Below are 121,896 nucleotides of genomic sequence, written 5' to 3' on the forward strand. Positions count from 1 at the left end.
GAATGCCCGGGTCTCAGAGTCGTTCAGATTCAAAGCTTAAGTCTCGACCCGTACCAAAGCAACTGCCCATACCAAAGCCCGTACCAAGAGGTGGTCGAGGCAACTGCCCGTACCAAAACCCAGCTTACGCTGATGGTGGTCAAAGTATGTGCTCGCATTAAGGCCCTGCATGTGTCGATAGTGATCAAGACAGATGCTTGCATCAAGGGCCAACATGCATCGATGGTGGTCCAGGTAAGTGCCCGTACCAAGGCCCAGCATGGGCCGATAGTGGTCTAGGCAATTGCTCACACTATGGGCCAACATGTGCCGATGGTGGTTGAGGCATGTGCTCGCACTAAGGGCTAGCATGTGTCGATCATGGTCAAGGTAGATGCCTGAACCAAGGCCTAACATTTGCCTATGGTGGTCAAGGCAAGTGCCCACCCCAAGGGCCAGCTTATGTCGATGGTGGTCGAGGCATGTGCCCGCACCATGGGCCAGCTTGTACCAATGGTGGTCAAGGCATTTGCTCGCACCAGGGGCCAGCTTGTGCCAATAATGGTCAAGGCATGCGCTCGTATCAGAGGCCAACTTGTACCGATGGTGATCGAGGCCTTGGTCGGAGTTTAATTTTTCACCACGTTACACATGCTGGGCTCAAGTGGGCACCTATGAGTCATTGGAGAGACCAATCACCGGATAAAATTATCGAAAAGCATGCATGGCTTGTATTTTTCTTTGGGGATGTTGCTGGGATTGTACGCAATAATAGGCCCATCACGCACACCAACTTTTTCCATGGAAAAGGAAAAAGGGCGCTAGACTACCACCTCTTAAAGAGCATTAGAGATTTTATAAATATGCTAACAGTAGACGTTAAAGTGTTTAAAATGATGACACCTTTTTCAAACAAGCACATCCCGTACCGAGGCCCAGCATGTGTACCAATGGTGTTCGAGGCAACTGTCTTTTCCAAGGGCCATCTTTTACCGATGCTAATCGAGGTATGGCACATGTCGATAACGATCGAGGCAAGTATCCGTACCAAAGGTCAGCTTGTTCCAATAGTGGTCGAGGCATGTGCCTATACCAAGGGCTAGCATGTACCGATGGTGTTCGAGGTAAATGCCCATGTCATGCCTTGGGCGGGCGCGCCAGGCACACTAGACACACCAGCACACGCACCTGAGGTTGAGGCTCATGCACCAGGAGCACTAGTGGTAGTTTCATGCAAAGCCTTGAAGAGAAGGCCAGATCGCCTGTACAGCATGCAAGCTAGCCCACACGGCCAAAGCTTGGCCCGCGTGATGCCCACACCACATCGAGAAGACCTCAAAAGGGGAGATGCTAAGGGGATCTTCTAAAAGCACACAGGATCAGCAAGAGCCTTCTGGCAGATATAGTTGACCCTATAATTTAGGAAATAGAATCTTGATTGAATGTAATTTTTGTAATCCTAGATTGATTGTAATTCCTTAATTTTAGGGATTTAGCCATAAGTGTAGCTAGAGCCTTAACTATAAATAGAGGTTGTTCCACCCTCATTTGTACATCATCATACACTTCTGTTTCAATAATACAAGAGCATATTCCAGAAAACTTTCTTATTTTCCTATTTGTCTCAAACTTGCACATTTTATCATTCTCATTGTTCTAATGCCCTCACACTTGTGTTTTAGGCTGACTTAGGCTAGAAGGAGGTGATTCCAAACCTAAGGCCACATGGATTCTGAGTCTAAGGTCAAAGCCCATGACAGATGGTATCAGAACAGTTTCGGTTCTACTTATTTATATGTGTACAGGTTAGATCACAGTCAAAGAAATAGCATCCCAGAGTGATGTGGTTAGCCAACAACCATACACCAGGAGCAAGGGCATAGAAGAGGTAAGAAGGCCAATTCAAGAGATATTTGGTCCACCATGGATAAGAGGCTGGCCAAGGTGTAAGTGATCATAGGTGACATGAAAGAGAAGCTTGATGATGTAGAGACTCACGTTGAGGTGCTAGACTCCATAGAGAAAGAGCTGAAAGGTGAGTTGCAAGCTACACTTAATGAAGGCATGGACATGATCACCTAAAGGAATGAGACCTTGAAGGCCTAGGTAGAGACCATGTACATTGGCATGGAGGCCATGCGCAAAGAGATAGAGGAGCGCATGAGCGAACTCACTGTGTGCAAGACTACCATTAGGAATGGCATGTTTGTTGGAGCATCTAACTCGAGTGGACATCCCTAAGCCCAAAGAGTTCAAGGGGACTAGGGCGGCCAATGAAGTAGACAACTACTTATAGGGTATGAAGCAGTACTTTCAAGCCACGGGCAAGCAAGACGATGCTACCAATGTAAGTACCACTACTATATATCTTACTGATATGGCCTTATTGTGGTGGAGGCACAGGTGTGATGATGTGAGACATGGGAGCACCAAGATTGGAACCTGAGCAGAGTTTCAAAAAGAGTTCAGAGAGTAATTTTACTCAGAGTATGCCGATGATGAGGCACAGGCAAAGTTACGTAGGCTGAGCTAGTAAAAAGACATAAGAAAGTATGTGCAAAGATTCTCTGAACTGATGTTTCAAATCTTAGATCTGTGTGAGAAGGATGCCCTCTTTACTTTCATGGATAGGTTGAAGTCATGGGTGAGGCATGAGCTATAATAGAGGGGAATTCATGACTTGGCTAAAGCCATGACTACTACTGAGTCCTTGGTGGAATTCAAACCACTAAACAAGTTTGAGTCTTCTAAGCCCAAGGGTAAAGGCAATGACAAGAGAGACCAAGAGAAGTAGTCTAAGGGTAGGGATCGTGATCGGCAGTCCAAGGATTGGGACCAAGACCATTTGGACGAAAATGGTGAGAAAAAGCCACCAGCAGGCAAGTGGAAGGTAAAGGGTGACTGAGAGTCACTCGCACGCTACCTATGTGATAACATACAACTGCCCATAGAATGGAAAGCTAGCTGCTATAGACAAGAAGTCTGATGAGGAGCTGAAGGTAGAGGTAGCAAAGCTAGGATCGTTGGTGCTCAATGCTATCCAAAGTAAGGGGAGTCGCAAGCCAAAGGGCTTGATGTTTACAGATTTGATGGTTGCAGGCCAAAAGGTGAGCGCATTGGTGGACACAGGTGTTTCACACTTATTTATTTCAGCTGATAAAATCCAGAAGCTCGGACTAAAGGTGCAAAAAGGGACTGGTATAATCAAGATGATAAACTCTAAAGAAGTCCTAACAATTGGAGTAGTGTAGGGAGTGGAGTTGCAGCTTGGAGACTAAAAGGGCAAGGAAACCATTGAGGTAATACCTCTATATGATTATGAGTTTGTGATTGGATTGGATTTCTTTATTCGGATTAATGTTTTTTTTGTGCCTTTTACCAATTGCAATTGCATCCTGGATGCACGGTGCCAATGCCTAGTACTATCGAGGTACGAGTCTAGAGTTAGGTTAAGGGTGATATCAGCCATCCAATTTGCCAAGGCAGTAAGTAGAGATGAAGACACCTTCTTGGCAGCTCTGAAGTATGAGGAGCCAAGAGAGGAGGAGATTGAGATTTAGAGGTGCTAAAGGTGCTAGAGTCTTTTAGCAACGTGATGCTTGCAAGCTACCTAGCAAGCTATCCCCTAAGAAGAAGCTGGACCATAAGATTGAGCTAGTGCCAAAGGCTAAGCCACCAGCTAGAGCCCCTTACCGAATGTCCCCACCAGAGTTAGAGGAGTTAAGGAACCAGCTCAAGGAGTTAGTTGATGCTAGCTTCATCAGGCCATCCAAGGCACCATATGGTGCACCGATTCTATTCCAGCATAAGCATAATGGGTCATTATAGTTATGTATAGACTACCAGGCTTTAAACAAGCTGACTGTCAAGAACAAGTATCCTATCCCACTTATTACAGACTTGTTCAACCAATTTGAGAGCACAAGGTGGTTCATCAAGTTGGATTTGAGGTCGGGCTACTACCAAGTTAGGATCATGGAGATAAGCCCAAAACAACATATGTTACTTGGTATGGTTCGTATGAGTTCTTGGTCATGCCATTCGGACTCACGAATGCCCTAGCAACATTTTACACCCTTATGAACAAGGTACTTCAGTCGTTCTTTGATTAGTTTATTATGGTTTATTTGGATGACATTGTGATCTATAGCTAAATATTGGGAAAGCATGTAGACCACTTGAGATAGGTGTTCAAGGTGTTACAGGCGCACAAGCTATTTGTCAAGAAGAAGAAGTGCTCGTTTGCCTAACAAAAGATCTCATTCCTAAGCCATATAGTGTGAGGTGCCAGGATACGCATGGATAAAGGCAAGGTGCATACCATACTAGAGTGGGAACCGTCAGCCAAGGTCACTAAGTTGAGTTATTCCTTGGGCTGGTCAACTACTACAAGCATTTCATTAAAGGCCACTCAGCCATAGCCACACCATTGATTGACTTACTCAAGAAAAGAAGAGAATAGGAGTGAAGCATATGGTGCCAGGAAGCCTTTGATCAATTGAAGTAGGTTGTGACCAAGGAGCTAGTCTTAGCCTTGCCAGACCATGCCAAGCCGTATAAAGTGCATATGAAAGCATCAGACTATGCAATAGAAGGAGTGTTGATGCAAGAGTGACATCCAGTCACGTTCGAAAGCAGGAAGTTGAACGAGACTAAGGGTAAGTACACGGTCCAGGAGAAAGAGATGACTGTAGTGGTGCACTGCTTGCGTACTTGGTGCCATTACCTGTTGGGATCGAGGTTCATGGTCAGGACAAACAATGTGGTGACCAACTACTTCTAGTCACAGAAGAAGCTATCCCACAAGCAAGTGAGATAGCAAGATTTTCTTACGAAAATTGATTTTCAAATGGAGTACAAGCCAAAGTAGGCAAACTTGGTGGCAGACACCCTGAGCAGAAAGGCTAACCTTACTGCCATTAACCAACTAGAAGGGTCTTTGGTGCCATGCGTCAAGGAAGGTCTTGCCCATAATCCTATAACCAAGGCTCTCATGGAGCATGCCCAACAAGGTAAGACCAAGTGATTTCAGTTGTAAGATGGTTTATTATACATTAGAGGCAGTAGACTATTTGTACCATAGCATGGGAAGCTCCGCAGGGAAGTTATGCACGAGTACCATGATTCAAGGTGGGCTGGACATCCAGGGGTGAATCATACCTTAGCTTTACTAGAGGACCAATACTACTGGCTGTACATAAAAAAAGATGTGAAGGTCTATGTGAAGACTTATCTTATGTGCCTATAGGACAAGGTAGAGCTTAAGAAACTAGACGGTCTCTTAAAGCCATTACCAGTACTAGAACGACCATAGGAGAGTGTTTCTCTAGACTTTATAGTCAGTCTACCTAAGGCAGATGGGTTCGAAAGCATCATGGTAGTGTGGACAAGTTTTCCAAGTATAGGATTTTTATTCCAGCAACCAAGGAGTGCCCAACCATGGAGGTAGCTTTAATTGCTCCTGAAGAATGTGGTTAAATACTGGAGAGTGCTGAAGACCACTGTTAGTGATCGGGACAGACGTTTCATAGGCAGGTTCTGGATTCAGTTATTCAAGCTATTGGGGTCAAACTTGAACTTTTCCACCAGCATGCATCCGTAGATTGATAGGCAGACTAAGTGTATGAATAGGTTATTAGAGGTCTACCTCAAGCACTATGTGACTACCATGCAAAGGGACTGGCCAAAGCTATTAGACGTGGCCCAATTTCTTACAACTTACAAAGGAATGAGGCAATAAACCAGAGTCCATTCGAGGTGGCAACAGGTCAGCAACTGTTAACACCTGGTTCGATTGCTGCATGTTATATGGGGTTGAATTGAACAACGTACAAGTTTGCCAAGGCTTAGTAGAAGCAAGCTGACTTAGCTAGAGTCTGTCTTCACAAGGTGACCAAGAGGTCGAAAAAGTGGGTAGACCAGAATAGGTGGGACATGCAGCTCCAAGTAGGAGACTTAGTGCTGGTGAAGCTGCATCCCATTGTATGCCATAGAGGGTTGCACAAAGGCCTAGTCTGGAGGTATAAGAGACCTTTTCGAGTAGTCAAGAGGGTAGGCAAGGTTGCCTACAAGCTGGATATGCCACCCAAGTCGAGGGTATGTAGACATCGATTTTGTTTGGGTCTACTACCTTCAGTTCTTGTTTAGTATTATTAATAATAATTTTAATAATAATAATAATAATAATATTGGTTTAATTAAAATTAAAAATTATTAAAAATTAATTAGAAATAAAAAAGAAATAAAGAGAAAACAAAAAGTAGGGTGGTTGGTGTATGACGCCTCTACTGCCCCGGACTAGCCACCTTATAGCCTTGCACGTACCATTAACCTCTAGCTATCCCTACCCTCACCAGCTCACTATCTAGCCCCATGTCTAGTCCCCTCACCAGCCACCCCTGTAGCCACCCTACTCTACCCAATCCTTAAAGCCCCAGCTTTTTCCTTTTTCAACTCAGGGAAGCTCTAAAAAACACAGACTCAGATGCCTAAAACTTCTTAGCACCTACATTCAAACCAATCCAGTCACTACCAAAAAACCTCTTTTAGACCCTGATCTCCGTGCCTGTACCCAAAGCCATAGCACCCAAGCTAACGCCCAACTTGACCTTACCCCGATTCCCAACCTCTACACGCGCACCCAAAACCAAAAGCCAGCCTCCCCAGAGCCTAAGCCCTTCACCCTCACCTAGCTCCTAGAGGGCTAAAACACACACACGCACACACATACACACACTCCAAACATCTTAAAAAATCCCCACCCATCAAAAAAGCACAAAAAAATGAAAAAAAAAAAACAAAAATCCACAAAAAACAATAGTCTTCCCCATAGGAAGGAACCCAACGCCAAAAAGATAATTGCAAAAGAAAAAAAAAACATCAATTTTAGTTTTACAAAAAAAAAAAAAAGATCGAAACTTTGAGCCTCGATCTACGTCAATCAGGGTTGTTTCAAGTAAAAAGAAATCGAGACTGTTTCAAGCAAAAAGAAGGCCAGATCTAATAAGAGCACGTTAAAAAGAGCTTCTGAAAGTTTTTGGTGATTTTTGACCACTGTGAAGACTGTCGATGGTAACTAAGGCAGCGACTGGAATGACGGTCCAATGTCGAATGCCGAATGTCGAATGCCGACAGAGCCTTGGAGCTCTCCCAAGAGCTCTAAATTTATTTTTTTTTTACTGAAGGGTGAGAATAAAGTAAAAACAAAATTTTACTTTTATATCAAATAGCAAAACCCAAAACGACGTTGTTTTGAACTAACGAGTCAACTCGGATCTGACTCGGGATCCGCGTAACCTTACTCACAACCCACTTTAACTAGCCTTGAACCTATCCAGACGAACTGCCAGTGAACCGATCGAACCGGTATGAATCGTTAGACCACCAAACCATTGATTGAACTATCGAATCGGTCAAATCGATCAGACAAATGTTGCCCGAACCATTGACCGGTCCGGTTCAAGTAAAAAAATTTTTTTTTTTAATTTTGTAATTTTTTTATATATTATTATTTTTGTTATTTTTGAGTTTTTTTTTATATGCATGCATGATAAATTTTTAAATTTGGTAGAATAAATATTTAATTATTTTTAATAATAATAAAAATAAAAACAAGTAGGATAATAAGTAAAAAAATATTAAAAATGCTTAAAATGATAATAATAATAATCTAAAAAATAATAAGAATTGAATAATATTTCTTTTATTTTCCCTACGTAGATGTTGGATGAAATAAAAACATACTTCTAAAAATAATTTCGCCTAAATGTTGGAGAATTATTAATAAAAAAAATTAAAATTAAAGGCATAAAAAGATAATAAATAATAATAAATTAATAATATTATTAATAATAAATTTTCATAAAAAAAATATATGAAAAATTTTTTAATTAATTTTTAAAAATTATAAAAATCGAACTTACTTTGAAAATCCGCCTAGATGTTGGAGATTTTTAGAGATGTTTGTGTTTTCTTTAAATCCTAAAATCCAAACCTTAAATTTCAAAACCCTAAATTAAACCCCAAACCTTTAAACCTAAAAACGAAACCCTAAACTCTAAACCTTAAACACTCAAAACCCTAAAAACGAAACCCTAAAATCTAAATGCTAAACCTTCCAAACCCTGAAATGAAACCCCAAACCTCCAAACCCTAAAATGAAACCCCAAAAACCTCCAAACCTTAAAATAAAACCCTAAACCCTCCAAACCCTAAAATTAAACCCCAAACCTCTAAACCTTAAAATGAAACCCTAAAACTTTTAAACCTTAAAATCATAATCTAAACCTTCAAACCCTAAAATTAAGCCTTAAACCTTATAAACCCTAAAGTTAAACCCTAAAAACAAAACCTTAGACCCTTAAAACCCTAAAATCAAATCCGTAAAATATCAAAACCCTAAATCCTCTAAACTCTAAAACCAAAACTTTAAACCTCAAACCCTAAAATCAAAACCCTAACCTTAAACCCTAAAATCAAAAACCTGAACCCTAAAATCTAAAACTCGAAACCCTAACCATAAAATTCAAAACTCGAAACCTTAAGATCCAAAATTCTAGAAACCCCAAATTTGGTATGCATTCCCAAATCATTACCAAAAATGTCATTCAAATTTCAAAACCTCTAACCAAAGCTTCTCAAAATCTTAAAGACACATATGAAAATTTTACTTGAAATAATTTATTCTCAAATGTCACCTAAATGATGAGGTATTTAAGAAACTTTATTTCATTAAGTTTTTATGCCAGTCCTTAATTTACTTTAACAATGGGATTAAAATCAATAAATAAAATAAAAATAATAATAAAATGAGATCTTAAATATAAATAGTCATACTTAAGCTCTGCCTAAATGTTTGAGAGTTAATGTGGTCTCATTATATTTAAGAATCCAATTTCAAGTTTGCATTTCATCATTATACCTAGCACCTATTAGTTTAATTACATTTATTTGTTATTGTTTACACTCATTTTGCATATTTGTTTGCTACTTGATAGTATCATCCTTTACTATTTTTATACTAAACATTTTTTTAATTTACTTACTTTTAAAAATATGCAATTTTAAAATAAAACAAAAATAACATTTCAAAAAAAATAATTTTTGGCATTTTGCCTAGATGTTGGAGAGTCACCAACAATTATCTTCTGCAAATTATGTTATTTTCATTTTCAAGGGATATCATGGTAAATAGCAGTTAAAAGAATTATCTTTAAAGTTCTACCTAGATGTTGGAGAATTTTAAAATAATTCTTTAACTTAGAGATTTCCTCAACACTCCTAAATAAAGAATTTCAATAAAATTAATTTAAAAAAAATAAAAATGAATTTATATCATTAAATATCAAAATGAAACCATTTCATCCAACACAAAAAATAACGCATAATTAAATGGTACCAATTTATGGGCGTTGTAGGGGTGCTAATCCTTATACACATATAACCGACTCCCAAACCCAACCTGATTTTCGTAAACTAAAATTTATCTTTTTTATAAACTTTAAACATGTTTTTATAGTTTTATTAAAAAGATAAACTTTTAAGTGACCAATCACACCCTAAAAAAAATTGGTGGTGACTCCCCTCTTTTATTTTTCTCGATTTTAAAATTTTTTATGTCGACGGTCCCAAAACCATTAGGATAGGGTACACCCGATGTTCCATGTTAGCATGCTCAAGTTGTTCCATGAAGATGAGGGAGATCCAGGAGGGCAGAGTCAAAGCGTGCACCATTGGGAGCTAAGGTTTCATATGAAAAGAGATTTATAGCATCATAGCTAATCGAAAAGTGAAGCAGAAGAATTACCAACCAAGACAAGAATACTTGGTGAACTGGAAAGGACTTCCAGATAGTAAGGCAAGTTGGGAACCAATAGAAGACTTATGGTAGTTTCGGGACATGATCAATCAGTACCATACAGAGGACACAACAAGGGTGTTACGCAATCAGGTGGGGGGAATGACATGCCCTGGATAGGGGCACCAAGCACACCAAGCGCACCAATAAGCGTGCCTGAGTTTAAGGCTCACCTACCAAGAACACTGACAAGATTTTCATGCAAAGCCTTGGAGAGAAGGCCAAACCGCCCGTATGGCTAAGGTTTGGCCCACATGATGCCCACACCACATTTAAATAGGCCCAATAGGGGAGATGTGTAAGGGGATCTTTTAAAAGCATATAAGATTTGCAGGAGCCTTGTGGCAGATCTAATTGACCTTATAATTTAAGAAACAGAATCCTGATTGAATGTAATCTATGTAATCCTAGATTGATTGTAATTCTTTGATTCTAAGAATTTAACCATAAGTGTAGCTAGAGCTTTAACTATAAATAGAGGGCTGTTCTACCCTCCTTTGTATATCATCATACAGTTTTGTTTTAGTAATATAAGAGTATATTCCAATAAACTTTTTTGTTCTTCTATTTCTCTCAAACTTGCGCATTCCATCTTTCTCATTATTCTAGTGCCCGTACGCTTGTGTTTTAGGTTGACTTAGGTTAAAATGAGGTGATTCCAAGCCTAAGGCCACACGGATTTTGAGTCTAAGATTGGAGCTCGTGACACCCCACCAAGGGCCAGCATGCCCCAATGATGCTTGAGACATGTGCCTAAACCAAAGGCCTTTATACGTCGATAGTGGTCGAAGCAACTGCCAGTACCAAGGCCCAGCATGCACTGATGGTGGTTGAGACATGTGCCTGTACCAAGGGCCAGCATACGTCAATGGTGGTCGAGGCAAGTGCCCGCACCAAGGCCCAACATGCTCCAATGGTGGTTAAGGCAACTGTTCGCATCAATGGCCAGCATGTGTTGATTGTGGTCAAGGTAAATTCTCGTACCAAGGCCTAGCATGGGCCGAGGGTGGTCTAGACAATTGCTCACACCAAAAGTCAGCATGTGCCGATGTTGGTTGAGGCAACTGCCTGCACTAAGGGTCGACATGTACCGATGGTGATAGAGGCATGTGCTCGTACCAAGGGTTGGTATACACTAATATTGGTAGAAGCAAATGCCTATGTCACAGGCTCTGACCTTAGACTCAAAATCTATACGGCCTTAGACTTGGAATCACCTCATTCTAGCCTCAATCAACCTAAAACACAAGCATACACGTACTAAACAATGGAAAAGATAGAATGCGCAAGTTTGAGAGAAACATGAGAATAAGAAAGTTTACTGGAATATGCTCTTATATTACTGAAATAGAAGTGTATGATGTTGTACAAATGAGGGTGGAGTAGCCCTCTATTTATAGTTGAGGCTTCAGCTACACTTATGGCTAAATCTCTAAAATCAAATAATTACAATCAATCTAGGATTACATAGATTACATTCAATCAAAATTTTATTTCTTAGATTATAGGGTCAATCAGATCTATCTGAAGGCTTCTATTGATCTTGTGCGTTTTTAAAATATCTTTTTGCTTATCTCTCCTCTTGGGCCCTTTTGATGTTGTGCGGGCATCATACGGGCCAAGCCTTGGCTGTACAGGTTGGCCTGCATGCTGTGTGGGTGGTTTGGCCTTCTCTCCAAGGCTTTGCACATAAACTCCCTCTAGTGCTCTTAGTGCACGAGCCTCAATCTCAAGTGCGAATGTCAGTATGCCTGGCACACCCGACCAAGGCATGACAATCTCCCTCATCTGATTTCACAACACCCTCGTTGTGTCTTCTGTATAGTACTACCTAATCTGGTCTTAAAATTGTCATAAGTCTTTTACTGGTTCCCTACTCACCTCACTATCTGAAAGTCCCTTCCAACACTCCAAGTACTCTTGTCTTAGTTGGTAGTTCTTTTGCCTTACTTCTCAATCAGCTATGATGCTGTGGACCTCATTCTTATATGAGGCCCTAGCTCTCAATGGCGTATGCCTTGATTCTACCCGTTCTAGATCTTTCTCATCCTCATGGAACAGCTTGAGCATGCTAACATAGAACACCGGGTGTACCCTCAGCTTGGGTTACATATCCAACTTGTAGGCAACCTTGCTTACCCTCTTGACTACTCAAAAAGGTCCCTTATACCTCCAGACTAGGCTTTTGTGCAACCTCTTATGGCACACAATGGGATGCAGCTTCACCAATACCAAGTCTCTTACTTGGAACTGCATTTCTCACCTATTCTGGTTTGTTCACTTCTTCGACCTCTTTGTCGCCTTATGAAGACAGACTCTAGCCAAGTTAGCTTGCTTCTGCCAAGCCTTGGCAAACTTGTATGCTATTGGATTTGGCTTTGTATAACCTACAGTAATCGAACCAGGTGTTAGCGGTTGCTGACCTGTTACCACCTCGAACAGACTCTAGTTTGTTACCTTGTTCCTTTGTATATTATAAGAAAATTGGGCTACATCTAATAGCTTTGGCTAATCTTTTTACATGGCACTCACATAGTGCTTAAAGTAGACCTTCAATAGCCCATTCACACACTCAGTCTACCCATCGATCTACGGATGCATGTTGGTAGAAAAGTTTAAGTCTGACCCAACAACTTGACAAACTCAATCCAAAACCTGCCCGTGAAATGGTCGTCTCAATTACTAACAATAGTCCTTGACACTCCCCAGTACTTACCACATTCTTTAGGAATAATCGAGCTACCTCCTTGACTGGGCACTCTTTGATTGCCAGAATGAAAATCCCATACTTGAAAAACTTATCCACCACTATCATGATGCTTTCGAACCCTTCTGCCTTGGTTAAACTGATTATAAAGTCTAGAGAAACACTCTCCCATAGTCGTTCTGGCACTGGCAATGGCTCTAAAAAACTGTCTGGTTTTTTAAGCTCCATTTTATCTTGTTGGCACACAAGACAAGTCTTCATATAAGCCTCTATATCGTCCCTTATGTGCTGTTAGTAATACCTATCCTCTAGTAATGCCAAGGTGTGGCTCACCCCTGGATTCTAGCCCACCTTGAATCATGGTACTCGTGCATAACTTCTTTACGGAGCTTTCCATGTTGCAACACAAATAGTCTATTACCTCTGGTGTATAACAAACCATCATGCAACCAAAATCGTCTGATCTTACCTTGCTGGGTATACTCCATGAGAGCTTAGGCTATAGGATTGTGCGCAAGCCTTTCTTTGATACGTGGCACTAAAGACCCTTCTAGTTGGCTAATGGCAGCAAGGTTAGCCTTTCTACTCAGGGCGTCTGCCATTAGGTTCACCTGTCCTGGCTTATACTTCACCTCGAAATCAAATTTCATAAGAAAATCTTACCATCTCGTCTACTTGAAAGATAGCTTCTTTTATGACTAGAAGTAGCTGGTCACCACATTGTCCATCCTAATCATGAACCTCAACCCCAATAGGTAATAACGTTAAGTGCGTAAGCAGTGCACCATTGTAGTCATCTTTTTTTTTAGATCGTGTACTTATGCTCGATCTTGTTCAGCTTCCTATTCTCAAATGTAACTGGATGTCTCTCTTACATTAACACACCCCTATTACATAGTCTAATACACCCCTATTACATAGTCTAATATGTTCATATGCACCTCATACAACTTGGCATGGTCTAGCAAGGCCAAGATTGGTTCCTCAATCACAACCTGCTTCAACCGATCAAAGGCTTCTTGGCACTCTACACTCTACTCCCATGCTCTCCCTTTCTTGAGCAAGTCAGTCAATGGTGTGACTATGGTTAAGTGACCTTTGATGAAGCACTTATAGTAGTTAACCAACCTAATGAATGACCTCAACTCAGTGACCTTGGCTGATGGTTCCTACTTCAAGATGGCAGGCACTTTACCTTCATCCATGCGTATCCTGCCACCTCCCACTATGTGGCTTAAGAATGGGATCTCCTATTGGGCAAACCAACACTTCTCTTTCTTGATAAATAGCTTATACGTCCATAACACCTCAAACACTTGTCTCAATTGGTCTACATGCTCTCTCAATGTCTGGCTGTAGATTATAATGTCATCCATATAAACCATAATAAATCGATTAAGGAACGACTAAAGTACCTTGTTCATAAGGGTGCAGAATGTTATTGGGGCATTCGTGAGTCCAAATGGCATGATCAAGAACTCATATGAATCATATCGAGTGACACATGTTGCCATGGGCTCATTTTTTTTTACGATCTTGACTTGGTAGTAGCCCAACCTCAAATCTAGCTTGGTGAACCACCTTGTGCTCTCAAGTTAGTCAAACAAGTCCATAATGAGTGGGATAAGATATTTGTTCTTGATGGTCAGCTTGTTCAAAGCTCGATAGTCTATACACAATCGCAATGACCTATCATGCTTGTGCTAGAATAGAACCGATGCACCATATAGTACTTTAGATAGCCTGATGAAGCCAGCATCAACTAACTCCTTGAGCTACTTCTTTAACTCCTTCAACTCTGGTGGAGACATTCGGTAAGAGGCTCTAGTTGGTGGCTTGGCCTTAGGCATTAGCTCGATCTTATGGTTTACCTCTCTCTTAGGTAGTAGCTTGCTAGGCAGTCTTACGGGCATCACATCGTTAAAGGACTCCAGTACCTTTAGCACCTCTAATAATGTCTTAGTCTCCTCTTCTTTTAGATTCTTATACTTCAAGACTGCCAAGAAGGTGTCTTTATCTCTGTTCACTGCCTTGACAAATTGGATGGCTAACACCACCCTAGACCCAACTCTGGACCCATGCCTCAATGGTACTAAGCATTGGCATCGTGCATCTAGGATGTAAATATAATTAGCAAAAGGTACAAAGAGGGCGTTAATCCAAATAAAAAAATCCAATTCAATCATAAACTCATAATCATCTAAGGGTATTACCTTAATGGTTTCCTTACCCTTCCAGTCTCTAAGTTGTAACTCCACTCCCCGCGTTACTCTAATGGCTGGCATTTCTTTTGAGTTCACCGTCTTGATGGTACCAGTCTCTTTTTGTACCTTTAGTCCAAGCTTCTGAGCTTTATCCCCAAAATAAACAAGTGTAAGAAACTTGTATCCACTAGTGCATTCACCTTCTGATTCACAACCGTCAGTCCGTAAACATCAAGCCCTTTGGTTTGCAACTCTTCTTACTCTGGATAGCATTGAGCACCAATGACCCTAACTTTTCTACGCCTGTCTCTGGCTCTTTGTCAGACTCTTTGTCTACAGTAACCAACTTACCCTTCTGTGGGTAGTTACACGTTATGTGGCTCCCTCCACATAGGTAGCATGCGAGCAGTTCTCAGTCCCCATTTGCTTTCCACTTGCCTGTTGGTGGTTTCCTCTCACCATATTTGTCTGAACGATCTCGGTCCTCATCTTTGGACTGTCGGTCATAATCCTTACCTTTAGACTACTTCTCTTGGTCCCTATTGTCCTTACCCTTACCCTTAGGCTTGAAAGACTCAAACTTGTTCAGTGGTTTGAACTCTACCAAGGACTCAACAATAGTCATGGCTTTAGCCAAGTCATGAACTCCCCTCTATTGTAACTCATGCTTCACCCACGACTTCAGCCTATCCATAAAAGCAAACAGGGTGTCCTTTTCACCCAAATCTGAGATCTGAAGCATTAGTTTAAAGAATCTTTAGACATACTCCTTTATGTCCTTTTACTGGCTCAGCCTATGCAACTTTGCCTGTGCCTCATCTTTGGCATACTCCAAGTAAAATTGCTCCCTGAACACTTTTTAAAACTTTGCCCAAGTTCTAATCTTGGTGCTCTCGTGCCTCACATCATCACACCTGCGCCTCCACCACAATAAGACCACATCAGTAAGATACATAGTAGTGATGCTTACATTGGTAGCATTGTCTTTCATGCCCTTTGGCTTAAAAGTACTACTCCATGCCCCATAAGTAGTTGTCTACTTCCTGGGCTGCACTAATCCCTTTGAACTTTTTGAGCTTGGGGATGTCCACATGAGTCTTAGATGCTCCAGTAAATATGCCATTCCCAATGGCAGTCTTGCACGCAGTGAACTTGCTTTTGAGCTCCTCCATCACCTTGCGTATGGCCTCTATGCCAATGCACATAGTCTCCACCTAGGCCTCCAAGGTCTTATTCCTTTGGGTGATCACACCCAGGCCTTCATTGAAAGTAGCTTGTAACTCACCCTTCAGTTCCTCCTTCATGGAGTCTAGTGCCTCAACATGAGTTTCCACATCATCAAGCTTCTCTTTCAGGTTGCCCATGGTCACCTCTACCTTGGCCAGCCTCCCATCCATGGTAGATTAAATATCTCTCGAACTGGCCTTCTTGCCTCTTTCATGCCTTTACTTTTGGGCATTTGGATGTTGGCTAGCCACATCACTTTGGGATGCCATCTTCTCAACTGAGATTCAACCTGCACACACATAAATAAGTAGAACCAAAATTGCTCTAATACCAACTGTCACAGGCTCTGACCTTAGACTTAGAATTCGTGCGGTCTTAGGCTTAAAATCACCTCGTACCAACACTAGAATAATGGGAAGGATAGAATTCGTAAGTTTGAGAGAAACAAGAGAACAAAAAAGTTTACTGGAATATGCTCCTGTATTACTAAAATAGAAGTGTATGATATTGTATAAAGAAGGGTGGAACAGTCGTCTATTTATAGTTGAGGCTCCAGTTACACTTATGGCTAAATCTCTAGAATCAAAAAATTACAATCAATCTAGGATTACACAGATTACATTCAATCAGGATTCTATTTCTTGAATTATAAGGTCAACCAGATCTACCAGAAGGCTCCTACTGAACCTGTGCGCTTTTAAAAGATCCCCTTACCCATCTCTCCTCTTGGGCCCTTTTGGATTTGGTGCGGGTATCATGTGGGCCAAGCTTTGGCCGTACGGGCTGGCCTGCATGCTATGAGGGAGGTCTAGCCTTCTCTCTAAGGCCTTGCGTGCAAACTCTAGCCAGTACGAGAGCCTCAACTTCAGGTGCACGTGTTGGTATGCCTAGTGAAACCACCCAGGGCATAACACCTACACCGAGGCCCAGCATGTGTCGATGGAATTCGAGGTAAGTACCCACACCAAGGCCCAACATGTGCTGATGGTGGTCGAGGCATATGCCCATACTAAACGCTAACTTATGCTAATAGTGGTTAAAGCCTTGGCCAGAGTTTGATTTTTTGCCACGGTGCACATGTTGGGCTCGAGCATGTGCTGGTGCCACATTTTTTTATGTGGGGCACCATCGTCAGAGCATCACCGAAGAACCTGGTTGACACCATAAGGGTTCCAACAATTAGGGATAAAGGAACATGAGGTGTGCGCATATGATGTGCGATGGGTGCTAGTATTTGGCCCTTATGTTGGCCCTTTATCCCGTATGCAAAACCTCAAGAACTCATACCCCTTTAAAGAGCATTTTAGCTTTTATAGGTTTGCTATCAGTAGCCATTCAAGTGTCTAAAATTGGGACACTTTTTTCAAATGATCACCAAATCTTTTACACTTTACTTTTTTAGCTGAATTTGTTTTTACATGCCAACAAAAATACAAGGATCAGGTCTACCAAATTTGGGGCCAAAACTCCTTCTAAAAAAATTTTTAAAAATCCCAAACCGTAAAAAATTTTAAAAATAAAAAAAAATAGAAAACAAGTCATTTTGTCATTAAACTTCACGTGAAGCCTTAGGGGACCATTGTATGAATTTACAAGCCATAAAAATGGCATTGACATGGCAAAAATATAAAGATGTGCCTAAACCCACCAACCGTCCGATCGTGGCACGTGTGGTGCTCGGCCCAGGCTTAAAACACTAACGCGTGGTGTGCAGGCACTAGCGAACACTCATATGAATTCACAGGCCATAAAAATGGCTTTGGCATGATAAAAATATGAGGATGTGTCCGAACCAACTTACTACCAGGTCATGATGCGCATGGTGCGTGGCTCGGGCTCAGGTGCGAGCGTTTGGTGCACAACCTAGCACCAAACACAAAGAGGGACCTAGTCAATCCTTAGTTTAAGTATTCTACCTCTCTGGTTGGTTTAGTGCTCGCACGCTTGTTTCATTGGTTGACTTAGGCATACATAGTTCATTCTCAGTCAAGGCTATACGGTGTTTCGTTTTAGAGTGGAACCTATGACACTAGCATCTACCAAATGGGTGTCCGAGGCAACGAGGGGCCAGGCACCTACCAAGGAGGTCTTTGAGGCAATATCCTAAGGCAACGATGGGCCAGCATCTACTAAGAGCGATGGTGTTAGACACGATTGGCTGCACCAGCCAAGAGCCAGACGTTATCAACAACGTTCGAAGCAATAACCCATATCGAGGGCCAGCGTATGGTGATGGAGTTTACGATAAGTGCCCTCACGGATGGCACCATTCATCCCCAGTTTCATAGGTTGACTGAGGCATATAGAGTTTATTCCCAGTCTAAGGCTGTAAGGTGTTTGGTTTGAGATCGAAGCTTGTGACACTAGCATCTACTAAAGAGGTGTCTGAGCCACTAAGTGCTAGGTACCTGCCAAGAAGGTGCCCACACGAAAGGCACCATTCATCCCCAACTTCAGAGGGGTGCAACGTGAAAAGAACGAAGCGAGGGGACTCAAGAAGAGGAGGGTAGGGTAGAGACAAATCGAAGCGACAAAGGGTTAAATCTTAATGGATCATGGCAGTAAGGCCACTCTGTCACTTACAATACGTTATCGTGTATTTAAGTCATCTGTAAAAGATTCTACTCGTAGCTCGATGGAATTGAGCTCCAAGGAGGCCAACGTGGCTTCTTTGCCATGCAGGCTACACCTACGACACATGCCCTTAGGGGCCATGGGCCCCTACTGCGGGTCGACAATTGACGATGGGCGCATACATCATTTTCTAGCATGAATTTTGACTTAAAGACGTTCAGTCATAATCTAACGCACGATAGCTTCATGCCACTAACTTTTCAACCAAGCACGATGACTAATTATGCGAATCAACGATTTCTCTCGTACTAGGTTAAATTACTGTCGCGATGTTGCATCAATAGGGCAAAACTAACCTATCTCACGACGGTCTAAACTCAGCTCACGTTCCCTATTGGTGGGTGAACAATCCAACACTTAATGAATTTTACTTCACAATGATAGGAAGAGCAGACATCGAAGGATAAAAAAAAGCAATGTCGCTATAAACGCTTGGCTGCCACAAGCCAGTTATCCCTGTGGTAACTTTTTTAACACCTCTAGCCTCAAATTTTGAAGGTTTAAAGGATCGATAAGCCACGCTTTCACAGTTCATATTTGTACTGGAAATTAGAATCAAATGAGCTTTTACCCTTTTGTTCCATACAAGATTTTGTTTCTCGTTGAACTCATCTTTGGACACCTACGTTATCTTTTAACAGATGTACTGCCCCAGTGAAACTCCTCACCTGACAATGTTTTTCGCTCAGATCAACCAATTAAGGCTGGCCTTAGGTCCAAAAGAAGGGGTTTTACCCTACTTCCGATTGACGGAATAAGTAAAATAATGTTAAAAGTAGTGGTATTTTAATTTTACCCTAGGGCTCAACTTCCACAAATTGTTCAATCTTCAACAACCATCTCCTAAAATCATCTCCAACAAATTTTGGGCATTCTAACTTAGAGTACTTGATTGGTACCCTTGCAACTTTCTCTGGTTTATTAGCATGAAAGGGTCTATGCATAATGACCCTACTACCTTCCACATCACCCACAATAGATTTATGTTTCCTATCCGATGGTACTGTTGAATCTCTCATTTCAACTTTTTGAGGTGAACTTTGCCTATTGTTCATGATTTTCAACACATGCCATGCATTTTTTCTACAAAGGAATCAATCTTATCATTAAGTTGCTTGATAGAGATGTCAAATTTGGCCTCTACCCTTTCCAACTCCTTTTGCATCTTACTCATGTCTCTCTGTAACCTAGTTATCGTACTTTCTAACATTTTCAAGATCTGAGACTCTGATATCCAAAATGAAATTGCTCAATTGAACCATTGTTAGCTCAAACTCGTTTGTGAAAACTCAAAATTTTAATAGCTGAAATTTAAAAAATAGAGATAAAAAAAAAGAAAATAGATAAAAAAATTTAGAATGTAAAAAATGGATGTAAATTTGTATCTTTTCTTGTAACAACTTTTTTCTTATAATGGTTATGTAATCATTTTTACATCAATTGTCAATTTTCTAACAACATAATTAATTTGTTGATTTATATATATTGACTATATAAAATGACTACTAAATGACTTAAATAATTGGGCCACATGGCCTTCTTCGATTCAACTTGTGACAGAGTGAGGCTTCGAGTCTCTTCACTATTCGTTTCATAATCGTTTCTGGAAAGGAGGAAGCGTCGGTTGGCACGTACGGAAGGTCGCGGTCGCACGTGAGAAGCACCTCGTTCTCGTTGGCTCAGCTCAACTCGCCTTGTAATTCCAAGCATCTCATGAACCAAAAAAAAAAATGCAAGCATCTAATTCTCGCACACTCTCTTTCCACAACTAAAATCACATTCACTTTCAAAAAGTATAACAAAAATAAAATATAAAACCAATCTCGCACTCATTAGTCGTACAACAAGAAGCAGTGAATCATTTTATTTCTCCATTTTTTGTTTTTTTGTTCGTTTTCTCTTTACAGCTTATCGCCTGCAGATCGAATCAATCTCAAAGGTTTTCCCAATTTCTCCTTTTTTCTTAGCTCTGTTTATGTTTAGGTTCCAGATTGTTTACTATTTGCTTTTAGCTCAATTTCTTTTAGCATGCTTGGAATATAAATAGCTTAAGTTGAGGAGGGCGGATTGTCGGACTCTCAATTTCGTTTTCATGTGCATTGATTTCGACCAGCTTTGTTTAGGCGTTCCTTTTCTTTCTTTCTTTCATTCTTTTTTCCTTCTTCTTTTTTTTTTTTTTTAAGGTTTATGTTGCTAAACCTCAGTCACTTTATCAATGTAATTTTTTCTTCTGTCAGCTTTGTCAAATTTTAAAGGCAATTATTTTAGTTTCAAATTCTGAGAAAAAGAGAATGTAACTAAGCAATATAGGTTGTAGAAGTTGATTCTTAGATTAACCACTTGTATTGTATTCCTATTTAGTATGTGCAACTTTGAATTGGCAGAAATGTCTTGAAATTAATGGAGACTTGGAAACGAATTGCTTGTAGACCGAAGTGCTAATTTCTTCCTATTTTAGATAAGGAATGCAAAAAAAAAAAACCCTTTGATGATGAAAATGTTGTTTATCAGAAGGGTTCAGTTTCCTTGAAAACGGCTTTGAGGTCTAATACTGCTATTTGTTATAAATATCTGCTGTTTGTCTCTAAGTTGTATTTTCGATGAAATTGCTTTATTGTTCAGATCGGTTCATTCATTAAGATTTATGTTACCCAATGTGTAGCACAATAATAAGCAACTCTCTTCGACTAGCTTGTCCATCATAGATATCAAAGCTGCTATGGTATCCAAGATGATTTATTTATTTTTTCTAAATTCATGATTTAGCAATCATTCAACAAGTATTAATGTGTAAGACTTTGGTGCTCTATGTTGTCCTTTGCTTCTACATGAGAGGCTGCTTTGAGTTTCTCTGTTCTTTAAACAAAAAAATAAAATAGTTTTTTTTTTTTTTTTTTTTTTTTTTTTTAAGAGTGGGATTCTTGGTAAGTTTTCATTTATGCTTTTTTGCATAAATTGGAAGGGTCTGAGTAGCAATTTGCATTGGATTCAAGAAGATTGATATGCACAATATTATTTCTGTTTCAGATTCCTTATCAGTTTTAATTCTTATCTTGCTTCTCTATTTCTTGCCAGGAATCATTTTTCTTTCTTTTGTAGCTGCCAAATGGCGATATAGACCAGATAAACATATGTTACAACAAGGAGGGGTTTTCGAGCTTGGCGTATCAAATGATTTGTAGTATCTATATTATGCTTGGTCAGAGCCATTATGGGCATCTATCTGATGAAATGTAAATGGCCATGGCTGCTTAACATACTATTCATTTTTATCCTAACAAACAGAATCAGAGCTATCAGTCCTGATGGTAGGTGATATATATATCTCATATCAGATAATTCAAGCTGATGTTTAAAAGTTTCTTTTTCTCCTCTTATTCTCTTATCATTTTAAAAAGGCTCCCAAATGCTCTCCTTCGGTTGATACTCATTTTGTTGGAATATAAGGGTTAATTTGTCTTACTTAGGAAATTTTATGTTTTGAAAATTTCCACCTTGTAAAACTCTGGTGATCATGTTTACATTTAGCCTTTCTCTTTCTTTTCCTTTCCTTTTCTAATACCGTCTTTTAGATTGTAGTTTCAATAATAACAGATTTTGGGTGGCTATAGAATCTCTAGCTAGCCAGTTATTAGGCACATTTCTTGCAGGAAATAAGAATATCTGGTTATAGAATGTGAAAGTTATTTTCCTGATATGCAGGAGAGGCACTTCTAAGCTTCCGGATAGCAATTGTTAGTTCAGATGGGGTGCTTTCTCAGTGGAGACCAGAGGATCCTGATCCATGCAAATGGAAAGGGGTGGCATGTGATAGCAAAACCAAGAGAGTGACAACTTTGTTAGTTTTGAAGATCATGTCCAAATATGTCTTCCCTTTGACAACTTTGTCTATATGACAGTGCCATTTAACATATTCTTCTCCCCTATGTTTTCTCTTCAGGAGCCTTACCAATCATAAACTGAGTGGTCCTGTATCACCTGACCTGGGGAAGCTGGAGCACTTGAGGCTTTTGTATGTATTACTGGACTTTTTTATTTTTTTTCATAGTTGATGCAAGATCTGTATTCAAATATATTTGGTTACAGCTGATATTTTCTGTAATTTTGATGTGAATCAGAATACTTCATAACAATAACTTTTATGGGTCCATTCCTTCAGAGCTGGGTAATTGCACAGAGCTGCAGGGAATGTAAGTATTGCTGCTCACATGTGGGTGCAGTGATCTACTGCTTCTTCTTGCTTGAAAAGTCTTGTTGGCTATTCTATAGGTTTATCTTGCAAATGGTAGGATTAAAGGATATGATGTTAAGAAATATAAAATCTTTCATTCACTTTGAGGTTCATCATTTGGCTGTGGCCTGTGCTTCTGATGCAAAACAATAGTTCGACCCTCAAAAATAACTTTTCTTTTGTTGGATTATGAATTATGGATGGATTTGAAAGGGATTTAACTAGGATTACTGTTCTCATACACTGAGAATAACAAATTGGCCTCTTTGGGCCACATGTCAAACAGTGGGTCTTGCTTTGGTCCTATTGTTCTTATATGTGTAGCATATGTCATATGTATGCACTGGTGGCATATAAATTGATGAAATGGAGAAAAATTGCTTGTTTAATTTCATAATTATCAACCTGTATGCTATCCTTTTTAGTATGTTTGGGCAAAGGCCAAGGGGGAATGTGTACCTTGGACCTTCACCCTTCATTGGATGGGTACAATGACTAGGCCAACCACCAGGCCAAGTGATATCTATTGGGAGGCTGAGCTTGGCTAAGTGAGTAATCTCTGTTTTTGGACTTTTTCTTGATATTTTATCCAACTTGGATATTCTCAAATCTAGTCATTCTTCATGTGAAGAGGAAAAGCAAAATCTGAAAACAAACTTTCCATTGCTTTTGATTAGTTTTGCCTAAATATTGCTTGATTGTGCTTGATATCCAAGGTTTTGTATTTATATTCTGAAGGAATGGCATTGTGGTGTTCAACTAGTGTGTATGGAAATATGAAGTACCTTGTATGGTTTTCAGGGTTCTGTAAATTCGGTATTGAAGAATTTATTTTGAAATTGCATCCATTTACAGATACTTGCAGGGTAATTACTTGAGTGGTTTAATTCCAAGTGAATTGGGGAACCTATCTTCCCTTCAGAATCTGTAAGTTGTTTCTCTTGCTAATAAATGTGAGCTAGAGTGGTAAAGAGACTGTTGGATTACTTAATGATGCTTGCACTGTTTTTCAAATTTACAGGGATATCTCAAGTAACTCTCTCAGCGGATCTATTCCTCCTTCAATTGGGAAGCTAGATAAGCTCATTACATGGTTAGTTCCCTTACTTCAAAATTTTTAATTTTTAAATAGAGGTGTTTTACTGATTTACTTTCAGAATTTATTGAATATGAGCTCATCTTTGATGATCTTATTGAATATCTTGAAGCAATGTGTCAAACAATTTTTTGGTTGGGCCTATACCTTCACAAGGTGTCTTTGGCAACTATACAGCGAGCTCGTAAGTATAAGCTATTTTGCTATACTGTTTTCAATAGATCTTTGGTTATTTATTTGCTATGTCAGCAAAAGTATCATTCAGGGGGGTTCCAGGAAGTGTTTCTCTTATACTTGATACCTATGTTGTACACTTTTAGAATCTTCGTCTTCCGCTGGCCACTTCAGCTTGAAAAGTCAAGGAAGATTGCTATACTATTATGATACTAAACAGTTTTAAATTTTTTTGGTAGTTTTGTTGGAAATCGTGGTTTATGTGGAAAGCAAATCAACATAACATGCAAAGATGACCATGGAGGAGCTACAACAAATTCCAAATCTCCTACTTCAGGTAAGCTGCATATGCTGGGAATGTATAAATCTGGTTGTTTGGTGCTCATTTCACTGTTAATTATGGATATTAAAAAATTAAATTTTGTCCACAAAATCTGAATTCCTAACAAGTTTGTCAACTATTTCAATCTTCATTTTATAGCTGAAAATCAAGGTGGTAAAAAGAAATACTCTGGAAGGCTTCTCATTAGTGCATCAGGAACCATGGGTGCACTGCTTTTGGTGGCTCTCATGTGTTTTTGGGGTTGCTTCCTGTATAAGAAGTTTGGTAAACATGAGGGCAACACTCTGGCCATGGATGTCAGTGGAGGTGTTCTTCCCAACTGATCTTCAATTTTGGAAAATCTAACTGTTTGCAATTTTCATGTTTACTCTATAAGATTTCAACATCTTTATTAATGTGGTCTTGTTGCTTCAGGGGCATCAATTTTTATGTTTCATGGAGACTTGCCATACTCTTCAAAAGACATCATTAAGAAATTGGAAACTTTGAATGAGGAACACATTATAGGTACTGGGGGCTTTGGGACCGTCTACAAACTTGCAATGGATGACGGAAATGTGTTTGCTTTGAAACGAATTGTGAAGATAAATGAGGGATTTGATCGTTTTTTTGAAAGAGAGCTTGAAATTCTTGGAAGCATAAAACATCGATACCTTGTAAACCTGCGAGGATATTATAATTCACCTACATCAAAGCTGTTAATCTATGATTTCCTGGCTGGTGGTAGCCTTGATGAAGCTCTTCATGGTGAGGCTCCCATAACCATTTTTATCCAAAAGCAGCCAATGGCCTGGCATAAACTTGAACTACACATTTTTCTTTGTTTAACTTAATCATAAGATTTCAGAAAATTGAAAGACATGTAATTTTTCATGGATTGACTGACTAACCTTGAACTTAAACATTTCTCTTTCTTTGTTTTACCATTAGTTGGGAATTCCTTCACAATTTTGGGACCATTGATATTCTACTGATTTGTTGCATGGGTTGATTTCTTTGTTTGTGGATATGATGTTGTTTTATGATTCTTTTAACAGAACGATCTGAGCAGTTGGACTGGGAAGCACGCTTGAACATTATTATGGGAGCAGCAAAAGGGTTGGCCTATTTACATCATGATTGTTCTCCTAGGATCATACACCGTGATATAAAGTCCAGCAACATTTTACTTGATAGCAACTTGGAGGCTCGAGTATCAGACTTTGGACTTGCCAAACTTTTAGAAGATGAAGAATCTCATATTACAACCATTGTTGCAGGAACTTTTGGTTATTTGGCTCCAGGTATGCGGTTTCAATATTGGCTTATTGTCTATGATTGTGGAGCCCGTAGCTCTCTTTAAGCTTGAATTATGAAGGAGATGAAGTTAGCTTTACTGAAAGAATATTGTGATATTATTTTTAATGATGTTGATTTAATTTAACAACCACATTTTCCAGTTAAACATCTAGTACGTCTGGGTAAATTTGCACAAGAATGAAAAGGAGGCAATAAGAAACGTAAAGAGAAAGAGGGAAGAAAACTGGGAATCAATGCTAAGGGCATTCATTTGAAGTTTTGAACAAGTTGATCTCTTTTAATTGGAGATGCTTTGATAATCGTACTGTTGTCAACATTTGGCATAGGACAAGTGAGAGTTGATCTCACACAAAAAAATTCCTTTTTTCTCTCGCTTTTAATGGCTTATTTGAAACATGACAGGCATGTCCCATGATGCTTTTTTTTTAATCTTTGGTTGGCCCTAGCAACTAATAGAAGCCAAAATTTAGCCAAACCTTTATTTATATCACTTTTAGCTGGGAACTCAATTAACCATTTTACATTTAAGTGGGATGTGTCTATGCCTTTTTATTTATTTTTGTTTCATAAGTGAAGAAAACACTGCACGTGCAGGCACCAAGGGGGTGCAAATCATGATCCTGTACATCCAACACTGCTGTCTGTTGGACAAAAAAATATGTTCGTAAAGCATTTAAAACTACGGTTTTTTTTTCTCAAAAAAGAAACTACATAGTTTTCATGAACTTTAATTGTTTTCTGCATGATTTTTACTATTCTTATTACAACTTTTCTGATCTGTTAAAGATTTAAAAATAAATGCTGCCAAACAAGGTTTTATGCTCCATGACCTTGATGTTCACACCTCAACTCATATTGCAAAAACAGATTCATCTTTGGAAACACTGCATTTAATTGACAATCCCTAGTGTACGACATGTCTAAATTTGTGTCTAAGAAAATAAAAACTGCAAATTTTTACTTATATCCTAACCAAAGGAAATATTCCAGGCATACTAATCTGGTCAAGTATTTATTTATTTATCTTTTGCAAAGTTGTGATTGGGATCTTGTTTAAGTGGATGAGTCATATGTCATGTAATGTAAGCTCTTTAGATTCAATTTATCTTGAGTATGTTTATGCTTCCTTCAACAGAGTATATGGTAAGTGGAAGAGCAACTGAAAAGACGGATGTCTATAGTTTTGGGGTCTTGGTGCTTGAAATCTTAAGTGGAAAGAGACCCACTGATGCATCATTCATTGAGAAGGGCCTCAACATCGTTGGCTGGGTATCTCTCCACTTCTCTTGAAATTTTGTCAAGTAGGCTTAATGTCTCCTTACATCAAAGAATTTCTGATTAAGCTATTAAATCACATGCTTGAGAAGTCTAGACATTTGACAGTCAACCAGTACTGACTGTGCTGTGTGCTTATTTCCTATTATGTTGTTAATTGATGTTGTTCTACTGTATATTTCATGTGCTGTATGTGTTTTTTTCCTATTATTCTTTCTTTTTTTTTTTTTTTGAAGAATGTTGAACGTCTGTAAAGAGAAAGGTTGAAGGGTATGAGTTAACAAAATTTTTGTCTTCGAAGTAAGGTGGTAGATGTCTCTGGGAAAAACCAAAAGTAACAGCCTATGTGTGTGGAGAATGCTTGTTGGCTGAGGTTTGATGTTGGCATATACCTGTTGGAGTTTCAACATAATAATTCCCATGCATTTCACTCATAATCATTTGCATCTTGCCTCATTTTCTTTATGGGTTTGGTTAATGAGTGCCTATAGGCACTTGTTAAGATAATGTTAAATACTATTTTAGGAAATGATTTTTTCATAATGCACTGTCTTCATCAAGGTCAAAAGGTACCCTTTTAACATTTCCCTTTCTTTTTTAGGCAAATTGCTTTCTCTTATATTATCTATTTGACTGAATCAAAAGCTTGTTAAGTGTGCTGCAGTAAATTAAGTAGGGTTCTGTGCAATAGAGCAAGGGAATTAACATGTGAACGCCTGTTTTATTGCTGGATGCAAATATGTAATAGCTGCTCACAATCTTCAAACTATTATTGTGTTCATGGCACTGACAGTTGCTTGAGTCTCATTGAGAAGAAAAACAAAGAACAAAAAGGAAATAAAGAACAGAATCCAAGGGTGAAAATCTGTTTTTACTTCTTTCTGTATTTTAGGTCGTTATGGTGTCTTTCTATTATATTGGTATGGTCATTTTTAATGGATATGATGCACTAAACTTTCAAGACCAAGGTCCAAGCTCAAGATTTGATACATTTTTGCATAATAAAGAAAAAAAAAACTCTCATCTTTCAGTCTAGGCTTGATATAGAACACCTAACTTGGCATGTTTGTCAGTACATGGGGTAATGTCTATTATTATCTCTCAGCAGAAGTAAACAGATATTTTACTGCCCAAGTAAGATTGAAAATTGATGCTTGCTCTTTTAGCAATTTCCACTTTCAATGATGCAAATTAAATGCACTCAAACATTTGGCTCAGTAGTAGATGCATGTATCTCTCAATGCAAAGAGTTGGGTTCGAATCCTCCTTCTCTGAACTCAAAAGGATACAAATGACATGATCTCATGTAGATGGTTTCCTCAATTGAGAATGTGTGTGTGCGTGTGTTGTTGGGGGGGGGGGGGGGGGGGGGACTGTGGGTATTCATTGACCGTCTGTCCTCTTTTATGCAGTTAAATTTCTTGATGATAGAGAATAGACAAAGAGAGATTGTAGATCCAAATTGTGTGGGAATGCAGGCAGAAAGCCTTAATGCCTTGCTCTCGGTTGCCATCCAGTGTGTTTCTTCAAGCCCAGAGGATAGACCCACCATGCACAGGGTGGTCCAGGTGCTTGAATCTGAGGTTATGACCCCATGCCCAAGTGATTTTTATGATTCCAACTCCGATTGAATGATTGAAGCTGAAAATGAAGACTTGTTTGATTCACATCCATGATGCTCTCTCCTGTTATCTCTCACAATTTAGAGAAGTAATGCAAGCACAAAATGACGGGCTTGAAAATCTGCAATAGCATCACTTCTTCATTGCATTAAATTTTTTATGCTGATGGAAGCTCGAAGATGCACTGCTTGGTCTACACCCATTTGAACCTCAACATGATTTGTTTAATGGAAGTGGATTTTGGCTGCATCTTCCTTCCAATGTCCTCATTTGGCATCGGTGGACAGGTGCGTGCATGGATCCTCTTGTTGTATGATTCGTTTTATTGCCCCGTTACGATTTTGTTTTTGTTTTGCCTTTATGAAAGCTGTAATCCCCTTATGCATTTCACCCAAGCTAACTGTACATGACCTCCATATAAATTGGGAATATTTTGCCTTTTGGCAGATTCTTGTTGTTTATGCCATTTTTTTTTTTTTTTTTTTGCAAAATATGCTTTCACTAAAGTAATAAGTTTGACGGATGAAAGATGCTTTTATCAGGCAACTTTATTATACTGAAGGCAATCTGTATTTGTAGTTCTTGGGAAGTTTATTTGAAATTTACAAATTCAATTTCATCTATCCCAAAGTGCGAGAATCCAAAGTAAGTTCCCAGATTTATCAAATTTTAATTGACGTTGACGTAAACGAAAGTTTCATCATTTTAAAATAAAATGTTACAAGTAATTTTTCAATTATTTATCCACAGACAATCTAAAAGCAAATCTCAAGCAAGTGCAAATGCATTATGACTCGAAACATTCTCGCTCGAGCCAAAGCCATCTGGTGTACAACTGAGCATTAGAGGAGCTAGATTTTTTCCGTCCCTAATACTAATAGACAGCTAGTTTTCCAGCTAACTCGACAAAAGGTTCAATTTGGTGCTATTAAGATTTATTAAGAAGGCCCCGCTGAGCATTTATCTGAGATTTACAAATTAATGGTGAAAATCACAAGCTTCTGATAAAAAACATGCAGTTCTAGTACCATGACCCAAATGAACTCCCGCTTGAAATCGGCATTGTATGACTTCAATGTTATAAATGACAGCTACATGACACTTCTCTATCTACAAAACCTAAATCTAGGTTAATTTCAGCCCTAACTTTCGAACAATTGATGAGATACACTCTATCATGTGCATAAAACCAGCGCCAGATTTGGGCATGTTATCGATGAGCCATTGATAATCCATCAATGCTATATCAGATAATGGCTCCAAGAACTCACACCTTTCCAATATTTCAGGTGGTGGCACTCCAGCAATTAGGTTTGTTTCTAGCTTTGGTTTACCCTTGGTGAACTCTTCCGGCATTTTGACAGGTGTACTCTCCAAGGCAGAGGGCGATGCACCACCAATCACACCTTGCTTGAAAGGGAGGGTTCTTGCAGTCTGTAAACAGAACTCCACCCATTGATGGATTAGTGGAGAGGGACCTCTGACTCGACCGCCAATACGGTTTGTTTCAAGTCTGGAGGCAGCTGGGATTACCTGCAAAGAAATAAACCTAGATATCTGAAAGAGAGGATATGCTAGAAATTAGTTTCTATTTTATTGCTTGCTACTCAGTTCTTTGTTGGTGTATGTTTCATCACAATTCAGTTCCTTTTTTCTCCATCTCTCTCTCTCTCTCTATCACACAAAATTATTATCCATTCTCTTGTTTTACTTCTATTTTGTAACTTTACAGTTATTTTTTATATATAATTAACTAATTAAACACACACACACACCACTAACTTGACAGAGATAACAAATTTAACAAATCTAACCTTCATAAGGCGACATGTGTTTCCAGAAAAAATAAATAAATTAAAAAAAAGTAAAATGAAATTGTTCGAAGTAATACCCATAGATCAGCCCATAAGCTAGCCCCAGACTTGGGAACAATAACTTCAACATTTGACATACGCTTTGCAACTGGAAGAACATCACTACTCCACCCAACAGCCACCCAGACGTCTCCCACTGAAAATGCTTTGAGATAGTGCACACTGTCGAATAATAAAACCTATAAAAAGACAAAACAAATATTGCTATAATATGATGTGAAGAAACTAGGAAAAGTTAAAAAAAAAAAAAAAAGTTCAGCTTATTCAGCTCAACATTGGAATTCTTATTTTTAAGACAGAAAAGGGGAGAAGGGGAAATTATTACACCGCCTCTTGCTTTCCAGGAAATGCTTAAGCTCTCATCATTTGGATTGAACAACAATTGAATAATGTAGCGACTAGAGAGCCATTGCACTGGACATGTTATTAGAAGTAGTTACCATAATATCTTAACACTACATTTATGTCTCAGAAGACAAAAGTCATGTCCATTTCACAATTCTGCACTTAAATAATTGATTCATCAAAAAGTGCTGCAGCTAAAATAAAGCCATGTAATGTTACTAAGGAATATGCAAATTATCCACCATTTGATGGACTGAACAGGTTTCGCTTTGAAGAATGTCTCTGCTCAGCACGAGTCAAAATTTTGTGCATGGAGACTCATGAGATTTATAAATTCATACAAGATGGCTTATTATATTGTGCTTCCCATACGGCAATGTGGCATGACAGCCCACCTAAGGGCTAAGTGCACAAGATCCAAGCCAACTCAGAGGTAGCTGGAATTTGGATGCAGAGCACCAGATGGAACCTTTTCTCTTATACTAATGATTAATGATATTTATCTTATAATAAGAACAGAACAGTTCAAGTAGTTAATACCAGTAATTTCTTTTGAGTGCCAATCCCAAATGGACTTACCACCGCAATAATAAGGATGCAATGACTCCTAATGATGTTGTACAAACTCATGAAGAAAAGAAAAAGAAGAGGAGACATAATTCATTTGAGTTCCACTACCTGTCTTGCAAGTAATAACAGATTCTGCTGGACAGCATTCCTCCCACCAGCAACTTGCAAGTCAATGTCTGTTGTGTTGTATGATGCACCCATGTACTTCAAAACCGCACCAACAACCTCTCTAGGGGAATTCACCATTGAAATTCTTCCCGCAAGTTCAGGCCGCCATAAATCTGCCCAATCCTGCAATAGGGTTTTTCCTAAAATAATCAATGTTAATGGGAGAAGATAATAAAAAAAATGGAGATAACATAAAAAACAAGTCATGTTTGATGATTTATTTATGAGCTGAAGCTAACCTTGGAAACATGTAATGAAAGGATTGACATAAGGAAAGATAAGGACATTTCAGATTGTAAAGGCCATCTTTCTAGCAGTCCAAACAGAAGAATACATAAAAAAAAATAGGAAAGAAAAAATGGCATTTCAGAGATGGAGCCATTTTTTGCAGCAGTCATATTAAATAAAAGCCTCATACAGAATCTACCAAATGCCTGATTTCTTTACTTGTTGAAACTCAAGACGGGCATAAATTCCGCAATTCATTCTGGGACATAACTTCAAAAAAGATTTACTTGATGCCATAATGAGAAAATAACTTCAAACAAGATCTACCAAATTTCATTATGAGAAAATGCTTCGTAGATCAACAAAAGCAAAAGAAAATAGACAAGTGATGAAGGTTTAAATGGAGAGTAAATTGACTGATGTTTCTCCACAAGCAATACAAAAACTTGATTAACCTTTATGCTAGAATAGCAGAAGAAAGATTTGAAAAGAAATAGTTTCTTGAATACTAGTACTATCAATTTGAGACCATCGGGGAAACAAGAGAGGAAAGCTATGGATGATTCCAAAACAATAGACCCTTTAAAAGTGGCAGGACTGCATGCTCATTCATCATCACAAGCACGCACATATTGGCCTGCCAATGACAGTTACCGTCTCTAACACGTGAATAAGAATCATGTTGGAGCTAAAGTCATGCTGTTTTTATTTTACAGATAAAATAACACTACCTTTATAGGAGCCAATTTATGCTTTTGAAATTTGGTTTTCTTGTATGCTATGACCATGGTACCCCATCGATAGGGTGCAGCCCATATCTGACCTTGGGGATCAATATCCCCATTAAGGTTCCGGCGTAGATAGACCTGGGACATTTTAAGTTGAATGTAAGTAAGGCATGTTTAGACTTTTGAATTGGATAGAGCAAATAATGAAGTTGTTTTACCTTCCATTTGTGACCTAAATCCTTAAACCAATCCTGGTGCTCAGCAGCTGTAATGGGTTCAATAATAGCCTTTCTAACGGCAAAAGGGAGCCAGGAGTCACCGATGGTGACAATATCAGCAGCTAAGGCAGATGAAGGCGCAATATTTGCGTTGGCTTTGGTAAAGGGCTTGCATAGATGAGCAAATATATCTTCAAGTGTAGGACGGAATTTGGTTTGGAACTTTAAGCGCCTGGATTGAGAGGAGATGAAATCTTTGGGCCAGGAGGGAGGCATGGAGCCCTGAAGAGCAACGATGGAGAGAGGAACGGAGAGAGCAAAAGATTTAGACTTCCAAATCTCAAAAGCTGCTTCCAATTTCTCTTCTTCTTCTTCTTCTTCTTCTGCTGCTGCTGGCGCTGACTTGTTCTCCACTCGTTGATCTGTTGAAGAAGAAGCTCAATGAATGGTACACAATTTAAAAGGAAAAGGATCCATTAATTAAGAATAAGAAAAGGGAATTTGAATTTGAGTTTGAGTTTGAGGAAGAGAGAAGAAGGTACCTTTTTGAAGGTGAAGTTGAAGCGAGTGGCGCGGCAGCGACCTAAGAGCGGAAGCGGAGGAGCAAATGCAAAGACCCAGGCCCAGAAACACGAGGGTTGAGGCAGAAAAGCCTAGAAGTAAGGACTTTTTGTTGGGAGTGGGAGTGAGGGGAAGCTGGCGCGAGGATTTGGCGTCATCATGGAGTATCATCAGAAGAGGAAAGTTGGAGCATTTGTGTTTGTGCTTGAGTTTGATTGGATTAAAGTTAGAGATGTGGGCATCAAAGCAGACACGAGAACAGCATAAGGATGCTGCTAATGCCATTTTCGGCAAAGCCTGCTTTTTCGGAGAGGACAGAGGAGGATCAGATCATTTTTTTTTACGTTTTAGTATTCTCTCTCTCTTTCTTTCTCCAGCAAAGTATTACGGTGGTAATTAGTAGTAGTATTTATCTCTAGATTGCTTGCAAAATATTTTTTACATAGCGATAATATAATAGTTCTATTTATTTAATTTATACTGAAAACAAATGTGGGTAACAAAGTCTGCCACTAACAATAACATGAAATCCGTGGAGGACTTTCCTCAACCTGAGAAAGACTTGTGTGTTTTAGTCTGTACAGAGGTAAATAAATAAAATCCAGGACGGGCGCCGGAAATCTTTCTTCGAAATCCGGATGGCTTTTGTGTTCTCTCAGTCTCAGGGTCCAAAAACAATACCATCCAAATTTTATCAACACCCCCCCCCCCCCCCCCATTCCCCACACTTTAAAAAAAAAAAAAAAACTCTAATTTTATCGACAAACCCTTACGTTAAATGAGCATACGGCGATGGAAGCAGGAACTATGCTTTAGAAAGCGGACTGTCTTCCCTAACATTTAGCTTAGTGATTAAAGATGTTTAAGAGCACATCAATTTCCAATCAAAATTTTTTTTTTTTATATTAAGATTTTACCCTCTTAATATATATATATATAAAAAAAAAAAAGTAGACTGTAGTCTGGATGAGCAAAACCAGATTAACAAGCCGTATGTAATATGCATTGATAAAGGTTCTCAGGATTTGACAGGTCTGGCTATTTGCGATGATTTCACCCTCTCCCTATCTGAAACTAATTAATCATTCTCAAGTGAGTTTACTTTGTTTTATTTGAAGGCAAGCAAAGCACCAGGGATTAATTCATTTCAAGATTCAAAGGAGTGGTTTTGACAAAACTGAATCCTAAGTTCTGATTATTTACCACACAATAGCAGTAGCACGGAAAAAAGAATATACCATATTGCTTTGCTGCTCGCCAATATTGTACCCAGTAATTACTTACAAGGGCACTACACTAAGGAGTTGGGGCATGTACAACTTTTACCACTGTCCACTACTCATCAAATTAGATCAGGCTGCCGAGTTTGCTTCGATTAACTTGCTAGCTGCTACTTTCTGTTGTCTTTCTATGTAAGCAAGGGAAACCATCCAGCCTTGGCCTTGCATTCTCCTTCAGACCATCCAGCAGGACCCACCCTGTGAATGATATGATATTACAACAAAAATCATTATCATGTGGTAAAAATGTTAAAAAATTTAACCTAGCAGTTGAAAGAGTACCTGGCGAACCACAACATAATCACCAACTGCTAAGCTTAACTCCCCATCTGCTTGAGCATCAAATGGGTGTACAACCTGTTAAAACAAAGAACATCACAATCATGTCCAGAATTGTAAATTAAAAAACTCAAAACCAAGTCAATTTATAAAAAGAAAAAAAAAATACCAACAATGTAAGCTCGTCGCTAAAACTTTTCTCAGTTTTATCAACAGTTCATAGAACTCATTAATGATTGACATCCCGCTAATGGCTTTAGCTTCTGGGAATCAATACTCTCTCCGGGCAGTTTCAGCAAAAATTATCGCGTCAAACTACATTTGTTTCAAAAGTTTCTCAATATTTTGTAGAAAACACAAGGTAGGGCCTATGTGATATGATTACACACAGCCATAGATTATAAACTCATGTTTCTATATTTACTTTATTTAGAGAAGATATGTTCAAATTTAATTTATTTGCGGAGGTAATCAAATTTTAAAGTGACCAAAAACCAAATTAGAAAAGAGCAAGACTCTACTATTACATGCATTCAATGTCACTAATATATATATATATATATATATATATATATATATATATGTATACGTACACACACACACATACAAGAATATATTCAAGAAATAAGAGAAAAGTAACAGCAGTTTGGCACCCATCAAATTCCATACTTGATGGAGATGCCTGTGGATATCATGAGAATAATTACAGAGCCAAGGGTGAATAAGTACAAACCTCAGCATATAGCTTCTCTAAAATTGCAAGAATATGTTGATGATATGATTTTTCAGCATCAACCTGCAAAATGATTCTGGTGAGGTTCAAGGACCTGAGCATTACAAGTAGGGGTTTCTAGGAGTTAGGTTTATTTCCTCTTAGTCCAATTTGTTTATTACTTGCTTAAGAATTAGTGTCCCATTAGGAATCTCAGTCATAACGTTAGATTTTCACCCGGATCTTCCTCTAACTAGGGGTATTTTTGTTTGAACCATGAGTCAAGGAAAGAAGATAAATAATTTGCTAAACTAGACTTGGGACTAGAAATGTACATTCAAATGGAATCCTCAAGGAATAAGCATTCTTTTTGCACAGATAAAAATAACAAAACTTCCTTCACTTTTAAGTTATCAATCTTATGTAGCTGTAAAGATAGTGATGATGAGAACTAAAAAAGCAGTTTTTTTTTATGAACAAAAGAAAAGCAGCTTGTTACAGGCATTGTATAAAAAGATTAAAACAAAAAGTAGCAATGCCAAAGCAAGAAGCCGCTGGAAAGTAATTTTTTGCTGCTGATCCTCAACTGACAACATGGCAGCAGTTGCTGCTCTTCCTAGTACCGTCATTGAGGATTTAAGTTCAGTTAATCTCGCTTCTGCTTCTTTAAGCTTCATGTAGCTTTCTGCAGATATATCAGATTCCCTGGTCTTTGATCTACGCTTCAACACATCTTCTCCCTCTTTGTAAATAAAATTGGCAGAAAATAAATATACATATATAAAACGGAAAGATATAAAAATGTATGATTAAATTTTGAAGGTTATAAACTTAAGAGTTAATAAAGCATTTAACTCATTCCATATTCATCCATTTAAAAAAACCCATGCTTTATATTTCTCCTGTATTATTGTTTTCATTTTTTTGGGGATAAGTAGAAGTATAAGCATAGTTTTGGTTTCTAACATGTTAACAAAAAAAAAAACACTTTTAATATCCTATCAATGAGCACATCAAAATTTTGAGTCAACTAAATTAAACTTTTCATGAACTGGCTGGGCCACACGATGATAAGAGTTCAAGAAATTACAGTTAGACTGCAGTCAACAAAGTCCATGACAAATTATATTTGACCTTTCCTGGTTAATGATCTAATCAACCAGAATTCCCTTGGGGTATATTTCAACAGTCCAAATTGGTCTACTCAAAGTTTTAAAACATTGAAATACCTGAGCTTCAACCTCTTGGCAAAGTCTGTCATAACAGTGGGTCAAGTGCCGAGCATCCTCTAAAGGAGCCGAGCATCCTCTAAAGGAGCTCCGGTAACTAACACCCGTAGTGGTTCAGAAAACTACATATTTGAAACCTGTAACACAATTAGAAACAGAAAAAAAAAATGTGGAAAAACCTCGAAGCTCAGAACTAGCAGACATTATCTTACATTTCCAACACTATTTCATCACACTACCAATGTTCTTTTCCATTTGTACTTATCTCAAGTTAGTCGGGAAAGAAAAAGGATCACATAGTATGTTAAGTCCATCAAACCACAGTCCAAACGATAGCCACTCATTGATTTGGGTAGGGAATGCAAAATGATTTGCCTGGGTATGCACACAGGTTTGCAACCCAGATGACAAAGGCACAAAGGAACCAAACAAACATTATGATTACCAGAATAAACTAAGTGCCTAAGGGAGTACATTTCAGGGGAAAGTAACCTAAGTCCTGAGTACCCATAAATATGAAAGGCTACAAACACACACATCAGGTGATTTACGTGCATCCTTTTAATTGCTAGAAGCATATAGTACACATAATTGGAGTTCTGTATGTTACTTCAATTATCCTTAAAAAACTAGAAATCTAGAAGTAGCTAGTTACCTTTGGACTATTAGCAAACAAGAAGACTAACAAGGCTGATACATTCATAATAGAACATTTCTTTAAAGGTTAATCGAAGAAATTTGAAAATACTATGATCATAATTTCTTTATAATTTTCTTTTTTAAAAAATTACATTTGACCAACTTTCCTTTAAGATGCTTGGTCTTATCAAATGTCCAATAGAAAATTACTAGTAACACAAGCATCTTAACATTCTCAGAAGTTTCTTCAAGTGCAAATGAATATTCATATATACACACCCCTGCATATAAATGAAAGTCACTATTGGTATCATAACTGTTCCAAGTTACTTATGAACATCTCTTATCATTATTTAAGTATAATAATATTTAAGAGATTTAAGAAATTACCTGTTCACCAAGGATCCCAAGCAAGGTCTCTCTTTCATCTTCCATTGACTTATTTGACTTACCAAACTGAAGGGCAGCTCTTGCAAGAGAAGAACTAGTATTTTGATTCTCAGCTCCATATTTGCAACAATCATCAGCCAACTTCCAAGCTAAAATATTCAAAATATTCAAGGTGAAACACCATGAATCAGCCTTGCACAGGGATCAAAGTGCAGTAAATGAGCCAACCATACTTACCTATTTCTATCAGCTTTGAGCTTGTTGCAATAAAACCTTCTATGCCATGGACAATGTTCCACTGCAAATGCTGCGAGCATAATATAGAAGTGTAACTTGACCATTTTATTAGCCTACAACTGGCTTTGAAAGGACTGAAGAATTTACCTTAGCTGCCTTTGTAGAACCATATAGATCTCGAAGCTTTTGATGACATTGAAGCTCAGCTTCATCAACAGTAATGTCTTCATTACTAAAATTCCTGAGATGCCTAAGTACTTCCTACAAAATACAGAACATTTAACCATAAACTGTGAAAAATACCTAAGACCAATATCTATCACAAAATATTATGTGAAAAATACCTTCCACATCCTAGCTCGTTGAGTTCAACTTGGAATTGATTACAAGTTCTACTACTAGATAGATGCCAATAAAATTCAGGATTCTTATATTTGCCGTAGACACCCAATTTGGTCTAGGCCCAGATCAATTGGGCCTGGTCCAAATAGGTAAGTCTATGTTCTTTTTTTTTTTCATTTTATTTTTATTTTTATTTTTATTTTTTTTGTATTTTACATTTTTATTTTATTTCTATTTTATTTTTATTTTTGTTATTATTATTTTATATATTTTTTTCTTTTATTTTTTTTTATTTTAGGTATTTACGTATTTTATTAATATGTATATATCTTTATTTTTTTCTTTTTTTTCCTATTAATATTTATGTATATCAGATTATGTATTATCTATTATTTAATTTTAATTTATCTGTTAATTTTTTTTATTTATCTGATTTATTTTCATTTGATTTTTTCTTTTATTTTTTTGATTTATTTAGCTGAAAATTGGATTGGGATTCAATCAGAAGAGTCCATGTTGGATTCAATGATTGAATCCCGATCTAAAGAGGAATTGGGATTGATCAGAAACTCTTCTGATCAATCCCTATAAAAGGGATCCTCAGAAACAGAACAGAAGACAGAGAAAAACAGTGAGCAAATAAGCTACTGGTTGAGAGAAAAGGGCATATAGAAGATTTTTGAAGGCTAAGCAAAGGTTTGAAGTGTTAGAACAGCTGTAGGAATCGAAAAAAAAATTTTGGAGATTTTTGGCGAAATTTTCTTCTGTAAATTTCTGGAAAATTTTCAAATTTCGGAGATTTTTCCGACGAAAGTTAAATTTTTCGGCGACAATTTCGATCAAGTTTGAAGTTTCCAGCCAGCTGCCCAGTTTCCGGTGAAGATTCTCAAAAATCAACCAATTTTTCGGTGAACTTCCGGCGAAAAATCCAAATTCCAACGAACAATTTCAGAATCGGGTGAATATTCAACTGGAGTTCTTCGACCGTTTTAGAGAGAAGGAAAAGAAAAAAAAAAGAAGAGAGAGAGAGAAGAAGATTTCTGTCGAAAAACAAAGGAAACGGCCTTATATATCCTCTCAAAATGACGTCATTTTTGTGTTAAATAACCCAAACGATCCGCGTGTTTTGCCAAGATCCGATCCGACCCGAGCATCGACCCGCTTTCGACCCGCGCGTGTCTTGCTCCCTCCGAGCCGATAACTGAGCCGAGCCAACGTCCTGAGCCGCTTCTCCGAGCCGTTTTTCTTCCTTGAGCCGAGCCGAGCCGAGCCATTCTCCGAGCCGCTCCAAGTTTTTTTTTATATATTTATATATTTATTTATTTTTTTTAATTATTAAATTAGGATTATTTAATGTTCTTTTATCTTTATTTTATTTTTACTTTTGTTTTACTTTTCTTTAATTTTTTTTCTCACTTTTATTTTGTTCTATTATTTTATTTTCTTTAAATAAAATCCAAAAAAAATATTTTTGGGGAAAAGTTGAAAGTATCAATTTTCTTTAAAAATAAATTTTCAAAAAAAAGGTTTTTGAGGAAAAGTTGAAGGTATCAATTTTCCTTGAAAATCAAAGTTTCCAAAAAATATTTTTGGAAAAAAGTTGAAAGTATCAATTTTCCTTAAAAATCAAAGTTGCCAAAAAAATATTTTTGGGGAAAAGTTAAAAGTATCAATTTTCCTTAAAAATAAATTTTCAAAAAAAAGTTTTTGAGAAAAAATTGAAAGTATCAATTTTTCTTAAAAATAAATTTTCAAAAAAAAAAGGTTTTTTTGAGGAAAAGTTAAAAGTATCAATTTTTCTCGAAAATCAAAGTTTCCAAAAAATATTTTTCTAGGAAAAGTTGAAAGTATCAATTTTCCTTAAAAACAAATTTTTAAAAAAAGTTTTTTTTTTTGAGGAAAAGTTAAAAGTATCAATTTTCCTTAAAAATAAATTTTCAAAAAAATCAATTTTTGAGGAAAAGTTGAAAGTATCAATTTTCCTCTAAATTAAAGTTTCAAAAGAATATTTTTAGGGAAAAGTTGAAAACATCAATTTTCCCTTCACAAGAACAATCATTCTTTTCTTCTTTTTTTCATTTTTTTATTTTTATTTTTCTTTAAATAATCCGATGATGGAGCCTCTGCAAGTGAAACAGTAGTTTTTCTTGCATACTCCTGAGGTGAGGGAGTTTTCTCAATTTTTTGCTAAAAGTATTAGAGTCAATTGAAAAAATTTTCCAATAATTAATTACTTGGTAAAATTTTAAGGCTAATTGGATAACATAAATTTAAGCTGGTACCATCTTTTGATGGGCGTTGTGAGGCTGCTATAACCTTCCTCACAAGTAACCGAACTCTCGAACCCTATTCTAGTTAGTAGACCTGAACCTATTCTTTTAGGGACCCTTAAACTTAAGTATTCCTTGAAAGAACAGATTCTTTAGGTGGCCAATCACACTTAGATAAAAAAGATTGGTGGCGACTCCCTTAAGTCAATGTCTAGCGATAGATCCTCGGATCTAGACGTTATGACAGCTTGGCGACTCCATTGGAGAATTTGAGAGTCAGGCCAGCAAATAATTTGTGTTATCCAAAAGCTTGATAAAATTGAACCTTTTTGTATATATGTGTTATTATTCATTCATGTTTATTTACCTTGTTAATTATGTCATTCATATGCATGTACATAACATGAGCTCTACACCCGAGCTCCATCCCTCTAGGAGGGAGTAAAGTACCTATTACTTTCGTGAGATCTAATGCCTCCGCAGTGACTAGCGAAATACTCCCATTCAAATTGAACTTTTTTCGCTTGTAGCCTGTAATGGGTGAGGATTAGGGTGCCTTACTAGTCTGTGATGGACAAGGATGTAAGGAACAATTTGAGAACCTTTAGACTTTGACCTTAAAACCGCATATAGTGAACCTTAAGAGTGCCTAAACCTAGGATAGAGCCCTTTCTACCCAATGATAGATATACCCTGAAATTAAGACAAAAAAAGGGTGTTTATCTAATCATTTTGATTGTTTAACTTCGTGTATCATTTTCATTATCATATGTTATGCATCAGCATCACTTTCATTTCATCCATGGAACTAACTATGTTGTTTGTCTGATTGTATGCATCTGTATTATTTTCATGATCATGTTTTAACACAATCATTTACATCCATTTCATATTAGATTTCATTCAAAAAAATGTACATTTCATTCGTGCATTAAAGCATCATACATAAAGCATAGCATAACATTTCTAATCATAGGTATGGTACTCAAGGTTCAAAAATAGCTCCATCTAGCGAAAACCCTACCCATCGATACAACACAAGATTCAGAGCCAGACAAATGGAGCAGAAAAATTCTCACAGATTTGAAAAGATAGAAAAAGTACAGAAGAAGATTGAAAGTGAGTTGAGCAAAATTCTAGATGCTCTCAATAAGATGAATAAAGGAAAAAGAGTTGAAGAAAATACAAGCCAACAAGTTCCCCCATTGCAAGAGGTGGCTGACCGTTTATATCCTCTCGATTTTGGCCCACCTCAAGCCCATTCTGCACAAGAGGTTTCGTCACAACACTTCGTATATCTAACATATCCTGGAATGCCATCAGCTTCCAATTCAGGGTAGTATAATAGCTATGTAAATCTTATCTTCACTGAAAAGGCAATAGAACCAATTCCTGATCTAGATGATTTGAAAGAAAAAGAGAAAGAAAAGATAAGAATAGAAACTCAAGAAAGCTCCAAGATTAGTATGCTAGAACAAAGGTTACGGGTTGTGGAAAGATTTAGTTTCTATGGTTCAATTGATGCTGCTGGGCTTTGTTTAGTCCCTGATATGGTCATTTCTCATAAGTTTAAAGTACCAAAATGTAAAAAATATGATGGTACGAAGTGCCCCAAAACCCACATCACCATGTATTGTAGGAAGATGGTAGCTCATGCTCATGATAAAAAACTCTTGATGCATGTTTTTCAAGATAGCTTATTTTTCAAGATAGCCTTACTGGCTCTACTGTCAGGTGGTATATTCAGTTGGATAGGACCCACATTCGTTCTTGAAGTGATATGGCTCATGACTTCATCAGTCAATATCAACACATTATCGATTTGGCTCCTGATCATTTATCTTTACAGAATCTGAAAAAAAAGGCAAACGAGTCTTTTAAAGAGTATGCCCAGAGATGGAGGGATGTTGCTTCTCAGGTACAACCTTCTCTGATCGAGAAAGAGATTACAGTGCTATTTGTTAGCACTTTAAAACCTCTCTATTATGAAAAGATGATAGAGAATGTAACAAAAAACTTTACTGATATGGTAATTTGGGGAGAAATTATTAAAAATGCCATCAAGAATAGTAAGCTAGAAGGAAATGAAGCATCTAGCAAGAAAGTCCCAAAGAAGAAAAAAATTGAAGCTCAGGCTGTAAGCTTTAATAGACAGTAATTTGAAAGCTATCCACCCTACTCACCATCAGAATATCTATCATATTACCCTACTGTAAATAACATTTTCTTTCACCCATACCAACCATTTGTACAATCACCATACCTCCAAACATATCAAACCCCTCATAGGCCTCAAAATATCATGTATGGTCCTAACAATCAGCCTACCCCAAGACCCCAAAATCATCCAACTAACCCCTTTGGTGGTTCGCGGGAGCAACGAACTACCCGCGAGAAACCTGTGTTTGACCTGATTCTAATGACTTATACAGAATTATATAAAGAGCTTTACAATAGTCATTTGATTACTCCTAGTAAATTGAAACCCTTCAAGCCACCTTACCCCAAGTGGTACGATCTTACAGCCCACTGCGATTACCATTATGGGATTGCTGGTCACTCCACCAAAAATTACACTACCTTGAAACACAAAGTGTAACGGTTGATCAAGGATGGGATGATTTACTTTGATACGGGAGGGGTGACTGCACCGAATGTTAATGGCAATCCTTTGTCGAATCATAATGTGAATGTTATAAGTGAAGATGAAGTGGGGCTTAATCAAGAGGAGTGGGTTCACTTTTGTCCGTCAAATTATGAGTTGAATAATTGGAGTGCTATCGAGATGCCTGTGATTTTTGAGACTAAAACAATGTAATTGTAACATCCCAATAGCTATTGTCCAAGGCATTGGGGTGATCTTTCTTGTTTGGGCCATTCATTATTTATTATTTTTAATAAAAATTAGAAAGGATGCATTTTCATTCATTTCTTCTTGTGTCTTCATTATTTCCATCTTTTCAAGCACATCTTGCCAACATATCCCATTTCATTCAATTTCAGGTCTTTAAATGAATATAAAGATAATCATGATAACAATCAAGAGGTTAGCTTTGAGAATTCAATTAACACTGATGAACTTGACGGTGAAGAGAATTCTGAAGAATATGTTATGCCTCTGGACCTAATGAGGATGATTGAACAAGAAAATAAGCCAATTGAGCCTCATCAAGAGGTAGTGGACTTAGTGAATTTGGAAGATGAAGAGAATAAGAAAGTGGTCAGAATGGGCACTTCACTTTCATCAGGAGATAGACAACGATTGGCAGGCCTACTTCTAGAATTTGTAGATATATTTACTTGGTATTACTAGGATATGCCAGGGCTGAGCACAGAGATAGTGGAGCACATATTGCCCCTAAAGTCAGAATGTAAGCCAGTTCAGTAGAAATTAAGACAGATGAAGCCCGAAATGCTACTAAAGATTAAAGAAGAGGTAAAGAAACAATTTGATGCAAGTTTTCTACAAGTGGCTAAGTATCTAGAATGGGTAACCAATATAGTTCCAGTTCTTAAGAAAGATAAAAAAGTATGAATGTGTGTAGACTATCGGGACTTGAATAAGGCTAGCCCAAATGATAACTTTCTTTTGCCTCATATCGATACACTGATAGATAACACAGCTAAGCATTCAATTTTTTCCTTTATGGATGGTTTCTCGGGGTATAATCAGATAAAAATAACTACATATGATATGGAAAAGACTACTTTTGTGACTATATAGGGAACCTTTTACTATAAAGTTGTACCTTTTGGGTTAAAGAATGCCGGGGTAACATATCAAAGGGCCATGATAACGCTCTTTCATGACATGATGCACAAAGAGATCGAGATGTATGTAGACGATATGATTGCAAAGTCTTGTAAGGATGAAGATCATTTCACCAGCCTCAGAAAGTTATTTGAGAGGTTAAAAAAATTTCAGCTCAAATTAAACCCAGCCAAATGCACTTTTAAGATAAAATCAAGGAAGTTGTAAGGCTTTGTGGTCAGTGAAAGAGGAATTGAAGTCGATCCCGATAAGATACGGGCCATTCAAAATCTATCACCATTCAGTATGCCAAAAGAAGTTCGAGGTTTTTTGGAGAGATTGAACTATATTTCTCGATTTATCTCTCAGCTTACTTACAATGTGATCCCATATTTAAGCTTCTCCGTAAGAATAATCCTAGAAAATGGAATGAAGAATGTTAAGAGGCGTTTGATAAAATTAAACAATACTTATCGAACCTTTCAGTATTAGTGCCACCTGTTTTAGGGAAACCTTTAATTTTGTACTTAACTGTATGTGAAAATTCAATGAGATGTGTGCTGGGGCAGCAAGACGAGACTAGTCGAAAGGAGAGAGCTATTTACTATTTGAGTAAAAAGTTCACGGAATATGAATCCAAGTATTCTTCATTGGAAAAAATATGTTGTGTATTAGCGTGGATTGCCAAAAGACTCAGACAGTATATGCTCTATCATACTACGTGGCTCATAGCAAAACTGGATCCCATTAAGTATATCTTCGAGAAGCCTTCTTTGTCTGGGAGAATCGCTAGATGGCAAGTAATGCTCTAGGAATATGATATTATATACGTGAGCCAAAAAGTAATAAAATGGGACGCTATAGCAAAATTTCTTACAGATCGTGCTACTGAAGAGTATGAGCCAATGAAGTTAAAATTCCCTGATGAAAACTTAATGACTATTTTCTAACTGGAAGAAGGGGAGCATGGAGAAAAATGTTAGAGAATGTACTTTGATGGAGCTGCTAATGCCTTAAGACATGAAATTGGGGTAATTCTGATCTCTTCAGAAGAACAATAATGCCCTATAACAGTAAGGTTAAATTTTAATTGCACAAATAACATTACTGAATATGAGGCATGTATCATGGGCTTGCAAGCTACTATAGATAGAAGAGTTAAAGTACTGAAAGTGTTTGGAAACTCAGCTCTAGTTATATATCAGTTGAAATGAGAATGGGAGATGAGAGATTCAAAACTTGTTTCATATCATAAGTATATTCTAAAGTTGACGAAATAATTTGAAGATATCCAGTTTGACCACTTACCTCGAGAAGAGAATTTGATTGCTGACGCATTAGTTACTCTGGCTATAATGATTCGAATTAATGATAATACCGACATTCAACTCATCAAGTTAGATGTTAAGGATATACCAACTTATTACTCTAATGTAGAGGAAGAAGAAGATGGAAAGCCCTGGTATTATGACATCTTACAGTATATTAAGGATTAACAGTACCCAGTGCAAGCAACAAAAAATGATAAAAGGGTCATCCGAAGATTAGCTATGAGCTTTTTCCTGAATGGAGATATCATGTACAAAAGAAGCAGGGATCAAGTATTATTGAGGTGCGTAAATAAGATTGAAGTGAAGAGAATCATTGAAGAGGTGCATGATGGAATATGCGGGGCACATACTAGTGTACATATGATGGCGAGACAGATCATGAAAGCAGGATATTATTGGTTGACAATGAAGAATGATTGCATTAATTATGCTCGTAAATGCCATAAATGTCAGATATATACTGATAAGATCTATGCTCTGCCATCTGCTCTACATGTTATGACACCACCATGGCCATTCTCAATGTGAGGCATGGATGTCATTGGTCCAATTACCCCAAAGGCTTCTAACGAGCACAGATTCATTTTTGTGATGATAAATTACTTCACAAAATGGGTAGAAGCAGCATCATATGTAAGTGTGACACGCTCTGTGGTTTACAAGTTCATAAAAAAAGAGATCATCTGTAGATATAAACTTTCAAAGAGAATTATTTCAGATAATACCAAGAATCTAAATAGTAAGATGATGTAAGAAATATGTGCTCAATATAAGATCAAGCCTCATAACTCGACACCATACCGTCCGAAAATGAATAGGGTAGTTGAGGCAGCCAATAAGAACATAAAGAAGATTTTAGAGAAAATGATCGAGACTTACAAAGATTGGCATGAGAAGTTACCATTTGCATTACATGCATATCGAACGTCAGTTCGCACCTCTACTGGGGTAACCTCATTTTTTTTGGTTTATGGGATGGAAGCTGTACTACCAGTGAAAATAGAAATCCTCTCTTTGAGAGTTTTAAAAGAAGTTGAGTTAGAAGAAGCTGAATGGATTCAAGAACATTATGAGCAATTAAATTTCATAAAAGAAAAAAGATTGACTGCACTGTGTCATGGTCAGCTATATCAAAGAAGAATGATTAAGGCTTATGATAAGAAGATTCGACCTCGTTGCTTTCGAGAAAAAGAGTTGGTCTTGAAAAAAATTCTCCCAATCCAGCACGATAGTAGAGGAAAATGGACTTCGAATTGGGAAGGGCTGTATATGGTGAAACGAACTTTTTCGAGTGGAGCGCTGATACTGACTGAGATGGATGGAAATGATTTACCCCATCCTATAAATTTTGATGCTATGAAGAAATACTATGCTTGAAAAAAAAAAGTGAATGAAAAAGGAGGACTCAAGGCGAAAATCCTAAAAGGGCGGTTTGAGTCATAGGGGGTTTGTCTAAGTTGAAAACCTGAAAAGGCAGCTTAGATAAGGAGAATACAGCATCGAATTTAAAAGTTCGCTGACATGGAGGCTAGCAAATTCGGAAGAGTTCCAAATTGTTAAGTACATTAAAGGGTTGGGGTTTTAGAAAAAACTTTGAGATGTGTTATCATGATTATCTGATTGTTCATTTTGGGCTTTGTCCTCACACTTATCCCTGTAATTCTTTCTTAGCCAAAGTTTGCCAACATTTTACTAATAAAAGACATTCTATTTCATTCTTTGTATCTTTTTTTTATGACTGTTTCTTAACCATTCATATTCCTTTCTTCTTAATACCCCACCATGGAAGAAATGTGCAAATGCATTCTTACTTTTTGAGTTTGAAATAATGATTGATGAATGAATAACAACATGAAAGATTTTTACATTACATTGAATGAGTTAAGAGTGATAAAGGTAGAATCGAGACGTTTAGTTCTTGATTAGGACATTGAATTTTGGAAGAGATTTCTTACAAGAAGAATGTGAGTGAAAAAGATAATTGAGAGCTACACTGGTTCGATCTTAGAAGAGCAATGTAATTGGATCTCTGAAGAATCAAAAGGCTTGATGCCCAAGGAAAAAAGCTTGAGAAACTTGAGTACCATACATTGAATAGGAATTAATTGGCCAACATTTGCATAGCATTCATTGAAATTCATATGCATTGCATAGCATACATTACTCTCAGGAAAGTATAGTGTATAAATTCAAGAAGCAGGGGTGTTCCAAGAACCCACATAGAGAAGGCAGATGTGAAGATATTTTCAAAAAAAAAAAGGGGCTTGTCAGGTAAGTTTATAATCCTTGAAATAGGATGTCTTTTGGTATCAGGGTTGATTTATAAGACCTTTGGGCATAATCTCTTGAAATTCCTTCAAACACAACTTTCAACTCCTTTGGACATGATTGTCAAGGAGCAATTTACTTTTCAAAGTCGTGGTGCCTCTATTTAGAGGAGCAATTTACTTTCCAAAGTCGTGGTGCCTCTGTTTAGAGGAGCAATTTACTTTTCAAAGTCGTGGTACCTCTATTTAGAGGAGTAATTTACTTTTTCAAAGTTGTTGAGCCTCTGATTAGAGGAGCCATTTATGTTTCTCAAAGTCATTGAGCCTCTGTCTAGAGGAGCTTTGATAAAAAAAATAAAAAAAAAAACAAAAAGTAAAAAGGTCAAGTTGAGTCTTGATTGAGTGTCTACGTCTTTACGTAATTTCTGTTTCACAAAAAATGTGCAAAGAGGGGCAACTGTAGACACCCAATTTGGTCTAGGCCCGGATCAATTGGGCCTGGTCCAAATAGGTAAGTCTATGTTCTTTTTTTTCTTCATTTTTTTTTATTTTTTATTTTATTTTATTTTTTTGTATTTTACATTTTTATTTTTATTTTATTTTATTTCTATTTTTGTTATTATTATTTTATATATTTTTTCTTTTTTTTTATTTTAGGTATTTACGTATTTTATTAATATGTATATATCTTTATTATTATTTTTTTTTTGTTAATATTTATGTATATCAGATTATGTATTATCTGTTATTTAATTTTAATTTATCTGTTAATTTTTTTTATTTATCTGATTTATTTTCATTTGATTTTTTTTTATTTTTTTGATTTATTTGGTTGAAAATTAGATTGGGATTCAATCAGAAGAGTCAATGTTGGATTCAATGATTGAATCTCGATCCAAAGAAGAATTGGGATTGATCAGAAACTCTTCTGATCAATCCCTATAAAAGGGATCTTCAGGAACAGAACAGAAGAGAGAGAAAAACAGTGAGCAAATAAGCTACTGGTTGAGAGAAAAGGGCGTATAGAAGATTTTTGAAGGCTAAGCAAAGGTTTGAAGTGTTAGAACAGCTGTAGAAATTGAAAAAAAAATTTTGGAGATTTTTGGTGAAATGTTTTTTTGAAAATTTTTGAAAAATTTTCAGATTTCGGTGATTTTTTCGGTGAAAGTTAAATTTTTCGATGACAATTTCGATCAAGTTTGAAGTTTTCGGTCAGCTGCCTAGTTTCTGGTGAAGATTTCCAAAAATCGACCAACTTTTCGATGAACTTTCGACGAAAAACTCAGATTCTGACGAATAATTCCAGAATCCGATGAATATTCAACCGGAGTTCTTTGGTCATTTTAGAGCGAAGGGAGAGAAAAAAAAAGGAAGAGAGAGAGAGAGGGGAGAAGGTTTCTGTCGAAAAACGAAGGAAACAACCTTATATACCCTCCCAAAACGACGTCGTTTTTGCGTTAAATAACCTAGAGGATCTGCGTATTTTGCCAAGATCCAACCCGACCCGAGCATCGACCCGCTTTCGACCCGTGCGTGTCTCGCCCCCTCCGAGCCGATAGTCGAGCTGAGCTGATGTCCCAAGCCGCTTCTTCGAGCCGTTTTTCTTCCTTGAGTTGAGCCGAGCCGTTTTTCGAGCCGCTCCAGGTTTTTTTTTTTTATATATATTTATATATATATATATATTTTTAATTATTAAATTAGGATTATTTAATGTTCTTTTATCTTTATTTTATTTTTATTTTTGTTTTACTTTTTTTTAATTTTTTTTCTCACTTTTATTTTGTTTTATTATTTTATTTTCTTTAAATAAAATCCAAAAAAAATATTTTTTGGAAAAAGTTGAAAGTATCAATTTTCTTTAAAAATAAATTTTCAAAAAAAGGTTTTCGACGAAAAGTTGAAAGTATCAATTTTCCTTGAAAATCAAAGTTTCCAAAAAATATTTTGGGAAAAAGTTGAAAGTATCAATTTTCCTTAAAAATCAAAGTTGCCAAAAAAATATTTTTGAAAAAAAGTTGAAAGTATCAATTTTTTTAAAAAATAAATTTTCAAAAAAAGGTTTTTGAGGAAGAATTGAAAGTATCAATTTTCCTTAAAAATAAATTTTCAAAAAAAAAAGGTTTTTTTGAGGAAAAGTTGAAAGTATCAATTTTTCTCGAAAATCAAAGTTTTCAAAAAATATTTTTTGGGGAAAAGTTAAAAGTATCAATTTTCCTTAAAACAAATTTTTAAAAAAAGTATTAAAAATGGAAAAGTTGAAAGTATCAATTTTTCTTAAAAATAAATTTTCAAAAAAATAAATTTTTGAGAAAAAGTTGAAAGTATCAATTTTTCTCTTAATTAAAGTTTCAAAAGAATATTTTTAGGGAAAAGTTGAAAGCATCAATTTTCCCTGCACAAGAACAATCATTCTTTTCTCTTTTTTTTTCATTTTTTTATTTTTCTTTAAATAATCCGACGATGGAGCATCTGCAAGTGAAACAGTAGTTTTTCTTGCATACTCCTGAGGTAAGGGAGTTTTCTCAATTTTTTGCTAAAAGTATTAGAGTTAATTGAGAAAAATTTTCAATAATTAATTACTTGGTAAAATTTTAAGGCTAATTGGATAACACAAATTTAAGCTGGTACCATCTTTTGATGGGCGTTGTGAGGGTGCTGAAACCTTTCTCACACGTAACCGAACTCTCGAACTATGTTCTGATTAGTATACCTGAACCTATTCTTTTAGGGACCCTTAAACTTAGGTGTTTCCTGAAATAACAGATTCTTTAGGTGATCAATCGTACCTAAATAAAAAAGATTGATGGCGACTTTGTTAAATTAATATCTAGCGATAGATCCCCGGATCTAAACGTTATGATATTTGCCTCGAAAAGGAAAAAAAGAAATTGAGGTGGACTTGCTTGGATAATCACACTATGGATGGATAATGTAGTCATCATGGCGGCTATAAATTTTATGCTTTCTCGGGCTTTAGACAGAAGAAAAAGGAAAACGTTAACATCTAAAATAAAAAATTCGTTAACATCTAAAATAAAAAATTTACTGATAGGTGTGATCTAGGGCTGTAAACGAGCCGAATAGTGAGAGGCTCGAGCTCGAGCTCGACTCACAACTCGGGGCTCGATACTCGGCTCGAGCTCGATCGAGTTTTATTTTTCAAGCTCGAGCTCGATTCGTGATCGAATTCGAGCTACTCGAGCTCGCTCGATTAAGCTCGATTAATATGTCGATTCGTATACTCGACAAGAGTTCAATTATTCATGCTCGAACTCGAACTTGAACTCGGACTCGAAATATTTTATTAATTAAAATAAAAAAAATATATTAAATATAAAAACTCGATTAGGCTTGCGAGCTACTCGAGTCAGATATAAGAATACTCGAATTCGGCTCGATCGATAAGTCGAGCTCGAGCTCGACTCGATAATAATCGAACCGAATTCGAGTTTTTTTCGAATCGAACCCGAGTAACTTACGAGTACTAATGTATCATTTACACCCCTAGTGTGATCGCAACTCGTAAATAGCAATGGCTACTAAGACATCAAAACTAGTAAAGCACAGACTGTTTTTATCAATCTAAAGTCTAAACATGTCTGCATTTTCACAATTGAGATTCAATAAACAAGAAATAATCGCGGACAATAGGCAGTTTAACTGAAATGCAATTAAAAAGAAAAGAAGATAATAAAGAGTGGAGAGGTACAATTAATGAAGATGTAAATTGGAAAGCAGAAGCAGAAAGAAACGGATAGGAATTATGAATGATGAAAGGAAGAAAAACGCAATTGCTGTTGCTTGGCAACTTGTTCTCTAAGCTTGGTAGCCTGCTTCTTGATAGCTTCCATATCTAACAGATAATTGGTGTAGACTGTCGAGGAAGAAGCCTAACAGTGGTGCTGCAGATGCAGTGATGCCTGATGGTTGATCGCTGATGGAATAAAAGAATGCCCAAAAAGGACGCCAACAAATAAGAAAATAGAGACAGCATATCTTCAGAAAGACAGTTTGTTTTGGTTCTGTGGTTGCTTTGATGTAACAGAAAGAGAGAGAAATCAAAGACAACACAGAACGGACAGAGTATGTGTCGAGAAGAGGAAAGTGTCGGGTAATAGACTGGTGATCGGCGAATCGACCAGCGTAAAATATTGTAATTTGTATATTTATGTTATACAAATTATTGTAATTTGTATATTTTGTATGAAAATTAAATGTTATAATTTATATTTAATAAAAATATAAAAATATATTTTTTATTTTATTAAATTTATAAAGATACTGTTAAAAATTTTAATTTATTATTTTCGTATTATTTTATATTATATTTATATCATATGATTATATTTTAAGAGAAAAAGATAACAAGTAAGGGTATTCATACAATCAATTTAATTAATTTTAATATAAATTATTTAAAATGAAATTAATTAAATTAAATTATTTTATTTTTATTAATCAAATAATTTTTTTTAATTTTAAAAAATAATCAATTAAAATTAATTCTATCAATTTGATTAATTTTTTTATTAATCGAATAATAAAATATATTAAATTATATTTTTTAATTTTTAATTTTTTATATTTAAAATAAATAAAATAAAAATATTTAAATATCAAAATATTAAATTAAAAATTTTAATAATTCAAAATAAAATGGACAAATTTATATATTTTTTAATTTTATATATAAATTTTATTATATTTTAATTAAAAATTTTAATTAATTTAAATTTTAAATTAAATTAATTAAAATTTTTAAATTTTTAAAATTATTTTTTATCAATTAATTAATTAAATTAAACTAATTCAATTAAAATCCAGTTTTAAACACTCCTGCGAACATTGACAGGGCAGCGTTTTCTTTCTTTCTTTCTTAATTGAAGTGAAGTGCCTCGGAATTGACTGCCGTCTGCCTCGCTCTCATTCGGTCATTCTCTCTTTGGCGCCACTTTCACTTTCTAGCTCAGTAGCGGAGTTAGTTTATCGTTGATGTTGTTCGTTGTTATTATTGTTATTTTTTAAAAATTAATTTATTGTTTGTTAAATTTTTTTTAAAAAATTAAATTTGAATTTTAAATTATTAAATATAAAAAATACTGAGACAAAGTTTTAAATAAACTCGAAATTATTGTTAATTTATTTTTATGGATAATTGATTTTTTTAATATTTATATTTTTTAATTGAACTTATTTAAATTTAAAGAAAATGAGAGAGATAAAATTACACAAAAAAAGTTTTATATTTTTTTAATAATTGCTTTTAATATATTTAAGGAATGATAGAGATAAAAAGAAAAAAGTTATTTAGTTTTAGTTATTAAATCTATTAAGAGTCGATTTGAATGAGATATAAGATTAATTTTGATAAAATTAAAAATAATAATGATAATAAAATTAATTATATAATGATAAAATTAAATATTATAACAGTAAGATTAAAATTAATTTTAATATATGTGTTTAGATAACAAAACAATAATTGTTTAGAGGTGAGAATAAAATTTATTGATAAATTATTTATATAATTTTTAATATTTTTTATAATATTAAAAATTTAAAATTTTAATTCAATCAAAACAATAATAAATATTATTTATTATATAATAATAAAATTTATTTATCATATAATAATAACATTTATTTATATTATATTAATAAAATTATTTTAAAATTTATAAACAAAAAAATCAAACTAAAAAAAAAAAAAGGTTAAATGGCATGAAAATCCTTATAACATTAAAGTTAAAAAAGAATAACAAAATAAAAAAATAGTGGGCAAAATAGGAATAAAAAACCATTGTGAGATCGAGAAATTTTCAACTGAAGCCCTTACCTACGTTGGATAATCATAGGCCATCGCATCTTACTGGTTTTATCCAAACACCCTAGCAGTGCAATTTGCAACAAAAAAAGGGGAGTAATCGCACTGAAATGGAAGTGAATGAGCTCTAAATCAATGATTAGAAAATTGTATAAAACTTTTTTAGAGTAAATTGATCCTTCTCCAAGGAAATCATGTAAAATAATAATTGTTTATTAAATATTTTTATATGTTTTAATACATATATTTCTATGAATATAATTATATTTTTTTATCTAAAATTTTTCATGTATTAGAGATGGATCTCTTAGTCAAAAAATTGTCAATTAAAATAAATTAATTTTATTCATTTAAGTTGTTTTATTAACAAAATTAAGTTTCATATCAATAAAAATCATCTATTACATAATTAAAATTAATAAAAATAATTAATTACATTGATAATTGAACTAATATTAATTATTTTATATGACGAGTATTATATTAAAAAAATTAAAAATTTAAATTGTTTAAATATATAAATTATTTATATAATTTTATAATTGATTTCGTTTATTCAAATTCCTAACGTAGACAAAATCAACTTACGTGTTCAAACCAACTATCAAAATTTAGTTATTTGAAGTTTAAACATCATGTTTTCTCAATTAAAAAAACAAAAGAAAAAGGTTCAAACATCATGAACCGTACGGATATCTTCAGTCCTCCGTTTAAGCAAGAGGAGCCGAAAAGAATTTAGGGAAAGCCATGTTGTTCCATTATAAGCAACAATTTTAAATTTTTAACTATTATTGAAAGCGAAAGTAAAATATACAGTTTTCACATTACATATACGCCTTAGAGGCCTGTTTCGTGGAGCTAACTCCGTCTAAACAAAGCACTCTATTGCTTTAGAGATTAACTACTTCAGTTTTCGAACCCATTTATGTTGGACCAAAAGCTTTAATTTAAGTCACCTTAACATAAACATAATCAAATAATCAATTAAATATATAAGATACAATAATTTAACATAAATAGATCCAATTAACTTAGGTTTACAAATGAAAAGTAAAATCCATTAATTGTAAAAAATTACAAACATATAAATCATATTAACCTCACTTAACAATCGATCACTTAACAATCAATGCTCATAAGATCCTCTTAATCTCCTTTAGTCTTAGGAAGTATTCTTAACCCAAACAAATATATTATTATTTATCTATTCCCCATATCTATATGGATTTTCTCATTCTCTTCTAATGTACCCATGCACAATATCTATATGAACCCTCTCAATCTTTTTTAATCCACTCAAATATACCATATTCATGTAGACCATTTCAGTTTCATTAAGTCCACTCATAAATATATACTTAATATATTATACTCATGTAAACCATTTCAGTTTCTTTTAATCTACTCACAAATATAAATATATAAATATACACACTAGACCCTTTCAGTTTCTTTTAATCCACTCACAAATATATAAATATACACACTTATAAGACATAAATTCCTAATATTCTTATAAGGTATCTATTCCATAAAATCATTTAACTCTTTTATATCTTTTGTTTATATCTAATTTTATAGAGATTTTATTTATTTATAAGCATACTAACTTATCTATTAAAAATCTCTTTTCTCTTAAAATTATTCTTTTATAAATTAAATTTATCTATTAAGAATCTCTTTTATCTTAAATTTTTTTTTATATTTTTTTATTCATCAAATAATATCTAATCAATCATAAATAAATCTATTACGTACTATTTCAAAAACCTATGCATTTTCACTGGGGAACACTAAAGACAATAAAGATCTAGCACCCAGCATCCTATCCATCTATCATATTTCCTTGCTTTGGTCACTGCCTCGGGCAACTGTGTCGGAGCTGATATTTCATAGAAACCAGCCTTCTGCCATTTGCTGAATAGCTACCTAAATTTGCTCTTGCAGGTGACAACCAAAAGACAAGATCTAGGAGGGACTCGCTACTATTCATGAGTTTTCACTATTCCAACGTTTGGGTAACCGTTGATTATTTCATCAATTGAAAATCAATCCACAAAAGTATTACAAGGTTTGGCGTCAAGGGTTAGATGTGATATGCCAAATGCCATTTACCTTGTATTTTAGATTCAATATCAGATTACTTTGTCTTGCACATCCAAGCCATGTTGATTTCAAGGCCACATCATTTTCTTTCCCTACCAAAAGAAACCGAGTAATATGCTATAAACTCATAGACGACGGTGTTGTTTAATACTGTACTCTATGGTTAAAAGCATTTATAAATGAAAACATGATTAACAAAGGAGAGGGTAAGAAGCTGATCAGAAAAAAAAAATAAAAAAGAAAAAGTGGAAGAAAAGGAAAGACGAGGGGGTGACCCAGGAAAAATTAATTGTTCTCAGCTGATTTGATTCGAAAATGTAGTTTTCACAATGAATTTGCAGTTGAACCTTGGCACCTTGCGTATTGCTGTTGACAACCATCACCTTCTCACCAAACTATAACTCATCGAAAAAGGAAGACCATCATCATGTTAAGAACAAAATAAGTGATTATCGATTACTAAGCTTGAAAAAACACAAGGTGGAGAGAAACAATGCTCTTTGCTTTCTTCCCTAGTACTATGCTAGTGTAACAAAATATCTGAATAACGGAGTTCACATTCAAAGAAATAAAATATGTAGGGGTGATTAAATAATCGGTTCGGTCGATTCGATTTGAAAAAATCAATAACCGATTTAACCGACTTTCATTTAACAAATAATCAAATCGATCGAATATTATTAAATAATCGATCATAATCGAACCGATCAAAATCGGTTCGGTTCGATCGGTTCGATTAAATAATCAAATTTTTTTATCATTTTTTTCTATTATTAATAATTATTTAATCACAAATTCAATTCAATAAAATTCAAACTCTAGTATCATTCAAACTAAATTATTAAAGAATTTAATAATTTCAACAATCTTTTACAAAAAAAAAAAATGAAAATATTTATCTCAATTTTTTTTATTTTTAATTATTAAAAAGTTGGTTAATTCGATTAGTGCGGTTATTAATTTTAAAAACGAAAAATCGACCGAATTAATCAATTTAACCGATTTAAAAAATCGATTATAATTAAAACCGAATAAATCAAATCGATTTAACCGAATTCGTTCGGTTTCGATCGATTTAGTCGGTTCAAACCGACTTTTGCTGACGCTTAAAAATATGTTAATATAATAACAAAAAAATGGTGAAGCCCTTAGTGCAATCAATATGAGTGAAGCACAGAAAATCCCAAAGTGGAACAATCCTCGTCATGTGAATTCCATTCAAGCACTTTGACAAAAGCATGGAGGGCATTATAAAGGATCCTCTGTTGCAGATAATCAGATTACCATGGCTCCTACATATAATCCAAAAAATATAGGTGAAGGTTTTGCTAGTAAGAAGTCCGAAACCGCATGAAAGGATAAAGGGGGAGAAAATTGGTGGATTTTTAATGCCCATATGCTACAAGTCTGACTAAAGATCATAATTGATTACATAAAATTAAAATTAAGAAATGGACCAACCTCAACACCCTCATATTTTTTAAAAGTCGATATTAACTTTGACATAGAGCATATTGGTGTTCCTGATTTTTTTTTTTTTTTTATAGCCTGAGCAGCCCTCTCAGCAGTGAGCAGTCATTCAGCAGATAAATACTCGTATTCATGAATGCTCGTCCCACCCAGTGACTTGTACTTTAGAATTGTAGTTTTAAGTTCCATTCTCTTTCAATGTTGAGAAAGATTGCACCTTTTCTTTTAATGACTTACCATGAAATCTTTAACCTTACTCAAAAGCTATCAGGTCCGGCTATTTAAAACAAAATGGCCACATTTGTTCATGCTGAGGTGGCATGTATGGAAATGAAACACCCTGCAGACAGCAGTTCCTATTTTTTGATAGAAAGTAAACTATGCAATGAGAACTAAAACTAGGCAAACTCGATGACAGCAAGGTTTCTCTCTTGGTCAGAAGACGAACTTCAATTTAACTATCAAAATACAGGAAAAAAAAAGTCAATTTAGGAACCTTTTATTGGTTATTTGAAAAATAAAAATAAATCATTTCCTTACAACAACACAAGATACATGGAAATTAAGGAGTAGGTGTAGTTGGATACCAAGGAAATAGGCATTCAAAGCTATATCAAGATATGAATTGAAGTTCCGTCAGCATCATCCAACAAGCATATAAGCCTATTGAAACACCAGTAACGACTTTACAAAATACCTTGTATAGAAATTAGCACACAACAGAAAAATATAACATCATTAGAATAGCTACGGAAACCTAAACAAGGGTATGATTGGACTATACTAATTTTGCGGGCTTATCATCACTGTCACTGAGGTCATCTTCCATGCCATGAAAGTTCATCCTTGCAGATGCCTGCTTTGACCAACTGACTATCTTTTCTGCCTCCCGGCTAATCTTGTCTTGTTCCTTGATAGCCTTTCTGAGCATCTTTTGCCCTTGTTTGACTGAAAAAGTAGCCAAATCGGATAGAAATTCATCAGAATCAAGAGCGGTACCCGGCACCCTATATGCCTTGTCCTGTTTCTTAAAAAGCCTTTTGGGAGAACACCCAAAGCAACCAGCTTTTTGGGGTGGAGAAGAATCCTGAGGCAAAGGAGAAGCAAATGAAGGAGAATTTGATGTGAATGCATTTTGGGTGAAAGAATCTGAAACAGATGCAGGTAAAGAAGGTAGGTGTTTGGGCATGAAATGGTCATTCCGATTTGGGCTATGCCTGGCGTTGGCATCAGACAGGTAACCCTTGTCTGAATTTTGATGAGTTGTATAGCTGACAGGCACAGGAAGGGATTTGAGTCTGCGGAATCGGCAGTCCAAGTCGGAGGGAAGGACGGAGTGGGTGACAGCAGAGCAGTTGATAGCAGAGAGCTGCTCCAGAACGCACAGGTCTTGTACTTGGGAGATCACTTCTTCTACAGCCGACTCATCTGTATCAGATAAGAAATCAAAATCTGCCATCCTTTTTTAGGAAGAAGAACAGAGAAGTTGTTGGGTGTGATTTCTGAAGGTGGAATCAGCTAACACAGTGTTCAATGTTCATCAAAAGAATTTTTGTTTTGAAAAAAAAAAAAAACTGTGATTCACTTGCACTGTTGGTCACTGCTCAGAAGGCAGAGCAAGTGTAGGAGGAGATTCTTATGCGCACCGCAAGGCAAAGCGTTTTAACGCTTGACTGACATAACGGCTAATTCCGGGTTGGGGTCTTCGGCTAAGACTTACGGGAGGCTGGGGCCCAAAACTCATTCTTTTCGGCTAGGGATATTTTTGACCAACCAAGGCCGGCTTCCATTATTCCCATTTTTGGTGCAGGAGCAGGGCTGTTATTAGAACCCAGCCCTGAGCCCTTGACGTGGTGGGTTCTTCCGCACAAAGTATAGACTTTTGACCTTAGGAGCAAACGGATTTTCCTACTGAACTTTTTTACTTTTGGCTTTTTAGCCCAAAAAAAATTCTAAAAAATAATTTTTTATATTTTTTATTTTTATTTATAAAAAAATTAATTAATTAATAAAAAATAATTTATTGATCAATAAAAAATAAATTTTTCTTTATATTTTTCTTTAAAAAATATTTTTTTTAAAAAAATTATTTTTGAATAAGATCATTTACCAAGTTTCAATCTATAACTCACATCCAATCTTACAAATTATTTTTTAAATTCGCACTTAATTTGATCTAATTTAAAATATTATTTTTTAATAAAATTTTTTATTTAATTTTAATTAAAATATTAAAATATTAATGTTAAAAATCTTGTAATATTTTAATTTTAAATATTTTTATATTTTTATTCAAGCAAATCTCATATATAATTGTTTCAATTCAGATTTAATTAAGATTTTATTAAAGAAATTTTATTTAATTTTAATTAAAAATATCAAAATATTAATATTATTGTTGAAAGTTTTCTGATATTTTAATTGTAAATATTTATATTTTGTATATTATTAAACATAAATATTTTTAATGTTTCAATAATAAATAGATTATAGTAACTAGTTTCTTCTTCCCCATGGGTGGCAAAAGAGAAATGGGAAATGGTGAATATTAGATTAAGTATGCTCCATCTACCACCGAATCCTATCGTAATAAAGCTGATGTATTTTCCATTTCGAAAGAACAAATTTTGGCAGTTCAAATGTAAAATATATCCCACATTTTTTCTTTTCTTCTTAAAACAAAAAAGAGAAGGATATCCAGTCCGCAGCCAGATCTTACTCAAGAGTGACGCTTAGGCACGACATACCCCCACCATACCCATACAACAACATTCAGGTATAGCCAATTGACCTGAGCAGAATGCAACTGAAACCGATTTTTTTTCTTTTGTTCTAGAAAGAATCAAAAGTTAATAGTCACCGTCCTGCTCATCTTTCTGATGAGTTAAGTGTAGGTGGGGAGAGGTCTTTTTTTTTTTTTTTTTTTGCCGTTTGGTGGGGAGAGGATTTAATAATATGCTAAAAGGACCTTTCTTCGAGCATATTAGTAATAATATTCCTTGGTAAAAAAGAACAAAATTAACAATGCTTTTCTTCTCCCTGCCTCTCCAACCAATTCAAATCCTTCCTCCAATTTGTCCTTTCCTTTCCAGCTGAGTTGTGCCCTGCCCAAGGACATAGCAAATTGGAGGTTCATCCCATTTCTCCCAACTCCAAATGATCTTTTATTGTGCAGCCAAAAGTGATCAGCAACAGATGAAAAACAACATCCAGCCAGAAAAAGTCTGAACTTCCTAAAGCGTTATGCTCAAAATTGTCATTTCTATTCTCTCTCTTTCTTTTTTCCTTTTTGTTACCAACAATCTTTTTCATGGTTAAAAACTTACAATCTCCAACAGTTGCCAATGTTCCTTGGGAAAACATGGAGAAAAAACTGGAAGCTCTACTTCTCCACAGGCAACGGATCAGGTCTGCAGATATCCCCATGACAAAGAGGGCATACCCTGGAAGCCATAAACAAGTCAGCAAAGCGTCTAGACTTCTCCAAAACTAAAATAATTTTACTGCAAATGTAGTAGCACACAGAGCATGAAAAAGAAAAGAAAGGAAACCAATGCAACAACTCAGCAGGAAATAGAAGGACCAGTTCAGTTTTGAAAATTGTTTTCCATTTTCCATTTTCCATCTCCATTTTTACATTTTTCAAGAAAGCTATTTTAAATAAAGTAATAAAATGTTGAAAATCTTGGTTTTCGATTTTCAAGAAAGCTATTTTAAATTGTTTTCCACCGTTTTAGCTATAGCTCAGAAACCCTTGTTTTCTAATTTTCCAAATTTAGTTGATGTACCTTATTTTATAGATCATATTAAAGTAAAAATGGAGATAGAAAATTAAAACATTTTCCAAACTGAACAGACCCTTAACTTTTTCAAAGTTTGAAAAAATAGGTCATTAGTACAAACCGGAAAAGCCTGTGTGCGTGTTTGTTACAGATATTATGCATGCAACTGAAACAAAACCTGTAAAATTACCTTCCAGATCACAGTTAGCGAGAGGGAACACTGTTGACAAGAGGCCAAGAAATGTATAAAAATTCTGTTCAGTTTGGCCAAGTGAATTTAAAGCACCTTCCCAAAAAGGAAAATTTACAAGCTTTTTTTGCAATCCTTCCTAAGTTTACGCAATGGAAGTATCAATCATAGAAATTAGGCAGGGCCGATCTAGATAAAAGTAGTTAAAAGAAAGTTGTTATAAAACAAGAAAATATTGATTATGGCCATCAATTAGACAAAGATGTTAATAACCGGAAAGAATTAGTTTCCTTATTAAATTGGTGAGGCCTTGCATGACTGTTTATGTTATGCTTATGAAATGAACGAATATAATTCTCCATACATTCCACCACCAGGTTAGGTGGTGAGAAAGTGTGGCAAATCCTTCACAAATATATTAAGGATCAAAATGCCTATGATTCGGTAGAAAGCAACAGGTCATTTATTAGGAATTACAGAAAATGCAAGTAAGGGGTAGATTGATGGGAAGGAAAAAATATGCATACGTCTGCCATTCCAAAGGCCATGTCATCCCAGTATCATCCTTTGGCTGTTTAATATTTGTTGTATGACATACATCAGACAAAATTCATTTGTCTCAATTTTTAGAAGGGGAATATCAGCTGGATGAGTCTTTCAAGTCTTATATGACTGTTGATCTTTCTGTTCCACTTTACTAATGACAACCTAACATGTGGCGTGCAACCCATGATGTTCTCCTTCAGGAGAAGAGATGCCATTTGACCAAAAGGCCATTGGTAGTACATGTCTATTTTATGTAACACCGTTAATCAAATATTTACAATCAAGTTAAATTAAAAAGAATTGCAATAAGAGTTATACCTGTGAATCTCCATGAGCCATTTGTCTATACAAGTTCTGTGAAATTCATGATTAGAAGGCAATATCCGCATGCTATCCCTCTCCTCATACTCCACAAGGCATATGTAACATCTGTTAATTGAAATAAGAAACAAAAAAGTGCCTGATTGCATACTAGAAATTGCAACTAGTTGGTTTTGCAAATGCAACTAGTTTCAGCTCTTGACATCTAACTGAGAAAGCCAGTGCTGCCAATAGTTTTACCATTTCCATAGTCATGATTCACAAATTAATACAAATAATAGCAAGATATGAAAAGATGGCCAGAAGTAGAAGAGCATTGTATATATAGTAGAATATTAGTACTTATAACTAATAGAAATTAGTTAATTGTGGATAACATTAACTATTCCCAATACACCCAGTCTCCATTACATGAACAATTTAAAAGTGTTCCAATATGTCATCTAAATCTTGACTTGAGGTCAATGGAGGAGATGGATCTCTTTTTTCTTGAGGGGACCTAGCTATATATATAATACAAATGTCATCCATTTATTAGTTTAAAGGTTTTTTATGCTAATTAATTAATGTCATGGTAAAGATTTCCCTAAAATTTCTGGCTGCTTTTGTGTGTGTTTTTTCTCTGCCTTTCTGTGTGTTTGAGGCTTGATGGAGGTCTGTATTCATAGGGTTTAATATCTGAGGACCCTAACCTGGAAAGGAGTTTCGATTCCCTTTAAATTCAACGTTTTAATTCTCAGTCAACATCTTCAAATACGAAGGAAAGCAGAAATAAAAATATGGCATCATTTCAAGTGTGCACAACTAACCAAGAATCCCTGTAGGCCTGTCCATGGAATCTTTGTTAATTGCCATTGGCATTCCACAATAATAACTCGTTAGTTCATTATTTGTATTTACAACAAGGATATTAAAAACACATAATAATGTGTCCACAACAAGAACAACAAAAACTAGTGAATGCAAAACACTAGGCTGCATGTATTCACAAGATGAATGCTAAAAGAATTGCGCTGACCATACTAAGAGGCTGTTAAAAAAACGTAAACCTAGCAATGCAAAAAATCAAAGACAAGAATGATCCAAACATTTCTTAGAAACCGAGAAGGAAGGAAATTTTGGGTTGGTTAATGCTAATTGCTAACGATGTTCCCATTTAGCACCGATTAAATGAGAAGTTCAAACTAGACAATTGCTGCCATAAGGAATCAAACAGCTAGCAGTTCAACTAGAAAAGACAAATTTTAACCTTCATCGGATATTTCTGACAAGCAATCTCTGTCTTCACCAGTAATATTGAATTTCAAGCTACACATCTTCTGAAGTTGATAAAATATTAATAATATTATTATAAACATGAGGCAAAATGGCAGCAAAAAGAGAAGAATAGAAACACACTCTGAATAGTTTTGCAGTCTAACAATTTCAGATACTAATACAAAAGTTATTAGAGAATGTAAATTGAATAAAATTTCAGTCTGTCTCAATATATTGCTAAGGGAGTTTTCCAATCACTGAAACACTTACAGCACCTCTTAAAATTTTAAAGCCATTACAGGTATTCTGAAAACCTTAAACATTACAGGTAAAATAATTGATCAAAGTCAGAAAGAATCAAAAATAACAAAAACATTATATTGACAACAGAGATTTATTCCCCCAAAGGCTTGCAATGGTATGGTAAAATTGCAACAAAAAATGTTTGAACAAAAACTAAAGTAAAAACATAGAACCTGGACTTTTTTCTTGTTTCCAGGGAAGAACCTAGTCTAATTAATTAAACAAAATATTAAAACTAGTGAAAACTACTAGTAGAAAATTTCTTCTACTCATATAGTGAAATAACAAGTTTTATCTTTGAATAATTTTATTATCAAAAACTTGAGAAGAAGTTCAACTAAAAGAACACTAGACCAGTTCGGACTGAACACAGAGTTAAGGTATCACAGAAAAAGTTTGCACCAACATGGAAGGCTACTAACATAAAGGAACTACTCTTAATTAACTAGAAATAGAAATTAACTAATTATATATATATATATATATTATTATCATAGTAATTCCAATATTTAAGTGAAAGCATTTTGCAATAAGTCATGCATTTTCTTTACTACTATAATACCATTATTTCTTACATAAGAAAAATCTGAGCAATCTAAAATTTTTTACCTCTTTCATTCCAGTCTCATCGTCTTCACATTTGTACCATTGAAAGAGAAATAACATATTAATATGGCAAGATAGTTGCTTTCAGGTATTTGCTTGTATTTTAAATAAGCGAGCATGAATTATATCTCAAAGGTTTCCTTTTCCAGGTATAAGTTCAAATCATAATCAAACTTAAAAAAAAAAAAAATTATTCACCATCAAAATATACTGTCAATGGATCTATGAATTGCTAATAATAGCCTTCTTTCTTGTTCTTTTTCTTTGTTTTTCCCATTGGTGTAGTAAATTGGAAACAACATCTACAAAACAATAAATAATTTTTTAAAACAAAGTCGTAAATCTAAAGGTTCAGAAGCAAATCGTAAAAAAGAAACACAGAAAACAAACAAGAAGCAAGTAAATCCAAACCTAAGATCTGAACATAAGAGAAAAAGAGAACAGAAGCCAACATCCATGCAACCCTCACCGCGGTCTCCGATTCAGTTGATGCAAGGCGGGATCCAATTCGAGCTTCCTCCAATCACGGCCCGTCATTTGACTTAAATAAAATCAAATCCAATCAAATATTAAGGAAGAAGCAATCAGTTCCCGACCTGCACCAAGCGAATTAGAGACCGCCGGTAACTGAATCAATCTCCAGCACCATCTTCTGCTAAATTGTTGGTTTTGCTAAAAAAATGCAACCGTTCATTAGTATTACTATAACCCTATCAATGGGCTTGGGATTTGCCCTACGGTTATTTATAATCAAACAGACCAATTTCTTCCCTCCACGTGTCCCTTCACCGACTCCAGTTATGTGAGCAAAGAAAAAGGAAAGCGGAAGCGGTTTCGGTTTTTATTTTATATTTTTCTTTTTACGTTTCAAAAACTTTCAAATTTCGATTCTGCTTTTTGTTATCATTTTCAATTGGATGATTGAGGAAGATAATAAATGGATAATTTTTTTTCATTTTTATTGAAAATTAGAAATAGATAAACTTTTTATAGAGCCCATCTTACTTACAAAATTTATCATTACTTTAGCTAATTAAGTATGGTAAGTTTCATTGTAAATTGGTTTGGATATATTAAAATGAGGCGTGAATTGGAGTGAAATGACGACGTGGAGCTTGGGTCTGCCACTAAAACGTGGAGTTATGGTCTGGGACATGAACATGATAAAGAAAAAGAAACAGCCTCTGTGTCAAGGTCAGGCTCGGTGCACGGGTAGTGTAAGCCTAAAAACATGTTGATAAAATGTTGCAAGTAGTGCGAGCCTTAGTCCCTAAAAGGCGTGGGGAAGTGTGAGCCAGTGGGTGGGCATATTAGAGTATGAGTAACTAGTCAAGTGTTCGAAGTCATGTGCATACCTTTGAGTCGAGTGGGTTGATAGAGCAATGAGTGAAATGTTAGAATTATGGTGATCCAAAGATAAGTCAAGAGTTAGTTGAAAAATGATCTTGAGATGATTGAGAAAAAAAATGTCTTCAGTTTAATCACTCTTACGATTCTTGGTACAATGATATGAAAAACTCTTACGTTTTTTATAGAAAGATAACTGATGTCAGCTCTCCATCACCTCTTTGACTAATAGACAAATAAGAGTTTGACTAGTTTGAAGTAAGCTGCTCCTAAGTATATATGGTATCTAGGTGGACTAACATCATTGGATCATAAGTGTGACACTGTGTCTTTCAAGTCATGATAAACTCGAAGACGGTTAAGGCCTACAGGCCTCGTATCACATCTTTACGTTAAGCTGTAGGGTTAGACACTAGCATTCACTATGCACTTTGATTTGCCTTTCTTGAGCCAGTTTGATCAATAACCAAAGATTATGATATGGTGTTTGCGTAAGAGGAGCACCATCAATCTTGAAAGATGAGTGGGCTAGCAGGCAGGCATGCTGCTAAACCTTTGTGCCGAATCAATAAAGGTGTGCTACGACTGGGTAACACACCTAAGTTTCTTGAGATGGGATAAGCATGATATAAGGTATCCATCATGTGTGCGGGTAGCTTAGAATAAGGCTAAGGGCTGAGGTCTTAAGTTATGAGTTTCATAGGATGAAATGAGCCTTGTGTGGCTCTGAGCTAGTTGTTGATTAGCATTTGTATTGCGCCTTCGGGTTTGAAGCATAAGAGCTTACAGATGATCCAAACGGGCATAGTGTTAAGTCCTCACTATGCCAGAGTAAAATAATATTATGAGAACAGGGGCTAAAGCCTTTACGATCGAGACAGGTCAATGCTCGAGACTTTGATACCTATTGGTAGAGATGAGTGCTTGAGGCCACTATGAGATTTGTGTATTGAGAATCATGATGGGAGTTAGGTTTTTTCCTATAGAGTTTGGGAATGAAGCGTGTGACTCTATAAGATCAAAACCATGAAAGGTTCACGAGTATGCAGTTTGAAGGATCAATATCAAGCTATCAACGAAAAAATTGACTCGTGAATAGCTGACCTCAACTATGAGTAGTCTTAATGTAGCACGGATACATGGTTTTAATTTAAGGAATGAACAACCCATGACATGAGGTAGTAGAGCCTAGTTTGGCTAACTATGGGACTAAATTGGTCCAAGTATGGGCATTATAATAATAGATCGAGATGGTGCTAAGCTCAAAATGAGCTATTGAGACTGAAAAGTAATATAGTGGCTATGTGGGCTCAAGAATAAGCCATTGATGAGTACTATAAGAAAAATTGGCTGAGGTGGAAAACCTTCAAGTTGACTCTTAGATGCCAAGCAAAAATTACGGGAGTTTAGCTTTACCTAACCAAAATTGTTGGCACGTGTAGGCATGTGATGCCCTTCCAATGAAAAAATCATGTTAAGATCAAACTGCGAAATGGGTCTACACCTTGAAATGGTGTTTGAGCAAGGCCATGTGGGCCAAGACACATGAGGTCCTAAAGGACATGAATTGAGCTTATTGAGATTAGTTATTAACGTATGCACTTATTGTGTGCTATAGGTGCCTTAGTAAAGGTACAAGCTGAGTGTTTGAGGTCCAAGCGTGGAGCCACCCTATAAAGGTAGATAAGTTTGTGTTGGTTAAGGATTGAAGCCATGAATTGATAATGGTTGGTGGACCATGAGTTTTAGTGATTGAAAGATCACGAGATTGTGCTAATCAGTAGACCGTGCTTATGTTGGCTGAAAAAAAGGCCTTATGAGATGTGGTGGTCAACGGACCATAACAGTGAGCAGTTCAGTGAAACAAGCAAGCAGAAATTAGCCAGTTGGCAAGGTCTTAAGTTATGTGGGTTAGAGGATCGATTGAGTTGAGCAAAGCTAATGTATTGATATTCAAGTTGTATATGATCAACGAATTGAATGAGTTTGAGTAAGGCAGAGAAAAGTTGATTGAGTTGAGCCAAATATGAAGTCTTTGAATAGTTGCTGGCCTATGGGATGGCCTTGAGTCCAAATGGGTTGGTGAACCTTGGAGTCGAGCAAGTTAGTGGATAGTGAGATTGATTGGGTCGACGGATCCTGGAGCATTGTGTAGGCTTTGAATTGTCCTTTGAGATATACCAAAGTCAAGGCAAATGAGTTATAGAACCATCATGGAGACATGGTTGTGTGCATGTCGAGCTAAGTTCATGTAAAAGTGGGGGAGACTTGTGATTGCATGTGGAATTGAGCCAATGAGGTGAAGTTTATGATATATCTGTGCATGAGTTTGAGTTCAAGATAGCAAGCATTAAGGTGTTGCCATAAAAGCAGTTGGCCAAAGGGTTATACATAGAAAGGTGACCTTGAAGGGACCAAAAAAACCCAAGTTGTGAGATGACTGAAGTGTTTGGATGCCACCATGCCAGGGCCTATTTTGGGTGATGTTGTATAAGAGCAATTGACCTAAGCACCATGTTTAAAGGGGCGCATCGAAGACTCAGTGCTTCAAGAGTGAGGTCAATGTGATGGGTCACATCTAGAGGGGCACAGCAATGTGTGGCAAAGTAAATAGTCATTCATTCTACTAAGGATCATGATTATTAAGGGTGCCTTGAGGTCACAACATGATGTGATCATGGGTGAATTAGTGTAATGGCATATACGAGAAATGGATTGAGTGTAGATCAGAAGTGGAATTTGGATAAAGATGCATTGGAGTTGGTATGAGATCTATCGACATTGACAATGAACGAGTATTATGGGTGGGGGCTTCATGTGACGGGATCTTGACCTAATCCTTGAGGGCACAAGTAAGAGATATATAGGAAAATGTCAACTATGTGTAACAAAAAAATTAGGTGTGGTCTTAGCATCGATATGGACATCGACATAGTAAGTGAGGGAGAATGTCATGGTTAGGCCTTAGTATGCCTTAATCCTACCATAACTGACCCTGAGCTGAGCAGCAGACTAGGTTTTTTTATCAAGACAATGGTCTTAGAAATGTGTTTGAGCAGTGTAAATTGGGAACATATTGTTGATATAATGTGTGGGTGATGTGAGCCTTAGTTCCTAGGATACACGAGCAAATACGAGCTAGTGGGCAGGCATTTTGGAGCTAGGTAGCCACTCGAGTGTTATCGATCGAAGTTGTGCACGAGTACCTTTGGTGGGTTAGTTGAGCAACAAGTGGAATGCTGAAATTATGGTAACCAAGAGACATGTCACTGGTCCCTAATTTGGTTGAAGAATGACCCTAAGATAGTTGAGGAAAAAAGTATCCCAAGTTCAAACATTCTTATGGTTCATGGTAGAATGACTTAAAAAGCTCTTACGCGTTTTATAAAAGAATGACTAGTGTCAATTCTCTACCATCCTCTTGGCTAACTGACAAGCGAAGGTTTGGCTAATTTGAAACTACTATTAGGCATATGTGTCATCTAGGTGGACGGGTATTGTCAAGTTATGAGTGTGGCACGGTATCTCCTTAAGTAATGGTAAACTTTGGGATGATTGGGATCGATGGACTTCGTATCGCGCCTTTACATTAAGCTGTAAAGTTAGACGCTAATATTCATTATGCCTCTCGGTTTGCCCTCATTAAGCTAGGGTGATCAGTAACTAAGGATCACAAGATGATGTTAGCATAAGAGGGACACCATCAAAATTGAAGAATAAATGAGCTAGCAGCCAAGCATATTACTATACCTTTATGGCCAATTGGTAGAGGTGTGTTGCTACCAGGTAGCACACTCGAGGTTCATGAGGTGAAATGGACATGATTTAAAGTATCCATTATACATGCGATCAGCTTAGAATGAGGTTAAGGGCTAAACCCTAAAATATGAATTTCGTAAAATGAAATAAGTTTTGTGTGACTCTAGACTAACTACTTATTAGTATTTATATTATATCTTCAAATTTGAGGCACGAAAGCTTATAAATAATCTAAACATATATGGTATTAAATTTTTATAATGTTAAAATGAGATAATATTATAAAAATCGAAGTTACGAGCTCTTAAGATCGAAGCGATCGATGCTCATAACTTTTATATCTGCGAGCAAAGGTAAGTACTCAAGATCACTTTGAGATTTATAGATTGAGAATCGTGACGGGACTTAGATTCCTTTCTACGCGGTTTGAGAATGAAACGTGTGATCCTACGGAGTCAAAACCATGAAGGGCTCACGAGTATGTAATTTGAAAGATTGATATCGGATTGTCCATGAAAAAATGAACTTGCGTGGTTGACATTGACTGTAAATAATCTTGGAATTGTACGAACGTATGATTTCGATTTAAGGAACGCGGGCCCATTCCCGCTGCCTGTCCTGTTGTTGAATTTATTCTTCTGCTTTTCCCATAACAATGTGACACCTTCATTTATTCTGATTAATTATTGTGCCTGGACGGCCCCGTATTAAACAATAATTAATGCACATATATTCTTTTTTAATAGCAGTATACTTAATTTTTACTACCACTAGTACAAATAATAGTGGTATAAATAAATATATAATTTATAAGTAATTTTTTCAAATAAATAAATAATTTAAAATAATTTTATAAGTGCGGTATATATATCATTATAAAATATTTTATCATCACAAAAAAATAATTTTAATAGCTAAAATATATAAACATAAAATAAAAATTCATTAAATTTGTGATGCTAGTTAATAAAATATTTATAAATCAAAATCCAAAATTAAATATTAAATTAAACTTTATCTAAACGAAAAAAAAATCCCTAATTTTGAATTTCAATATCTAAAGTACTCCTTTAATCTCAAATTTATTCCAAACAGTAACGTATATCAACATACTTATTAAACCCCTCAACCATGGAATTAACTTTCATTTTAAGAATAGAAAAATAGATTCAAAATTAAATTGATATGACAGTTTTATTATCCAAAGCAGATACAAACAAAAAAAATGTAGAAAATTAATTATTAGGGCCCTTTAATTCCTTATTCAAATCCAGTTATACTGATCTAAAACTTTATTTGATTTTGTGGAAAAATGATCCATCTATTTTATTTTTTGATCAGAATTTGAGCTAATTTAAAAGCAGCAGTATATAAAACAAATTAACCTTTTTTCCTTATACACGTACCTCTGCCCTCTGTTTCAACACAAAATCATACACGGTAATAGGCGCATGTAGTTAAGAGCGTTAAGGTCAAAATCCATAACAAGAATTAAGCGCAGAGACAAAAGACATTATATATATATATATATAGGAACATTAAGATGATGAACCTTATCTATATATATATATATAAAAGCTAGTTGAATCAGATACTAAGCCAGCTTGCTATCCTGTCCACTAGGCTCAAGGCCAGTGGAGCCAGCATACGGGTAACCCTGGGCAGTGTAGGATAACTGAGTGTCCCAAGTATGAACCAATTGAAGCTCAAGAGGGCAACTGCATCAGAAGCAGGTTTGTTCTTTATAGTGAAGAAAAACTGAATAACACTTTTAAGTGACATGCCAACTACAGTGAAGAGAGCCACCACAAGAGGCATGCAAGGATCTTCAGCTTCCCACGCAATCATTCCAACCAAAAGCGATAAAATTGCACTAAAAAGAGTTTGTGAAAGTGCAATCTCTCTTCGTTGTTCAAGAAGTGTATCGACATCTAAATTTGGAATAACACTGGGCGTAAATGGTTGCAGTACAGATCCGCTTGGTGCAGGGCCAGCTTTCAAGAAATCCAACAGTGCAGCATTACTCTTGCTCCTCTCCTCCCATACTTGTTTGTTCATCATCAGGTCTTGGAAGGAGATGCCACTTTCCTTATAACTGGAAATCCATGATGCAATACAACTATAGGGAATGACATGATTGTCAACAGTATTAACACCTTTGCTTTTATTCGTCTCATCATCATCATGACCTTTAAAGGTCCATGCTGCTTTGCCTTGAATTTCTTTCAGCCGAAGGTTTTCATCCTTTAAATCCTGCAACTGGTACGCACAATATATATTTTCAGCATATGCTGCTGAAAGATACATTCAATGGGTGTACATGAACTTGTTGAAAATTGATCAATATTCGATCTTCTAACTTCCAAACAGTTTATAATATTTACCTTACTCTCCAATAGTTCAATCCTGGCAACAGCCTTGTCATGTTCCTCTTCAAGTTCTATTGACATCGACTCCATAAGTCTGTGTTCTCTAACAGCCTGTTGGAGATGGTCCTCCAGCTCTTTCCTGTCCCAAACAAGAGTCTCCAGCTCAAACTGCATCTCATGCTGGTGCTGGTGCTGTTGCAGCTGCAAATCATACCATGCTTCTTATATAAATTATGAGGAAAATGCAGACTAAACTTTAAAGGCAAGTTAATTAAGGAACTAAAGAATATTGACATATGTAGGAAAACTTGCAGATGACTAGCTAAAGCAAGCATGTAACAAGTGCAGGTAATTAAATACAAGCTCATGTCATAGTCTAAAGCAACATAAATTTAAATATCAATCTTTTCAGTCCATAGCAATGATTAAATAGCTAGCAGAGAATTTATGTCAATAATTAGCAGCTCCTTGATGAGAATGAAAATTTTCATAAACGAAAAAACATACATAAAGCTTCCCTTACTAAAGGAAACCAAAAGAAAAACAATTATCTTGCATTCATTGCCAAAAGCCCCAAAGTTGGTTTCTATTAATGGACAAATGTTGCAAATATAGAAGACCAGAAATTCCAGTCGTCATATCTTAAAACTGGTAGATACTCAAACACCAATGAACAGCTGAAGTTGACATTTAGTTGATTACTCTGAAGAGTGAAGAGTAAGTATTGCATTCATCAAAAGAGTTATCTTTTGTCTTTCTTTCTATCAAAAGAAGGAGTAATCTAATCTCTATTTTCATAATTGAGTAATTATGAAATAATTATTTTCTCTTAATAGGTATGGTGTTCCTTGCCAGTTGCCAAGCTGAGTCTCCTTCAAGGTATGCAGGGCAAGCTCTATCAAGACCAAAGTAATTTGAATTTGACACCTCCCACCCCAAAGAAATATATATATATATATATATGTGTGTGTGTGTATATATATATATATGAAGCTAGCCCAGATGTACTAAAATTCTGCTTTTGAGCAACAAATTTGTCTATAAATGATTTTCTTTGTTTGCAATTAAAAGCATTATAAAGGGAAGAAGATTAAGCCTATCTAGAACGGTTTAAATCCATTGCATATAAAATTTCTAAGCAAAGCATATTGAAACAAACCAGTCTTTCCCTCTGCAAGGCAGTCAACACTCGTATTGGAAGAGATATAAGAGCAACCGTCCAAATTATTGCTTTCCAGAAGATATTCACATGGAAGGAAACTGCTGCCTTTACCAACTCCATCCAGGTTTGAAAAACAATTAGGATGGTTTTCATACAAAACGTGCATACCAATTTGCAAAGTGAAAATGGCATGGTTACTACAATTGTTAGGTTAGTCATTAACTTGGAAACAGCTATTATCCACCAAATCACACGCCGGCATACTGCATAACCTTTATTAATTAAAGGTTCAGCTGGCAATGCTCTGCATAAATTAGATAATGGTGTTACACCTTCATCATTTTGTTTAAGATACCATAAAAGTATGCAGCCCTCAAGAAAAACCAAATGTAAAAAAGAAAGAGCATAGCAAAGCGCAGTGAAATAATATTGTACATATGGTCATCTTTATGAAACAAACATATCTAGCTGAAGAAACCTTCTGATCGTATTTTTAATTTTAGCAAGTAATGGTCGTTCCTAAGAAAACTCAGCATATGATACATGAATGGACTCCTGCATAATAGAGACGAGGTACATCAAGATCGCAAAACACAGACAACAGAAACTATCCAGAGACCAAAAAACCTATGTGCCACGTAAGCTCCTGCGCACAATGTTCATTATACACAGCAGCTATCATTGTCTGTTTACCTACTTTACAAGCTTCACTGGATCAACTGGAGATAATAAATGAACAAAATCTGACTATAGATTGAATTCAAAGTTCAAATGCCTGCAGCGGTCAACTGAAGCCAATACTAAAGCACACAAAAATTAACTATACTTTGTTATAATTTATAAAGATGACCAATATAAGGGGACTATTATTTTATTGGAATTAATTAATACAAGACGTGGACAACCAGAACAAGTCAATCTAAAAAAACTGCCTCAAAAGTCAAAGAGTCTAAATATAAAGAATGAAAATCTCAAACATGAGAATATTCCTGCATTAAGAAAACCACGATACGGGTTTTTTAGATTTCCAAACTTTATTATTTTCTTCGTTTTCTGAAGAAATGGTATTTCTATATATTCATTACGGGAAAGTGCAAAAATTACAGTTTGCAAAATCGTTATCCAAAACCTCAAACAAGAGAAAAATTTTAAATGCTGCAAAATAGTAAACATAGGGAAAAGTTACTAGACTAAACTGTTAAGAGTTGGCCAACAAGAGTATATTTTAGGAAAGTAAATGAGGATTGAAGCATTTAATAACACTGGAAGGGGGGCATTTTAGACCTCTCAATGGATCCATAGATAGATAGAGAGATAGATAGATAGGATGTAAAATTAGCATCAAAACTTAAAGGGGGAAAGAAAGAAACTAATTTCTAAAAAAAAAAAAAAAAAATCTAATTTCTACAATTGTTGGCATTAAGAAATTAAACAAGCACAATCACATTCATTAAAACCTTAAATATACTCAAAAGAAAGAAAAGCATAACGAAGATAAAGAAAGACGGAAGGAAAGCAAGTTTGAAAACTAGGAGGCAGGAAAAATCCAAATTGGGGCAGAACCCGGGAACTGTTTACACTTTACACACATACTTACATACATACGTACGTGTATGTCTACAAACCTAAGGTCATAGCGAGCCCAGAAACCAGAACAACACGGGTGAAAGAAGTGCTTACAGAGAAACTGAGAGCAGTAGCAGATTATAGATTTCATTGGAAATTATAACTCAAGTCCTTTTGAGTCTTTCACTCTTTTGAGAGAGACAGAGAGCGCACTTGGAACTTAAGATGGAAGTGAGAAGCAGTTATAAATAGCGAAAGGTGGCAGCAAGAGCGAGCCGTGACTGACACGTATCAAACTTTACATGGAATTTATCGAAACAAAGCTCGGAGTTTGAACGAAGGAATACTGCTACTGTTACGGAATTTGATATGCAAAATTATCCATAAATTAAATAATATTATTATATTTTATATTAATTTGATGTATAAGAATTATAATTAAATAATTTTATTTAATGATTAAAATAATTTTTTAAAATTTATATAATAATATAATTTTTAAGACATAATAAAATATGTAAATTTAATTCAAAAATTACGAATAATTATTTTTATTTTTGAAATGATTAAAGTTAAAAAATAATTAATTTTTTTGTAATTATATATTTTTAAATATAAACTAAATATCATATAAAATAATTATCATTTTATATATTAAAAACGATCGTACATTGCTATGTATATTGAAAGAGTGTATAAATAATAGTTACTAGTATTTTATTAGCTGTATATACTTATTATTCCAAAATTTTTCTGGTTCTATATCTCATTAAAATATAATATAGTACTCGTTGAAGATGTTTTAGACAGTGATGAATTGAAGCTTAACTGCATGGTGAGTTAAAAAGGTGATTGGATTTGCAGCTAGGAAGTATGATCGAGGGCATCAGAGATTCAGAGTTTAATCTCGAGACTGATGCTCAAATCAGCAAATGAAGCAGATTAAGGTTAAAGAAGAAAATGAATTACAAGGAGTAATAGACGATATTTAATGATTTTAAATAAATTAAATTATTGTAAAATAATTCATTGATGAAATATTAGTGAAAAGTAGTTGGTTACTTTTTTTTTTTCTAAATTCATGCTTAGATTATAACTTAATCAAAATTTAAAATATAGATTTTCATAAAAAAAGAAACTTTAATTAATGAATTATTATACATTAAAACAATGGGTAAATGTTGGATAAGTGAAGCACGTCAATGAAAGCATCATTGTTGCTGAAATTTTCAAACCGGTCGCCAACTTTTTGGGAGATTACGCTTTTCAGTCTTGTTTTGGTTTAAATTAGTTAGTGTTTAAGAAGAGTTGGAGATATGGCTTAAGCAAGAAAAAATAATTAAAATAAAAAAAGAATAAACGCTTAGAAAATGGAAAAGAAAAAACTAACGGCATATTTTCGTTGTTAGTTTGTGTTAAATAACGTGGAAAGCGTTAGAGCCGTCTATCTCAATTTTAATGAGTTGGCTTCTCATCCAACCACAAACAGTATTCTCCAGTCCAGATATGAACAGGAGAGGAGCCCGATCCTCGTTTCACTCGCCTTTAGTTTTTACTTTGGCCCAAAAAAAAAAAAAAAAACTCGAAGGAAAACATTTGTTGATGCTATCTGATTACGCACTGTAAGATCTACCTCAACACCAAAAGGAGAAGCATCGAGGCACAGTAGCCAAGCTGGAGCAATTGAAGACGATTGGTAGGGAGCTCGCTATGGGCTCTCATGGCGGATTCTATCAGGCCAAAGAATTTCTGGATCTGGTGAAGTCCATCGGCGAGGCTCGATCCAAGGCAGAAGAAGACCGAATTGTTCTCAACGAAATCGAGACTCTCAAACGCCGCATCTCGGAGCCCGACATCCCTAAACGCAAGATGAAGGAGTACATCGTCAGATTGGTTTACGTGGAGATGCTCGGTCACGATGCTTCCTTCGGTTACATTCACGCTGTTAAGATGACTCACGATGATAGTCTTCTCGTCAAACGAACTGGTTACTTGGCTGTTACGCTCTTTCTGAATGAAGATCATGATTTGATAATTTTGATTGTCAACACCATACAGAAGGATTTGAAGTCTGACAATTACTTGGTGGTCTGCGCCGCCTTGAATGCCGTTTGTAAGTTCATCAATGAGGAGACAATTCCTGCCGTGTTGCCGCAGGTTGTGGAGTTGCTCGCACATCCTAAGGAGGCTGTACGGAAGAAGGCCATCATGGCTCTTCATCGCTTCTATCAGAAATCCCCCTCTTCTGTCTCGCATCTTGTCTCCAATTTTCGCAAGGTAGCTCTTCCCATTTTGCTCATTCTATTTCTAGGTTTTAATCTAATTCTACCATTCCAAACGAATATGTTCATGCATTTTAATTTAAGCAGCATGCCACTATGTCTATGTGTATTTAACCTATCGGAAAAGCATCTTGTTTCTGTGCATGCATGTGGGTTATGTGCTGATATGGATACTACATATGGCAAATTTTGCTGCCTTTCCTCTTCATTTTTGGATTAGTTTTCCGAATGATCATTTTCCACCATTTGCATAGAAACTAGCATGATTAGGTGTATCTTATGTAATAATTTCAAATTTATCAGTAAGTAAGAGGAATTTCAAGCTTATGAACCAACTACTAAACTTTTGTTCGGTAGAATTTACTTACACATGGTTCACAACTAAAACCAGAAATTCTCAAATACCTGCTATCATAGAATGAACTCTATTAAGGGAAGAGAAAAAAGGAAATAGAGAGACTGATATTTTAAGAAAAATGATACTCTGTAAGTTCTCAATATGTTTTATTACCATTTTCATTTTTATTAAGGTTTCTATTTTAAAATATATGCCTTGAGAAGTTGAAATATTCTAAAATGACAAATTTAATCTTGATATATTTGATAGCTAATGATTGTCAATATATTATTCTTGATAGACTGTTTCATTTATCCACTTAAAAAATGGCTTATCTTTGTTTCAGAGGCTTTGTGATAATGATCCTGGAGTTATGGGTGCAACCCTTTGTCCACTTCTTGACCTTATAACTATAGATGTTAATTCTTACAAAGATTTGGTCCTCAGCTTTGTAAGCATTCTTAAACAAGTAGCTGAACGCAGACTACCAAAGGCTTATGATTACCATCAGATGCCAGCTCCATTTATTCAGGTAATTTGTATTTTAGGTTTAACATGAGATTTTAGTAGCTTAATAATTTTCCAATTGAAAATGTAGGACATATGACGATCATAGTTGCATTTGGCAGATCAAATTACTGAAAATTATGGCTTTGCTTGGAAGTGGTGACAAACAAGCAAGTGAAAACATGTATACTGTAGTGGGAGACATATTCAGAAAATGTGATTCATCAAGTAATATAGGAAATGCTGTACTTTATGAGTGCATATGCTGTGTTTCGTCTATATTTCCCAATCCCAAGTTAATAGAGTCTGCAGCCGATGTTATATCAAGATTTTTAAAGGTATATCTCCTTTATTTAGTGCCTGCTTTGTGGAAGTTCAGAGTCCTCATTGTTGAGGAGCATTATGAGTTTTTTTGCCATATTTGGTGAATCATGCCAGCTCCTGTTTTCGTTGTTAGAGTGACAGTCATAACCTAAAATACATGGGCATTGATGCTCTTGGCCGATTGATAAAGATAAGTCCAGAGATTGCTGAGCAACATCAACTGGCTGTGATTGATTGCTTAGAGGTAAAAAGTTTTTTTACTTTAAATTCTGGACATGTTAGCTAGTCTTCATTTCATTTTTTTTATACTTTTAATGTTATTTACTAACTTCGGGATACTTTAATATGATTAAACTTGTAGAGGCTGGGATTTATTTATCTATTTCCTAAGTGCTTGTGCTATATGGTTTGGTTTAAGCTTACTTGGTTCTGTTAAATGACGCGGTTATGTATGTTATAGCAGAATAGTTATGGTTAGTGTAAATTCCTAGTGCGTCTATGCCATGCAATTGTTGTTCATCCATTATAATTATTTACATGATTGCATGACACAGGACCCAGATGACACTTTGAAGAGAAAAACCTTTGACCTACTGTACAAAATGACCAAGTCTACAAATGTGGAGGTTGTTGTTGATCGCATGATTAATTACATGATTAGCATTAATGATGATCATTATAAAACTGAAATAGCATCTCGATGTGTTGAACTTGCGGAGCAATTTGCACCTAGCAATCAGTGGTTCATCAAGGTAAAATTTTGCCTTCCACTAGTCAATTAAGTTTCCTAGCTTAGAATGCTAGCCATTCCTGATAATTTTACTCCGCAGACCATGAATAAAGTGTTTGAACATGCCGGAGATCTGGTGAATATTAAGGTAGCACATAATTTGATGCGGTTGATTGCCGAGGGATTTGGAGAGGATGATGATGCTGCAGATAGTCAACTGAGATCATCTGCTGTAAGTTATTTTGATGATTGCTTTTTGCACGTGCATGCACAGACCATATATTGTTGCTGTATGTCAAATGCACACATCAAATGAATTAACTAAATGTTTAACGTTGTGCATCTTCTTTGACCTTCTTTATCTATATCTTTATTAATGTCATTTCAGTTTGAGTCTGAAAAAAGAAAACCACTCTTGAAAGCTTGAAACCTCAGATTTTTAATACTTGCGCCTTGTCTATTTTGTTAATGACATGAATTGAATTTCTTATTGAAACCTGCTGTCACTTTTTAACAAATGAGAATTAATGCACTTCAATAAATTTGGAAGTCAAGTGTAGCCAAAGAAGTTAATTTTTTAGTGTTCAAAGGTGAGACTAGCTGAAATCAAAATGTTTAATGTGTAAATGATTCCTATGAGATATAGCAAAGGCTTGTGTAACAGGTCTAGCTTTAATGAGATATGCCATGCCAATGAATTTTATGAACCTATGAGTATATTGGGATTTAACAATCAGTTGGCACATTATGTAGACTTTGATAATTGTATAGGAAAATATTGAAGCTTTTAGTCTAGATCTTGAGAATGGATGCAGCAATTGGGTTGAATTTGATCAGAGGGCTATTTGACTGGAAGCTTAGTTTGGAGGTGGAAATCTATTGCAAATATTAATTACCTGCACATATGTTTTGGATATTCAGTGCGAATTCAAATTGTAAAATGTTATGGTGCATTTATAGTCTCATGTGTGAATTATTCTGCCACAGGGCTGAAGTCAGAAATATAGTACTCTGTACAATACATATCTATTATTCTTTATCTGATTGATGATTGATGTGTTTTAACTGTTTTTTGGTGTATGTTTCACACCTATCATTCAAAAGTGACTCTTTTTTGTGCATCTTCACCCTTCTGTATTTTAGTTTTACTCATTTTTTTGGTCCTTTCTTTTTGTTTTTCATATTCTTAAGTTGGAATGATTTTTTTTTTTTTGGGCAGGTGGAGTCATACTTTCACATTCTTGGTGAACCAAAGTTGCCATCTGTTTTTCTTCAAGTATGTTCTGTTGTATCAAGTATCCTTTCTAACTTTTTTTCCTTGCATGTTTGCAGTGCTAAAATCTTGATTGCGAGTTCTGATTGCAGGTAATTTGTTGGGTCTTGGGGGAATATGGAACAGCTGATGGAAAGTTCTTTGCTTCCTACATTACTGGAAAGTTATGTGACGTGGCAGAGGCATATTCTAATGATGAGACTGTTAAGGTATCAACTAATATGAATTAATGATGCTTAAACCAGTTATTTCAACTTCTTGATGCGGTTAAACAAGATGTTTGTATGTTAAAATTCTCATTATCATCTGAAAATGTCATGTTATAATGTTATATTTTCCATTCAACATCCGCAAATGTGTTGATCTTTCTCCTATTTTTGAAGGCATATGCAGTTACAGCTCTCATGAAAATATATGCATTTGAACTAGCAGCTGGGAGGAAAGTAGATATGCTGCCTGAGGTTGGTTTCCGAGCACTTGAGGACAAATTTGTTATATGCAAATGCGTGGTCATTTCTGTTATTGATGTGGTTCAATATTTGCATCCTTGTTAATTTTATGTTAGATTGCATACTTTTAGCCAACATTCTCAAAATAATTTAAACTAGCTGTGTTTACTTTTCATGCATCTCATTTGTGCTGACCAACAGGCTTTGAAGCTAGATCTTAGATTTGTTAAGTTTGGTAATAAGATCATAGTTTTCAACTAAGGAAAAGCTTGGCTTTGGGTTGTTTGGTTGCCTAAAAGCAAAAAATTTTAGTGCTGTAATTCTCTCAACGGTAGCTAGCAAGGACTTTTAAAGGAATTAAGAGTAAGTTGTCTTACTAAGTTGTCTTACCATGTTGAAGTGTATCCAATGAACTAAAATATATTACACATGTATAGACTGCTTGGAGCTCCATTTCTTGGGAGGAAAATGACCTGGAATAAGAAAAATATAGAAATTAAGGAAATTTTGACCCTGGTTACAAGCAAAAATAACACACATTTTCTTTTCACATGATATGGCAATGAAGAAAATAAATAAAAAAATGACTTGGAATAAGAAAAATATAGAAATTAGGAAAAGTTTGACCCTGGTTACAACAAAAAATAAGACACATTTTCTGTTCATATGGTTTGGCAATGAAGAAAATAAACCAGGTTTAAGGTTAGGTGGTGTCAGATTGGGAGTTTGTGTTTGCATTATCTCATTGAATTGATAGTGAACTTCTTTCCCTTAGCAGAAGCTGTAGTTCAGAGAAGAGGTTTTGTTGTTTAAAACTTCTAATTTCTCTCTCTGGGTTGCATTTTACTAGAAAGGAAGTAAGTAGAAATTATAATTAAGCTACCATTTACTAGGTTGTTCTGATGGTGAGAAAATGATTGATGTGAAAAGAGGTTATGGTTCTCAAAGCAAAAGATTTCATTTTAAAGAAATGTGTCAATATGATCTGCTTTGGAGATTCCTCAAGTGGTCAAAATTAAGTATGGTAGGGTAATGAGTATTCTGACCCCAGGTTGGGCAACGGAGTGAGAACAATGTGTGGCAACAGGCTTTTAATGCCTTTTATTTAGGAATAAGAATTATAAGGTGGAGATCAGCGGTTATTGATGCCAATTGTGCAGTGTACTGGTAGGATAGGGATCGCTGCAAATGTCTTGTAAATGGATAATGATGGAACTGCTGGTGGCATAATGGGAATTTCTTTTAATGCTTACTAACTCTGCTAAAAGTGATATTTATTTTGATGAAAGGCCTTGTCATAGATGCCTGAATATACAATATTTGGAGGTATAATAATACTCAGCTTTCGTAATGGTAACAAAATTTGTGGACTGATGGCTCTCTCCTCTCTTGCAGTGTCAAGCTTTAATGGAAGAATTATTGGCTTCTCACTCAACAGATTTGCAGCAACGTGCCTATGAACTGCAAGAAGTAATTGGTCTTGATGCACATGCTGTTGAGTGTATTATTCCATTGAATGCAAGTTGTGAAGATATTGAGGTGCTTTTTTAATTGCATTCCATGTTTAATTTGGTTTTGAATGTACAGGTTCTCATTTTGTGTGATATCTCTGATGTCTCCTGATTCAATTTCCCTGATATCTTGTTTTTAACTTATTTGCCTTTCTAGTTTGAGCCCCAAATTCTCTGAAAGTCATATTTTTATGAAACTTTTATCCTTAAAAGTTGATTGCATCCTCTTTGGTTAGTTACATATTGAAGCTTCCGTGACCTAAGTTTGATAAAAAGTCTATGACTTAAACTGATCCGTTCCACTTTGATATCTGCACTTCATTTAGTTTATCAATTAAGCATTATCCCTCCTCGCTTCTCCAATATGAGGTGGTACTTCTTTTGATTGTAAATTTTGCTGCAAAGAAAGAGTAATGACATCACCTTCTTTATCTGTTGTGTTATCCTGCATGGGATTGATTTATAAGGATGTTGGATATTTCTTGTTGAACATTTCCAACAGTTGTTCATTTCAGAAAAGGCACCGCATTGATGTTGGCTCTTCTATGAGTGGGATAATGTTTTTACAAGTAGGTTGGCTTAAAAATTACTTCCATTTTGAAAATGTACTCTTTTTGTGACAGAACTGATCCACTTAAGTTTTATTAAATTTCCCTTGCTTTGGGAGTTCATACAATTATCTTAACTCTTTGACATATAAATCAATTTATCTGTATATGTTCTGTTGAAAGTTTTTGGGAGCTTCACAAGATTATGACATATTATCTGTGCCAGGTTAATTAGTTGATGTCTAAATCCCTAGCTTTCTACAAAAGCCTGCGTCCATTATGTTTTACAGGTTAAGATCATTAGCAATTGAACCGTAATTGCATGCTTATGTTGGCTATTTGTCCTTTTAGGTCCTTGTGTTTTCTGTCAACCTCATCATGGTGGAACATTGTTTGTTAATTTATACTATATCTTTTAATGCGAGAGTACAATCATTATTAGTTCTCCTTGCAGATTGATAAAGGTCTTTCATTCCTTAATGGTTATATCCAAGAGTCGATAGAAAAAGGTGCTCAGCCGTATATTCCTGAGAGTGAACGCTCTGGAATGTTAAATATATGCAACTTTAGGAACCAAGATCACCATGAAGCATCATCACACAGTCTCAGGTTTGAGGCATATGAGCTTCCAATACCAACAGTGCTATCTAGGATTCCTCCAGTATCACGTGTTTCAACTGAACTTGTCCCAGTTCCTGAGCCAATATATCCTAGGGAGAGCTACCAGACTCCTGTGCCCTCTATGTCATCAGATGCAGGGTCGTCAGAGCTCAAGCTGCGACTAGATGGAGTCCAAAAGAAGTGGGGTAGACCAACATACTCCCCTGCAACATCTACCTCAAATTCCACATCGCAAAAAACAGTTAGTGGGATCACACAAGTTGACGGGGCAAGTACTGCAAATTCCAGGACACTTGAAACCTATGATTCAAGGAAACCAGAAGTTCAAATTTCTCAAGAAAAGCAGAAACTTGCTGCTTCACTGTTTGGAGGTTCATCAAAAATGGAAAAGAGGGCAGCTACTGGTCATAAGATTTCAAAGGCAAGCAGCCACACGGTGTTGAAGTCTCATATGCCAAAGTCTAGTATGGAAGTAGCATCAGAGAAGACGGCTACTGTTCAACAGTCTCCGGACTTGCTTGATTTGGGGGAAGCAACTGTCACAAGTACTGCTCCTTCGATAGATCCATTTAAACAATTGGGGGGCCTTCTTGACACAACTCAAGTTGCTTCAGCTGTAAATCATGGTTCGACTGCAGCTTCCAAATCACCTGATATAATGGCATTGTACGTAGAGACACCTACTGGCATACACAATAAAGATGACGGTGATCTTTTATCTGGCTTGTCAAATCGTTCAATGCCAAACATGCCTTGCGGTGCTACAACAACGCAACCAATGCAAAGTAGCAAGGGTCCCAACCCTAAAGATTCATTGGAAAAGGATGCACTGATTAGGCAGATGGGTGTGACTCCATCGAGTCAGAATCCAAACATGTTTAAAGATCTACTTGGATGAAGTATATTTCAAGGATTGACAGCGACCAAATTTTGGTGCGGTTTTCCATGCAGCTGGTCAGTCGATAGGTAGGTAAACTTACAAGCTATGTGCTATTATGAGCAGCTAACGAGAGAACTCATATAAATTTGGTTCAGCCACGTGGAATGGGGTTTAAGATTCAGGTAGGTAGGGGTCTGTAGTTGTTGGAGACTAGAGGTATTGTATTCTTCTTTTTTTTGTTAATTTTTCGTAGAAAAGAGCACAAACACCGGTGTTCGCTTGATTGATTTGCCTGCAGGGCCTTTCGTGGCTGTTCCAATTGTTAGGCTTATATGGGTCATGTATATGCCCAAAGGAGGAGGGTTTTGCCAAGCACGCTTGCCCGCTTTTGCACCGTATGATGTTGAGTCTTTTGTTGTTATGATAATGCTGTATAAATAGTAGTATAATAAATTGGTCCCTTTTTTTTTCGTTTTTTATTTCATTCCATCGTAATTTTTCTTGAAGACAAATATTTTCATATTTGCTTGGATCAAGTAATCTGTCTCAGTTGGAGAGTGCTAAGAAAAGGTTATTGTTTCTATTAAATTTTGATGACATACTAATTCATAGACACAGATAGAAGCTTTTGATCTCTCTGCTCTTCAGACTTGGAAGAGTCTCTTAGTTTCTAGTTTCAGGTTCTACACTAGACGCATCCTTAGCACCTGCCGCCACAGCCCCATCACCTGCCGGAATTCTGCTGCAATACCGATGCAATAACAGAATCCACCATTTCCGGAATCATTTCATACACGCGCTTTTCCTCTCAACTTCACATTCACCATTGATGGAGCTTGGGAAGATGAAGCAACCTCAACATTACTTTGAATCGATTAAGCAACACTATTAAACTTATCAACTGAACCATCAAGTGGTCGAACAACTGAGGAACAACTTTTGCTACTCAAACGAAGCATAGAAGAACTAGAATCTCTCGCCATGACAAGGGACAGAATAAAACGGACAGCCGTGATCGAAAAGAGAAATTGAGCAGAAAGCTATGAAAAAGCGCCTAAAAATGTTGAAAAAAAGGGGAAACATGGTTACCATGGTAGACCTGCTAACATGAACCGAGAGAAACACTAAACGTTCTTATGAACCTTCAAAAGCCGCGAAGTCCTATCAGTTTTGCCCTGTCAAAACAAGCCGTGTCTTGCTGCTGCCACTTAATGCATTTATTTCCATAGTGTATCAACTCCTGTGTTAAGGTGATGGATGTGAAATGGGGAAGCGAGTTGTTGTTGACAGATCTCACACAAATCGGACAAATATCATTGATACCGTTGTTTGTTTTGTGGAATGAACCCTATGATCAAAAAGTGGTCCTAAAAATGTTTGATGTTAGCATTTTCAAGGAAAAAGTGGATAAACAATTACAAGTTAGATTGTACTTTGTTTTCATGCTGTAGTTTAGTTCATATTATCCCCAAAGCTGCATAGAATCTCGGATTGCCGAGTCCCTATGTTCATTCTGGAACAAAAAATGCTTTATACTTTCAACACCGAGTTATGTTTCCTATGGTGATTATTATTCCTTCCTATATATATTATTTGAACTCCAATACCGTGTTTTATATTCACATGGAGCCATGTGGGGTGCACTTATTTCATTTGAACTTGTGAGGAGTTTGAATGCAGGACTAAGGTAATGGATGCGGTGCACAATCTGTCAACAGCAAGGATGGCTGAGAGCCTGAGATCCAGTACTTTAGGGGCCTGCTGGAACAGTAAGAAATGAACTCATGAAATTTCTCTATTACAAAGTTACTTTGTAGGCGACTACAACCATTTTCTCTTTTTCAGTCCATATTCATGTTCTTACCATCATTTTTGTGCTTAAAGTATGAAGAGAGCAAGGTATGCCATCAAAATAGTCATGAAAAAAATTTTGTGGACAGTTTTCAAATGAAGTAGAACTGTGTGTTCTTGGGGTTTATGGACTTGGTTTGCAGTTTGGCTGAAACTATGCGTTATGGTCAACCCTTGTTGATTTTGCTTTGTTCTAGGTGATGGATAAGAAATTGGAAAGTTATAGAAGTCTTATTATTTCCAATTTGTTTAGAGGCTGAAAAACAGAATCGCCTCGTCCTAGCTTGGGTTGAGCTACTTAAAAATAAAACACAAGGAATCTCCGACAGGACAAATGCCATTGAGAAGGTATGTATTTCTCACTATGAATATTTACTCTCTTTTCCAAAGGAATGCATTTGTTGGAGTACGGGGTTGAAGCCATTTATTTGATAGGTAATTATTTAATTTGGGAAGATCTTAATCTCGATTGACCTAATGCTACTTTTGCAGTTATAAGGTGGCATTTTAAGTTATGCCCTTACGGGGAACATAAAATTTCTTGCTTTTAATTGTAGACATCAATTTTGTTCGAGTCCACCATTTTTTTTTAAGTTTAATATTAATAATAATTTTGATAATAATATTAATAATAACATTAAAAATTAAAAATCAAAATTAATAATAATTAAAAAAAAGAAGAGACACAAAAAACAGAGGGTTGGTACGACGTCGTCGTCGCCCCTGTCTAGCCCTTTGCTTGACCTTATCAGACAGCCACCTTACCCATCAAACAGCCACCCTACCTAGTCCCACCAGACCCGACCAGCCCCCTGTCTAGCCACCAAACCAGACAGCGACCTTACAGCCACCCTGCCACTTTCTACAACCACCATCCGCCCCTCTTTTAAGCTCTTTAAAACCCCCCAGCCTCTTCCCTTTAGGACTCTTTATGGAACACAAACAAAAGCTCTCTCATACAGAAGCTAAAAAACGCAAACAAACCCCACCAACACCAAAAATAAAAAAAAACACAACACAGTCCTCCCCGTAGGGAGGAATCCATCGCCAAGCCATCTGCAACAAAGAAAAGAAGCTGTCAGTTAATTTTTTTTTAAAAAAAAGGTAGAAAGAATCAAAAAATTTCAAACCTCGATCTATGCCAATCAAGGCTGTTTTCGACGAAATAGGTGCCAGATATGAGCTTAGGAGGTTGAACGGAACCTCTTGATCAATTTTGAAAATTTTCGATCACCAGCGACCACCGTCAATGACGACCCAAGCGACAGCCGACGTGGTAGTCCAGCGACCAGACGGTAAAAGAGCTCTGGAGCTCTCCCCAGAGCTCTCCTCTTTTTTTTTTTTTGAAACAGGAAAAGAATGAACAAAAAAAAATTTAGTTATATATAGAAAAGCAAAGCTCAAATGACGTTGTTTGGGTAGGGGAGGATCCGCGTGTGGACCCGGACAGGACCTGGGGTCTGAAAATCGATCAGCCAATCTGACTCCTCAATGGCTCTAAACCGATTTAACCAGACCGGATCGAACCACCCTTCAACCGGCTCAATCAAATTGTACTTCGAACCGAACTGTCGTTGACTGGTCTGGTTCAGGTAAAATTTTTTTTTTATATATATTATTATTTTTGTTATTTTGAATATTTTTTATATTTATGCATGATAAATTTTTAAATTTGTTAGGATAAATTTTTAATGGTTTTAATAATAATAAAAATGAAAACAAGTAAGATAATAATTAAAAAAATATTTAAAATGCTTTAATAATAATAATAATAATAATCTATAATAATAATAATAATAATAATAATAATAATAAAAAAAAAATAAATTTTTATTATTTTTCCTACCTAGATGTTGAAGGGAATAAAACATATTCCTAAAAATAATTTCGTCTAGATGTTGGAGAATTATTATTAATAAATTTTCATAAAATATATATAAGAAATTTTTAATTAATTTTCAAAAATCACTAAAATCGAACTTGCTCCGAAAATCTGCCTAAATATTGAAAAATTTTAGAGATGTTCATTTTTTCTTAACAAAACGAAATTTTAAATGCTAATTCTTAAATTTCAAAACCCTAGGATTCTAAAACCCCTAAAATCCAAAATCCTTTAAATTCAAACTCCTAAAATCCAAAACCCTAAAATCCAACCCCTTAAAATCCAAACTCTAAAATCAAAACCCTAAACCTTTCATACCTTAAAATTCAAACCTTAAAACCCTCAAAACTCAAACCAAAACCTTAAAATCCGAATCTTCAAAATCTTGAAACCCTAACCTTTAAAACCTCTACTCAAGCCCTTACTCAAAATATCTTGAAAATCCTAAGGACACGTGTGAAAATCTCATTTGAAGTAATTTGTTTCTGAATGCCACCTAGATGATGGGGTATTTAGGAAACTTTACTTTGTTAAGTCTTTTCACACGATTTCTTAATTCGCATTAATAATAAGATTAATAAATAAAAAGTATAATAGTAAATTAGATTCTTAAATATAAACAGTCGCACCTAAGCTCTGCCTAAATGTTGAAAAGTCAGAATGGTCTCATTATACTTAAGAATCAAACTTTAAAATTGCATTTCATTTTACATGACATTCATTAGCATACATACGTTAGCGTGTTATCATCGATAATTATCTGCATTATTCTTTCTTTAATTTTTATTTACTATTTGATGATAAAATATTTTATAATAAAAATAGAATAATACATTTTTGAAAAAAACTTGAGATATTATAAAATCAAATAAAAATAACATTTCGAAAGAAATAATTTTTGGTACTCTACCTAGATGTTGGAGAGTCACTAATAATTATCTTCTATAAAGATTGTTATTTCATTTTAAGGATTATCGTGTTAAATCTTAAGCGAAAAGAGTTATTTTAAATTCTGCCTAGATGTTGGAGAATTTTAAAATAATTATTTAACTTTAAGATTTTCTTAATATTCCTAAATAAAGAGCTTTAACAAAATTTTATTTTTTTTAAATGAAAAGAATTAGTGTTAAATTTCAAATTGAAATCATTTTTATCCAACATAAAAAATAGTGCATAATTAAATTGTACCAATTTATGGGTGTTGTGGGGGTGCTAATCTTTCCCCACACGTAACCTGATTTTTCGTAAATCAAAATTTATCTTTTTGATAAACTTTAAACTTGCTTTTATAGTTTTATTAAAAAGATAAACTTTTGGGTGGCCAATCACACCCTAACAAAGATTGGTGGCGACTCCCCATTTATTTCGATTTTAAAACTTTTTTACGTCCGGTGATCCCAAAACCGTTACGACAGCTTGGCGACTCTACTAGGGAATGGTTGAAAGTCAAGCTAAAATTTTAATTATGCGTTATTGACAATGGTTGGATTTAATTGATTTTATTTGATATTTAATTTAATTCTTTTTATTTTATTTTTCAAAAATATAGAAGTTAATGAATAAAATAAATTGCATGCTAGTTATTACTTTATTTGGATTTTATGTTTATGATTTATTTATGTTATTTTAATTAAGATATCTCTTTGCACACACTTTGCATATTCATCCGCATGCATGAGCTCTAGACTCAGGTTCTTATCTTTTATAGGAGAAAGTAAAGTAGCTATGCTCTCGTGAGGTGATAACCTCCGTATTTGCTAGTGAAACACTTTCACTCAGATTGAACCATTCCCGTTAGTAACCCGTAATGGGTGAGGATCAGGGAACCTTACTAGTCTATAATAGACAATGATGTGAGGAATAGTCTGGGAACTTTTAGACACAAAAATCCTAACTTGACATATAGTGAGTCGTAAAGCCTAACCTTCAATAGAGCATTGTCATTTTGTGGAAATAACATAAAAGCATTTTCTTGAAGATTTTTTTTTCTTTTCTTTGGTAGTTATCCAAAATTTGCATTTTCATAAAATATTTTTTATTTTTAGCATTATCCAATAAATAAAAAGAGAAAATTTTTTTAAAATTCTTTATTTATTAGCTAAATAAAAATTAATTTTTTTGAGTCCTAGTTATTCCATGTGAAAAAAATGTTTTTCCTTTTAAAAAAGAATATTTTTTCTTTTTTTGAATGATGTTTCATTTTTTGCATTTTCGTTTGATTTTTAATCCCATCCCATATGCATCATAATAGAAGAATGTGAGCATTCTATCCCATCCATGTCAATGGATAGTGCATGCATCTCATGTTATGCACATATTGATAAATGATACATGCTTTCTATATGCATCTTAATAGGTAGTGCGCACATTCCATTTTATTACACATTTGAAGGTAGTGTCAGTTCATTAGGATGACATAACACAATCATTTCATGTAAAAATATAACGTGCACTTGATAGGTTCATGCATTCCATACAAGTATGCTACATTAGTCATAAGAATACATCTCACCATTCATGTAAATATTTCATTGCATTTCATGCATATAGATTCATGAATAATAAGGTCGTATAGAACATACATTGTATTTCATGTCCCACCATCCCTATAACATAACATTACATTCCTTGCATACACGTTCATGATTGATGAAAATTTTTATTTGGGCCTTTGTATATATAAAAATTCATTGCCTTAAGCATATATGCATTTCAGGACATTCATTAGGCATCATTGTCACATTCATGAACATGCTATATGTGTCATATAAGTTAGAAATTATTTTGTGGCATTCATTCAATAAGGGTAATAATCTAGGATTTTATGTCTAAGTCTTGGAATAAAATATCTGTCTTAGTAGAAATTAGAATGGCAAAAATAGAAGATCGATTGCAAGCAAAGATTAGTGCTTTGAAGTTGAATCAAGAGAAATTATGGCTCGAGCTTCGAAAGATGAAACAACATATAGCTCAATTGATAAAAAGGGTTAAAGGTAGTGGTGGAGTTGAGTTTGTTCCTCCTTAAAGATCGTTGTCACTTTCGATTCCATCAAGTTAAGATCAATTAGCTCCTATTAGTCTTAGCACTTTTCCAGAACAAACTAAGGCATTAGGTAATTTGAACAATGATCAAAGTTTGGGTGAACTCAAGAGAAGAATGGGTGAACTAGCCACGCAAATGACTGAGCTTAAAAGTTTGATTTCCAATAAAGAGTCACCTGGCTTCAAACAACTATCACCAACTATCTTGAGTTCTAACCCGTTCCTAAATCCTCCTTATGACTACTTTCAACCTCTTTTCCAAGCACCTAGAATTAAACCCCCAAGTGTCCTGCAACCTTCAAGAATTTTACACCTGAATCCACATCCCCCACTTCACACTTCACACTTCACAATCGCTTGTTTAGCATGCTATCCAATCACCACTTTATCAGCCTAATCTTCAACCTAGAGTTTCTCAATTCACCTCAAGACTAACTATATCACCATCTTTTTAGCAAAGTAAACTAACCATAGGACAGAAAAACTCTAGCAATATCAAAGGAAAAGCCTTTATTGATCCAATACCTATGTCCTACATAGAGTTATGCTCGTTGCTTCTAAAAAACTATCTCATTACCCCCATCCCTGTTGAACCTCGTAAACCACCTTTTTTCAAATGGTATGACCCTAATGCCCAATGTGAATACCATTTTGGCATCATAGGTCATTCTCTTGAAGATTGCACGACTTTGAAACATAAGGTACAAGGACTGATAAAAGCTGGATATCTAAGTTTTGAAACCAAAATGAAGCCAGTTGTTCACAAGAACCCTTTTTATTGATCCAAGTCGCTATAGCAGATAGTGCTGTAGGCAACAGTAAGGTTGGCCATGATGATGAATAAAAGGGTTATCCTTCCCAACAATCATGGTCAACTATTTTTGAATTTCTTAGGTGAGATAAATAGGAGTAAAGTAGGTCTAGCACTTTTTGGCCATAGCCCTAGAATGGTTCATGATGTGTAAACTTGATACTTTTGAGAATGAATGAAAACTTTTTTTAACTTGAATTTTTATGAATTAATGCCTCTGTCCACTTTTAATAATTACTTGTCTAAAGAAGCCTATGAAAAAAGTGATAGTTGTGATTATGCTTTCACCAAACTTTTGAGGATGAAAGAATATCTTTAGATAACCCAGCCAAAATATAGGATTAATCTCAAGTTTTTCCCTCCTTAATAATAAAAAAATTTAACTTGCATATCATGTATCATCTGTTTGAATTCATTGTTCTTCATGCTAGCTAAGCACAAAAGATGATAATTATGAATATGTTTTTGTTAAACCTTCAAAGTCAAAAGATTTTTTATAGTAAAATTCATGTCATGCATTTCTAACTTTTGATAATTAATAAAAGGTTCAAGGATAGCTATGATAAGAACGAGACTAGTTAAGACTACACACTTATAGCACTCGAGTAAGTACCATAATCATGGAAAAAGAATATGCAAGTTGAATGGATAGAGTAGAAAAAACCCAATGAGAGATCAGTGAAACAGTTACGAGAATGCAACAAAACGTGAATAGACAGTTGGCAGAATTAAATCAGATGTTAGCAAAGTTGATAAAAGGAAAAAAAGTTCTTGAAACACATAGGGCAATGAAGAAAACAACTATTAAGACACCATTGTATCCATTGGGTTCACATATGTTTAAGATCCCCATGTATCGCAAGCACCTCCAACAACTCATCAACCTTACATTAGCCTTTCTACCAAGTTGCCATCAGTTCAGACAAATGTCAACCCTAGATGTACTCTTCATGACTTCACTATTGTACCTAATATGGATGATCATAAAGAATTAAAAAAATTGAAAAGGGCATCAGATCCATCAGAAGATATAGTGATGAAGATAAGTATGATCTATTGGAAGAGACATTGAAAGTAATTGAAAGCCATGATGTGTATGAGAATATTGGCGCTAGTGAACTTAGTCTAGTACCGATCTTGTTATTCCATCAAAATTCAAAGCCTCAAGTTTCTAGAAGTATAATAGAACGAAATGCCCTTTAACACACATCACCATGTACTATCGAAAGATGACAGGTCACACTCATGATGATAAATTGTTTATTCATTACTTTCAAAATAGTCTCACTGGGTCTACAACAAAATAGTATGCTCAGTTGGATCGAAATAAGATTTGCTCTTGAAATGACTTGGCTAGGGCCTTCCTAAAACAATACAAGCATCTTAAAAACATAGTGCCAGATAGGTTGTCTTTGCAGAACATGAAAAAAAGATCAACTGAAACTTTCAGAAAATATGCACATATATTGAGAGACATAGCAGCCCAAGTACAATCACCCTTGTCTGAGAAAGAAATTACTGTTCTATTTATCAATTTCTTAAACACTCCTTATTATGAAAGAATGATTGGAAATGTCTCTAAAAGCTTTTCGGACATGGTGATTTTTGGTGAAATTATAAAAAATGCAATCAAAAGTGGCAAGATTAAGTTAAAAGAGGTGACCGATGTTGAAAAGAAAAGTACATCAGAAAAGAATAAAGGAGAGGTGCAAGCAGTCACAATGGAGGGGCATCTACCTAATAGTTTTATCTCGTACAATCCTTATCCTGTTTATCAACCTCATAGCCCTGTCATAATCCATATCTCTCAAAACCTATATCTTTGTCAACCAAGCCAACATTTGGGCTTTTTAGTAAATTCTCATCCTCAAATGGTCATTCATGACCTTATTCCTGCATTTAACCCACCACCGACTGACAAAAAATAAAAAAAGACTAAGGAATAATCAAGAGAAATTATCCATCCTTATTTTTCACCTTTTGCCTTTGCTAATAAAAGGTTGATATCTCACTCATGTGCCTCTAAAAGTAACACCAAATCCATCAGTAAGGAGTTATGATCCCAATGGTAATTGTGATTACCATATGAGGGTAATTGACCACTCAACTGAAAAATACAGACAGTTGAAAGAAAATGTTGAAGATCTTATCAAGAATAGTAGTCTAACTCTTGAGGTAATAGAATAATGGAAGTTGTTGACTCCATCCAATTGTTAAATGTAAGGAGTTGAGATGAAGAAAGAGATCTCGAGTTTCAAAAATCAGGATATGATGATTTTTTTTTAATCTTTTTACTGTGTATATATGACATATGCATAGTGTCCTTAGGAGTTATTTAACTTATTTTGGAAGAATTGAATACTTTAGATCTTTTTCATGAAATTTTTTTTTTATACATTTGTTTGAATAAAAGTCCCACATAAGTAACTTTCAAGATTTCAAAAAAATAAAAAAAAATTAAGAAAAGAAAAAACAAAAAAAAAAGTTTTATTTTACAATAAAGATGGAAGGATTCTTAAGGGAAATAGTGATTACTATTGGGAAAAAGCTCATCGAATACCTCTACACCTTTTCAAATACTTTCACACCTTTTCAAATACTTTCATGACCCTGATCACTAAAATATTTGGACTCATCAACCATAACCTTTCAAGGAATGTGAGTTTGATTTCAGACCTTAAAGGGTCGATAATCTTTTTTTGAGCAAAGAACAAAAGAGATTAATTTTAAAAGTTTATTTTGAATTTTAAAAATCAGATATTCTTTTAAATTTTCAATTGATAATTCAATGTGTGTCAAAATTTTACTATGACCATATATACAAAAATGCTTAAGCCTTTTTCTTAAATAACATTTGTTTCATGTCTTAAGGCACATTGAGAAAAAGAAAAAAGAATCCTTTTTTGCCTAAGACAATTTATTTCATACCTTTATACATTTTCTCTTCCTTTCATTAAAAAAATGCCAAAAAAGTTTGAAGCCCAAAAAACCTTTTTGAACTATGCGATCAATCCTATAAAACTTAATCGTCATAAGAACTTTGAGTAAAGAAAAATATGAGGCATCACAAAAAAAAATAAAAAATAAAAAAAACAAAAAAAAGTGACATTTTCAATGATTTGCTCTTCTAGCCAAGTGATCATGTTTGAAATGATGAATGACCATCTTTTTCTATCATTCTCATATATAAAAATTATCCATTTGTTACCCATTTGAGCATATTAAATTTTTTGTTCCAAAATAAACCCTAGCTAAAGATCATTTCTACATTTGGGGGCAAAATTAGCATATATTCAAGATCAATTTCAAGAAAAGTATCCGATAATTAAAAGCATCTAACATGCCTTTCAGAGGTAAAAGTTTAGGATAAAAAGTGAACAATGCTTCAACTGAAATCTCAAGATTCAAGAAAGTGAACAGCCAAATATGAAGTTAAGTATTTCTAAAGCAAAGCAAAGAAACCTTAGAGATAAGAATCTGAAGCTTCAGTTAGAAAAAAAGGTAAGAGAAAAAAAAAATGTACCTTGAAAATGAGAATTCATGGCAAAAAATGAAGTTAATAAAGCTGGTGAAATTAAAGTCAAATGTTTTAAAATAAAGTAAAAGAAGAAAGTCAAAGAATACTCCTCAAGATCCTTTGCCTAATTATCCTAAATAATATATTTCGAGCCTATTTATCCATTCTTTCAGAATCCTTAACCTCAACCTACATTACATACCTTAAAAAGTCTATTTTGATCAAATGTGGATACTTAGGTTGAAGAGCAATATCCTTAAAATTTGTACATACTTATTAGTATTTGGCAAGATTTCACCAAGTTCTTCATTGATAGAAAATATAGCTCTAAGCTGAAAACTTCAAAAGGGCAGTTTAGAGCTAAAATCACTCTCGAGACCCCAAAATAAATTTTAAAGTTTCAAGGTTCTATCCGAAATAAAAAAAACCTCGATGCAAAGCCTTTTGAAAGACCAGCACCTATTAAATACCTTTCATTCAAAAAAAAAAGAAAAAAGAAACCAACTTTGTCCTTTTCCCAAATCTTATTTGGAAAGTAATGGCTAGTTTTGACTCACATTGAAGTATCATGTTTTTAGTAAAAAAAAATTATCTCTTTTGTGAGCCCAAGAGAAATCTTCACAATCTTCGTCGAGCTTTCCATGAGATATGCCCACCAGTAAAAGGAGTTGAATTGGCAATTACCCTCCTATTCATAAGCTTTTTGAATAGTAGTAATCAACTTCTAAGAGATTCGGAAGTCTTGAGTTTTAAATTTTTCATTAATTGTGAAGATACTTTATGTGGGATAATTTTTTATCACTTTTGAAAAATTTCAAGATCATTTGAGTATTTTGTACATAATATTGAGATCATTTTTTTGGGTAAAAATAAAACAGTGAATTTTAAACATAGATTATTTAAAAAAAAGAAGAGGCAAGAAGAGTCTATGCCTTTGCATCGCTTGCATCTATATCACAAGAAAAATATTCGTATTTGTATCACTTGCATTGGTATTTGTATAAGATATTTCCATTCACACCTTGAGAAAAATTTGCATTCGCATCATGACATCTGCATCTTAAGAAAAGGTATTGGTAAGCGCATTTACATGAAAAGAACATTATCATTGTGAAAAAGTCAAATGTATTTGCATCAAGCATTTGCATTCATGCGTTGGCATTAACATTTGCATCGACATTTCCATTAACATCATTTGATGAGAATAGACATCTGCATCGTGATTACATTTATCAACTTTGTAAGTATTAAAAATAAAAAAGGGAAAAAATATGAGGGGACAAGTTTTTTTTAAAATTTCAAAGCCTTTGTTTAGGAGGAACCTTCTTCAAACAAGACCTTTGGAGTCTAAAAAAACTCTGATCAAGTGAAAGCCACGTTTAAAAAGATTTTTAAATTTTTAAAGTTTCATTGCCTCTGATTATGAGGAGCATTCAAAGATTTTGAGATTTGTAAGATCTCCGGGTGTAATCTCTAAAGCCTTCAGACACAATTTTCAAGATTTTTGGGTAAAAGATTTTTAAATTTTTAAAGTTCACAGATCTCGGATCAGAAGAGCATTCAAAGATGATGATTTTTAAAACCTCCAGGCATAATTTTGATTTACGGTGTTATCCCAATCGATTTTTTATTTTTTGACTTGCGGTGTTATCCTAGTCAATTCTGTTGTCATGATTTTTAAGACTTTCGAGCAGAATTTGTAAGACCTCTGAGCATAATTTTGATTCAGGATGTTATCCCAATCGATTTCTTCTTTTCGGCTAATGGTGTTGTTTTAATCGATTCTGTAAGACTCTGGGCATGATTTCTAATACCTCTGGGCATGATATCTAAGACCTTCGGCATAAATTTGATTTACGTTATTATCCCGATCGATTCTTGATTTTTTAACTTACGATATTGTCTCAGTCGATTCTATAAGACCTCCGGACATGATTCTGTAAGATCTCCAAGTATAATTTCGATTCGTGATATTATTTCAATCAATTTTTTCTTTTCAACTTACGGTGTTGTCCCAATCGATTCTGTAAGACCTTTGAGCATGATTTCTAAGACCTCCGAGCATAAATTTGATTCTCGATGTTATCCCGATCGATTCTTGATTTTTTAACTTACGATGTTGTTTCAGTCAATTCTGTAAGACCTCCAAGCACGATTCTATAAAACCTTTGGACATAAATTTGATTCGCGGTATTATCCTGATCGATTCTTGATTTTTTAACTTGCGGTGTTATCCCAGTCAATTCTATAAGACCTTTGAACATGATTCTTAAGACCTCTGAGTATGATTTCTAAGACCTCCAGGCATAAATTTGATTCGTAGTGTTATCTCAATCAATTCTTAATTTTTTTACTTACGGTTTAGTCCCAGTCGTCGTATTTATTTGACTTGTGGTTCAATCTAGATCACTTCTATAATTTTTTAACTTGTGGTTAAATCCCAGTCATCGTTAATAGCTGATTCACAGTTTAATCCTGGTCTCCTTATTTTCAGACTTATGATTCAATCTAAGTTGACGTTATTTCGACTCGCGGTTTAATTCCGATCTCTTTAATTCAAAATCACAATTTAATCTTGATTGTTGTTACTTTTTTATTAACGGTTTAATTTCGATCTCTTTATTCTTCGACTCGCAATTTAATCCCGATCTCTTTAATTTAAAATCACAGTTTAATCTTGATTGTTGTTATTTTTTAACTTGTAATTTAATCTCGATTTCTTTATTCTTCGATTCATGGTTCAATCCCGATCTCTTTAAATCAAAATCATAGTTTAATCTCGATTGTTGTTATTTTCTGACTCGTGGTTTAATCCCGATCTCTTTATTCTTCGATTCGTGATTCAATCTTGATCTCTTTAATTCAAAATTGCAGTTTAATCTTGAATGTTGTTATTTTTTGACTCATGGTTTAATCCCGGTCTCTTTATTCTTAGATTCGTGATTTAATCTCGATCTCTTTAGTTTAAAATCGTAGTTTAATTTCGATTGTTGTTATTTTTGACTCATAATTTAATCTCAATCTTTTTATTCTTCGATTCGCAGTTCAATCCCAATCTCTTTAATTCAAAATCGTAGTTTAATCTCGATTATTATTATTTTTTGACTCGTGATTTAATTCTGGTCTCTTTATTCTTCGATTCACAGTTCAATCCCAATCTCTTTAATTCAAAATCGTAGTTTAATCTCGATTGTTGTTATTTTTTGACTCGTGGTTTAATTATGATCTCTTTATTCTCCGATTTGAGGTTCAATCCCAATATCTTTAATTCAAAATCGCAGTTTAATCTCAATTATTGTTATCCTCTGACTCGTGGTTTAAATTTCGATCTCCTCAGTTTTTGACTTGTGATTCAATCCAATTTAACATCATTTTCTAACTTACGGCTTAATCTCAATCTCTTTATTCTTCGATTTATGATTTAATCCAGATCTCTTTATTATTTGATTCATTGTTTAACCCTGATCCTCCGTATTTTTTTGACTCATGGTTTAATCCCAGTCTCCTTATTTTTTGACTTATGATTTAATCCAAGTTCAATCATAATCATGTTGCTCATTGACTCGCGATCTCGTCCCGATCACTTTCTTTATTATTCAACTTTCGATGTTGCCTTAATCGATTCTTTATTTTTCAACTTACGATGTCGTCTCGATCATTTTATTTATAACTTAACCAGACTTGTAAAAAAAAAATCCATGATTTACTTTCGGACAAAATCGTTATCTTTGTCTTTATCCTATTTCTGATTCTCAGTAATGTGCAAAGAGGGATAGCTGTAGACACCGATTTTGTCCAGGTCTACCATTTTTTTAGTTTAATATTAATAATAATTTTGATAATAATATTAATAATAACATTAAAAATTAAAAATCAAAATTAATAATAATAAAAAAAGAGAGACAGAAAATAGAGGGCTGGTACGATGCCACCACCACCTCCCCTGTCGAGCCCTTTGCTTGAACCCATCATGCGGTTACCCTACCTATCAGACAGCCGCCCTACCTAGTCTCACAAGATCGGACAGCCACTTACAACCACCCTGCCACTTTCTACAACCACCACTTGCCCCTCTTTTGAGCTCTTTAAAATCCCTCAGCCTCTTCCCCTTATGACGCTCTCTAGAACACAAAAAAAATCCTTTTAGACAGAAGCTAAAAATTGCAAACAAACTCCCCCAACATCGAAACAGAAAAACCAAAAAAACACAACAACACAGTCTTTCCCATAGGGAGGAACCTAGCGCCAAGCCATCTACAACAAAGAAAAGAAGCTGTCAGTTAATTTAAAAAAAAAAAAACTAGAAAACTTCAAACCTCGATCTACGCCAATCGATGTTATTTTCGATGAAAGGGGTGCCAAATCTGAGCTCGGGAGGTTAAACGAAACCTCTTGGTCAATTTTAAAAATTTTCGATCATCGACGACCACCGTCGATGGCAACCTAGACGACGATCAATGTGACGATCCGGCGATCGAAAGGCAAGAGAGCTTTGGAGCAATCCCCAGAGCTCTCCCTTTTTTTTTTCTGAAACAGGAAAAGAATGAACAAAAAAAAATTTAGTTATATATAGAAAAGCAAAGCTCAAAATGACGTCGTTTAGGCAGGGGAGGATTCGTAGGTAGACCCGAACCCGATCCGCCAACCCAACTCCTTAACGGCTCTTAACCGGTTGAATCAGACCGAATCGAATCGCTCCCTAGACCGACCCAAATCGCCCCTCAACTGGCTCAACCGAATTGTACGTCGAACCGAACCCTTTTCGGTCCAATCAAACCACTGTTGACCGAATCATTGACAGGTTCGGTTCAGGTAAAAAAAACTTTTTTTTATTTTTTATATATTATTATTTTTATTATTTTGAGTATTTTTTATATCTATGCATGATAAATTTTTAAATTTGTTAGGATAAATTTTTAATTATTTTAATAATAATAAAAATGAAAACAAGATAATAATTAAAAAATATTTAAAATGCTTTAAAAAATAATAATAATAATCTATAATAAAAATAACAATAAAAAATAAATTTTTATTATTTTCTCTGCCTAAATGTTGGAGGAAATAAAACATATTCCTAAAAATAATTATGCCTAGATGTTGGAAAATTATTATTAATAAATTTTCATAAAAATACATATATAAAAAATTTTTAATTAATTTTTAAAAATCACTAAAATCTAACTTGCTCCGAAAATCTGCCTAGATGTTGAAAATTTTTAGAGATGTTCGCTTTTTCTTAACAAAACGAAATTTTAAATGCTAATTCTTAAATTTCAAAACCCTAGGATTCTAAAATCCCTAAAATCCAAAATCCTTTAAATCCAAACCCTTAAAATCCAAAACCCTATAAATCCAAACCTCTAAAATCCAAAATCCTAAAATCCAATCTTCTAAAATCCAAACTCTAAAATAAGAACCCTAAACCTTTCATACCTTAAAATTCAAACCTTAAAACCCTCAAAACTCAAACTAAAACCTTAAAATCGAAATCTTCAAAATCTTGAAACCCTAACCTTTAAAACCTTTACTCAAGCCCTTACTCAAAACATCCTGAAAATCCTAATGACACGTGTGAAAATCTCATTTAAAGTAATTTATTCCTGAATGTCGCCTAGATGATGGGGTATTTAGGAAACTTTACTTCGTTAAGTCTTTTCACATGATTTCTTAATTCGCATTAATAATAAAATTAATAAATAAAAAGTATAATAGTAAATTAGATTCTTAAATATAAACAGTCGCACCTAAGCTTTGCCTAGATGTTAAAAAGTCGAGGTGATCTCATTATACTTAAGAATCCAACTTTAAAATTGCATTTTATTTTACATGACATTCATTAACATACATACGTTAGTGTATTATTATTGATAATTATCTGTATTATTTTTTCTTTAATTTTTATTTACTATTTGATGATAAAATATTTTATAATAAAAAAAGAATAATACATTTTTGAAAAAAAACTTGTGATATTATAAAATCAAATAAAAATAACATTATGAAGGAAATAATTTTTGGTACTCTGCCTAGATGTTGGAGAGTCACTAACAATTATTTTCTATAAATATTGTTATTTCATTTTAAGGATTATCATGTTAAATTTTAAGTGAAAAGTGTTATTTTAAATTCTGCCTAGATGTTGGAGAATTTTAAAATAATTCTTTAACTTTAAGATTTTCTCAATATTCTTAAATAAATAGCTTTAGCAAAATTTTATTTTTTCAAATGAAAGGAATTAGTGTTAAATTTCAAATTGAAACCATTTTTATCCAACACCAAAAATAGTGCATAATTAAATGGTACCAATTTATGGGCGTTGTGGGGGTGTTAATTTTTCTCCACACGTAACCGACTCTTGAACCCAACCTGATTTTTCGTAGATCAAAATTTATCTTTTTGATAAACTTTAAACTTGCTTTTATAGTTTTATTAAAAAAAATAAACTTTTGAATGACCAATCACACCTTAACAAAGATTGGTGGTAACTCTTCATTTATTTCGATTTTAAAATTCTTTTACGTCGACGGTCTCAAAATCGTTACGACATTAATGATCTGCAATAGATTGGCTAAATGTATCTTCCACTGCACAGACAAGCTGCATGGTTCGGTTAATTACACTCTTTAACATATTTGTAGTGAGATGCTAAACCTTCATTTTGTTTGCATGTATATGTTGTTGTTGTCGGAGTGGAGTGAAGTGCTCATTGTTGTATACACTTTGAGCATGGAAAGAAGGATTTTTTTATACATTGAATTTGAAGGATTAATCTTGGCATGATGAGGAGGAGATGAGGAGGAGCGTTGGCACTCGTCTTGATTTTTCATAGATAAGTGTGGAGTACTTGAAATGAAATATCTCATATTATTATTTAAATAACTAGTAGGGTACTCGCCACTTTGTTACGAGTTCAATATGACAGTTAAATAATAAGATATTTGATAAAAAAATTTAAACAAATCTTATAATTTTAAGAATGAAAGCAAAGGAATTATCATTAGGGCTTGTTTTTTCATAGGTGACAGCTAAATATTCAAATTTTGGTTGTCTAAAAATATTTCTTTCTTTTATATGATAAAAACCGTCCAATAATTTTCATTTTTCGTTGTTTAGGCAGTTTTAATAGTACAAAATATAATTTAATTATAAAAAACATTCACGTCAAACAAAAAAAAAATTAAAGAAATCTATAGACGTATCATTGAGCAAACTTAAGATTTTGGCATGTAATAGAAAGCAACAATCTTATCCTATAATAATTCTGGCCACAGATTTTAAAAACATATGAATTTCTCTTATCATTCACAAAATTATTTATTTTTCCACCATTAAAAGTAAACTAAAACATGGAGTTCTAAATTCAATATATTAATATTGATACTAAAGAGTAATAATAAAATAAAAAAAAAAACCTAAGTTCAATAATCCACGTATCCATAGCCCATAAAACCCAAAGAAAATAGAAAGCTGTCAACATATAACACATTATGAGATACTATTTATATAGTGTTGTATAGATATTATCTCAATAAAATTAATATTCTTAGTTGATTTAATTATTTAACAAAATCTTGAAGGAATACTCAATTGGACTGGGAGCCATATATGGTTGACTCTCAAACAAGTCGACGCATGAGTCATGATCATTAGATGATGAGGTTTTTACCGATCGACTAGAGTCTTGAAGTAAACATTTTGCTAACCAACACAATATATATATATATATATATATATATATATATATATATACACACTCGATCGTAACTCTAAAACTTGTCTCATATTCAACATTACTTTAATTTATTGAGTTTAATTTCTATCGATCGTACGTATTAATTCGCTTGTGAATGACGTCAATGCTGCCCAATAGATGGCGCGAGGCAAGTATTGTTGAAGGAACATTGAGCTTTGTTTAACAATATAAAATTTGCTAATTATAGAATGCGACTATTGGATCATGTGCAATCATGTAACACCATAGTGAGTTAATTTCCCATATTTGGATGCAATAACTAAACTACTCAAATTTAGATAAACTTAATTAATGTATAGTTAATGCTTGTAATGAATGTGCTTTTTAATGTTTAATATTAACATTAGGTTAATGTCATGAATGGTTCTAAATTATAATAAAATATTCAATATATTATCCAAATTTTAAAAATTTTAATGTATTATCTTAACTATAAATCAATTAATTAATATGATATTTAAAAAATTATTTATCTGTAATGTATTATCATTTAAAATTAATTACGTTAGGGATAGATAATATATTAATTAACATATTTATAATTCAAGTATTATATTAAAAATTTTTTAAATTTAAATAATACATTAAATATTTTATTATAATTTAAAAATTATTCATAAAATTAACCATTAACATTATTTAACAATTTTGATTTACTAACTTGTTAGCATTCGAATATTAAATATTCAAACAATTAATGTTTTTTTCATGGAAGGGCTAGTTCAAATCTACACTAATATGTAAAAAAAAAATTGTGTAATTTATGAATTAAGTAATTCCTTCGTATATTCCTATATAAACTTGGATTACACCTAATTATTCCTATAATTCCTTTATATAAACTTGTATATTACTCTATCACTTAATTGTGTAATTCCTTTGTCCTAATAGTATGATACAACATAGTAGTATACAAGGACAAAGTAATTCCTTTATATATAAAATTGTTAAATTTATGAATTAAGTAATTCCTTTGTATATTCCTATATAAACTTGGATTACACCTAATTATTCCTATAATTCCTTTATATATAAACTTGTATATTGGAATATTACTTAACAATTGTCGCTTGATAAATATTGCTACTTCTAACTATCATCAATTATATTTGATACATTACCTGAGTGTTTATAGATAGATGCTATATTTAATCAATCAATCATATAATAATATTTTATTAAAAATATGGATTTCTCTGATTCTATAAGAACTGGTCGGAGAAAGGGCGGAAGATGATGTTATTATAGTCACCTTTGGTAATTTTGCGTTTATGGATTTCATCCTGACTTGGGTTAAACACTTGACTGATCTTGGTGTTTCCAATCTTCTTATTGGTAAGTAGTTAAATCTTCTAGCAGTTACATAAAATGAAATTGTGCTTAAAAGCTTACAATGAATTGGAATTGTTGTAATTTAGGTGCTATGGACACCAAACTCTCGAAGGCTTTGTATTGGAAAGGTATTCCAGTCTTTGATATGGGTAGCCATATGAGCACAATAGACGTTGGCTGGGGCTCTCCTACATTACATAAAATGGGGAGAGAGAAGGTCTTACTTATAAACGCTATACTTCCTTTTGGTAATGAGCTATTGACGTGCGATGCAGACATGGTGTGGCTGAAGGTACTATTCTATGCCTTATGCTTGATTGTTCCTCTCTAGATCAAGCCCTTCTTTATTGTCTACATGATACTAAGCATTATTTTGATTGTTTCATTTTGTCCTAAAATATATATGTATTACTTTATTAGAATGTTACCATATTGTGGAAGAATATGGATTTCTCTGATTCTATAACAACTAAAATTTCAGTGAGAAGTACTGACTGTTCCTGGGTGCTGCGCTCCTTAAAATTTTGTATATTCGCTTTGTGTATTTTTATTGGCTTCTGTAATTTTCCTCGCCAAATATTTGTACTTTTTTTATGAAAGGTAAACTCACTGCCATTATTTCTTCATATTTTACGTCATGATCCTTTATGGTCACTTCAGAGGATATACGTGAAAGTCACACTTCGTATGCCTCGTTCCTTTAACAGAATCCACTTCCATATCTTGCTCGGTACCCTGATGCAGACGTCTTAACTTCAAGGGACCAAGTTGTGCCAACAGTTGTCGACGACAGATTGGCTGACTGGAAACCAGGTCAAAACGTGTTTCGAAAATATTTCGTATTCATTGCTTGTCCTGTTTTCGAGATGTCTACACAGCAGGGACTGCTCAGTTTGCACTGCAGCTGTGAGCCTTTTTTTCCCTTTGTTGTTAACATGCATGCATTCTATCAGAGCTGAACGTTACAAAATTTAAGAAAAACAGAAATAATATGAAAAAAAAAAAATTGACGTGAAAAATATTATTTTAGAAGTAATTATATTTATAAGAAATAATAAAGTTTTCAAAAATTTTTAAATTAAAAATAATAAAATTGATCAAATAAAAAAATTTATTTATAATAAATAATTACAAATAAAATCAATTCAAAAAATTATGATATTTTATATAATTATATTTTTTATTTAAATAAATTTTATTTAAATAATCATATTTTTTTGTTCAAAATATTTTTATTTAAAATTGATAATATTTTAAAATAAATAAATAAATAATTTAAAATTTAAATTTATTTACTAAATAAGTCTAAATTTCTTTTGCCTAAATCTTATTTTTTTTAGTCTTATTTTTTTTTACTTTTAAAATTATTTAATTCATAAAAAAATTCTTAACAAATTTAAATAATTTAATCCACTCTAATACTTAACTTAATTAAATAATTATCGTAAATAATTTTTTAAAATTATATATAAATAATTTTTTTACTTAATATAAAATATATCACATTTTTAAACTGTCAATTCTCAATAGATTATTTTGCACATTTATCACTTTCTTCTTTTTTAACTGATTTTTTCTTTTCCTTGAACAGTTGGTGCTGCCTACAATATAGGAATTTTCCACTCGCGGCCGACAGAGTCTGCAATAAAACTGGCAAAAAAATTGGAAAGATATTCTTTTAGCTGAGGATAAGATATGGGATCAGAATGGATTTAATGAACTTGTACGTAGGCAGACAGGGCCAGCCGCTGATGATGATAGTGGACTTTTTTGTTCTTTTTGATGGAAATCTCCAGCTGGGAATTCTGCCAGAAAGTATATTTTGTGGTGGACACAATTATTTTGTTCAGGTAGGATCCATATACTAATTCTTAGTGATTTTGATATGGTCTCTTCCTGATTTTATTTTATTTTATTTTATTTTTTACCGATGGTTGTTAAACTTCAGTTTCATCACTTATATATCTTTACATGTTTTATGCTGTCGAACTTTAATTATCTTTCTTATACCTGTTAATTAATAGCCTTATATGTTATACACCAAGCTTGTCCTAAGCCTAATGCTATTGGCAGGCCATGTATGAACAACTTAGTCTGGAGCCATGTGCATTGCACACCACATTCCAATAAGCTGGTACTGAAGGGTTGCGTCATCGACTGCGGGAGGCCATGGTTTTTTATGATCTTCCAGAGTACTATGATGCACCAGGTAATTTTGTGCCAGCTGTTTTCCAGACGTGATGTTAGGAGCTATATTGGTATTATAAATGTCTACACCAACCATAAAGCATCAGGCATTTCTGTGTCAACTGTTCTGTAGATTTTATGTTAGGACCATATCATCTCACTAAATGCTCTGTATCTTGAGTGCACTGATAATTGGAGTTTTTAGGACAGTTTTTGCATCCTGATGAGCTTCAGTTATATTTATGGATCTGACATGGACATACTAAACATTTTGTTATTTTTTTCATTCATGCAGAGGCGAAGGGGTCATAACTAATATGGATCATAGGCATCGAACATATGCAACATGGGTATTTTGGGACAACATGGGTATTTTGAGACAAAGTAATAGTCCATATAACATACAGTTTGGTTAATTATTGTCCTCTTTAATAATTTATTTTCTTCCCCATGGATATATCATGGTTAAAACTTAATGGAACGAAGGATTTGGCTATGTTGATTATCCTCTAGGCATGGAGTGTATAATTCGACAGCTGTTCCTGTAACTAAATATAGGCTGTTTTTCTCATTTTTGATATTCCTCATGTCATGTTTTCCACCTGTGTTGGTTAGAATGAGATGCAGGATAGTGTAAAATCTACCATCCAGCAAGTTTATCAGGGAAACTTTGAGTTTTGTAGTGAAATGAACAAATTTTTTTTAACTTTTATCTTTGTCCCTACTTTAAATAAATGGGGCTATATATAGTCCATTGTAATTTCAACTTTTCAAGCAATGAAGATCTTCAATTGAATTTTTTATATTGATACTTGCTTTTGAAGTACATTTACAGCATGTTTTATGCTGCCAGTTAATTTATTCAAGGAACTCTGCAGGAGGATTCTTGTCATTTAGACCTTCTATTCCAAGGAACTTGTTACTGGATGGGGAGCATAATCTCGAATCACACTTCTCTCTTATTAATTGTCAATTGTGACCTATTAATTTAGAACTTCTAGCTTCTTCCACTTAATCCTCTGTGTTTATTTTCATTATTTCTGTTGTTGACAATTTTTTTCAGATAAAACAAATCAGGTCAGCACTTGCAATCGCTTCATTGTTAAACCGTACGCTGGTGAGAACTCTACGATCACTTGCATGATTGTCTTAAAAGTTTGTGATCGCTTTTCTTATGAGTTTGCTTGAATGTATTTTCCCTGCGAAGGAAGTTGAAGCAAAATATTTCAGTGGTTCTTATAAGATTCTTGGCTACACCCTTAAAGTATGAGTTTTAACATGAATTACTTGTTCCTAGTGGTAAAAAAGTAATCAAGGGAAAACATCTATAATTTAAAAATTCATCTTAATAAAGAGCCAGTAAAATCTGTTGTGCAAGTGGTATCACATTGTGTGGTGAAACTTATCTAATTTGTTCCAAATGTAACCTTGGGTATTGCATTTGGATAAGGTTATCTAATCATCTCTTTGCTTCTCACTGTATATATTTCAGGTTATGCCTCCGCTATGGTGCAGGTTGGATAGGCTGTGGTTTCCACATCCAGGAGTTTTGGTGGGGTCAATGACTAGACAACCTTTTCTCTGCCCTTTGGACCATGTTTTTGAGGTACATTTTAGTTGATTGTAAGAACTTTTAGATCTTTTTCTTGTTTCTGCTGGTACCAGTCCTTCCTATATCGTAGCAACTATGAAATTAAATAATATCTACAAGTCAGAGCACTTCATTTAGCTTCTTTTAAAGTACAACATAATACCAGGAGCTTGTGGAAGGTGCTTGCATCAGACATTCTCATTGACTCTCAAATTTATGCTTAAATAGTTAAATATCATGTCTTTCATTCTTTGGACAAGCTACCTTTTAAAGAAATGATAGGACGATAAAGAGTTGTCAGATGGATGTTCTGGTTAGAGATTGTTTTAAAATTTCTTATCTGCTTTTGAGTAATTGCTGTGCAAATCAACGGTGGAACCTATATTCAGAACAGTCCTGAGAATTCTTTTTGGGATTCTTTCTTTGACTGAGCTGGGAGGAGGGAGGTGAGCATAATTTTGGTTCTAATGTACATTACCAACTTGTTATGAACTCCTTTGCCAACTTATTTAGAAATTTTCAAGTTTACATAGTGATCTTCTGGTTGGTTCGTAATTTTTTTAAATGAATATCAAAATTTGAAACCCTTAAGATCAGTTCCGTGAATCTTCTGATTGAGCTAAACTTCTCCTTCAGAGTTCTATTATGAGAAGATGCTTTTATTTTGAGCATGAGAACTTGTAATTAGAATATACTTTGCACTATTGTAGGTAAATGTCATGTTGAAAAATCTTCCAGTAGAGGAATTTGGTCCTGCAATCAACATCAGAGAGTACTCTTTTCTCAACAATCCATTATTCCCCCAACAAGTAAATGATTATCAGTAATATAGATCAAATTGCTTCTTTTCTATGATCTCCTTCAGGAAACTTTAGTTTGGAATGTTGTTTTAGGTAAAAGAGTCGTGGCTTGATGTTCAGCTATGTCAAGAAGGAACCGAAGATTGCCATGCATCAATCAACACAAGTCGATAAGGTCTTTTAAGATTTCCAAAACGCAGCAGTGAAGAAACTGTATGGCAGATTATTTAATTGCTTATATGAAATATCATGTTCATATTAGTGATGTTACTTCCAACATTCTTGATGAAATGGAAGCTGATGAAATAGATCCTATGTAGTGCATTGTTCCCTGATAAAGATGTGCAAGTTACATTGCATCATACGAAGGTTTCATTGTTTAAAATTTTGGTTTGCCCATTATAACGAGATAAAGTTAGGCAGTAGTCTGAGTTTAGGTCGGTCAACAAGAAGCAAAGGTTGCTGTTGCTATCCGGTTGGCAAATCGCCGTAAGTTGGCTAGATTGCAGGTTAAGTTCATAATTGAGTTATTATGGTTATGTTTGTAATTTCATGAAACTGGTAATGTCTTAATCAAACCAGATGTTAACATTGTTGGCTTGGTATTGAGCTTGTTGAGTTGTAATTCTAAATTACAGTTCAAGGCAGTGTTCTCTTCATTCAAGGATGTCAAAGTGACTCAATTATCTTCTATGCAAGATGCTTTTCTTGGTTTCACGGACAAGGCAAGTCTTTTCATCTAGCTGCAACAACTTTCCTTCCATTATTTTTACTTTATTTCATGCTTAGTTGTCTTGGACAAATATGCTAAATGATATATGTACACTCAGAAAAGAGAGGAGAAATTCAGGAATTGTGTGAAGCTTATGTAGGTATATGGTTCGTGCTGACAACCACATTCGTGGACACATATTATGACATGTATTGGGATGAGAAATCAGGTTGGAAACCTGCCCCACCTAAAACCCCAGAGGAGGATCATCCGCCTTTCTGAGGCCCTGTCCCAACCGTATGAAGTATTGTCAAAATATTGCCAAAACGACAAAAGGAAAGCTTTGTGAAAAACCAAGAATGTTGTACTCATATTTGTAGATGCGAGGATGAGGTTGGGGAAAATGTCCTGAATCCGAAATTAATTTGAATTAGTGAAGGGTTTACTTGTTAGTGTACCCTTGGGTAAAAAAAAAGGTTTTGACTTGTAGTCTTCAACTTTTCCTCTATGCAAAATAATAATAATAATAATAATAATAATAATAATAATAATAATAAAGGGTAATGAAGGTAATGAATTCAAGAAAGTGATGGCTGTCTTGTTACTGCTTTTATAAGATGATTTATGAATTATGATGTGGGCTTTTTCTCTACTAGTGAAGCATTGTTGATGTGCTGGGCCAAGCTGGAAAACTCGACTAGGCGGGAGGCTATGATTTTTATAGGCGGATACCAAGAGAGCCTGGACCTGGCATTTGGGGAACCTTGTAACAATAATGGAAATAGGGAGATGGGAAGAAAAGTTGCTTTAGATTGGAACCTGAAAACGTTGGGTACTAACGAACATACATGTATTTATGTATGTCTGTGTGTCAGTACTGCTGGAGGACGGAAAGATACCAATGGAATTGAGTTGAGGCAAATCATTCACGATTGAAATTTGCTCGTTACATCTGAAAATAATCGCAACATTATTGCTTCAAATAATCCTTTTTTTTTATACATAATTATAAAATCTGCATTGTAAATTCATATTATAACAAATAATAAATAAATTCCACCTATTACAGTTTTGAATTTTACTTTATTTTTTTTATACAAGTTTTATTTTAGAATCAATAAAGTGGATATATACTAACTGATTTTTAATATAAAAAAAGCCTAATATTTGATTTTGGAACTATAACAATAGTGTTGTATAATAATATGCAACATGCTTCACGTTTAATTTGTAGTAAAATAAGAGTGTAAGCGAATAAAATTTTTGATGAATCGTTTGTGAATATATTCGATTTTTATTTATTTATGTTCGTTTATTAAATTTAACAAACGATTTTAAACATTATTTATATATTCATTTATTAAACAAAATGAATATAAACAATTGTCTATTCATTTATTTATATTCATAAACAAGCTCATTTACGATTTATTTAAAACTCATTTGTTTATTATTCATTTATTGTTTGTTTGTTGTTTATTTACAATAATACTAATAAATTTATATTTTTATCTTTTACTTTAATTTTATTTTAAGATTTATTTATATTTATTTGGATTTGTTTATGTTCATTTAAGAGTTATTTGTTTAAATTTATTTAATTATAATTTATTTATTATTCATGAATATATTCATTTATATATATTCATGAAAATATTCGTTTAATATTCATGAACGAATTTATTTAACTTAATTAAATTAATATGAACAAGATACGAATAATTTATTATTTAAATAAATAAATATAAATAAATAAAATAATTTTTTTAATAAATATAAATACTTTTAAAAATAAATAAATAAATACAAATATATATTTATTCTTCATATTTATTTACTACTTCCAATGAGCAAAATTTAGTTTATAAATAATAGTAAAATAAAAGAAATTTTAATTTAGATGTTAGTTTAATGATATTAGAGAGAGTGACTGAAAGTACTGCAATCAAAGCAGAAAAGATTAAAAACAAAAAAAAGAGATAATTAACTACTAACTCCAGTATTAATTAATTAATTAATTTAATTAAACGTGTTGCGTGCTTTGAAACATCGGATTTTGGGGACCGGACCCGTTCCGACAGTAACGAAGAAAAATCGGTAGATTTCTTCGTTCCTTGCGGTCCACGTTGCTTGTGCTCTACTACGCTCATCTCTGTCCCTAATTCCCAATGCAAGCTCACTGCTCTCCCCCCCCCCCCCCTCCCTCCCCCCCAATTTCCATATTTGGTCGGGACACACCCAAAATAACGCTATCCCTAGACCTATTATAAATATTGATTTGCTTATTTTTTTTTGTTAATTAGAGGAGAGATGGCGGATCGCTTGACGCGTATTGCGATTGTCAGCTCCGACCGCTGCAAGCCCAAGAAGTGCCGCCAAGAGTGCAAGAAAAGCTGCCCTGTTGTTAAAACTGGTATAATCTAAACTTGACTATTTCCAATGCTCAAAAAACAAAATTGCTTTTTCCGTTACTTGTTAACTTTTATCTGGAAAATCTTTTATTCGATTTTTGTTTTTCCTGTTTTCGGAGCAATGTAATTCATTTCCTTATGATAGTTTCTGCTAATAAATACTTAATCCCAAACACATGAAATTAACCTGCATCAATCAACTCTTTTTTTCCCCAACGATGTTGATTGTTGGAGAATCCGTGAGCATTAAGTGGACACTTATAATAATGCTTGTAATTTGGACACACCTTTTTCGTTTGAATCTTGTTCATGTCTAGTTGAATTAGGAGTTGGATGTACGCATCCGTCTTCAGCTGTTTTTTTTTACCGTCAGTTGTTACTTAGGTCTAGTTTTTGTCTTTTAGTGCTACAAATTATCTGTCTCACTTTTGTTTCTGTCTGCAGGGAAGCTATGTATTGAGGTTACTCCTTCCTCAAAGATTGCTTTCATATCTGAGGAGTTGTGCATTGGTTGTGGTATTTCACTTTTTACTACTTTTATTATATTTCGACATTTTCTTTACTTTGTGTTGAGTTGGGTTGAATTTCATGTTCCATTAAAACTTTAAAGCTTTGCTCACATTCTGTTTCCAATACTAGTATCTTTCAGGGATTGGAACCTAATTCTCCAGTTATTATTACTTATTATCATTATTATTATTATTATTATTATTATTATTATTATTATTTGAGCTCAACCAGGGCAGGCAACCGTTTCTCTTTAAGTTTGAGGGTGCCACCCAAAATCAATTGCCTGCTGCTATAATTAATCCATTCCATCCCTGACAATCAACTGATTACCTCGAACAACTATAGAATCAATCAAGCAAGACTTAAAACAGTCATATGTTAAACATGTCCCATTTGTACTAATACCCACCTTAAAATGTAACAAATATTTGGATCAACAAAACCTCAAAGCAGCTTCCAGTTCCTTTTAATCATCGCAGTTGTATCCTAATAGGTAAGCTCGTGCTGCCACAAAATCACAAAAATCAGATACTTACACTAAAATCAGTAAACGCATGAAAGATTTAGAATCAAGTATTTACCAAAACGGCCAGATCCCATGAATGGTTCTGCTTCATCTGTGCCACCACATTGCTGCTGTTCCTGGAACGTTGACAAGCACATAGAATATTAGAATTGAATAATAAAAAGCAAAGATGATTGAAGTCACATCCTTAACAGCAAAAATAGCAAAGAAAAGGGGCCTAGCTTGTTCAAGGATGAAATATATGAAATAAAAACAGTGCACCTAATAATTTAATAGTATATATTTTTAGACATGTTCAGGTGCATGTAAGGAGTAAACCATCTTGGAGGGTCAATTTCAACTGTGCACCAAGTCAGATTAAATCATTAAATCAGGTGGTTATCCACCAGCTACCTGAGGAAGTGACCTTCAAGGTGGTTCCCAAAACCCAATTGCAAACAGTCCTGGAGCATCACTACAGGCTTGGTCCAATGGCGTACCAAGTAGGATACATACATTCATATAATCCTCGCCAGGAGAATGACTACCAAGGCCGGTTCCTTGAAGTATTCTCATATTCATAGCCTCCCTTAACCATTGAAGCACCTAGAACCAAAATCCAAACCCACTCATCCTTGGTATCTCAGATATTTCTATAACATTTATCCTCCATCAATATTTATGGTCTGTATTCTTACCCTCTTTCTTTAGTCTCATGCTAAGCTATTTCTCTTTCTTGTCAATGCCCTTTTCACACTCTAACCAAGTTTCATGAAACTGAGTTTTAAAATTTTAATGAAAACCTTGCAAGAAGAACAAATAGCTAAAGAGAACTTCTACTCACATGATCCAATTCCATTTCAGATGGTGACAGTAACCTATCAAAACAGTGGCCCGAAATTGTGCAGACCAAAAGCTCATTGTTCGGGTCCAAAATAACTTCACGACAAGTATCATCACATACTGGAACAAGAAAAAACATAAATAAAAACCATAAATTGAAGTCCCATGATAATTAGGCATGAAGTTGTACACATTACTGTGCAAGAGAAATGCAACTATTGATAATGTTTCCTACCATGAACCTGCCCAGTCTTCTCACAAACAAATACATCTCCAATTTGGTAGTAGGAACATGTTTCTCCAGAACAAACATGGTCGACAACAACCTTATCAGTCAGACCCCGACTGCTTTTCCACATAGATACTTGATCAGTAACTGTCTTGTCAAGAATTATCGAGTCATCCTTCACCTTTAGAGAGAGAGAGAGAGAGAGGAAGAAGAAAACAGCCAAATTCATTTTGTGTTCTTGTGGGGAAAATAGAATTAAGCATCTTTATACATGTATCTAAAAGATGAACGAGTACTTAATCTTTCAGTATGTCAATAAAACAGGATACAGAGAAACACATTTCTATTCAAGTTAGTAATTGCATTCAAAAATAAAATTTCCTGCTGCAGAATGGAGATAGTTTTCGAGGAACATTTCTCATTAAATTCATGTAGCACAAAATCATAATTCTCTTTAAACACATAGCATGCATAGCTTTGAACAGACATAGGGAAAAAAAAAAAAACAGAATTCTTATTACTCAAAAACACATTCTTTGAATGTAAGGATTCTCAGATAAGCAATCACTACAATATCATTGCTGCATGAGAAACTAAAACATGTTTCCCTCTTTTAATGGGTCAAAGGTCACTAAAACCATGTTACCTGCGAAGGAAGAGGTGCTTGGCTTCTTTTAGCTGCTTGCATTTGAATGTAGTACTCCTTAAATTCAGATGGACAGTTCCTAACAAGCTCAATCATGTCCTCTTCATCACGCTGTAAAGGAAAAGCATGTTTTGTCGTTAGATTGAAAATGTCACAAGAAAAAGCAAAAGCATGCAGATCAGCTGATTCAACTGCAAGAAGTACACAGCAGAAAGTCACAACAAAGATTGTTATGCTAATTGCTAAAAGCTGATATTAGAAAGAAGACATACCTTTTTGCAGTCGCTTTTTAATTAAAATAGCTGACTACACATGCATATAATGCCCTCAAAGTTTTAACAGAATAAACTCAAATAGCAATCAGTGGCAAAGTAATCATGACCAAAAGTGAAATTATCACGCACGTGGCCGCTAACCAATTACAGAGGTTTTTTATACAGGATAAATAAGTTGAGGATGTTAACAAAATAAAAATCTAAAACATAAAGGAATCTTAAATAGAGAAGTTTAAACCAAAATTACCTGAATATAAAGCTTCTTCCAAGCACATTCCCTTATTTTTGTTGGAGGCAAAAAACCCCACCGCATACAATACCTGGACAATTTCAAACTTTTTGTTTAAAGTAGCAAAGCAATGATTTACTGAGTGGAAGGGCCCATATGGGTTATAAATGCATATAGGTACATACATATTGTGTGGGAATGTACGGTATACCAAACAAACATAAATGTGATAAAAAGCACACATCTAAACCTCAATAACGATATTCATATTATATATATATATATATGTATGTATGTATGTATGTACATGTATATCTGCAAAATTAACTAAAAACAAACCAATGATTAGTAACCCAGACATTTCAATAGACTCAACAAGGAAGTGTAGATGAACTTTCCCTCATTCAAATTCCATTTTTTCTTCCTAAGAAAGACGCTAATCACGCATTATGCTGATAGCTTGACCCAGAAGATCATCAATGAACAAAACTTAAAAACCAAAAAGCAAAAAGGAAGAGAACTTGAATTTCAGAAACCAAATGCAATAAAATACTCACAGGCGACGCCATAAGGATTCATCAGATGCAGCATAATTCAGGAAACTGCACACCAGCGAGCACGATACAAGATCCTGTAAATTCATACATAACAAACACAATACGAAAAATTGAGGCTTTGAGGAGAAAACACAAATTTAAGAGAGTGAGTACTGAAAAGGACCTCGGATGAGAGAAATTTGAGGATGTGAGGCAACAACTGGGGAGGAATCTTGCTGAATGTTCCACTCTCAATCCTCCAAGGAACACTCCTATTGTTATTGTTCTTCACTTGGCCCGGATTCGAATTCGAACAAGAAGCCCTCTCTCCTTTGCGTTTTTGCTCCTCTTCCTCATCTTCCTTTCCTACTCGCAATCGCTTGGCTTCTGGCTCCTCCGATTGCCTTTCCTCCTAAAATCCAAACAATTCAATTTCATCAAAGAAGCATAAAGTTATAGGTAAAGAAAGAGTGGGGGTGGGGTGGGGAAGATAACCTCATCGGACAGTTCGGATTCGAGGAAGTTTGCTAAGAACTTGTCTTCATCGTCTGATAAGGTCATGGATCGGAAGGTGATCAGACGAATAGATCGCCCGCAAACAGTGGAAGTGGTTTTTTTTCTTTTTTATCACAAGCCTAACGGCCTGTGATGGATGGATGCGACGATATGCGGAGAGCGAGCATACGAATAAGTTGATGGGCTAGTTCCGGGTCGCGCCCACCCGAATCTATGCTTACATTAGTAACATAACACACCGCTTTGTCCGATACGGGTACATACCAAAGTATCTCTCCGCTCCTTTCAGAATTCAGATTTCAGATGCTATGAGCCACGCGCACGCTAGTTTATTATGCGCGTGGAAAGTAGTCATTATTCTCAAAATTAATCCATTTATTTATTTAAAAAATTATTAACATATTAAAAAGCATTGTTGGTTTCTTAAATTTCTTTAATATCACTAATACTTATTTGCTTGAAAAAAAAATTACTCATATAAATTTTTTTAATTTAAAAAAAATTACACATATAAACTCTTTTAATTTTATAATTTTTAAACGTTAATTTCAATATTATATCAATTAATAAAAAGTTAATAAGTGCATTTTTTATCTTTTAGATGTTGTTTAATTGCAATAAAAAAATTAAAATTAAAATTTGTTAATATTTTAGATTTTCAATATATTTTTCTATCTAAGGAAAGCATTAAACCAAAGACTTCGGTATGGTAAAAAATAAAATTTTATTTTATCAAAATGATTTACAATTTTAAAAAACTATATTATACTAGCTTTTTTAACCCATACAATGTATGGAATTTTTTATTAAATTTTTCATAATTTTAAATTTATTTTTTAAGTATTTATCTAATATATAATCATATATTTATAAATGTTAAGTTACAATTAAATGATAATTTATACATAATATATTATAAATGATATTGTTCATATAAAAGAAGTCTAAACTTTGGTAAATTTTAAAGAATTATAAAAATAATTTTTTCATTAAAAAATATTTTCTTCAATTTGTTTGCTTAATACTAAAAATTTTACTACCGCTTTTTTCTTGTTTGATAAAAAATCAATAATCAATATTTCAATAGTTAAAATTAATAATCATTTTTATAATAATATTGATTAGGTGGCGTGTATAATATATATATATATATATATATATGATTGAACAACAAATCACAATTATTAATTTTGTTATAATCATTTGCTTTTTATTAGCTTTTATTTTTAATATACTTCAAGTAGTTACTATACAAATATATTGGGCTAACAATTATTTCTATATATGTCAACAAAATAAAGTTATTTTTTAGATAAAAGGAAAACAATAATTCTTCATGTTATGCTTAAAAACTTTTTTTTGAAATATTTTTTTATTTTTAATCATTTTTAACATAATTGATAGTATTTTTTATGAGTTAGACATGATAGTGATCACAATTCTTCCCATATCATCCATTGTAGACAAAGATATTTAATAATAAAAAATATAGCAAAAGAAAATGGAGAATATAAATTTTCATATTAATTTTTCAATATTAAATATGTAAAATAATGAAAGCAAATAAGTTAATAAATTAACAGAGAATAAAAACATTGAAGAAATGAATAAAACAAAAAATATATAATATAAAAAGTTAATTATAATCAAACTAAGAGAAATTAAAAAAAGTTATGGACTAAAGAGAAACAAATAAATTAACCAAATATATAATATAAAAATATTTGAATTAGAACATAAATAAAACGTTATATTTGTTTTCAAAGCGAAAAATATATTTTTATTTAACTTTTTTATCAACATTCAAATGTTTATATTTTTATTTAACTTTTTTATTAACATTCATATGTCTCATATTTTTATATAAAAATGTAAGTTTTTATTACTTTAAAAATACATTCTTTCTAGTCAATAATTCATTAACTTATCTAAAAGTATTAAATATAGATAATCAATTAGATAATTTTTTAATTTTTGATAGATTTTAATTTGAATTTAAATAATTATCTAAAAATATTAAATTTAAATAATTTATTAAATAGAATTATTTGACAAAAAATAAAATTTTATTAAATATATATATTTGAAACTACCATTAATTTTAAAAATAAAATATATATTACGATTTAATATATTTGAATTCAAATCTTATGCAAAAATTTCAATTTTAGATAGATATTGATTTTAATTTAAATAATTATCCAAAATATTCAATTTAAATAATTTATTAAAAAATTTATTTGATAAATAAAATAATATAAATATTATCCTATGTGTCATTAAAAGAGATTATCCACCTAGGCATCCACATAAGCAATTTTGATTATGTAACCTTATATATTGTAATATAATATATATATATATATATATTAGATATCCCAAACTATATTTGGTTTATTGTCCAAATTTCAATAATATGGAAAATGCAACATTTATAAGTAAAATTTAGAATTTTACACCTAATTTAATATTCAAAACTTTATTTAAAAAAAAAAAAAAAACTCTATTCAACATCAATTTCATCAGATTTATGTTTTATATTCTTAACATCAATCTCCTCCCATCTCTGTCTGTCGTTGTTATTAGCATTTAATGTTCAAATTATATATGGAGGTTTACAACCGAAAAACATGAAAAAAAGGAACAAATTAAAAATGCACCAACATATCCTTTGGTAAGAAATAAGGATTGTGCCATCGGCCAGCTCATATATATATAAAATCAATCAGCCAGGCAGGGTAAGAACAATAAAACTAGAAGAAATGTAACAGTAGAAATCTCCTTTGCTCCTTTCCTTAATCATCAATTAATGAGAGATGCTGTTAAATATATGTTCCCGGGCGGGCAGTACTGACCAATGCTTGACTTATTGTCTGCAAAACATAAAACATGCAAATATGGTGGCACATGGCAACAATAGTCAATGACATGCAAATATATAATATATATGCTTCTGTGTTTGCCTGCTACTGATGGAGAAATGTTGGAAGAATTTTATTTTATTTTAATTAAAAAAAAGTATTTCTTAATTTCTTTAAGGAACCAAAATAACAATTAATTAATACCTGCAATTCCTTTCCTGCAATAACATTTGCATCAGTTTCCAGACGGTGCATACATACGCAATGGCCTACCACCCCTTCGACGGTGATGGCATGCTTCACTCCCTCAGAATTTCCCCGGGCAGAGCCACTCTGTGCAGCCGTTATGTCAAGACTTACAAGTATAACACTGAGCGAACTATGGGCTCTCCGGTTGTTCCCAATTGCTTCTGTAGTTTCAGCAGCCAGCCTGCTTGTCTCGCCCGTGGTGCTCTCTTTGCAACTAGAATTATATTTGGTCATTACAATCCTGCAAAGGGCATTGGTTTTGCTAACACAAGTTTGGCCTTGTTTGGCAACCGTCTCTATGCGCTTGGTGAGTCTGATTTACCATATGCTGTACGCTTGACCTCTAATGGTGATATAGAGACATTGGATCTCCATGATTTTGACGGAAAACTGTTAGCCAGCATGACGGCTCACCCCAAGGTAGATCCTGAAAGTGGGGAAGCCTTTGCTTTCAGATATGATCCCATAGGTCCATATCTAACCTACTTTTATTTCGACGTAAATGGAAACAAACACCCAGATGTGCCCATACTGTCAACGGTTCATCCATCTTTCCTCCATGATTTTGCAATTACGAGTAATTATGCATTATTTGCTGACATGCAAATGAGAATAGAGCCCGTAAAAATGATTTTTCGAGGAGGGTCTCTTATGATTTTAGATCCGGCCAAAGTGCCAAGAGTTGGAGTTATCCCTAGGTATGCAAAAAAGGAGGCAGAAATGAGATGGTTTGATGTGCCAAGGGTTCAACCCTGTACATGTAGTGAATGCTTGGGAGGAGGACAACGGAAATGCAATAGTTATGCTAGCACCAAACATAATATCAGTAGAACATGCCCCTGAGAGAATGGACCTTGTCCACGGCATGATGGAGAAAGTAAGAATCGACCTAAAGACAGGGCTGGTAAAGAGGCAACCGATATCATCAAGAAATCTAGACTTCGCAATGATAAATCCATCATGCTTGGCAAAAATGAACAGGTATGTATACTCTGGAGTAGGTTCGCCACTGCCAAAAATATCAGGAGTAGTGAAGCTAGATGTGTCCAAAGCCAAAGGAGAGGTCCAGAAGTGCACGGTGGCAAGCAGGATGTACGGGCCAGGGTGCTATGGTGGGGAGCCCTACTTTGTTGCAAAAGCACGAGAGAATTCAGAAGCAGATGTAGAGGAGGATGGTGGGTATTTGTTGACATATGTTCATAATGAAAACACCGGAGAATCAAGATTCTTGGTGATGGATGCAGAGTCACCCAATCCTGACATAGTGGCTACCGTGAAGCGAACCCAGGGTGTTCCTTGTGGCTTCCATGGATTTTTCGTGAAGCAAAGTGAACTCAAAGTCTAATTTTCTTCCATTGCTTTTGGCGGCTTATAATCCACTCATTAATTTAAATGTTTTATGTATATCTTTTTTTATGAAATTACAAATACAAATTATAATTATATTCAAATAATACATCTATATATAAAAAATTTCTCAATAATCAAATCAACCAATCAACAAACTAAAATATAACTAAATAAATTCATCGTAAAATTAAATCAAATTCATATACAACGGAACTTAAACCTAAAAATTTAGAATTCCAAGATTATTTTGTTGCCACTAAATAAGTATGACAATTGTTTTATGTGTAATAGAGAATGATACTTATCTCATTAGCAAGTACTGATTTCCTTAATTTTTTTAATCTTCATATGCTGGGAAAGAATATATATATATATATATATATATATATTATCGATCAAACTGCTTTAGAAAAAGAGTTTTCAATCTGGATGAAACAAAGCAGAATTGCGCAGCGTAGGCGGAATGGCCATATATGCAACACAACACGTACAAGGATCTTCAACTGTTTACTGTCACATCCTATGCCCTGGAAGTATTTCTTTCGGTAAATTATCTCAAACTGGTCCTAACCAATTTATTTTGTTGGAAATTTTGAAAAATAAGAAAGTAGATAAACAATATTGAAACTTTAAGAGCACTCTCGTAAATTTTTTGGTGGGTGAGGAGGACGAAAACATGAAAAAATTTTTAATCTCAAGTTTGATTTTTATAATAACGTATTATTTTGTATAGTTATTTTTTTTTCTTTTGTTTCCTTCTTATAAAAGGGAATGTAAATCCAATCTAGACAACTTTTATATAATCAGGCTCAGTAGTCATCAAACAGTAACTATAATTAAAAAATAACTTACAAAATTATGTATATAAAATAAATATATAGGCAGAATAACGAGATGAGAAATTCATCTTACTCTAAAATTCAAAAGAAACCTAACTATCTTTTTATCCAATAATTAGTTAATTAATTTTATAACCTTTTGACTCTAAGATCAACTAAATATAGAAATTAATTTCATATATATGCGCCTAAAATTAGAAAGAATTAAACTCAATGTGCAACTTGTTTTTATGGTGATTCATGTGTTCACAGAAGGTAACAGATACACAGCATTATTACC

General features: G+C 34.4%; 7 protein-coding genes, 1 long non-coding RNA gene and 4 pseudogenes across 14 annotated transcripts; 5 read left to right on the forward strand and 7 right to left on the reverse strand.

Moving 5' to 3' along the window:
• Positions 1-18,492: 18,492 nt before the first annotated feature.
• On the reverse strand, positions 18,493-19,488 carry LOC149516684 (25S ribosomal RNA; annotated as a pseudogene; the record flags this gene model as incomplete).
• Positions 19,489-20,207: 719 nt separating this feature from the next.
• On the forward strand, positions 20,208-29,093 carry LOC111304133 (LRR receptor-like serine/threonine-protein kinase FEI 2). 4 transcript variants are annotated; one of them, XM_022900657.2, is made up of 14 exons: positions 20,208-20,546; positions 21,707-21,915; positions 22,310-22,445; positions 22,548-22,619; positions 22,726-22,797; positions 23,694-23,765; positions 23,860-23,931; positions 24,047-24,118; positions 24,348-24,445; positions 24,590-24,757; positions 24,866-25,198; positions 25,489-25,734; positions 26,886-27,019; positions 28,438-29,093. In XM_022900657.2, the coding sequence occupies exons 2-14, from the start codon at positions 21,819-21,821 to the stop codon at positions 28,654-28,656; spliced, it is 1,791 nt and encodes a 596-aa protein (XP_022756392.1). In that variant the 5' UTR covers positions 20,208-20,546; positions 21,707-21,818; the 3' UTR covers positions 28,657-29,093. The 4 variants fall into 4 exon arrangements, with proteins under 4 accessions (XP_022756392.1, XP_022756384.1, XP_022756400.1 ...); XM_022900649.2 differs by having other exon boundaries at positions 20,304-20,546; positions 21,683-21,915; XM_022900665.2 differs by having other exon boundaries at positions 20,306-20,546; positions 21,683-21,915; positions 26,886-27,051.
• A 532-nt stretch (positions 29,094-29,625) lies between these two features.
• LOC111304174 (putrescine-binding periplasmic protein-like protein) lies at positions 29,626-33,724 on the reverse strand. Its single transcript, XM_022900698.2, is given in 8 exon segments — positions 29,626-30,069; positions 30,071-30,154; positions 30,157-30,180; positions 30,539-30,700; positions 31,545-31,727; positions 32,564-32,698; positions 32,779-33,200; positions 33,321-33,724. Coding segments are annotated over 8 exon segments (1,611 nt in total). The 5' UTR covers positions 33,625-33,724; the 3' UTR covers positions 29,626-29,772.
• Positions 33,725-35,554: 1,830 nt separating this feature from the next.
• On the reverse strand, positions 35,555-52,171 carry LOC111314664 (SH3 domain-containing protein 1-like; annotated as a pseudogene).
• Positions 52,172-57,943: 5,772 nt separating this feature from the next.
• On the reverse strand, positions 57,944-59,350 carry LOC111314833 (vitellogenin-2 protein). Its single transcript, XM_022916447.2, has one exon. It carries the CDS (start codon positions 58,923-58,925, stop codon positions 58,245-58,247), a length of 681 nt encoding a protein of 226 aa, XP_022772182.2. The 5' UTR covers positions 58,926-59,350; the 3' UTR covers positions 57,944-58,244.
• A 1,013-nt stretch (positions 59,351-60,363) lies between these two features.
• LOC149516685 (uncharacterized) lies at positions 60,364-65,832 on the reverse strand. Its single transcript, XR_016344908.1, has 2 exons — positions 64,883-65,832; positions 60,364-64,773 (listed from the first exon to the last, which is right to left on the reverse strand). It is a non-coding gene; the product is annotated as an uncharacterized LOC149516685 (long non-coding RNA).
• A 5,179-nt stretch (positions 65,833-71,011) lies between these two features.
• Positions 71,012-74,948, reverse strand: LOC111314842 (uncharacterized). 2 transcript variants are annotated; one of them, XM_022916454.2, is made up of 4 exons: positions 74,789-74,948; positions 73,106-73,412; positions 71,962-72,147; positions 71,012-71,836 (listed from the first exon to the last, which is right to left on the reverse strand). In XM_022916454.2, exons 2-4 carry the CDS (start codon positions 73,325-73,327, stop codon positions 71,165-71,167), a joined length of 1,080 nt encoding a protein of 359 aa, XP_022772189.2. In that variant the 5' UTR covers positions 73,328-73,412; positions 74,789-74,948; the 3' UTR covers positions 71,012-71,164. The 2 variants fall into 2 exon arrangements, with proteins under 2 accessions (XP_022772189.2, XP_089621372.1); XM_089765246.1 differs by lacking the exon at positions 73,106-73,412 and having other exon boundaries at positions 74,789-74,940.
• Positions 74,949-76,211: 1,263 nt separating this feature from the next.
• Positions 76,212-84,615, forward strand: LOC149516686 (AP-4 complex subunit epsilon-like). Of its 2 annotated transcripts, XM_089765247.1 has the most exons (11): positions 76,212-76,951; positions 77,640-77,825; positions 77,923-78,138; positions 78,258-78,368; positions 78,679-78,876; positions 78,955-79,086; positions 80,074-80,130; positions 80,220-80,336; positions 80,511-80,588; positions 81,972-82,115; positions 83,090-84,615. In XM_089765247.1, the coding sequence occupies exons 1-11, from the start codon at positions 76,385-76,387 to the stop codon at positions 84,152-84,154; spliced, it is 2,871 nt and encodes a 956-aa protein (XP_089621373.1). In that variant the 5' UTR covers positions 76,212-76,384; the 3' UTR covers positions 84,155-84,615. The 2 variants fall into 2 exon arrangements, with proteins under 2 accessions (XP_089621373.1, XP_089621375.1); XM_089765249.1 differs by lacking the exon at positions 81,972-82,115 and having other exon boundaries at positions 83,090-84,301.
• Positions 84,616-103,112: 18,497 nt separating this feature from the next.
• LOC111314671 (arabinosyltransferase XEG113-like) lies at positions 103,113-110,122 on the forward strand (annotated as a pseudogene).
• Positions 110,123-111,729: 1,607 nt separating this feature from the next.
• LOC149516687 (ABC transporter E family member 2-like) lies at positions 111,730-112,691 on the forward strand. Its single transcript, XM_089765250.1, has 2 exons — positions 111,730-112,030; positions 112,473-112,691. Exons 1-2 carry the CDS (start codon positions 111,928-111,930, stop codon positions 112,634-112,636), a joined length of 267 nt encoding a protein of 88 aa, XP_089621376.1. The 5' UTR covers positions 111,730-111,927; the 3' UTR covers positions 112,637-112,691.
• A 159-nt stretch (positions 112,692-112,850) lies between these two features.
• Positions 112,851-116,464, reverse strand: LOC111304194 (F-box protein SKIP31-like). 2 transcript variants are annotated; one of them, XM_022900723.2, is made up of 9 exons: positions 116,297-116,464; positions 115,986-116,213; positions 115,823-115,896; positions 115,284-115,356; positions 114,762-114,872; positions 114,129-114,296; positions 113,888-114,006; positions 113,120-113,180; positions 112,851-113,042 (listed from the first exon to the last, which is right to left on the reverse strand). In XM_022900723.2, the coding sequence occupies exons 1-9, from the start codon at positions 116,360-116,362 to the stop codon at positions 113,025-113,027; spliced, it is 918 nt and encodes a 305-aa protein (XP_022756458.2). In that variant the 5' UTR covers positions 116,363-116,464; the 3' UTR covers positions 112,851-113,024. The 2 variants fall into 2 exon arrangements, with proteins under 2 accessions (XP_022756458.2, XP_022756450.2); XM_022900715.2 differs by having other exon boundaries at positions 114,122-114,296.
• Positions 116,465-119,344: 2,880 nt separating this feature from the next.
• Positions 119,345-120,891, forward strand: LOC111314673 (putative carotenoid cleavage dioxygenase 4, chloroplastic pseudogene; annotated as a pseudogene).
• Positions 120,892-121,896: the final 1,005 nt, after the last annotated feature.

This window comes from Durio zibethinus, chromosome 9 (assembly GCF_047325235.1).
Source record: "Durio zibethinus cultivar Kanyao isolate XHJ-2024 chromosome 9, ASM4732523v1, whole genome shotgun sequence".
In the NCBI taxonomy this organism is placed as follows: domain Eukaryota; kingdom Viridiplantae; phylum Streptophyta; class Magnoliopsida; order Malvales; family Malvaceae; genus Durio; species Durio zibethinus.

Coding starts and splice junctions, on each gene's coding strand:
- LOC111304133 (XM_022900657.2), top strand. CDS start 21,819: ATGGGCATCTATCTGATGAAATGTAAATGGCCATGGCTGCTTAACATA. Junction 22,446..22,547: donor ACCAAGAGAGTGACAACTTT/GTTAGTTTTGAA, acceptor TTTTCTCTTCAG/GAGCCTTACCAATCATAAAC. Junction 24,758..24,865: donor GGCCATGGATGTCAGTGGAG/GTGTTCTTCCCA, acceptor TTGTTGCTTCAG/GGGCATCAATTTTTATGTTT.
- LOC111314833 (XM_022916447.2), bottom strand. CDS start 58,925: ATGGCAGATTTTGATTTCTTATCTGATACAGATGAGTCGGCTGTAGAA.
- LOC111314842 (XM_022916454.2), bottom strand. CDS start 73,327: ATGACTAACCTAACAATTGTAGTAACCATGCCATTTTCACTTTGCAAA. Junction 72,148..73,105: donor CCTTGCAGAGGGAAAGACTG/GTTTGTTTCAAT, acceptor TATGATTTGCAG/CTGCAACAGCACCAGCACCA. Junction 71,837..71,961: donor TTGAACTATTGGAGAGTAAG/GTAAATATTATA, acceptor TGTGCGTACCAG/TTGCAGGATTTAAAGGATGA.
- LOC149516686 (XM_089765247.1), top strand. CDS start 76,385: ATGGGCTCTCATGGCGGATTCTATCAGGCCAAAGAATTTCTGGATCTG. Junction 78,369..78,678: donor CTGTGATTGATTGCTTAGAG/GTAAAAAGTTTT, acceptor TGCATGACACAG/GACCCAGATGACACTTTGAA. Junction 80,589..81,971: donor AAGTAGATATGCTGCCTGAG/GTTGGTTTCCGA, acceptor CCTCTCTTGCAG/TGTCAAGCTTTAATGGAAGA.
- LOC149516687 (XM_089765250.1), top strand. CDS start 111,928: ATGGCGGATCGCTTGACGCGTATTGCGATTGTCAGCTCCGACCGCTGC. Junction 112,031..112,472: donor CTGCCCTGTTGTTAAAACTG/GTATAATCTAAA, acceptor TTCTGTCTGCAG/GGAAGCTATGTATTGAGGTT.
- LOC111304194 (XM_022900715.2), bottom strand. CDS start 116,362: ATGACCTTATCAGACGATGAAGACAAGTTCTTAGCAAACTTCCTCGAA. Junction 114,873..115,283: donor GGAAGAAGCTTTATATTCAG/GTAATTTTGGTT, acceptor TTTCCTTTACAG/CGTGATGAAGAGGACATGAT. Junction 113,043..113,119: donor CATGGGATCTGGCCGTTTTG/GTAAATACTTGA, acceptor ATTTTGTGGCAG/CACGAGCTTACCTATTAGGA.